The sequence below is a fragment of the Lagopus muta genome, chromosome 2, assembly GCF_023343835.1.
Source record: "Lagopus muta isolate bLagMut1 chromosome 2, bLagMut1 primary, whole genome shotgun sequence".
NCBI lineage: Eukaryota > Metazoa > Chordata > Aves > Galliformes > Phasianidae > Lagopus > Lagopus muta.
The window spans coordinates 18,483,415-18,627,593 of NC_064434.1; the positions used below are offsets into that span (position 1 = coordinate 18,483,415).

Below are 144,179 nucleotides of genomic sequence, written 5' to 3' on the forward strand. Positions count from 1 at the left end.
TTGAAAAGTCTCCAGGGATGGGGCATCAATCAAATCTCTGGCAATCTCTGTTCCAGTGCCTCACCACCCTCACTGTAAAAGACATCTCATAGTACTTCTACATACTAGATCTTTTAACGATCATGCAGAAGGAGTTCACCAAATAAATGAAAATAATTTCTCTCTAATTGTCAGTCATTATCAAATGGAGTATCTTTGATGTCTCTAAAAGGAAACAGATCAAATTCAAGGGAGAAATACTGGAGTTTAAGCACACGTGACAGGTTAAAATGATAGTATCACATCTTCTGTGCTTGGAGCACTTTTTGGAATAATAATTCGTGACAGAGTGCAGTAGTACGTAGTACAGCTGCTAGGTGGCTTTTGCATACTTGTTCTTCATAGTTATGTCCTTTCCAGCCATCACATTCTGACCAGGAAAAACTAATATTATTAACCAACTAAAAATTATTCAGTTCACTTAATATTTATATGAATCCTTCTTTGTTTTTGGCTCAAAGCTTGCTTCCTGAGGTATTTCTTGTGATAAGACTGACTCGTCTAGGAGATGAGTGATGGGTGTTGCGTGTGGCAATCAACATCACTGTGTGGACAATTTTACATTTGAAAGCACTTCTTTGGAGCTGTTTGCCTTCGGAATAGAGAGCTCAGGACTGTTTACTGGTGGAAGATCCAGCCTGTGACCAAATAACTCCAGCTTGCTATGGGAGATTAGGGGATGATATAATTATATCCTGTGAAGGCAAGATACAAGCGGGCACTTCCCTGCTCCCTCGTATCTGCTGGCAAAGCCCAGAAGATGGGAACAAAAGGAGTTCCTGCTGAGATCCAAAAGCAAGAATCTGTCACTCCAAGAAGAGCTGACTCAACCGCTTTGGACTTATAAATAAGTTTGTACCACCATTGGAAAGTAGTCACCATCATTCACTGCCATTGTCAACAGAACAACGCCTGATGACCCACCAGTAATGAAGACTGAGCTATGAACCACGCTGGATCCATGGTGGTGACTATCTCCCTCTTATAAAGACTCCTTGCCTCTTTCTTATCTTTTCTTTTGTCCTTCTTCTTCCCTTTCCCATCACCCTAATTTGCAATAGTGTTCGTCCTCCCCTTCCCCATCTCCCTGTTTAAGGTTTGTAATAAACTGGTCAGACCAACATTTGAACTGTTATTTCTTAATCTCATGCCAGGTACACAGATATCAAAGAACCTCCTCTCCTTATTATAAATTGGAGACCATCATATAAATTATGAGACCATCTGAACTGGAATCACAAAAAAAAAAAAAAAAAAAAAAAAAAAAAACCCACAAATTAAAAAGTAGGACTTTTTAGAAGCTAGACACTGTTTTGAAATACTAGTGTCCTTCTCCTGTTTATCATATGTATTCAGATAATGCCAGTATAGCAAATGAAAAAAGGATGATCCTTATTTAGGAAAGACAGTAAAGTGGTAATTACGTACCACCTGTGATTTTGATTTTTTTTTTTTCCGTTTTTCTTTCATTTTTTCCCTTTAAATTTAGATGCTTATATTGCATCTTCCAAAAAACTCAGACTTTATTATTCCCTGAAGAAAATGAGACTCTTAATAATGTTTCCCTAGCTAGTACTTTCTGCAAAATTGGGCCATTTACTCAAAAAGAAAAATCTGTCAATTTTCCCATTGAGAAAAGACAAAAGAGGTGTTTTGACAGGTTTTTGCTGTAATGTCTGACTAACTTGCATGGCAGATCGTAGCACTTAGTAGTGATTTTCAGCTGTGTTCTCAAGACCATCAAAGAAGTTTTTTGTTTTTACTGAAGGACTTTTTTTTCCCCTCCTTTAAATACTTGTACTTCAAATACCATTTCACAGACTCTTTATGGAGACTGACTTCTTGCTTCACTCCACTGCAGGAGATGAAGGCAGCACCTCAGTTGAGCAAAGGCCCTGTGACAGGGAGGTGGGTTCTATGCGGAATGGCTGAGGTAGTTGCGTTTCAGCAGCTCAATGGAACTTAACAGCAGCCCCTAGCACCTATAGGGAGACTGCCAAGCACACGAAGCCAGGCTATTCAACGCTGCATGGCACAAGGGCAAGAAGAAGAAATGGACACAAACCAAGATAAGACAGGACATAAAGCAACACTTTCCCTCAAAAGCAGTCCAGCCAAGGAGCAGGCTGGTCACAGACATTGCACAATCTCCGCCCTGGGAAATTTCTTCAACCTGACTGAAGAAAGCTCTCATCTCAGAGATGACCCAGGCAGAAGGTTGGAAGAGAACTTTAAGATCTCTTCAACTTGTATTATCTTTGCAACCTCTGAAAATGGAAAGCGATCTTAACACTTCCATAAAAATCTGCTAAAAAACAAAAAAACAGCACGAACCTGATGGATATTTAAGTGACCCACAAAATTGTTGACTATTCTGTACTCATGTTTTGAAGAGTTATTTTATCTATGCTTTCTGAAACTAGCTTATTAGAAATTTGGTAACTTTGCCATATGTAACTTCAGTATTTTTTCTTCAGAAATAAAATGGTGAAGTATAACCTCACTGCAGTGAGCTCCTCACAGCTTAGCACACACAGGAGCCTTTACAGTTATCTACAGTTTCTCTGCAGACAAGTACTAAAGATGAGAGCAGCTGTCCAGTTAACCATGTGATTTTTTTTTCTACCATGTTGGCCCAGGTAGTGTAACATCAATGCTTCATACAAGCCACATCCTGGTGGAAGGTGATCAACATGTAGAATCCCTGAAGCAGAAACCACTGCAAAAGTAGAGCACTGCTTTGCTATCCTCTATCACGTTACGTGTGGGCAGCTCTTAGAAACCACTGTAAGCACCACTGGTGAGCCTATTATGTCAGACCATCTTTCCGACTGCACCAAATAAATGAGATTCAAAGCATGTTTCACATTTACCTCAAACCTCAATGCCCTCACTGGATCTGTGACAAGCAAAGAAAATGCACAGCTGTTTAACAAGAGATGCTGCAAAAAACTGTCTGCCTACAGACTGCAGCACTTCACAGAAGCACAGTCAACTTACCAGAGGAAAAGGTGATCTAAGCCATTTTTCAGGGCCTTGACAAATCCTGAATCAGTACACAATTCCTTTGCAATTAGCTCCACACTTCTGAAAAAAAATTTTCACTAAGTTCACATTAATTCCTATAGGAAGTAAACACAAAGCACTATTCAGCCGCAAGTACCATCTGCAATTCAATCCGTCGAAATTCAGACTGCCCTGTTTCACCACAGGATATGCTCATTCTAACAGTGAATCAAACAGCTCTCCCCAGCCACTACAATCGCTTTGCATTGCTAAAAAGCCATTTTTTTAATCTGAGCCCAGCAGCTAACTATAGAGAACTACTACCTCCTGCATCAGAATTTCTTGTGCTGAACAAAAAAGCATCATGACACTCAGACATCTCTCATGAGATGGCTTTTCTTTATGTTAATAATTGCAGGTGCTCATCTTGTACCTCTTCTGTTTTGGAGCAGTTTTTTCACAACTTATGATTAAAACAGCACAGTATGTAATTTATATAATAGCATTTGTTCTTTCTCATTGCTACTGGACATAATTCATTTGATACAGTCAAGAATCATATTTGTCTTTTCCCTGACAGTGTCTCTCAACCATTTTGAGATTGCTAATATAAATTAGCTTTGTTCCACTTCTGCATTTGCAATTTCTGAATCTCACACTTGCTGTAAGATGCATATACTTTTTTCTTAAAATTAATGAATGACTTAACATTTTTTAACATTGAGCTTCATTCTATTTCATTTTCTTTCTCATTGTTATTGTTACCTTACTAGATGCAGATTTAACATCAATTTACTGTGTATCACCAGTAAGTTTGTTGATTTTACTGTCAGATTGCAAAACTCTCCTCCTTAGATTACTTATGAAAACAATATTGACATGAATGCAACTACTTTTAAATAGCACAGTACCCAGCACACCAGTAGTTTCTGTATAGCTCGTCTTAGCAGTTCAACAATCAAATTTTAAATTCAGTTACAAATTTTACTACCTTAATATTTCCATACAGCATATTATCAAAAGCATTCTTGTAGAGCTGATACAGAAATTCCATAATTTACCCCAGTAAGTGCTTTGCAGGAAGAAGGATAGCCTACATAAAACCAATTTTTTATAGTAGAAGTTTACATCTTTGGCAAGGCATCTGGCATTACATTATGCAATACAATATCCAACTAGAAAATAAATTACTTTCTACTCCTATTTTAAAACCTCCTCACTACTTCTTTTTGTGCAGTTCAGAAGAATAATATCAGAGCTAAAAAACACGGATTGGAAGTATGAGAACTAAGTTTACAGCAAGTCAAAAATGCTGTCTAGCAAGTGACATTAACTTATATTTTTCAGGTAATGATAGCATCAAAATGATATGTTAGTATAAATGCTCAAAATAAATGAAATGAAAACTTCTGTTTTAATTCAAATCTGCTCTCTATTTTTTCCACATCTTCAATCATCTTTGAAATACCTCAAATAAAATTTCCAAACAAACTGAAGTTACCCATTTACTTCTCAAAGAATTTTCCATTTTTGGAATCTTGGCCTTATAGTACATATTGCCAAGGAAACAGAAGCCAAGTAAGTTATTTGGAGAATCTCTAGAGCCCACCAGTTCAGAATCCATCAGAAATCAACCATCAATCAGATGGTATTCATGATCTTTGTTTAACAAATAATTTACCCAGCAAAGAATGATAGAAAAAAATCATACACTTAAACAGTGAAGAGGGAATTTAACAGTATTGCAGCATTGAAGTATAATTCACTCAGGCTACATAACATGGAATATAACTCCTTTAAATGTTCCTTATAAAAAGGGTAACAACAACACGAAGCTCTCTGAGTGAAATATGTAGGGTTAGATTTAGTTTTACACGTACATAAAAATTGTATTCATATGCATGTATTCATATAGAAAGTCCTCATACAGCATATTATCTCTGTATAAATGTAAAACTGAATTATGTCTATGTACCTATTTGAAACCACCAGCAATTCTTCTACAAAACTGAGCTAAAAGATCAAAAGTCTAAACTGAATGTGTATCTTTTAGCAATGGAATTTTAACTTGCTAGCCATAAATCAAAAGACAACCAGAATCATTAAAATGAATGCTAGAAGATATTTGAGTGAGGAAGAGATCTGACCAAAAAACATACAAACCAAAAATACTTAAGACAGAAAGGATTCAATACATGAAATACTGTTCAAATATTTGATGTTACGGCTATTGTGTTTTTCCCTACAACTCTAAGTAAAAATTGAACTTCTAATCTACCATTTAATGTAAGTAGCATCTAAAATTATTACCTGAAGAATGTAAGAAACAGAATGGTTTTATATCAAGCCCTATAATTTTATTATATTCTGATTGCTAGCCTCCACTCACTCCAATTAAACTTTAGTCAATTGTTTTCTTCACGCATGCATACATGAAATCAGTGATGCCAGGAACCATGCATATTTTCACACCACTGAAAAAGTCCATATAAAGGAAAATACACCTCCAGCAATACAGTTAGTAGAAACCTGTTTGGGATCAGTTAGAAATTTCACAGTATCAACTTAACCTGTCTTTATTTCATTTGTTTTTCCTCTTCATCCATTTTAAACAAGTATCGTTGACTTCCCATGGCAACCTTAGCTTTGGCAAGAAATTTATTTTCTCACTTTTTTTTGCAATGGGAGAACAACTGGGCTAAATCATCTGCATGTAAATTATTCACTCCAGCAACAGACAGTCAGCATAGTTCAGCTCTTCAGCTCTGCTCCAATGATTGAACTGGGGCTAGAAGAGACACAACCACTGCCCAGAGAATTGTCTGGCTCAAAGTACAGGGATAATGAAGGAAGTTTTTAAGTATGTGGCAATGCTGAGCATGCATAATGCATGTTTTCTGACTACAGTTTGCTGACAGGGCAGATTCTTGGGTCTGATGAGATGGTAGCACTCTCAGGCCAGGAGGAGAGATATGGATTAGCTTTTCCAGACTACCTTACCACTTTTCTGTTAGCCTCTAGTCTTCTTTCCTGGCAGGAATTATTTTGGCCTTAACAGACTACTCAGATCAACTTGAAAATTGTACTAATTAACAATAAGCATTGATGCAGAGAATAGGTCAGGACTTCATTTGAACCCCTTTTTTAAAGTTTTCTTTCTCTTGCTAGGATATTTTGTAATTTTAAAGTTGTGAGATTAGAAAACAGGTAGCATATAGAAGCAGACTGTAAAAGAACATAAAATTACTAGCTCGGTATTAAATACCTTCTACTTAATGAAATTAGCAAAACAGTCTTTTAGCTATGCAATATCATATTGATTAAAACATTATTCTAAGAATAGGAATTTGCTTTCATTATATGCCAAAATCAGCACATATTGAAATTCACTCAAATTCTGAGTGATTTCCACTGCCCCAGACCCACTCTTATTTCTCTAAAACCTAGTCTTTAAGACTTACGACTGTATGATTTTATTTATACACAAGCACTACCGAAGACAGTTACCAGTGCAACAATCAGTTCCAAATCTACATTTTCCCTGCAGCAGCTCTATACAGATACAAAAAATGCAAAATATGAACAAAATATTAACAACAAATTATGGACATCACAAGCCATCACCATAAACTACAAAAGATAGAGTTAACAGATAGGCAAATATATATAAACTACTTTTTAAAATATGTACTTCAGCCATCAATCAGTATGAAGTTTTCTCAAACAAGTTCAATCCTTTTATCTAAAGACTGTTGTTAGCAGTGTTGTACCAGATCCCTTTGTGGCTTTAGTTACTGCCCTTACAAAACTGAGACAGTAATTATATTTTAGTTAGCAAAGTAAGCTTAAAGCAGTCTCTTGTCAAGTGCATCCTTGAGGCAACAAGTCTAGTTGTCTTCAACTCCCAAGGAATAGGGGAGAGAAAAGAGACTGAAACATAATCCATTCCAGCTATGGGAACAACAGCATAAACAAGATGGGTCTAGGTACACTTCATACCCGTATGATATACTTTACCAGATGTTAAGAAAAGTTACTATACTCAATAAAAAAAGGTTATTCACATTTGCTACAACTATGTTCAGCATCCAGCCTCTAGTTTTATAGTAACACTGTTCTGTCGAGCATTTCCATGCCTGTCATAGTTCCCCCTCATGGGAACATGGGTTCCCTCCCTTCTGTTTTGTCCCACTTTTGTATCACCAACATCAAAGGTATTACTGTCCTCTTCAGTCATAGTACAAACCTAGAGAGAAAAGGCTTTGGCAGCCTTACTGGAGAAAGGCTAGTACTGTTCCCATATCAACTACTGCTCCACTGCTTTCTCAAGCCCTGTAGTGCTTTCTGGATTGTAGCAGTCATATTTAATCCTGTTTAAAACTGCTTTCAAAAGCAGTTTCAAACATACTGCCTCCAACATCTTGTTTCACTCCTCACAAAATAACTAGGCAGGCAAATATCAAGTATACAATTGTCAAAAATAATATGCTGCCCTTCATAACTTACTAGAGATGCAAAATAAAACCATTACAATCTAAGCAGCTTTTTCGAAGTAATACAGACCATTCAATTTCATTCTAAAATATATTCACGTGAATATACTCCTGTTTGAAAAGCAGACTTGTGTGAAAATCACTAACTTTTTCTGAACAAATTTTTGAAGCATGCTATATGAAGACAACTGAGTAAAATTTAAACAGAAATCAAAATTAATTACTCCTCATTAACTCCATTTGAATTCATTTAGCTTCAGCATCTAAGTCTTTTTGGTTAAAAAATCCAACATGCAAATTGGTAGCAATATATTCACATCAGAAAGAGAGCTGACTGAGTAAACTGTAGCCAATAATTTCTTCTTATTAGAGAACTGGTTTGGAACATTAGCACTATAGTTTCCTATTGACTGTAAAAAACTAAACATAAGCTATAGAAACTATGCTGAAGGATTCTACTCTTTGACCATGAACAGTATGCATCTATTGCCTTTACACAGAGCATACAGATCTACCTCATTTCCAGGGTCTAATACTTTCACCCTGAAATTGTTATTTTTCAGGTTGCACCAAACTTCTCATCCTCGCAGAAATAAAATGTGATTACTGTCTGCTCTCATTCACGTCCCTTTAGAAAGAAGAGTAGGCCCTACACGAATCTCAGAGTTGAAATATTATGTCGTTAGAGCATGTTATTGCTCATATTTAACAGAACTTCATTAGTTTTTCTAATTAATTCTTTCTTAATATGCAGTCATCATACAAAGTGTAATCAATTTGTTACTAGTTATTGTAAAGAAAGATTATGGGGATTAATGGTCTGCATTATAGCCCTGGCCTATGATTCCAATCTATTGAGAGGAGACCATGGAAAATACAGATAAATTCAAGCTGAGAGCTCTACAAATGTAACAGTAGCAGTATGCTGCAGAAGCCCAACACTGTCTAATGCCTGTTGATGAAGTTTATCTCTAAAGCAGATGGTACAAGGGAACCATGGCAACTGCTCAGGTATGGTAAAAGAGATAAGAGCATGAACTGTAAATAATCAAAATGCTTGCAGCTTACAGTTTTACTTTCAAATATGTAAAGAACAAAGAATTGTGTGGCTTCATACAATACATATCTTCCTGTAATTTCCGCTAGCATAAAAATTCCAAAGTTTACAAAAGTTCAGGCAAAAAAGAGCCAGAGCATCAATGAAAAAAGTGACAGTGAGTGTATGACAGCCTTGATTGTGAGACATACTAAACTAAGCATGTTTCATAAGTTAGGTTTATCCTACAAACACCACGCACATCACATCCAGACTGCGCTCAATCAACACCCAGTTAAGAAGAGAGCAGTGCAGACAGAAGATGCCCCTCTTTTCTTCTGCCCTTGCAACTTGCTGTAGAAGCTGAAATTTCCTGTGAATTTAGACTAGAGATATTTGATTGGCCACCTCCAGTTTCCCAGTGTTCTAGAAACAGATAACTTTTAAAATTAGACTTGATTTAATCATTTTACAATAACGTGTCAAAACACCTGACTAGCTTTACAGCATTTTAAATGCATCTAGAGCAGGAAATGTCATTACTTAATTTTTCTCAATTTTCCACCTTCTTTGTATTGATGCTACTGCTTCAGCATCAGAATGATGGAAGAACACGAATTCTTCTAGGACTAAACTACTATCACATGAATGCCCTGTACTGAATCAACAGAAAAGCTGTACAACTTGACTACAATAGCAATCTAAAAATGGGGATTAACCTCACTGAATGAGATGCAATCTTCTTAGTCTAGATTAGATTTTTCAAATGATGTCTTTTCCCCTTCTTTTATTCAACTTCAATTACTTAAAGAAATAAAAACTAAATAAAAATTATGTGACATTATGCAGTTCAGCAAAGCATCACATCTAGCAGTTTTAACTGCTAATAAAATTGAGACAAAAATGACTCATCTTCTTTTTGCAGGATGAAATCACAGATCACCTTCAATTTTATTTCATTTTATTTTTTGTAAACAGATACTCATTCATCTTCCAGAAAGATCCAGGATGACTATTTCAGCTTTAGACGAAGAACACTTAAAAGTCTAAATTAGGAATAAGAACACTGATTTACCTGGAGAGAATGAGGCACCGTTTTTCCCTGCTTGATCCCACACAGTTGTCCCAAAGGACTGTGAACAGAAAAACAGCACTTCTATTTAACGTTTGATGTGAAGAATTTTCAGTTCAAGAAGTACCATCATCTTCACATGAAACAACGAGAAAACTTCTCAACCCTGAGAACTATTTTTAATGAATTACTTTCTTGTAGTGTTAGTAACTGACTATTTAAGAAATTATATTTTGAAGTATTTACTCCTTAAATTTAAAACATAAAAACGATTATTTTTGTTTAGTTTAGAGGGAATACAGACAACATCTTACCGATCTTTTCCTAATTTTAAATAAAAATTACTCATTATCAGCAGTTTTTCTGATTTTAATTATTTATCTCCAAGTAAATTAATTGATTCAATTCCACAAAACACTTAGAAAACACAGAGGGTTTTTTTTTTGTTTGTTTTTTGTTTTTGTTTTTTTAACATAATGGATGTTTGCAAGCAATCCTAATTATTAATTTTTCATGTATGCAGTATTTGTTTACTAAATATATACTCTGAGCAGGAATGACTCACTGTAAATAAATAATCTATTTTAAAGTACATGCACTCTCCCCAGTAAGATTTTACCTAATAGAATCTGTGTAAATGTATCAAGGAAGAAAAGAAACATCAGAATATACACACTGACTTGCATCAACTCCTGTAATTAAAATTCAATTACAAACGACCAACAAAAATTATGTAAATGACAGTAATCAATTCTATAGTCTGATTACAATCCTTACTTTTTGATCTGTGGTACTGTTAATGCAAAATATCTTGAACCATGGCCCAAGTACTCATTCCTGTTTCCAGTTTCTCACATAACATTCACTTTCCATCTTAAAAATTCCCTTACGCAAGTCAAACAACTTTCACTCATATCATCATAAAAATCCACAGAATAACTTTTGAACATTGCTGTAAGGATATCCTCTTGCTATAACTGCAGCACTAACAACCATGTCATACATCAGCTACTATGTTTCTAGACAGAAGTTTCATGGTAAATCAATACCCTTGTAAATTACTTCCTCATCTGTAGGGAAGGAACTGTAATGGCTAGCAGTTCAACAAAGTATCAGATATCTTCTACTTGTGAACGCAAATCAAACTTTTGTTAAAGGAAGTTTGTATTTCAAGTTAAGGAGTTATTTCCCATGCTTCTGAATCAGCATCTACTCTATTATTACAGAAGTGATAAAAGAAGTCGCCTTTACTGCAAGAGCACAGTAATTATGATATGCTCTTTTTTCCCCCAGATCGAGTATTTTCTCTAATTAAGACAATTAGGACCTTTCCACAAGCACAAACAGGTTTTTATTATTATTATTTTATTTTCCCCTCTTATTTTCCAAGCAACTGGTCCTAGATGAAGCCATTTGGCTACTTCAGTAAAATGCTGTAACTCAAAACCTTTGGCAAACTGGAAACTGTGCTGATGAAATGATCCTTGTTCCACTCTGAAGATGGACAGTCTCCTGCTGGCACAGACTATAGATAATTGCAACCTACATTTATAGCCATCTGCTAAATGGGTAAAATAAAAAAAAAGAAAACCTGCCTTTGTTCAGAGAAAGTGGTTTGGAGAATTTGATTTTAACTCACGTCACCTTTCAATTTCATTCATTTTTGATAACCATACACTGTAATGAAGCCCAACGTGCACATTATCTTCTGGCTTTTTACCCTTAATAACAATGTTCTGAATGAAGAAGAACAATGAGATATTGGGCAAGTAAACAAAACTCATAGCTTAACTCTATAATGTAACCTGTTAAGGTGGCTACACAAAGGGTTAAATGAAAAAAAGCTTTAGGCAAAACAAACAAACAAAAAAAAAGATATTTCAATACAGAGCTTGCAAAATACATATTTATCAGTCAAGTTACTCAAAACTAGAGTGTGCAATGTGTAATTAGAAGTAAGCACTAAAATAAAAAGTTATGTTTCCTTCCCTACATTTGTGTAGGTAACAATTTATTTCCTATAAAATTTACTGGTCTCTCTGCATACTCTCTGTGCTTCTTCCTTCCTTTGTTATTTACTCCAATAGTAAATATTGGACTACGAGCCTTGAAGATGATAAACTAGGCAGGGGACACTGCAGAAGAATAATTCTGGACAACGATTTCTGTTCCTACTTAGCATAGCTGGTGTTCTTGAATCTTGAAATGAATGTTATGTACATCCCTTTAATTTTCTAAAGGCATTATTCATAAGTAAAAGTGGTGAGTTTTTTTTTTTTTTTCTGTTTATACTTGCACAGCAAGAATAATGCAATTTAAACTAAGTACTGTGCCAAGAAATTTGTGAAGAGTATCTGTCTGTTAACAGCCTCTACTCCCAAAGCTGGGTAACTGGTAATTAGCAGTATTTTAGATACGCAAGCTTGCATTAACAGGGAATGCTTCAATTTCCAAAACATTAACTATGACCAACACAAGCTATGTTATTCCATGAGTAATCTTTTCAAGTCGTCTTTGCTTGTCCAGACAGAGTTTATGTGTTAGAGATAATCAAGTAAAGGTATTTCATTTATAAAGATTTGGATATATGAAAAGTACCTATATTACACCTGGGAGGAATGATCTAAAACAAGGATGGCATCCTATCCTGACCTCTTCTATCATAAAAGAATTCAGTATGATTTTAAAGGCAATAAGTAACAAACAGGGTAAACAAAAAATATGATAAAAAGAAACAGCATTATAATGAAAGCTACATTGTGCAGGCTAACTTAATATCTACCTTGTCATTTTAGATAAGAAGTATTTGATAGATTCAATTTGCCTAGATGTAAGTAAAAGAAAATATAAAAAAAAAAAAAAAAAAAAAAAAAAAAAAAAGCAAAGCAAATAATGACAAATTTCAATGAAAGGGGAAAGTATCAAACCAGGGCGATATTCCTTGTTGCACTCCCAGAGAATACTTCATTCCACAACTTACCTAATAGTGTATTTATAATTTGTTTTAAAAGTCTGTTAAAATAAAAGTGGTGAAGACACAAGGGTAGGAGGTTCTGTCCATACAAGATGGGTTCAAATACAAAGAGCAAGGGCTGTACTTGCTCAAGAAATAGTTAAGATTTGGTACTATGTTTTAAGGCTATGAATGTCAAGACTAGAAACATTAAGATCTCAGTCACGGGAGAGAAGTGATTCTGCACAGAATAGCTCTGATGTATCAATGTAACACAACCACTGCTCAGGCAAATGTAACAAAACTTCATTTGAAGCACAAGAAAAACAGTGGACTGTGCATAACTGTAGTAACTAGTTCAAGAAGGACCAAAATAAATACAAGAAAATTAAAAAGAAATTATTTTGAATATCAAGAAAAGGGGAGAGGAAAGCGTGACTGAACACAAACACCTCAAGTGAAGAGAAAAATCCAGGAGGTAAAAGAGCTGCTCAAGTTGAAGGCATTTTCATCAGAATAAGCAATACAAGACACCATAATTTAAGAAGCAAAACCAGAACAAGTATTCATACTTCCATCACGTTCTCACGACCTAAATAAAAACATAATGTCAATGAAACAACATCTGTTTACACTCAGATGGTTTTTTTGTTTGTTTTTGATAAAATCATTTAGAGACATCTGAATGAACTATTACATATGTATATTGATAGGACATAACAATAAACAACACTATATAAATTTTTAGAAGAACATGCTATGTTGTGGAACAATTGGAAACCAGTTGCCAAAGATTCCCAAAATAAGTTTAATTTATTGTCTTTAATTTGAACTTAAAATACGTAGGAAATTTAAATATATATTTACAGAACTTGCAGTTGACAAAATAAACTTCAAGCTTCACTCCTGGATACTTAAACACTGATGATTATGAAATATTTTAAATTTAAGTAGTACTGAGTTGCTTTGAATATTGCTTCCTTTTTCTCCTTTCCACATTGTAAAGGATGTGATATCAAATACGTACTTTTCAAAGACTACTCACACAAACACTATGAACATGCAGAAGTAAAATGCTTCTCTTCCTTGCTCTTTTCTTGAGAAAAATAGATATATGATAAACAGCAGTGCTTCTTATGCAATTACACGAATTATATAAGAAGATATTTCACCCCCACTTCAAACTAAAAAAGTGACAAATTTACAATAAAGTCAAATGAATGAAACAAAACTCAGTTGACTACGGAATAGTCATCTTCTTCACCTCTGAAAACCTAGGAGTGTTTTCAGAACAATTGAACACCAAAAATTCCAAGCCAAATTCTTTCCTACAATTAAAAAGAATCTACTCTAATATACAAAAAGCACACAGTCCACCATTCAATTAAGCTTTGACAGATTAAATTAGATTTTACTCCTAATAACTTAGAAGAATAAAGCTTATTATTCTGTAAAAATAGCTTTACATTTCTCTTGTGCTAGGGGACATATGAAATAAAGAAAATAAAGCTCTTTAAAGATCTTATTATTTTCTTGCTGTGCTTTCCATAGTAGAAGTAGCAGGACTGAGTGCCCAAAGCCAGATTAGAATGCTAACAAAGAACGTAAGAGTAAACAATTGAGTAGCTGTTGAACTAATTGTTATTTAATGGGTCAACAATCTATTTTCATGCCTGCTAAACTTGAAAGGAAAACAGACAAATTTATAACATTTCTTCCTGCAATAAAATCTATACTTTTACTCTTTTGGGGAAAATAAATGAATTTTATTTGTGGAAGTTAATGTCAATCAGAATAATGCAGTACTCTAGTGACACTGAAGTCAACACCTGTAGGTAATTTTTGTAGGTTATTATTGAAAATGAAAGCTTAACTGACAAGAAAATGAAGTATACATAAGCTAAGTGGACTATGACATATTGAGATATTAACTATATCAAACTGTGTATTGCCATTTTTCATTTATGACAGAAGAAAATTAGTACTAACTGCTTCTCAAATACCAAAGAAAGAATGCATTGCTTCTAAAGTTCTGCTAAAATAGCTTCTGTTTTCTTCATACTTCAGCAGCATTTCTTAAATCTTAACAAGCATTTAGAGGACTGTGGGAGTTGGTGTCAGGTGGCTCACAGACAGTGATTTTTACCCACTTCTCCAAGAGGCAAAGTGCACAGATATACTGCGGACTCAGGGTAGTATAATTATAATTATACTATACTAAACTATAATTATAAGTATAATATTTTAAAGGGATGTGGAAAATTGCCAAGAAAGCAGGTAAAAGAACAAGGCATTGTAATATGGGATCAAAAGAAGCTGTGAAGCTTGTTAGGAAAAAATGAAAAACTGGTAAGAGCTCACAAAGCATTGTGGACACATAACGCATAGCCCTACTCCACTACATAACCACAGAAAAGTTGAGGTTGTAAGGAGCTCCACAGCTTATCTAGTCCAACCTCTGTTCACAACAGGGAAAACATAGCAATTTGGACAGGACTGTGTTCAATCAGGTTTTAATATTTCCAATAATGGAGATTTTACATCTGCCTGACCCATTCCTGTATTTGACCAACTTCAGAGTAGAAAGTTGCTTAAACCAGAATTTTCCACATAACAGTTTATGCCCATTGCCTGTCAGCAGAAACCTCCAAAGTCAGTCCGGTTCTGTCTGTTTTAGTCCCCCTGTCAGGCATGTATACGTATTGGTAAGAATATCCCCTTCTCCAAAGTCTTCTGCAGACAGTGCAGTTCCAGTGCTCAGTCCATCCTTGTGGAACATGAAAAATGTTCCATACCCTCCAGCATCTCCCTGGCCCTTCACTGAACTTGTTCAAATCAGCGTATCCATGTATCTCATACTCAGGAGCCAAAACCTGGACACAGCACTCTAAGCACTGCTTTACAAGTGCTGAATAGAGGGGAAGGATTGCCTCCCTCAACCTGCCAGTAACTTAACAATGCCATCAGCAGTGTACTCTGCTGCATATTCAATTCAGTATCCATGAGAACCTCCAGGTTCTTTTCTGTAAAGCTGCTTTTGAGCTGGATGTTCCTCAGCCTGTGGCTATTTCTCCCCTTAGGGAGCTTAGAATTACCCTTTCTCGAGTTTCATGAGGGTCTTCTTGTTCCCCCAGCTAGTAAATGCCTCTATGCAGCCTTCTGGCATATCAGCCACAACCTACCAAGTTGCCAATTGTGCACTCTGTCCTATTATCTGGATCGTTTATGAAAGTGTTAAACAGTAATGGGTCTAATGTCAAATAGAACACCAGTGATCAACATCCAGCTGGACTTCTTGCCACTCATCACAGTACTTTGACCCAGCAGTTACTTCAGTTTTCAGCATGCCTCTCTACTTATCTAATCTTCATTCATCAGTATGGGTATGACAATAAAAACAAGACAAACAACATCCACTCACTGAGACAACTGGGGAATGCCATGAGGTTCATCAGACCTAATTTTCCTTTTGTAAGACTTGAAAGGTGGGCCCAGGTGAATCTAATGAGCTTCAACACAGCAAAAACTGATGGTTCACCTAGTGTGGGGAACCTGCTTTGGCAGTGAGGTTGGACTCGATGATCTCTGAAGGTCCCTTCCAACCCCTACGATTCTGTGATTCTCTTTTGCACTTGGACTGGAGGAATCCCAGGCAAATAACAGACTGGAAGGAGCAGTCCTTGAGAGCAGCCCTGCAAAGAAGGACCTGGGGGTCCTGGTGAATGAAAAAACTTAACATGAGCCAGCAGTGTGCTCTTGCAGCTCAGAAAGCAAGTGGTACCTTGGGCTCCACCAGAAGAGGAGTGACCAGCAGGGACAAGGAGGTGATTGATTATTGTTTTAGTCCCTGTGCTGCTATAACAGGATGATGGTAAATACCATGATAATAGCAGGGTGGCAAAATCTTTGACTGCAACAAATGAGAATGTGCCCAAAATGCAGCAACCATGGTTGCAGAAATGAAAGAAAAAAGCTGCTTATCCTTGTAAGGCCTCAGGTAGGCAGTGATCTCCAGCAGGACACCCTTGCCTCCACTGCAAACCCTTAAGTGTGGTCTGGGAAGGGTTGGATACTGGCTCCATTCCTTCTGGTCACTCAAGTGCATTGCATGCCACTGAGCTGTCCCATGTTGGCCCTGACTTCCCACCAGGTGCTCCATCAATGGTTCAGGTTGTGACTTACCAGTTCCACAGTAAGTACCATTGTTTGACAAAGGCAATGAATAAGAACTTGCAACCTATCAATGGCCAACCACTCCCAATAAATTTTTTTTGTTTGTGTTTCAGAAATAGATTACAATGCTAAATTCAAGCTTTTTTCTCTTTTTTTCTTTTTTTTTTTTTTTCAGCTATAGGTAATATGATTACTCAGATTTTTGTTACTATTTGTAGTTCAGTTCACAATTTTTCCCCAGTAGCTTCAGGTTGTAGCAATTATGTTATTAGGAAGATTGATTATTACATTACTCTAAAATCAAAGAGAAACTTTTGAACGTGTTAAGGGTATAGATTACTTTTCTTCCTCAGCAAATATTCTTGCCCTTCAGGATACTGTTCATATCCCTTCCTTTTCCATTCAAAAGTTAAATGTTTCACAGTCATTATATTCTCCCCGAAGTTTGCACTGACAAGTTGCATACTACATATTCTGCATACTTATTATGTTAACATCCTAGAAGAATATTTATGGTGTTGTTAACTCAGAATAACACACCAAAACCCGATTACTGTAAAGCACGCTATGTGCAACGTGTATAATAAATATAGCTATAAAATACTTACAGAACAAGGAGTGTTACCTGCACTAGATTTAATCTTTACCAGCAAGAAGTGATATTGTATTCCCCCACTGAGCTAACAGCTATTATAAAGGCCAGCAAGAATGAAGCAAATATTAAACCTGACGATAAAGCTAAAAGGGAACACAAAAATGATTGCCGTGCCTGACTCAAATACTAATGCAAGACATTAAGGTGTAATACTGTACTTCATAATGAAGACACAGAAGACCATGCTAGGGTGCCCATAAGGAAGACCCTCACATCTCACAACTACTAATTTACTGTAAGTAAACAGTATTAATAATTAATAAAACAGTGTCAAGATATTTTCTAATATTTCAGAATTTAATTTTTGGGATACAACATCATCCAACTTGAAACTTGTTTTGCCCTTATAACTGTGCTTCAACACTTTTTAGTCAGTTACTATATGGCAGAAAACACATGATGAAAATTAAAAAATGATTGGTCACATAGCTAGAAATAGATAACTACAAAATTAATAATTTATGATTGCCATACATTTGACTTTCACAGGTGCTCAACCCTGTGAGTCCTGTAAGTCCCTATGTCATTTCTTTTATAAAAAGCTGAAACATTTTTCTTTTCAAGTTTCTTCCTTCATAAATACCTTTTCATTTGTTAAGAATATTTTGTTTCTTGTTCTTTGACAGAAGTGTTTAAAGCAATCTGGTAAAAAGAAAAAAAAAAAAAAAAAGGAAAGTTTGAAGCAAGAGCTACATTAACAAATCTTGCAGTAAGCTTTAAATAGATAGGTACTAGTTATGTTTTATTATTTACTGAAATTACACTATTTACTGATTACACTATTCAAAAAATTATGTATATTCAGTGTTTCCACACAATGCAGACAAAGGCAAAACAGGTAGATTATAAGCAAAGAAGGCACTTGAAAAAAAATGTTTGCACCCTATACAAATGATGGTTAAAAATACATACTGAATACGTATTGATTTTAAAAGTACAGTACAGTGGAACATTTTTAGGTAAGTAGCACTACCAGATTTCATAGTAATTCATTTGATTGCAAGAGAAATCATAGAATCACCAAGGTTGAAAAAGACCTCCAAGACCATCCAAGTTCAACAGACCACATATCTCCAATATTTCCTCGCTAAAAAAATGCCCCTTAGTAGAACATCTGAATGTTTCTTTAACACCTCCTAGGATGGTGAGACTCCAGTACCTCCCTGGATAGCCTGTTCCAGAGTCTGACCACTCCTTCAAAGATTGAGTTGTTCCTAAACTCCAACCTGAATCTCCCCTTGAAATGCCATTCCCTCTAGTCCTATCACTAGTTACACAGGAGAAGAGTCCAACGCCCACCTCACCACAACCTTCCTGCAGGTGAGGTTGTAGAGAGCAATCAAGTCTCTCCTGAGCCACCTCTTCTTCAGAGTAAACAATCTCAGTTCCCTAGTAAGACTTGCACTCCACATCCCCCACCAGCTTCATTGCCCTTCTCTGCACATGTTCCAGGGCCTTGATGCCTTTCTTGTAGTGAGGACTCCAAAACTGAACACAGTACTCAAGGTGCGGTCTCACAAGTGCCAAGTACAGAGGGACGATCACTTCCTTGCTACTGCTGGCAAGAATCCAAGTCAACTCTCCTATCCCTCAATTTGCAGTTTCCTCAGTTATTTCAATATGATTAGATTCATGTGGATAACTCGTCAGCAAACACCCAACTTCATCACGTTGACAAAATAGAGTGAAAAAACAATACTCCTGCTCAGATTATCCATTTTTTTTAATGTTTGGGAACATACTTATGCAGAACCGCAAGACCAAGTTGCTGTCTTGGAACTCTGCTGAAGTATCTCATCACACAACTACATTTCTTACTCATCCCTTTCGTAATAAATACATTATATGTGCTATTTCATGTAAGTTCTCATTAGCAACAACCAAAATAACTGAAAGAGAGGAAAATACAGAACATAACTACTGTAGGCAAGAAAATAGAATTTGTTCTTCTTTGATCTTCTTTGATACACATTCAACCTGATCTGAATGTGTATGTTTGGTGGCCCTGCTAGGCAGGGGGGTTGGAACTACATGATCCTTGGGGTCCCTTCCAACCCGGGTGATTCTGTGATTCTGTGATCTGCAATTCCACATTCTATTTAACTTGAATATGCTTATTATCCTATCCTATGTTTTCTATGTTGGATGATTTTTTTTTTTCTAATTCATAAAACCAATTTTACTTTATTCCAAAGAGTTCATTTGCTCTGTGATCAGTAACTGAATATTGGTGAATTCTTTGTAGTCCAAGGCTCTGCATATCATTCTCTATGCTTGCAATTTTTATTCCTTTCAGTCATTGCATCCTTCTATTCCTCTAAGCAGTATCCCAGAGATAGTTCATTCTATGCTGAGGTAACACTTCAATCCTACTGCATTATTAGTAATAAAAATGTATGAAATTCTAAGAAAAATGTCTCTTCACTACATAATCCTACAAAAATCAGCTAGAACTAAAATGGATAAGGAAACAATTACATGGTTTTTCCATAATTGCTATTGTAGTTGAACAAGTGATAGCTGAGCTCTGGGCAAGCTTAAGGTCAGATACAATAAGCTTGATAAGCCCTTGTCAGGAACCGGAGTGAGGCAAGATAACCCACGGTCTGTCGTGGACAATGAGAACATTTCTTGCGATATAGGCTTCTGGTCTGGTACAAAGATCCATGGTATTGAGAATGGCCAACGTGCAGACAGTGCAAAGGTATGCTATAACATAGCATTTCTAACAATAGTGCTTGGCCAAAAACAATCCTATAAACTTTTAATAAGAAGTACAGTTATACATCCGTATCTATACTTAACTGAATGTGTACCAGTCCAAAGCCACTGAGTGCACACACATTTTTCCTCCTTTTTTGAGCTAAAACAGACAAAGGAAGACAGCTATTTAGCCTGCAAAACAAAGCCCAAGGTACTCCCCAACTACTGCACTTTTTCATTTTATGCTTACCAAAGGAGTACTTCCAAAATTAAAGGTCCCTTCCCGTGCTGCTTGTGCCATCTCTGTCTTCTAGATTCATTAAAATTTCAGCCAGGTATCTGCTTGGCTGTGAGCAGAGCACGTCCCATTTCCTTACTACCAGTACTAACTAATTCCCCATACTGTTCTTACAGCTTTCCAATATAACTCTGGGAGGAAAAAAAAAACCAAAAAAACAACTGTTTGGAGAACTGAACATCTCTAGTTCTCAAAAAGAAACATATAAAGCAATACAAGAACAAAGCTCCTTTCCTTTCCCCTCCCCCTTTTTTTTTTCTTCCCTTGACCAACTTACAGGAAAAGTTAGTTACCTATTTCTCAGCTGACAGTAGATAAGGAAAACTGCAATTTTTAAGTGAAGAGAGACACCTACACATTCTTCTAAATCCAGAACTGAATTTCCCCCCATAATATCTTTACTGAATATCAAGTGTTTGCTGTACAATTAGGTTAAGCTTTAAAAAAAAAAAAAAAAATTCCTTCTTAAGAGCACTCATTTAAGCTAGGACCAAGACTTTAAACAGACTCCTGGTTCTCCACATAAATCTGCCATTAGTTCACTGTCAGGGCGTTCTGCAAGGAATGGAATGAAATAATACTTATTTCTAAGGAGATTGTTATTCTGAATCACTTAAAAATCTCCACTCCATTTTTAAAATAGCTCTGTTTTGACTTCAAAGAAAAGCACACTTACTGACAATAGCTGATTACATATACTTCAGTGCTTTTAAAAAGCTATTAAAAAACAGCTAATACATTTACGTAAATAAAACATATTTATAAGTTTACAGTTTAAACAATCATTTAGTAGGTCAGTAATCAGACAGGATCATTTGCTAAAGGGATCACATTCCCATGTGAAAATACCATTCCAAGAAAATTATTTTCAAAGGCTGCTCTCAATAAAGTAGGTTTCCACAAGAAAAGTGATATTTAAGTAACTTAATTTTATCTGTTACAACCATGCAACTTGCTAAGGATTAAGTTCTTTCCTTCAGCGTAAGATGAAATACATTCCACTGAATGCCTGAAGTCTTTCTATATTTATCTGTTACTCAGAAGAGCCACTGTTTAGTAGTCAATGGTCTGCTCCATCACACGTGAGACAAAAGTGGGCTCTTAGAAGGTACATGAAATAGGATGAGTAAAGGCATGAAGTCTGAAAAATACTACCTTATTTAGAGAAATAAATGTTTTCAGAATTAAAAACCTATTTCTTCAAAGAAATAATCAAGTGAATGTATAGCTTTCTCTTATAGCACAGAAGACAGCCTTTCTGCCTTCAGCTCCCATGCCCAATATTACTGATCACCATCAGGAGATACGCTTTCAGAGTTTTAAAGCTTGGTCAAAGTTGCATGATACTCCACAGGAGAACAAAAAACACTTTTCTCTCCAGCTATCATCCTTCCCAGACTTCAAGTAATCTACAAAAAAAAAACAAAAAAACAAAAAAAAACCAAAAACCAAAAAACAAAACATCACCTCAAAACTAGAATCCTTCCGGTAGTTTTTAAATAGCAACTGACAATGTATGGCAGACAATCTCTGTTTTGTCTATATACAGGTACTGCATGCCAGTAGATTTAGATTCCACAAAACTAGATACAGATAGTACCTCAGATTTAAAGATTAATTGAAACTTGCTTTTCCCCCTAAACAATTTCCTATTAGAAAAGGATGCTGTTTATCCATCCAATTAGATTTATTTTTCATTAGATTTATTTAATTCTAGAATATTGTTAATATAAGCTGGAGCTATAATTTGACTTCATTGCCCATGCGCCATCCAACCATAAAATAAATGCGAGTCCTTCCTGGATACCCTCTGCCTAGCCTGTGTTCCATCTATGCTTACGTGCCCCCAATTAAGTAAATGGATTTTTCCACACTTACAGTTTCCTAAGGAAGAGAAGGATATTTTGCTCAGAATCTGAACTGCCATTGGCAATGCCTCCATTACATTGGCAGTGCCCAGACGACTGCAGCTCCTTAGTAACTGCACCTCAAGCAGCTGTATACAGCTACCACATCACTCTTTTGCTTTATTTTCACATCCACATACAAGTGCAGAAGTAACACACTACAGACATTTTTCCAGAAAATTGCGTTTGGACCTCTTAGAGCCTTAAATACATATCAGCCTGCTACAGACACACAGGACAGAAGTGCTCTAAAAAGGTAACACACAGAGATTACGTAGTCTCGTAATCAGAGTCACGAGAAAATAGAATGTATGCATCTCTGTGGGTGAGGGTGCTATCTTGAAAGATATCTGTGCCAAGGTCTTTCAGAAACACGAGGAAAACCAGCAGAGTATCTGGAGGCTAAGTGAACCATGAGAGCAGATAGTTACACGTACCAGGTAGCTTAACTGATTAAACACTGAATACATAACAAGAACAACATTCTGGAGGCACAGAGTTGCCAGCTCCATCAGTGAACTCTCACACCCTGGAGAAGCTTTGCTGAACTTTACTGCATTGTAAAGATTCTCTCCTGAGACCATGCAAAGATGCAGCTTTTTGCTGAGGGGTATCAAAAAAGCACTATGAAGCCTTCAGGAAGTCTCACTTTCAAAGGGGCCACCTGAAGCTTCCCTAAAATAAAGAGGAATGGGGAAAAAAAAGTTTTGATATAAACAGACTTATAAATAAATAAATACTAAAAAAATCATAGACAAGCTGACTTAAGAGCATAAAAGCACACCACATAGGCAGTTGTTGTAGAAGTTTCTAAAGCAGAACTGACTTCTGCCAAAGCATAAAAAAAAGAACTCAAGTACATGTGTTGTTATGCTGGCACATACTTCAGGGCCTGTGTCTCTAAGTGACGCAGAATTAATTACTGTAATATAATTAACATTCTATAAACTTAGTGCCAAATTATAACTTCTGTGGAAAATACTTTATCAATTGAAACTCCAAATCTGAGCCTGAATAAATACATCAAATTAATATAGGCATTAACTGCAGGGGCTGTTCCAAAAATAATGCCTTCCATTGTATTATGTTAGCCCATAATGTTGGAGGTAGATGGTGATGATATGGCAGTAGAGATTGAACCTTCCCTGACAACATTCCATCACATTTTGTTGCTGTGTGACAGATGGCAGCAGAAGGACAGACTGACACAATGGTGTCTGGTGTGGAAGTGAGTACAAAGCAAAGATACGTCACTGAATTCCTCCACGAGGAAAAAAATGCACCCATTGAGATTCTTTGACACAGGTTTTTGTTCATGGCTGCTAAATATGCACAACTAATGATGGTGACTATGCTCAAAAATAGTGTTCTATAGACAAGAATTTTCTCTATCAAATAGTGTTACTGCGTTCTGCATCTGTTGCAGTTTCTATAGAAATAAACAGGAGGTATTGCTTTTGGAGTGACTTATGTACCATGTATAATGTAAGAAATTTATCATTTTTGCAATATTATCAACTTGTAAACTACTCTGAATTTCAAACTGTGGTAGGAGTGCTTTGGGTAGTGTAACTGAATCTTAGTTCTCCTTATGAATTTCAGCTCTGTATTTTAGAATCTTTCATTTCCATTTCTGTATTTTGATAAGTTTTGGTCAGCAAAAAGAAACATTAATAAATATTAATATTATTTAAAAAGTGTAATTGCCAGCTAATCTTTATTTTCCAATTCTTTTAGATAGCTTGTTAGTAGAAAGGAAGTGGTTCTAGGGACTGCACAAGAAAGGCAAAAAAAGTTGTCCTGAGTTTATAATGGGAATACAAGAATTTCCTGTTCATAGTCCAGTTTTGTCTGGTATTTCTAGACTAGTCACAAGCTGTTCTTTAACATGTGATTAACTTTTTCATGAAGAGAACCACCACTAAATAAAGGAAAAGGAATAATCATTTTTCCAAACATGTTTGGTGCATGGTACTTCCTTAGGTTCCTCTGAAAGGAATACCTCATATTTATTTAAATGGAAATTAAAACAGATATAAATAGCACAATAAAACTGTTTGATAGAGCAACTTCTCAGCTACAAAATACTATTTTTCAACATAGTCACCACCATTAGCTGTGCATTTTTGCCAGATATGAACAAGAGCTTGCATGTCCCATTCATGGCTGTCCAGAACGTGGCTTATTTTCATGTTACTGTCACCACTGCTGAAATGCACCGCCCACAGCCTCACTGTCCTCATATCCACCATTTAGCCTCCATAAATGTTTAGCAAGCACCAGTGAATGTCAACAGATACAATTTTTTCCTCGTGGAGGAGTTCAGTGACACATCTTTGCTTCATACTCAATTCTATGTCAGACACCACTGTGTCAGTCTGTTCCTTCTGCTGCCATTTGTCACACAGGCAACAAGATGTGATGGAATATTGTCAGGAAAGATTCCACCTCTACTGCCACACCACCAAAATCTGCCTCTGATGTTGTGGGATAACATAATAAAATAGGAAGTATTACTTTTGAAGCAGCTGTCATATATAATCAGTATAGTAAAGATCATTTTTTCCTCTTTCATATCAATGTAGTTTTTCCAGCACCAATGAAATTTGCAGTCAGAATGCTTGGGTCACTGACATTACCAGGTATCTTTGAAAAAGATGAAAGACATTTTTCTATAAATAATTTCATAAGTCAATTGGATAAATTAACAATACCATAATTGACACTTGCCTCCTGTTTATAGTTGAAACAAAGTTAAATGCTGAAGGCAAAACAATTGTATTTTAAAGAACATGTGCTACACACTCCTTCTGGAAGAACTATTTCAAGATTTTGTTTTGCATTTTCTTGTTTAATACAAAGGTTTACATAAATACTTTATAAAAACCACCAAGTACAGCATTAATGAAGGTGATTAGCATTGAGTTACTCAGACAAATCTTCTCAAATCAAATATCACTTTTCTCTAAGAGTACAGAAACAGAACCATCATTTTCTGGGTATTTAAATTTAAATATTTCACATTCTTAAATGCATTCAGTCAAAATGTAGGATTTGTTTATATTACAATGTGTCAGTTAAATATAAAATACTCCAATACTACTATTTCCTAAAAGGCATAAATATTTTATGACTTCCATCACACTGCCTGCTTTGTAGAAGTAGAGAATTAACTCAGGTCTGAGTGACCTTCTTGCTTCTTCACAAATGCAGGTGAATCCAAGGTTAAGACACTCTAGAACAAAACTGCCCAGAAGCTGCAGGTAAGTGCTTCTAGAGGTTCAAAATAAGAGAAGGGCTGACATTTCTCCCCTCTGCTGCTGTGCTGTAGGATGCCACAGGATTTAATGTTTCAGATGAACACCTAGACTGGAGTAAAATAAAGCATACATGTCATTTCTGTTTGAACCCTCTAACCCCGTACAAATTAATGTAATCCTTTAAACTCTTGAGAGAATGGCTGGTGTCAGATAGTCAACAGCATTCTCACTGTAGGCCACAACTTTTTTTTATATATAATTATTTTCTTCCAAAAGCAAATGCATCACAGTGTCTAATTTGGTTTTCTAGCTATTAATTTTTGGGAATCTTAATGTGATCAGAAACCCCTCATATGTTTTATCTCATCAGAAATCTGATCAGGCCAAAGTTTGGCCTTCAACAGTTTGCAGGCATTTTCAATAGCCAATATGACTAAAGATCAATGCAGAATCTACTGGGAAGATAAATATTATTTCAAAGTAATGAAATTATTCAGTTAGATATGAGTTGCTAAACACATACGGGATACCATACAAACCATAGAACAGGTTAATAAATACTACAGCCCTGCCATCAACCTCAGCAGAAAAAGTAAAAGCTATTGTGAAATCTCCTCACTATTCCCATTGAGGCTAATATGTATGCAGTATGATAAAAACCCAATAAATTCAAAAGAGCCAGGATTGTCCACTGTCACCAAGGCCAAATGGCACACCACAGCTCAGGTACAGAATGCTTGATCTCATTTGCCCTTGAAAAAAGGAAAATGATAGCCAGCTGGTTATGGGGAATGGTTTATGTTCCAGCTAATTCCCACACCATGCCCTGAATGACCAATAAGGCAATGTCCTGTAGTCTACATCAAAGCAATGCCCAAGAAGTACAATGAAGATGGTCAGAAAGCTGGAGCACCGCTCCTATGAAGAAAGGTTGAGAGAACTGGGCTTGTTCAGCTTGGAGAAGCGAAAGCCTCAAGAAGACATCACTGCAACCTTTCAGTACTTAAAGGGAGCTTATAAACAAGAGGGGGACTGAGTTTTATATGGCCTGATAGTGATACGGAGAAGGGTTTAAAAGTAAATGAAGGGAGAGTTAGATTAGAAGCCAGGAGGATTTTTTTTTTTTAACTCATAAGTTGGAGAGATACTGGAATGGATTGTTCAGAGAAGCTGCGGATGCACCATCCCTGCAGGCTATTCAAGACTAGGTCGGATGAGGCCATGGCAGCCTGATCTAGTGGCTGGCAACCCTGCCCATGGCATGGTGATAGGAACTGGAGGATATTTAGGTTCCCTTCCAATCCAAGCCATTCTATAATTCTATGATTATTCTAGCAACTAGTAAGATCAGGCAGCTAAACTGATGAACTGATGGAAACACCGCTGGGGCTGGCTCAGCTTTCTGCAGCAGATGTCATCAGTGAAGCAGAAAGGTGAAAACCGTCAGCACCTGCACAGCATTCCAGTAGTGTGGTTGCTAGTTATTTGTAAGTGAAATACGTGGCCTTTTCCCAGCATAGCATTTCTGATTTTCCCACTTGTATTCTGCTTATAAAAACCTTCATGAGCTATAACATTATTAGTTAAATAATTATTAGTTTCAGCTACTATTTCCCTTCACTAGGTGCAAAGCTGAAATTGTAAGCTGTAAGAATTTCAGTATTTACTTATGTTTACAAAATAAGAAACATTTGATGTCAATTATACAGAAATTCAATGCCCTTCAATCTACTAAAACCAAATAGAAAAGGGTGGAGGAATAAATTTTTCTAATGCATATGCATGTATGCTGCCTCAAGTTCATCAAGTGAGTTTACAAAGATATGTAAGTAATTAAAAAGAGGAGCATGATGAAATATCAATAATCATGTACTATGTTATGACACCACAGGACACAGAAAATAGCAACAGAGATTTAGAAACACCTATCAAACCTGTGAAAACAAGTCAACCATTTCTAACACAGCTCTTTCTTCCATTTTTTTTTTCTCCTGTTCCTTCCTCCCTCATTCAACTGGAAGCAAAAAAAAGTCACTATTGAGGTCAGTCTGCCTTCTCTTAGTGCAAGATCTTCACACTTGCTTACCCAACAGTCACTACCAAAACACGTTCACCCTCAAAAAATTAGCTTAATCACAATTAAATCATATGGCTTTTTTTGTCACATTTGCTTCTTTATCTTTTCCACTAGGAAATATCAAAAGGCATTCTGCTTCTACAGCTCATCTAACTGAATCAGACTTTGGCATAAGCTTTAGCAGACTTTGCCACTGTAAGGGCAGAGCAGGTCTGAGATCGCCTATGATGAGATGGAATGTGTACCTGCCTATGGGGCTTCAGTAAGAGCAGAATCAAAAATTGCAACTTGACAGCTTCTGAGTTTGGTGAAAAAAGTTCCATCTAATAAAAACAAACCTGCACACTACTTATTATATTTAAGTGGCCACTGCACTAACTGGCTGTTAATAAGCAAATACATAAAATGAAGGAAATATTATTCTCTTCTCTACAGGGCATGCTTGCTGTTCTCAACGTCAAAGCAATTTGTATCAGGACAATTACCTGCAAATTGCATTTATCCTACCAAAATGAAAGAGCAGACAAATATATTAAGATATCTAACAATTGAAGTAACTGACAAAATATGTTATTTTAATAGTGTCTAGCAGAAGAGATACAATCAAAAATATCTAAAATGAATGAAATCTCTACCTAAACTTAATAAAATCTCTGAAGAGATCAAAATTTGTTATTAGATCAGAATATGCCATACATAAACTTAAGTTAACAAAAAAAAAGGGAGGAAAATAAGTGTAAACTTCAGCTCAAACAGACTTGATGCATAGCTCTACTCACAGAGTTCACATAAAAGTCATGCTCTCCTTGGCCACAACCAGAATTAGCTGCAGTGATCATGAGATGCTGAAGTTACAGATCTTGAAAGAAAGGAAAAAGGCAAAAAGTAAGAGGCTACACTTGGACGTAAGGAGAGCAGACTCTGGCCTGCTCAGTGACCATCTTAAAAGAATCCCATGGGATAGTGTCCTGGAGAAAGGAGTCCAGGATAGATGGCTGATTTTCAAGGATCACCTCTTTCAAGCTCAAGAATGGTCCATCCTGACAAGCAAGAGTTTCATAACTGTCAGATTCCTAACAGTAAACAGTATTAGAAACATAATTTGAGTTTCAAACAATAAACCCCAGAAAACTCCTCCCCCAAATAATTCTTATAAATTTGGCTAGAAATGTATTTTAGTATACAGTGTTGTATGGAAACTGCTGAATCACAGCCTGAACCTCTGATCACCTGAGGCAAGCAATGAGTCAGCTATGGGGGCTGCCAGAACAGGTGGAGTCTGGCTCCACCTCTCCTAGACCCATTTACTAGCTGATTACCAGTGGGGAAGGACCTCTTCTGGAGATCCCCTTCTCATAGCAAGCCCAGGATACAGGTAAGCATTCTATCTATTCTGTTTTGGTATAGCAACTGTGCAGCTGAACTCTGGTATACTTCATAACATCTGTACATTCATTGATTGTAATAGCAACAACCATGTTTTAAGTGACAAAAAGGTAAGGATGTTATAGGAGGGTGCTTCTCTTTAAATGGAAAAAGGTTTACTAACAACCAGTGATTATATGGTGAAGTACCTTGGGCCTAATGTCTGCTAAAAGTATTAATAAATAGTACAGAAAAAGTGCAACGTCTCCCAAAGCACGTCCATTCTAACAAACTCACAAGGACCAGGACATGGACACAAGTGACCCCTACTAATTGTTAGCTTACTCCTTGTACAGTTCAGCTTGAGCTAATGAATGTTTCCACAGCAAATGCCCCAGCAGAGACCAGGAGACTAACTACAGACAGCACTTCATGGGCAGTACGTGTGGGGCCATCCACTTCTAAGCAGAAAAGAGACCAGGAACTTCTGAGTGAGCTTGTCCTCAAGTAGCATCCTCCCCATGTTCTTTTTTTTTTTTTGGTCAGCACTGACTCTTACCCAAACACTGTAATCCTGGAAAGTTTAGCAATGGAACTATCTCAATCTTAATTACAACAAAGACAATATTAAAGAAACCATTTTTCATTTTTTAACAGAATCCTTAGCTAAAAGGGTGCATTAACCATTTACTGAATCACATAATACGTATACTTCTAAAAAATATGAATTACTGTTAAAAAAGGTGCTACAAAACATCAAGAACACTGTCCTTAGAGGCAGTAATTAAAACAAATGAAACTATAATCTCTACTATGGGGTAAAACTCGCTAAATATTTATATTTTGGCATTCGCATTAGAAGTTTGAGATTATTCTTATAGAAATGCCTTTTTAGACAACAATCATGACAGAACATAAAATCCAACATATTAGGAAAGCATAACATATTTTGACCTTATAAAAACAAAAATCATACTTTTCCAAGCAATTTTGAAGTATCAAGATGAACACTTTTTCCTGAAGAGATAGAGAAGGTCTCATAGGAAAAAAAAAAAAAAAAAAAACCAAAAACAAGCAAACAAAACAAGCACAGAATGCTAGTCAAAACAGAGCCCACTTGTGTTTTTCATGTCTCCAAAAGTTTTCTTTACAAAAACACCTATTAATTAACCACAGAATTATAGAATGGTTTGGGCTGGAAATGACTTTTAAGATCATCTAGTTCCAAGCCCCTGCTATAGGCAGGATCACCTTCCTCTAGACCAGGTTGCTCACAACACCATCCAGCCTGGCCTTGAATGCCTCCAGGAAGGGGGCATTCACAACCTTACTGGGCAACCTGTTCCAGCATCTCACCACCTTCACAGTAAAGAATTTCCTCCTAATATCTAAATATCTAACATCCAAATCTACCCTCTTTCAGTTTAAAGTTATTTCCCCTCATTCTGTTGCAACATGCCCTCATAAAAAAAAAAAAATAAAAAAAAAAAATCCTTCCCCAGCTTTTTTGTAAGCCCCATCAGGCACTGAAAGACCACAATAATGTCTCCTCAGAGCCTTCTCTTCTCCAGGCTGAAGGGCCCCAGCTCTCTCAGCTTGTCCTTGTAAGGGAGGTGCTCTGGCCTTTTAATCATCTTTGTGACTCTCCTCTGTATTTGCTCCAACTCCATGTCCTTCTTGTTTTGGGGGCTCCATAACTGACATAGTAGTCCAGGTGGGGTTTCATGAGAGCAGAGTAGAGGAGCACAATTAATTCCCTCAATCTTCTGGTCACTCTTCTCTTGATGCAACCCAGGATATGGTTGGCCTTCTAGGCTGCAAGCACATGCTGCCAGCTCACGATGAACCTTTCAATAGGCAACCACAAATCCTTCTCCTCAGGGCTACTTTCAAGCTGTTCTCTACCCAACCTGCATCTGTGCTTGGGATTGCCTCAACCCAGACGCAGGACCTTGCACTTAGCCTTACTGAACTTCTTGAGGTTGGCACGGACCCACCTTTCAAGCTTACCCAGGTTCCTCTGGATGGCATCCTTTCCCTTTAATGTGTCAGCTGCAGCACTCAGCTTGGTGATGTCTCCAAACTTGCTGGGAGTGCACTCGATCTCACTGTCCATGTCACCTACAAAGATGTTAAACACATATGGTTCCAATCCCTGAGAAATGCCACTCATCACTGGTCTTCTCTTGGACGTTGAGCCATTGACCAGAGCTCTGAGTGCAACCATCCAGCCAATTTCTTATCCAGCAAGTGGTCCATCCATCAGATTTTTTTTTTCCTCCAATTTGTCAATCACGATGTCATGTGGGACAGTGTCAAATGCTTTGCACAAGTCCAGGTAGATGATGTCAGTTGCTCTTCCTTTACCTACTCATGCTGCAACTCCAATACACATGAAATCTTCCAGTGTCAATATAGATCTGGACTTCTAAACATTTTACAGACTCGGCAAATACATTGCTCAAAACTGCATCTAAGAATGCATTAGTATACATTGGTCTCATATGCAATTTATGTCATACTAGGGACAACTCTGAACTCATTTTAAGAAACAGCTTGTAAGCATAGGTTACTTTCTTTGAGAACTAAAAAGTAAGACAAGCATATTTTGACAAGAGTGACACAAAACTTGCCAAATAGCTGTGCAAAGTTTGACTGCTTTGCACTACTTAGTGCCCCTTGCAAATCAGGACCAAGATTCTATCATCCTTTACCTTTGACTCTCTGGACATTTCAGGCAGTCCTTACAAAATATTTCTTAACATCTCTTTAGTACCATCTTACACAATTCTATTAGAAATGTTTAGTTCAAAGGAACTATTGACTCTACTCATGTATCTCAAACCACACAGAACACATTACAAATTCCCCTATCATTCTTAGGTTTTCCAAGGAGTCCTTTCAAACTAATTTCTGTTATTTTTTGGGGAGGGGGAGGAGGAGGAAAAAAGATTGGAATTCTCTGTTTAAAGCAAAGTATAAAAGTTTTCCTTGTCTATTTACTATCCAGGCAACACAACATATGGCACAGGCATTATGATTTCAAGATTAAAGAATAAAACAGATGATGCCTGCTGAAAGACAATGAATATAATGAAGCATCCGTTAAAGTGAGATAAGCAAACTTTTAGATTTATTGTAATTCTACTCCTGTGTGTAATTAGTACCACAAGTTGTTGGTTTCCTCTTTTTAATGTAGTATTTTACATTTATGGAAAGACTTGCCATTCTAACAAGTCATTTTCCCAACACTATTTTATGCAACTTAAATATATGCTGTTATCTAATTCTATGGAACTCCGTTATCACCTAATACAACATAATTTTCAGTTCTTTGAATATAATGGCACTTTAAGGACCTAATATCTTAAACCTACAGTATCAGTACAGAAGATAAAATAACCTTATCTACTACTGCAAGGCTACAAAGCTTAGGAAGTTGTTACTCCCATTTCTAGTGCAAAGGCTCAAAAAAAAAAAAAAAAAGTTCAAGCATATTCATGTGGATTCCTAAGAATATCCTAGAAATATCTGCAGTTTACATGAGCTTAAAAAGAGGGTTACCTCACAAAGTAACTAGTCAAGAAATAAGCTACTCTCAGTATTTTTCATTGATATGACTGACTAAAGCTCAAGAGAAAGATGCACACTTCGACACAAAACTGCACCTGTCTTGGGTCCTTTGCCAGGTTGGGCCAGAAGACCCATTTATGTCATAGCTTAACATCTTGGAGCAATGCATTCCTTTCCAGTCTTTGCTTCCAGTACATGCTGGTACCACCTTCACATTTCACCATCATCTATTCCCACCTCTCTGCACTACCAGCAGCTCCACATCTCCTCACAAGAAGGCCTGAGTCCCCAGCCTAGAAGAATACCAGAAGTGAGACATTTTAACCAAGGATAAGCACAGCCCCTGCACGCAGTGCAGAGAAACCAACTGTGCCAAGAACAGAGCATGGCTTTCCAGCTTGCTGCCTGCTGCACACCACTGTCCAGCACAGGTGTTCTGTCAGCCCAGCAAGCAGGAGCTTCCTTGCTTCACTTTCACAGCATAGTGCAGTTAGCACTTTTCAAGCCCTTCCAAATAGGGCTGTGGGAGAAAAGATCCACATCCAGGTACAACACCAGCTAAACAAGGCTGTTCTCTCACTATGACTTGACGCAGTGAGAGCCCATAGCTGTGGAAGAAAGAAATGAGACCCTCACTATGCCAATGATTTGGCATTAGAGCTCACTTGTGCAAGAGTCATTAAACAGCCTTCAGCAGGAAGTAGGGAAATAAAACTATATTTCGGACTAAGTTTTCAGTCCATCACAAATCGAGTACAGGAGACAAAAACAGTTTAAACTTATCCCAAGAGAAGGCATAATTTCACATTACAGCCACACAGCTGAGTCTCTGTATAATCAATGGATATTAAAATGTTACAATCACAAAATAAACAAGAGAGTTAGGTGAAGTAGATTATGATAACAAAAGAGAATAAATGGAAGGCTTACCTTTATGCTGGGCTCACCACAAAACACCAGAAGGAGGGATCTCCAGACGAGATCCTTCCCCACTGGTAGCCAGCTCTTAAATAGGTCTAGGAGTACAGGTGAATTGCCTTCACCTGTGCTCCTCTGGCTGACTCATGGCTCGCCTCAGGTGATCAATCAGAGGTTCAGGCCGTGACTCAATAGTTCCCATACAGTCTCACAGCAGCAAACAACCTGGTGCATTCCATCAGCATAACCTTTCTCCAAAAGCAATCTGTTGAAGTATTGGAAAGTTTTAATTTGGAAATACAGTTCTTACACAAAGTTACTACTAAACAGAGTTGTAGAATTGAATAGACAGGGGCAGCAGTAGACCAAACAGACTTTGCAATGAGATAAAAAGAAAAAACACATCAAATCTCTAGGCTAAATATATTTGGTGAACAGGCAACAGAATTCAGAACACAGAAACTAAGTCGCGATGCACTATCAAATCTGGTTTTCAGTATTGCAACTGAACAAATTTCCAAATTAAAATCTAATGCATCTGAAATGATTTTAAAAACACTTATTTTTATATTTTAATGAAATTTTAAGCCACATTATTAGATAACTGAAATATCTATATCTAGTTTCCTAGAATAAGTTATAAGGAACAATAGCAACAAGTTGTTGTATTTAAGAATAGTTGACTATTGAGACATCAGATTTTTTTTTTTTACTGAAGCTACATGATTTAAGAGAGGCTAAACATAATTTTGGCTGCAATGAGAGGAGGCAAGTGAATTTTTAGCACAGTCAGGCTATAATTAACAACAGCTTTTTCTGTATCGTATTCTGTTAAAATTCTCTCTTTTTTAAAAAAACTTGTTTCACTGCAAGTAGGAATGTTTCCAGTGACAGCATCTTCCATGTGTATTTGTGCAAACACCAGATCTAAGCTCAGGTTCTTAAATGCTGTTGTAAAATAAGCAAAAACATCTTTCGAGCTAAAACTTATTTTGGCACTCCAGAAAAGGATATAGTTGCACAGCACAGACACAGAAATACTATGATGATTTTGAATGATTTACATTACTTGTTGAAGGATGTTAACTCATCTTTATTACTTTGGCACTGATAATACCTAATTCAGATATCTCTTCAGCAAATTATGTCCCCTTACACCAAAAGTTCTTCAGCAGCACAGTCTGGAACAGCTGTGACAGCTACACAGAAATGCTAGAAAACATTAACGTTTAACATAAATATGAAAGACTACTTCCATATGTAAGGCCTGATAATTTTAAATCAGGATTACTGCTTTTTGTACCTTCAATTACACTGAGTCCTTTGATCCCAAAAGCTCTCAGAATGTAACATACTGCATATACAGTTCTGCACTGATGAAAGAAACTGAACCTTAAATACATGGACATGCTCATACAAACTCACGCTATGAATTACTTAGATAAAATATTTCTCCTTTGAGCAATGGCCACAAAAATAATTTTTGTACTCAAAAGATATCTTTATATCTCTCCAGTCACCTCCTATCTTTCCCTATCATTTTTCTCTCTCCACGTTTACCTACGCTCATTATTATATCTTTATCACACATCCAGCTGAAAATTCAAATAACTTTCTTCTGAATCAGTGATTTTTATCCACTATGTTATTGACTTTTCTCTTACAGAAAAGATCTTCCTCTATCCTTCTGTGTGTAGAGTAACTGTTTATAATCAAACGTGCAATGTAGTTTTTATCATTTCTATGAAGACATCAATTCAAGAGAGCAAGAAATCCTTTCACTGACTACAGCTGAATCAGATCAGGCATACCCAGATATAGTACAACCACTTTACTAGCAATAATCTATCATAAGAGTATTCCAGGTAAAGATAAACATTTTACTGATCAAGAAACATTTGGGTATTGTACTAAAGGAAACAGGTTAGTGGGGAGATATTGGTGGTAGGCGAATAGTTGACTAAATGACCTGAAAGGTTTTTTCCAGCCTTAGTGATTCTACTCTATGAAGTGCTAAACTAGTAACAGATGAACATTAAGCATGCTCTTCTTTGAGCAAGTTTGGCTGTTTTTACAACAGAAATGCAAGTGAAAACAAAGTTTCAATTTTTGTTAGCATTTTCTATAGACACAATATTATTATGTTATATGGACAGATTTTTTTTATTAGTATTCTTCAAAGGCTAAAAAAAGAAAATTAAATACATTAGGGTAAAAGGCTAACCTTTACAGCTCCCTGTGGTCATCCATTTTATGGCTGCAGGGTAAAGCACACACAACTTGCTCTTAGAAAGACTGTATACAAGGTAGAAGTCACGAATTTTGGGATGTACCACAATTTTCACTCAGGGTACAAGTAATGTAAGAAATTGTTTGCTGTTTTCTCATTATTTTAGATATCTAAATAATATATCTAATAATATCTAAAACTGTCAATCAAAAACATTAATTGCTTTGGACAATTTCATTCAACAACTGACTTTGAAAATATCAAAATTTCTATCTCCTCATTCTTTCAAAGTCAAGCTGTAATTACATTTAACATACACACAGATGATCCTCAGAGATTCAGATTCAAATCCCAAGAACAGATCAAGAGTGTACTTCATTTGCAGTCATATTCAGTTCTATGCTCCTTTCTCACATACTTTAATACTACGTATGTTCACAGTTGTTCCATATGATGCTGATAGCTAAAAGGAAGCAGGTTTGCTCATCTACATTGCAATATCTTCAATGCAAAGATTTCTCCACACTGAAAAACAAACAAAACTTAAATACAATAAAAAAAAAAAAACAAAAATAACAATAACTCTATACACAAAACTCCAAAGATATGCAGAATATTTGCCTGTATGACAACTTCTCTGTTCAAGCAGGAGGCTTATAAGTAGGCACATAACAGGTATGTTCTTTCTAATACCACTCACCATTATGATTAAATGTTCCTTAAAAATAATGGAGCTTTGAAAATGGTTATTTTTTAGAGGTTACCTTCCAAAATAAAAGTTATGGGGAAAAATTAAATTCAAAAGAACCACTATCCTGTCAAACACATTCCATTATGCTTCCTTTCGCAGAAAAAGTAAGTTTTCAGAGGAGATCTGAGAGATATGAACAACACTCGGAAAATACACAGAAGTGATATGTAAGTCTATTCCTCTTCCATCTGAACCACAATTATTACTGCAATTCTTTGTCTTTTGAGGTTCTCAGCACCCAAATTCCTTACCTCAAGCATGTTAAAAAGCTCTCTGTTTAAATGTTCTTACTTTCCCTTCTTCCTTCCAAACAACATTAAAGCTTTCTAAACTCCCTTTTCATGAGAAAAATACAAACATTTTGTCCTTACTCTTTACAGACTTATTTTTTCCCTCTACAAACTGACTCACTCAGGTCTGTGCACAGCCTTCCTCTCCACTTTTTTCTGCCAGTGCACCAGCAGCAAGATACTGTTTGTGTCCAACAGTGTAAAGAACTCTTTATGCTTTCCTGTACTATGCATGACATACAAAAAGTTATTTCTGAGCAATGCTGCTCTCCTCTCTATCAGTGACCAAGAATATTTGACTAGTTTTAGTTTTACTGTCTGTAGGATAATGAGAAACTATATGCATAAATTGCTCTAGACATACTTTTGGTCTTATTGAGATGCACTATCAAAAGGTTTGATGTGAGGGTGGCCAAATACTGGCACAGTTTAACCAGAGAAGCTGTGAAGTGTCCAGCCTTGGGGTTATTCAGGATATTCCAAATAGACACAGTCCTGAGCAATCTGCTTCAGATCTAAGCAAGAAGTGGGACCACAAGATCTCAAGAGTACTTCCCACTTGAGAGGCTCCATGACTCCAAGGGCAGACACAATCTCAACTGAAGCTTGACTAAAAGACCTCACTGCAATGTGGCTCCACTGGGCTTCATTTCAAATGTCTGCGATAAGCTCCCAAGACACCTCTTTTGGATGTCTGCAACATTTCTAATTCCTTACATATTATACCAACCTCTTCTGTCTTCTGTCTGTCTTAGACTATTTAGTCCTAAATCCTAAAACTAAAGCTTTTTAAATGATTAGAAAATAACTCTTCCATAATTTCAGTATTTTTTCTTTCCGTACTGAAATTGAAATTCTACCATGAGTATATAACTTGATAACAAAGACCAGATGTTTATGTTTTGCCGAAAAAGAAACTACACATAAAAAAAGACCTCTTTTTAAAAAATAAAGAGCTGAGCAAGAAAAATGAATGTATAAAAGAAGTTACACAAGCAAATGAATAGCAAGGAATAAGCATTCCTTATATACTTGGACGCAAAAAAAAAGTCAAGGGATTCTAAGGACTACTTAAGGATATCATATTAATCAACTTCAAAAACTTCAGGCAGAGATATGAAGAATCTTTCGCACCTCATGTCATATAAGTGTTACTGTTTCAGTCCATGACTCTGAGAAAAGTTGAAATCCAAACTGCTCATCAATTTCAGTGGCACCTTTATTTCCCAAAGATTACCTAATCTCCTATCATAATATCTTTTTCATGACTGTAAGTGTAGCAGTGTTGTCACAAAGCTCCGTCGAAACTGTCTTATGAATAAATGAAGTTTTCAGTCTTCACCAGTACATCAAAATTTTTAATATTTGTGCTTCTCTTTGCATTAGATATAACTGTTAATTATGAAATCCCACTTTCACATTTGGTGCTGCAATTCAGTTCTCAAACCAACCTCTAATCAACAGGGTTTGCTGGGACAATCCACACTGAAACACAACCACTAAAACAAAAAGCTGGAGTAAAAAAAAAAAGTGCTTATTAACATTACACAAACAATTATTGCAGGTTTGTTTTTTTTTCCCCCAAAGCAAATACTACAAAGACATTGTGGATTAAACAGGGAAGTACAGATGTTAAATAAGGCACTTTAAGCAGAAGGAGAATCCAGTTTGAGAACAGATTCTTGATGTATTGAGTGACAAAGATCCCATTATAACAGATGAGACTTTTTCAATAATGTAACTGAATCAAAGGGTTTGATTCGGGTGCACACATGTATGTATCCAACATCACTCAAGAGCCTCTGGGATAAGACTGATGGTACCTGGAGAAAAAGCAAGACATGAGATTTGCAGCATGGGAGCAAAGGCATATCTTATTATAAGTGTCTTCTAACACTAGATGCTTGTGTAGTACAGAAGGCAAAAGTGCAGAGTAATTTGAGTGAATAATGTTCTTGACGAGAAAATATACGTTGTCACTTAACACCAGAAGCAAACACTACTTCAAGAGATATCCCATACCTGCTGCACCTTTAGTGCAACACACCCATGCAATACCTAATACTAAGCTACCACATGACAATCAAAGCTCAATTCATGTATGCTGGCAGGCTTGCCACAAAAAAAGTTCTGTCCCCATCACCTACTGCACTTACTGTTTGCTCTTCTACTTGAGAGTCTGCACCACTTTCCTGCTGGCTACCACCTCATTCTGAACACAGTCAGGTAAGATAACATTATGTGAAAGCTTCTGAACACAGCAGAACATGTCTATCATTGCACGGGGGACAAGCCCCATAGCCAATCATTTCAGAGACCCAGGGTATGAGTGATAGCCTGTGGGACAAAAATCATCCTATACATCTGGGTAAACTAGAAGCAGTTACAGGACTTTCATAAGAGTGGTTGGCAAGTATCAGCATATCACCTGTGTGAGCCACCACATTTTGAAGCCATTATGTTCCAGCAGTCATTTTTGTTATGGCCAAAACCACAATCTATGAAGTTATCATTCTGGTCACAAAACTACAGGCATTACAGTCTGAATGCCTCCTGAATACTTCCATAGTTTAAAGTAGTTCTCTATTACACCATCATCCTCATTTATACTCCAGGATTGAAACATTGTTGATAATGTCAAGAAAGCACTTCCGTTCACTGCAGAGATGCAGGCAAGGCACTTATCCAGTTCCCACCACTCTGCCCTGAAGAGATATGGGAAAGGAAGAGACAAGGAAGAAACACAGAAAATTCAGAAAACAAGTTTCAACAATAGGAGAGTAATTGCAGCCAGTCCATGAAGTTGTCTGACTCACTGGGCTCAGAGTTATCGGCCTTCAGAGCTGCCAGCATTGATCTGGGCCATAATGATACCCAGATCCACCAACGCAGCCTCAACATCAATCTGATTCCACAACGAGCAGCCAAAATTAAAGACCTCCCATCTGACTCCAAGTTAAATTGTGAGGTAGAACTTGGCAAGCTTTGTCTTAAAGGGATGCAATGCATTAAGCTCATCATGTTGCCTAATAACCCAGAAGCCTTTTAATACCCTCAAATAGCTACTTCACAGGATGATAAATTTGTTCAGTGTAATTAAGTTAACCACTTGAATGGCTGGAAACCATCTCAAACTCAAACAAGAACTGTACTTACAGGAATGTTTTTTTCCCCCCTGAATTGAAGAAAAAGCACTACTTAGAACAATATTTCAGAACATTCTGTTCTGATTCTGTTTTTTTTTTTTTTTTTTTTTTTTTTTTTTTTTTTAAGGAAATACTTTTTAAGCACAAGACACTCAAGTTTAAGTGTGCAGTTGTAAGAAATTTGGCTTACTTTCACTTTTAAAGCAATTAATGTGTGTAACATGCAAACACTTTAATAAGTCATGGAAATTTCCCAATACAAACTGAAATACCTACAGATTGAACCAAAAACTCTGAAAATAGTATGGTAGTTTGGGAGAATGTACTTCTGGGTTATTTACTTCTTAATCATTATATTCTGCAGTCACACATACACGACAATCGAGCTTACAGAATATTGAAGACAGCCATCGAAGACCTAGAAGTAGAGAACGGTTGTGAATTCTTAGGAAAAAAAATGAAGATGCTGAATGTTGGGGCTGAATTAGAGTGGGCATATGACAGAAGCATAAATTAGCAAGTTTCTGCCACATGCGTAAGTTTTCATTATTTAACAAATTAAACAAAGACTACATGCTCTCTCCCCAGCACTGAAGAGAGACTTTACTTGATTGCATTTTACTTCTTGCATAATTTTAAATACGCTAAATTGCCATTGTACAGTGTAAAACTTTAAATAAAATTTGAGAAAATCTGTGGCTTGACTGCACATTGAACATATTAGCTCAGTAAAATATAAGAAAAAACAGTGAGGCTAACCCAAATTGGAAGGGACTCACAAAAATTATCAAGTTTTGGCTGCATAGTTTCATATTAACTATCCCAAGAACTGCATACACACATCAAAAAATATTTCTCGACTGTCAGAGGATTTATGTCCTGATTGCAAGCGTTCTAGATATCAAGTAGCCCAGCACTTGTGTTCAAATTTGTCTGCTAGCATCTACTGAACCAAAAAAAGGTAGATACTATATTATCAAGTATAGTAAATCTATTTAAAAGCATATTATATTTAGAGATCTTGATGAAGTCAAAGATTTTAACAAGGAATGTGTAATGATGAACTGTTGGTTTTATGGAGGCCTCTTCAGTTAGAGAAACCATTTTCAAATTCACACATGTCATGTAGAACAAACAAAAAAGCCTCCACACCTTTACTTCCAGATTAAGTTTTAGTATTTTCATGAAGTTTGATGTGACTTAACACAAGAGCTGCCCTTGCTGGTAAAGAAAGAAAAATTGAAAAAAGTCATTCCAAAGCTAACAATTGAACTCCTTTCCAGAAAGGAACAGGAGCAGAACTGATAAGAAGCAACAGAACAGACCTGTATGTCATGCCATTCTCCTAATACATACGGATCTTATAAAAAATTTCTTTGGAGAAAACTTTAGTTTATGAAATCTTGCATAAAAGCTTTCCAGAATTTATTCCTTGGATCTAACAAAAACACATTTGATATAGAAAGCCTGCTAAAGAAACATAAAAGCACAGGTTTCTACCTCAAAAATATGAGAAGCTATTCTTGTGACATTTAGAACATGTTGTAAGGCAGGTAAGGAAATTCTCTGGAAAATGGTCACCAGAGAATAAAACAAGACTTTTGGACTTGTGTTGAATACTTCTGTATGGAAGCCTGAAATACAACAAACCAAACTCTTTAAAGTGATTATGGGGAAGTGAGAATACTAATTTTGCAGCACTGTGCCACTGCTGTGCTAATATAATAGGGATGAACAGAACATATTATCACATTACTACTGAGTGAAAATAAGACCTCTCCCAGGCAGCAACTCACAGATGCATCAGCCTTTCTTTGTAACACATTAATTCTCAGTACGGTTTGGTATTTTGGTGTTTGTTTTCCTTTTTTGCTCTTGAGTAGTGATCCAGTATATATTGCCAATTAGGAACTGAGAATGATCTCATGCACTCCGCCTTCCTTCCACCTCTGCAAAAACTGTGGTGATAGAATAGTAATAAATTAGGCAATAGCTTTTTAACAGCCTATTTAGTCAAAAGTAAATTATGCCAAAATACTTCTTTATGAAAAACAGTAATAGCATGAATATACAGATCCTATACAATGTCTATTTTACTATTTTTCCACTGTTAAACAAAACTAAAATGCTGTTTATTAGAAGCTAGAAGCACCTAGAGAATAACCGATAAGTCTTTCAGATGCATATTAAACTAAGCATCGAGTTTCACTATGATGATATTGTTCTGTTCTACAAAAAAAGCATTCTGATGTTCATTTTCAAAAAGTAATTTAAATATAAAAGAAAGTCCCTTTAAAGCATTCTTTACTACAGAGATTTGGGTATTTGTTTCTAAATAAAACAGAATGGTTTATGTATTAAAATAAAACAGAATATTTTCATACCTAATTTACTTGTAGTCATAATACGGCCTTAAAGGATTGCCAGAAGTATTGTACTTAATCACAACACATTAGTCTTTCATTGGATTAGCAAGAAAAGCCTGAGCGACAGCCACAATACTAAAGCATTACAGAAATGGAAGCATTCATGTTTCATCTTCTTGGAAAAGTCATACTGACCCATCAAAAATTAATTTAAATTTTTCTATATTAAGCCGATTAAGACTTTCATACCTGGAACACTCAGTTATTTCAGTGTCTATGCAACATCAGAAAGACAGTTCACTAATAAAAAAAGTCAGATTAAAAGGACTAAAGAGAAAGAAAAGTGTAAGAAAGATACTGTCTTTCTAAATATGTAAAGAAAGCAGAAACATACGTCAGCAACAACTCGTGAAAGGTACTTCACAAACCCCATCACAAAGTCTGATTATTTTACACTCCTGAAAGCATTACAGACAATAGGTTTGTGAAACAAAGTACTAATTGCTTGCTGTGTAGATATATGAAGGGGGAAAAAAAAAAAAAAAACCCAACAATAACAAGCACTATATCTGCTGAAAAGTCAGACATAAGGATTTCCTGCTTTGCTCCAAAATGACCTACCACAAGCAAATTCCAAGCAAGCATTGGCACAGACATAGATAACTCAGAGCTATTCGCAAATTTCAAAAGTAGAAAAAAAAAAACACAAGTGGTTCAGCTCAAGTCCCCATGTTCAAATTTACCTCTGATGAGAGGAAAAAAATAGGCTCAATGAAGTAACTTTCAAGGGAAGTTCAGGTTGGGTATTAGGAGAAATTTCTTCTAAGAAAGAGTGGTGAGATATTGGAATAGGCTGCCCAGGGAGGTGGTACAGTCACTGCCCCTGAAGGTATTCAAAAAATGTGCAGAAATGGCACCTAAGGACATGGGTTAGTGGGCATAGTTATGATGTGTTGATGGTTGAACTAGATGATCCTTGGGGTCTTATCCCAATCTTAATGATTCTAAGATTGTAACTGAGATAGAAAAAAAAAAGTGAGAATTCAGGAGTGTAACTAATTGATTTAGCAACATGGTTACATGAAAAAATGATGTATGAGTTTCTCTTCAGAAGGCATTGATGCGACTGTGCACACTCCTTCCTGTTTGAAGTTTTGTTTCAAGCTGGCTGCACTGTATTTTACATATAAAAGCTTTAGCTATCAGAACTGTGTCATTGACCGCACCTTAACCTGTAATCTACATACAGTAGAAATCCTGTTTCTAAATACACACAGTGGCTTGAAGAAATACAAATAAAAGAAAAAACATCAACAATTGTTTTTCACAAGTAGGTGCTTCAGTGCTTATTAGCTGGGTATTCATATTATTTGCACTTATTGTGAGGAACACACTTCTACAGTGTTGATCTTTACGGTTTAAAGAAAATATTCTCTCCAGATCTGTGACAACTTCCCTTGTGCTGTCTCACAGAGCACAACGGACATTGAGCTTTCTCACATAAAATAGGCATCAAACTTTCCTACCAATCTGTTTTATACTTCTTGAACTTGAAGCAATTATGTCTGCCCCTGAGAAATCAAATGAAGTACTGCCTGAACTCATGAGCTAACACCACATTATGAATTCAACAGTGCATATACCTATATAGCCTACACCTATTATTCCCATTTTATTCCCCATTATGGAAAGCGTCCGTTTTCCTAGCTCATGGCTGGAAACATGGACCAGGCTGTTTCCAGGGCTCTAGCTCCTTGTGCAGCCTACCATTCTTGCTTGCTGCTTCTCCCTGATGTATAGTGAAGCTCAGCAAGTCTGGCACTCCACTGTGCTAGCTCTGTGCCAACAAGGCAGTAAGTGTTTCTGCCTAAACACACTGAAGTCAAGTTATTGGCAGGCCTTCTCACAGCACATAATTTGCAGTAAAACCAAACACTTTCTGGGATCCATCCTGTCCATTTTTGAATAGCGATAATTTCATGACACGACAGCATCACAAAAAAATTGTTTCTTGGAGCAGCAATATGAACTACCTGTATACATATATTCACAGTGTTTTCTCAAAGTAACATGAAATCACACTTATTTCAGGATTTCAGACAGACACAGAATCACAGAGAAAAACAGAATCACAGAATTGTAGGGGTTGGAAGGGACCTCCAGAGATCATCGAGTCCAACCCCCCTGCCAAAGCAGGTTCCCTACAGCAGGTCGCACAGGTAGGCATCCAGGCAGGTCTTGAACATCTCCAGAGAAGGAGACTCCACCACCTCCCTGGGCAGCCTGTTCCAGTGCTCCGTCACCTCACTGTAAAGAAGTTCTTGCGCACATTTGTGCAGAACTTCCTATGCTGACATTACATTTCTATGCTAACATTACATGATGTACCTTTACCACAGAATCCCAAGGATATGAGAAATGCAACACATTCGGTACCTCCTTTCTTAACACCCAGAACAATTTAAGAGCCACAGGGCCTAGACAAATAACACAGAAATGCCACTCTGCTGCCGTGTTGATTGGTAGTCGTTGGCATCATTTTTAAGGATTCAGGAGAGAGACTATGAGAGTTGTGCATTTAACTGTCAAGTTCTCCATATCTTGATTGACAGTATGGAAAGGGCCACAAAAACTTGGTTTCTAGCATTTGTAGAATGCTGCATAGGCTAATATTTTCCCTCTGTTTAAAAATCATTACTAAGTATTTTTGCAGAACACAAACAAAAGCCTCATAGGTTACAGGCAGCTATAATATTTTGGGAACCTTAACCCTCTTGAATCAAATCTTCAATTATTTCCATTTTTCCAGACAGTAGATATTTGCTGTTGGAATAAAGTTGATTTAAACTGTACATTATTATCTACAATAAACAGATAATGCATCATTCTAGTCACTGCCACAACATTAATCTAAGTCTGCCGACATCATTATACGCTTCCATGAGATTCACAGGAAGTGCAAAAAACTCAGTTTAGAAGGGATCTCAGTAAAAGGGATCTCACCCAAACTCCTAGACCAAGCAACGTTAGTTATGAGATCAGATCAGTTTTGTCAGGGCTTCATCGGTAACACAAGTAACAGGAATATCTGGCAGCAAAACAGAAGCATTAAGGCCATATTGGATAAGGCCCTGGGCAGCCTGATCTCGTGGGTGGTGACCAGTTATTTTGTCTCAATCCACCCATCAAACATTGTGTGTCAGACCATCCCTATTCCATGACATGAATAACTATGTTCACCTACAGATATACATTTAAACTATTTAATCAAATCAAATCCAACTATGCGTGTTATGAAATGAAAAGAGTTCTAGGAAAACAGTTTTTTTTGTTTGTTTGTTTGTTTTTAAATGAAAAGCCCTGCTTCTTTCAGATAGTCCACAGAATATGCAATCGCCTAGCGACTCATTAGGAAAATAAACAGGAAAAAGTTATATCTTGGTTCAGTTTCTTGGCTGCATTCCTAAGAAAATATTTTGACAAATTAACCTTTATCTCTTCCAGTAGTTTTTACCTAATTGTGTTAGTAAGACTTACAACTATGCTCCAAATAATTATACAATGCAAGACTGCAATCATCCCTTACGATATCTCTAATTGTACAAATGCTAACTACTATGTTGTACATATATTAAGAAGTCTTGCTCCTGAGAGTCAGCTCTAATTGTTTACGTAGGGTTTCAGCAAAACACTTTGAAGCTAGACAGCAACTCTTTGATCTCTAAAACCTTAAATGAGAGACTCAAACATATATCCTCAAACCTGCAAGTAATCTGAATTAAAACTCAAAATGAGAGACTTACATTTCAAATGAATCAGGCATTTTAAGATGACACCGGCTAACTGATTATTCCCGAGAATATGCCATTTTTGTAGAGACATAAATCCTATGAAACATTTATCCTGAAAAATGTTGTAGGTTTGATTTTTTTTTTGAGGTGTTTTTTTTTTGTAAAATTCTGAAAGACCTCATTTGGTAACATACTCAAAGAGAAGCAATTTCAATTCTTACTGAAGTCAACAAAATGCAGTATACAGTAGAGACAGTATGCAACTACTCACATAAGAGCTTGATTTCAGAACTTTCATCACAGCTAAAAGAACAGCAGCATTCCTAGCTGCACTATATTCCAACTTAAATGACAAGTAAAATATAAGCCTTAGATTATTTACTATGCATCACAGTAATTTCTCTATGTTATTTTTAATAGAAAGCAGATTGCTTCACCTCTCTCCACTTTCATTTCCATAATTATCCCAGCACCCCCAGAACCCCAACACAACATAAACATATATATAGACATACCTTTTTAAATGATTAAAACAGATAAAACTGGTATTAAAAAAGATGAGAAGTACACAAGTACAAGATTTCTATAACATCACTTAATACTCTTGGTTCAAAATGACACCATTAGTTGTAACAGATGCACTCCTCTATTTAAATACACAGTGCACACTCAAAAAAAGCACACAGACTCCTGAATTTGCAAAGATGCTATGATTAAGTCTGCAAATAATCTTAATAAAAGGTGAGGCTAACTCAGTGTATTGACATGACTCAACTTTCACACTGAGGGGACCACAAAGATCACTCTTTATCAAAAGAAAAAAGGAAGTAAATTAGACTTCGTCAGACACTGGCAAACTGAACATCAGATACACCTAAAAGCTCAAACAGAAAAGCTGAGGAAGGTCATTTCAAGAGGACAGGTAGATAGACACACATTCACTGAGCTGACAGTGCAGAGTTACAGAATAACCCAAGTCAGAAGGGACCAACCAGGATCATCAAGTCCAACCCCTGACTCCACAGTGTACCACCCAAACTGAAACCCTATGTCTGAAAGCGGTGCCCCAACACTCCCTGAGCTGCAGCATGTCAGGGCCGTGCTCACTGCCCTGGGCAGTCTGCTCCATGCCCACCACCCTCTGGTGCAGCCCCTTTCTGGCTGTCACACCCATATGAGGTAAGGGTACCTTCAGAGGTCAGAAAGCTTCAGCACTTCAGTCCTGATATTAAAAAAAAAAAAAAAAAAAAAAAAAAAAGTTAAAACTATGGCTCGATGGAGGATTTTTCCAAGGAAAGGGGCTGAACTTTTGTTAATGGAGGTGAAGCCTGAGCCAGCGGTTTTCCTTACTGTCTGGAAGCACATATCTTCCTGAAAAATAGATAACCTCATTGCACCTACTGCAAAAAGGCATTTAGATGCAAACATACACTTTGACTATGTTTGCAAGGAAAAATTGGTTTCTACAGTTAGCCAAAAAATAAGGGCTTCTGTGAATGGGAAACAATATACAGACACTTTGTCAGAAAGTCGCTTGGCATCCTGCTGTGCTTATATAGCACCTGGAGCAAGCAGGCACCAACTATAGAGCTTGAGAGGGCTAACAATGCTCAGATATCAACCGAGGGAGTGAGAAAACGTGCCAGTAGGTGCAATACATTCATAGTGCAGCAACAAAGACCAGAGCACTGCTAAGACAGGTAGCAGAGTGTTTTCATTAGTGGTAAGAATGCTAGCCTCATCCAATCAAGGCTGAACAAAATGGGGACAACAGGATACACCCCACAAAAGATAATATTTTCTTCTGGCTTGGCTATATTTATTTCTTCATGTATTTTTCTGTTTGGTTGGTTTTGGTGAGATGCTAATAATTTATGCAACTCCCACCTCACTACCAATCTCTATCAGATGATAAGATAAAGGCTGAGATGAGCCCTTCTTCTAGCTATACAGTTTAAAGAAAAGAAATTAGATGTTAGAGATTTTGTGACAGAGATGGATATGAACAATAAAAGCAAAGGTAAAGAGCTAGCTTGTACAGCAGCAGGCAAACGATGGACTAAGGAAAAACACTTATCTGTAATATTAACACCCATATCTCATCTCACATAAGACCCAGACCACCACAATTTTCAAGTAAAAGTCTAGCTGACCTGTACTGTACTGAGCCTCTAAGCTGTAAGCTGTCTTTGCTTCTGTAGTTTAAGTTTCTAATTCAACTTAACAGGCAAGCCTCACCATAAGGCAATGACAATATGCAAAGTATAGGTGGAGTACATACATAGCCAAACTGGTACAAATTCCTTCAATATGATACAGTGTACAATCAATAAGTGCACAGAGGTATAAAATGAATTAGCACACAGAGATTAGTCTAAGCAGGATTATCGTGATGGAAAGATAACACAGGCTCACAATAAAGTCCACAAGAAGCGATCTCCAGGAAGAGATCCTTCCTCAGTGGCAGTCAGCACTTAAATGGGATGTAAGAGAGGCAGAGCCAGACTTCAGCCCTTCTGAAAGCACAGGTGAATTACCTTCACCTGTGTTCCCATGGCTGACTCATTGCTTGCCTCAGGTGGTCAATCAGAGGTTCAGGCCATGATTCAGCAGTTCCCATACAGACAAAAAACATATGAGACCATACTGTCTGAACTGGAAGCACCCTGACTTTAACATATTTGACAAAATGCTAGAAATCTAATTGTTGTCATATTTGAGAACTTTGTTACATAACCAGAAACTTCAACCTGCAGGAACCTCCAACCCTATCCCTTGGCATTGCACAAAATAAAAGAGAAGAAAAATATCATGATATGATAGATTATCCCTTATTTCAGAGTTGCTAACCCTCTTGTAGCATCAAAAACTGAATAAAAGGTCAGCCAAGTTAGCAAGCAAAGAAACAGATTCTACTGCCTGGTATGGCTGAATAGGATCCTATGATGCTGCAAGTTACAAGTTTGGAAGAGAGGAGGGTAGGGTCTACACAAACACCCAGCTAAGAATGCTCCACTAGTATTTAATCTCCTTCACTGGATGTGTACCACAGGATCTCTCTCATGTATTTTATTGCATTTTACCTGCACCTCCTTAACCATATTCCTTGCTGTTTAATCCCTTTTACGTACAACATGTAGGACAGTAATCCTGAAATCCTCAATTTAGTGTCAGCACACAGCCACCAGTTGACACTCATTTATGCTATGGGAGCCTTACATACTCAGCACTGGCTGCAGTCTTCAGCTTTTAATCACACCATGACTGCAAAGGCATGTTTCCAAAGAGTTTGCCTTACAAAAAAAAAAAAAAAAAAAAAAGAGACAATCACTTTCTTATCTGTCACTTAGTGCAAAAGTGCTGATGAGTAGCTTCAAGTTTTCCTCATCTTTATCTAGTTTCCTAAATTCTTCTCTTTATTTTAGTGTTAAAGTCTTATGAGTCTGTCAAGAAGAAGACAAAAATATTTCAGTTGAGTTTTCAGCTGTCGTTGATCAGAAGAGGTTATGAGAAGTTTGCATACTCAGCATAAAATAAAGCTGGATTATCAGTTACAGGAAATATTATTCATATCTACACAACTGATTTCAAAATATAATTAACTTTAAAATGAGGAACTGCACTGTTTCTTCATACTGAGTAAAATAATTATTTTACTGTCTTGTGAATAGGGACACATAACTTCCTGAATTCACCAGTACAGCTTCTTCCTGCACTGCTTGTTGATAGTCAGACCAGGCAGCTGTAACTCAAGAGTTAATAATTCTGTAGCACACCTTGTGTGGTGCAAGAGAACCCCTGCCTGCACAGCTCAAATGTGAATGCTCTCTGAATCAGAAGGCAGTCTTTAAAAAAAAAGAGTCTGAAAAGAGCATCCAGGGATGAGATGTAGACTCTGATCGTCTCAGTGTGATGGCAGTTAGTAATCTGACATTGTCACTGGCATTACTAGGTTTCAGAATGAATTCCCTGATAAAAACAGTAAGATTACATGTTATAGCAATGATGTCAGTTTTGACGCTGCCTTTGGGCTCCCACAGAAGACGAACACGAGCTCCACTCTTCCCATACACATTTGCCATCTTCCAACCTGTTTTGTGACTAAATTGTGAATTTTCAATTTAAAGTGTTACTGCCTATAGAAACATCTTGAAAATCTTAAAATATACTGTATTATCTTCAAATTTCAATAAGTAGACATTATTTGAATGAAATAAAACTACAGACTGCTTTCTTCTGGGTTTTGGTCAAGCTTCTTCCAAAATTCAGATGATTTGCTATATAGAAACTGTATAGAAACACAGAGACAAAATACTCCTCATTTGACTCCTTATCTCCAACCATTGCCATTTTGACAGATCATTTACTGGACAGCACAGGCACACTGAAAATTATGATGGCAGAGTCGACAACTATTTTACAATGTCCCGTTAAACTTTCAGAAGAGAATCAGAAACAATTAACTTCCTTGTCCTTAATGACAGAACAATACAATCATAGATTGACCAGGGTTGGAAGGGACCTCAAGGATCATGAATCTCCAACCCCCCTGCCATATGCAGCGCCACCAACCTCCACATTTCATACTAGACCAGGCTGCCCAGGGCCCCATCCAGTCTGGCCTTGAACACCTCCAGGGATGGGGCATCCACAACCTCTCTGGGCAGCCTGTTCCAGCACCTCACCACTCTCTCTGTAAAGAACTTCCTCTTGACATCCAATCTAAATCTTGCCTCCCTCAACACCATTTCCCCTTGTCCTGCAGTTATTTACCCTTTCTAAGAACTGATTGGTGATTCTATGATTCTATTTAGTGGGAGCTATTGGGAATAGGTGAATGGTTGGACTGGATGATCTTTTAGGTCTTTTCCAACCTTGGTGATTCTATGATTCTATGATTCCCCTCCTGTTTGTAGGCTCCCTTTAGGTACTGGAAGGGGAAACACTACAATCTGCAGTACTAAAACATTAACATTCCTACCAGAGAAAAAGATTATAGTAACCACATCATTAAACAATCTGCCAAATGAAGTTACAGTCATTACTGCTTAAAACACAATACCCATCAGAGAAGCCAGAAGTAGTAAATCTGTCTTGCCAAACTAGTAACGAGTTGTCCATAAATTTCAGGAGAAACACATTCCAGAACTCAAATGGTTTAATTAGATTACCAAAATTGCTTATTATGACAATCTGAATTATTTTCTTTAATCAGCAATAATGAACAAGATAAATGCTGTTCTAAACAGCTTCCTCAAAGACTAGATGGGCAGCGTATTTAATATAGCTTTTCATTATAACCCTTGTATTATTTCCTACTGTTTTAAAATTGATAACTTCAGAGAATATAATGTCATTCAGAGCAAAAATAACGTCACTTCAGTTGTACTTCTTGTATATATTTTCTATACAAACAAACAAAATCAATGCTGCTTACTTGCCCTTTATCCCACTCTATACTTTATCTGAGGAAAAAACACCAGCTGGCACAGGAATGAACGCAGCCTTAGGCACGTACTAAAGCAGCAGCTGGCCAGCTGGCACATTTACGTCCTATGCAGCAGGATCTTGATGCTGGGCAGCAGCAGCATTGGGGTCAGAGTGCTCGCCAAGTGCAGGTGAGCTGGCAACTTGGTGATGGGCCACCAAACACCGAGCATGGATTCTAGCCAACAAATTAAAACCCAAAGGGCACCTCTTCAGGAAAGCTGGCACCAACTGGAAACAAAATGGCTCTGGAAGGGTTTGGGCCTGGACTGAAATGAGGCTCCTGGGCACAGGCCCCAGGAAGGCTAGGCAGGGAAGCCGTGGCTCAGCTCCTGCCACCAAAATGCACCACTTCTGGTTCTGAAGACAGGAGAACTTTAAAGCAAGTTCCGTTTATGACTTACAAGTTGTGAAAACTAAACTACTTCAACATAATTAGGCAAACCTCTACGAGCAAAATGCATCCAGTAGAGCCACATCATGCTTAAAATTGGCTCCTCGGCAGACTTAGGCCAGGCTAGGAAGAGACTCCCTACATGCTTCAGCAGCTTAAATAGGCAATACAAAAAAATCTATAATTACTCAAAGCTAGAACTTTAAATAAATGAATATTATTTATAATAAATTAATATTATTTAAATAAATAAAACTATGAAAACATTGATATTAGTAGCATGCATGTGTTAATTTAGAAGGAAATAAATTAGCGAGTGGTCTAACTGTGGACAAGACTATGAAAGCAGTGAGAAGCACTGCACTGGGTACTTTGAAAGCACTGCCTTTGAGCAAGTTTCCATTGTTTAGGAGGGCCTGGTGTTTAACCCTAAAACTCATCAATGTTATTTCAGAGATCTCAAGCCTCACATTAAATGGTTTTCAGAAACAAAATATGAAGATACCTGCATTGAAGCTTCAGTAACCGTCCTCCCGCAAATGCAAAAGCAACTGGCAGGTTAGCAAACAAGCAAACTCAGTCCAGCATATCACCCACTGCAGTGTCAAGGACAGCTCAGTTTGATGTAGTGGCATTTTGAAGAAATTTTGAAAAGAAAATATGTAAAAAAAAATTTAAAAGATAGTATCTTTCCAATAGAAAACTGCTAGCAGTGAAATAGCAACTAAAGTTGCAAAGATTGACAACTTAGCAAGGTTTTTTTCTTCTTCTTAGATATAAAGTTAATTAAAATTGGTGAAGTCATAAGAGTTATTTTTGACCTATTCTAAATGTAATATAATCTCATCTGAAAAGCATGAAATTACTCTGTCTATATGTATTACTTCAATTCTTGATAACTATTATAGTAATTCAATAATCCAGTTGCTATAAATTACTTTGCAGAAGAAAGAAGTAAAAAAAGATTTGTGGCATTGTCTGCAGAACATTAATGAACCAAAAGAAACTTATTTGATAAACTAAAATATATATATATATATATATATATGTATATATATGTATATATATATGTATATATATAAACAGAAACAACTTGCTTTGACGTCCTACCTGAAAGTGTTTGCATTATTGCAAAATAAGACACTCCTGGAACTCTTAACATTTTGAAATGCTAGAGTTGATATAAATACAGAATCTAGAAAGTGACTCTAAAATTGGCTTTTAATATAGTTCAGAAAGTGCTAGCAGTAAACAAGCCTCCACCACTCTGGGAAAGGAGTTGATCCAACTTCCTAGGATGCAGAAACAACATATGTGTCTGTGTTGGACACCAGAAAGTACAAACATAACACACAAACACAATCTTAAAACAAGAGCACAAAATGCTTGACTGAGTGGGGATAAAGTAGGGAGTGTAAATACAGATTTCCACAATTTTCCAAATGCTTTCAATCAAATCTCAAAATACAAATAGTAATAATAATAATAAGCAGCTAATGAATCTCTTAACTTGCATTATAAGCCTGGATAAATATGACTTTAGAAAAATCAGTAGCAGTAACCCTCACCAAAATTAAAGCATCCAACAAATAACAGACATCCAATGTTGCTGCTACAGAAGTCCAACAATCCACATGGGATGGTGATTTTTGTAAGGATGAAAATAAGACAAGAAATAAGCTTTAGTTGTTAATGTGAAGTAACTGCAGATGTTATTTACGCAGATATCTACTCATCATTTCACACAGAAGAGATCTGCTTAGTTTTTTACTGCTTGAGGTAAATAATACAGTTGTATCTTGATAACAAAGACAATCACAGCTACAAAAGAAAGAAATAGCTGAAAATAATCTCACACTACTTGTTTTCATTTCTATTATTTCTATGTGTTTTGCTCCACCTTTTTGATTATACATATTTTTTCTCAAAGAATCAAGTTTACTTTTTTTAAAAAAAAACAAGACATAAAAACAAGTTGAGTTTCTAAGTTTATTGTTTGAGTATTTTTGTTAAAGTGAAAATCTTCAACAGCATGACATTTAAATTATCTACCTAGCTACTATTTTAAATTATCTCATATTAAGTGATTAAAAACTGTAATAGTAAAACCATAAAATTGTGTTTCCATTTGAAATGTAGTTCTGCCTATTCCCAATGGTACATCTTCAATAAATTTTTTCAATTTCTAATATAAAAATATTTATTCATTACTGAATCCTGGCAATTTTAAGGTTTTAATAAATTAATTGCTGCAAAACAGCATCATATATTTCACATTAAAAAATATATATACTCAAAAGCATAAAATTTGCTTTCAAAAGTCTCCTAGAAAATACTTTCTTCTATACCACTGAAACATACAAATAAAGTTAAGTCCCTGTATTAGAAAATAAAACGTTCTTAGTTATTTCTTAATATAAGAATTATATTACATCCCCTGCGATAGAATTATATCCCCTGCTGGAGGGGAGCTCTGTGGAGAGGGACCTGGGTGTCCAGGTGGACGACAGCTTGGCCATGAGCCAGCAGTGTGCCCTTGTGGCCAAAAAGGCCAATGGCATCCTGGGGTGCATTAAAAAGAGCGTGGCCAGCAGGTCGAGGGAGGTGATCCTCCCCCTCTACTCTGCCCTGGTAAGACCTCATCTGGAGTACTGCGTCCAGTTCTGTGCTCCCCAGTACAAAAAAGACAGGGATCTCTTGGAAAGAGTCCAGTGGAGGGCCACAAAGATGGTGAAGGGCCTGGAGCATCTCTCCTATGAAGAAAGGCTGAGTGAACTGGGTCTGTTCAGCCTTGAGAAAAGGAGACTGAGAGGGGACCTGATCCAGGTCTGTAAGTATCTAAGGTGTGGGGGGCAGAATGGCGAGGCCGGACTCTTTTCAATGGTGAAGGGTGACAGGACAAGGGGAAACGGCCGGAAACTGCAGCATAGGAAGTTCCACACAAATGTGCGCAAGAACTTCTTTACAGTGAGGTGACGGAGCACTGGAACAGGCTGCCCAGGGAGGTGGTGGAGTCTCCTTCTCTGGAGATGTTCAAGACCTGCCTGGATGCCTATCTGTGCGACCTGCTGTAGGGAACCTGCTTTGGCAGGGGGGTTGGACACGATGATCTCTGGGGGTCCCTTCCAACCCCTACAATTCTGTGATAAGCAAGTATACATCTATCCGATGCAGTATCTCTGAAGTAACAGTCACATCTGTGATCTTTCAAAGATCTATTCAGTTAATTCCAAATTCTTCCTTTGTAGCCCATCTTTGCTAAGTTTTTGCACTGAAGCTTAGTCATGATTTCTCCATTCGACTACGCTCTTATCCAGAGAAGTCTACTTATTGTGGAAGTGTGATGGACATTATTGCTTACAAATCTGCTAGCTCTCCTAAACATATTTACCTTTCAGTCGAATCTACCTGTGTAGAAGAAGAAGAGGAATCTTTGGCAGCAGGCTGGCTATCCTGATGAGGTAGGCTTTAAACTGAAGGACTCGGGGCTTGGAGTCCAAATTGGCAATACTCACATTATTGCAACTGACCAGGAAATAAGCCAGGCCAACCAGAACAATGACAATTATTCCTTAGCTGCTTCTTATTACATGATTCAACATTACAAAAGTAATCTCATGTAGCAAAGAAAAAAAAAAAAAAAAAAACAAAACTAAGCAAACAGAATATAATTCTCTTTGTTTACTAGCATGAAAATAAGATCTTTCATCACTTAGATGCAGAATTCTCCTTCATCAAGAAGATAGATGTCATATCCAAATCTTTATTTAATTAACTTTGAAAATTGAGGCTTACTTCATCCCCCTACATAAAGTAAATCCAGTAAACAAAAAACTTTGGAGAAGAAAAGAGATAGTAAAGAATATTTCATAATCCCCAGAACTGCGCTCTTCTAAAAATATTCTCCTCTAGAGGAAAAAATATTGGGTAATAAAACAATGCAACTTTTGAAAGGTGGTCTTAGTCTCCCTGTGTTTACTACTGGAACAAATGAAAAATATCTTCACCTGCTCAGGAACATGCTGTTCAGAGGAGTTTGTGCATTTCTAAGGAATGAGATTTCACAGTTTAACTGGAGAAAGACCTGGCCAGCAGAATGATTCTCCCTCACAATTCACAAAGTAAAAAACAATTAATCCTGTTCCTCCCATATAAACTGAACAAAAATACCGTGCATCTGTGAACGTGTTAGTAATACCTTGGATGAGGGGATCATACACAGAAGAGCATTCTGTGTGCAACCATACATAGGGATTTTTCCTCAAAAGATTTGGAAATACAGATGCTGAAGAACAACCTAACAGTGTCAAGAAGACAAAGCCACTTTCTAACACAAAGAAACATCTAAAAAAACATTAGAATTCTTTTACAAGAAACTGGAAGATTAGAGAAAAAAAAATCAAAAGCTGAACATAAGTCAATGATGTATTTCATGCTCCAGGAATTATAATTAGGGGTACCACACGAGATAGGCTTAAACAGATCCTGCTCAAATTAGCATATTGACCAGGCCACAGTCAGAGTCCTGTAAACAACCATAGATGTATAGAGGCATGATTGAAACAGTCAGGAAACAGATGCTGCTTATGCTGTGGAAGACACATTAACAATCTTCACATACAGAGAAAACTGCTGCAAAGAGCAAGAGTTGCACGAGAAAAAGAAAAAAAGAAAAATAACAGCAGACCTTAAAAGCAGAAGAAAAAAAAAAAAAAAAAAAAAAAGAAATAAAGAAATGCAGGTTAGTAATCTTGCTTTGATACTGATAAATATTGGGCTCCAGATGTCAGGGAACCGATAGAGTGGGCTACTCCAGCAGGAAAAGGGAGCAGGGGCAGCAACCTTACCCACCAGAAGCATGTTCCAGAATACACAAGCAAGGAAAGCTGTGTAAAGTATAAGACAAAGTATAATATCAAAGCAGAGGAACTAGTGAGAAATGTTTATAAACAGGCATAGGAGATGCACAAACAAGAAACATTCCTACTCTGTAAAGAAAAAAACAAAACATTGTGCCATATTCTTAGATCACTATTACTACAATTAGAGTAGTGACTGGCAGCCAAGACATTAGCTAGACCTAGTCGCATGAAACAAGAATTGAGAATAATTGTGAATTCTGTAATCAGAACAATGCAGTCACATTTATACCCTGCTTTTTTCAGGGAGAAAAGGTACTACCTTAACACTACTGTAATGCAATAGAAAGCACAGCAATGATAGCAGGGTAGCAAAGTCCTAGGCTGCAGCAAGTAAGGATATACCTAAATACAGCAACCACCAAAACAAAGGAAAAAAAATCCATTTACCCTTGGAAGATCTCAGGTAGGCAGGGATCTCCAGCAAGATACCCTTGCCTCCACTGCCAACCCTTAAATGAGGTCTGGGAAGGGTTGGATCCTGGATCCCCATCCCTTCCGATCATTCAGCTGCATTGCATTTGCACCTGAGCTCCCCTGGGTTAGCCCTGCCTTCCCACCAGGTGCTCCATCATTGGTTCAAGCCGTGACTTGAACCAGCTTGAACTCAACCTGGTCACTGGGGTAAAAAGGAACAAGAAACTCTTTTACAAATCCATCAACAGTAAGAAGAGGACTAAGGAGAATCTCCATCCTTTACTGGATGAGGCTGGGAATGTGACCACTGAGGATAAGGAAAAGGCAGAGGTTCTGAATGCCTTCTTTACGTCTGTCCTTAAAGGTCAGACCAGTTATCCTCAGGATACTCCACTCTCTGACCTGATAATCTCAGCTGGGGAGCAGACTAAACTTCCATTTCAGGAGGACACAGTCAGAGACCTGCTACTCCAGCTGGACTGTCCTAAGTCCATGGGGACAGATGAGATCCACCCGAGAGTGCTGAGGGAACTGGCGGAGGTGATAGCCAAGTCACTTTCCATTATCTATCAGCGCTCCTTGTTGACTGGTGAGGTCCCAGAAGACTGGAGACTTGCCAATGTGACTCCCATCTACAAGAAGGGTTGTAAGGAGGATCTGGGGAACTACAGGCCTGTTAGCCTGACCTCAGTGCCACGGAAGGTTATGGAGCAGATGTCTTGAGGACATGTTTGGGACAGCCGGGGGAATCAGGCCTAGCCAGCATAGGTTCACTAAGGGCAGGTCCTGCTTGACTGATCTCGAGGCCACATCTCGAGTACTGTGTCCAGTTTCGAGCTCCTCACTGCAAGAAAGACATTGAGGCCCTGGAGAGGGTTCAAAGAAGGGCAACAAAGCTGATGCAGGGTCTGGAGCACAGGCCTGATGAGGAGTGGCTGAAGAAGCTGGGATTCTTCAGTCTGGAGAAGAAGAGGCTCAAAGGAGACCTCATTGCTCTCTATAACTACCTGAAGGGAGGTTGTAGTGAGCTGGGCGTCAGCTGCTTCTCCTGTGTAACTGGTGATAGGACTAGAGGGAATGGCTTCAAGCTGCACCAGGGGAGATTTAGGCTGGACATTAGGAAATACTACTTTTCTGAAAGAGTGGTCAGGCACTGGAATGGGCTGCCCAGGGAGGTGGTGGAGTCACCAACCCTGGAGGTATTCAAGGAACGTTTGGATGTTGTGTTGAGGGATATGGTTTAGTGAGAACGACTAGTGATGGTTGGATGGTTGGACTGGATGATCTTGAAGGTCTTTTCCAACTAGGTATTCTGTGATTCTGTGGTTCTGTGACTTAGCACGATGATTTCTGCCAGAGCTACATTGTAGGTGCTATCTCCTATTCAGAGATGCTCTAAACCAGATTTGAAGAGCCTGCACATTCTTTTCAAAGGAGTAAGTCTAATTTCACTTCAGTCTTTAACTTATTTCATAACTTCTGATTATTAAGAGAAATCATTTTCCCTAGCAAATAGTCAAATGTTTTCCATGCCTTGAAGATTACCCATGTCTACTTACTGGAACATTCTTCAGCAGTCTGTTTTGCCTTACTCAAGAAGCAGGAGCTCTGTCCTTGAGAGAATTTGCAAATTGAGGAAATATATTCTGTCATACATCTCATATGAGCACATTTGAGAATAATACTCAAAATCAGACCTTCTCAAAGATAATAAAATTGGAAAGGATTAGGAATAAAATGTTAAGAGACAGAGCTGTCAGCATTTATTCATTCAGCCTAATCTACAATACTATGCATGATATTAAAGCTTGGAGATTCTAAGGAAAGTTTAGCAGGCAAAGTCAAGAAAGAGACAAATACCGTTCTCATTTATATACTACTGGGTAAAAAGAGACACAAAAAGCAGTTAATAAAAGGCTGCCTCTTTTAATCAGTTCAAGTATGAAAATATACAATGAGATTTACTGAGACTATTTCCAGATAGTCTAGTAATGTATTACAAGAGAAGTAGATCTTCCAGGCAAAACTGCTTTTTCGTCAAGGACCCAACACTTCTATCATTAGCACTTTGGGAAGTTTCTATTTTAGAATTACTATTACACATTACCTTGGATTGAAAGCTTATTAATTAATAGCTGCAATTAATCAGGTGCCTTATTTTCAGAACAAAAGAAATTCAGCTACGTATTACATTTTACTTCAAAACTGAAGTATGCATTTTGAAGCAAGTCTTTTCCAGATGCCCCCCCTTATTTATCATACTGCTCTTTACATTGTGGCATGGCTTCAGGGCACATGTGCTAGACAGAATTAACCTTAATGGAGGCATGCTCCAGGACACACCTAGGGGGTTCAGCCACAAACAGGTGTGCAGTTCACAGGATCAGGCTTTAGTTAATCTGTAATAAAACACCAGAGATTCACACAGTGTGAATATTCAGTGCCTCTGTCTTACTCTGTCTACTCCTATTTTGATGTTCTAGTTACCAACACTGGATGTATCTTTGGTGCATTCCAAACCACTTTACAACGCAAACTGCAGAGCAGCAAATACGGATGATAATGAAAGTCACCTGAAAAGCACATTCTTAATCCAAAGTAAAATACTGATGTACGTGTTTTAGGATGAAATAAAGCCTCTTTGGAATGGAATATTTTCCACTGCAGTTCTGTGCTTTGTTCTGCAAAGTACATAAATACCTTTTTGTTTTGAAAACAGTTTTCAACCACCAGTGATCTGAGTACAGATTAACTCCCCTGGATAAAAAATGTCAGCAAATCTCAGACATTTCTGAGCACATAAGGTTAATATCATTGCCAAAAAGGAGTGCCACAATCTAAGAGGTAACATCTATACTGGTAAATAAAGCACCTGGGGGTCTTTAGGTCAGCTGGCAGCGCAAAGCTCAAATCTGTGAATCTAAACTCTATGCCTTTCTAAAAGATATGAATACCACAATTGTGCTGCCTGCACAAATGGTCCCACACTAGAGTCTGGATACTGTCTGAAAGACTGCTAAGTAGCCCAGGACAAAATTATGCCAAGGAAAATGCTGACAGTTAACAGCATGATCAAATGCATTTGAATGCTTGAAGCCATGCCTTGCCTCTTTTAGTGTTCTCAGTAGCCAGCAACACCCATCTACAGAATATAGAGGATATCAAATCTATCTTCATCTTATTATTCTGCCTATATAGGAATTGTTTGACCAAATAGAAACTTCCCAAACTTTGAGGTATGACTGTATGTCCAGATACCACCAATGGAGACATTAGAAGACTGATTAGTTTTGAAAAACTAAGACAAGTTGTTCTGTTCTAGTTCACGGAAACATTCATAAAAATTATCCATAGCTCTCAGTACTGAAAGTACCTTAGTCTCACGTACGAACATGAAATTAGTTCCATAAGAAACTTGATATGAAAATACCAAGCAAGCTGATGACTAGCTATTTAGACTGCAATTTACAATTAGCGTAACTAATTTTTTATTCTGTGAAATAATATTCAAGGCAGCTATTTTTCATGATATTTGAGAAAAGACTTTCTTGCGACTTATATAGAGAGCACACAAGCTTCTGTTAATAGTCTTCTTTGAAGCCATATTCAGCTAAACATGATATAGAGAATTAGCTCTCAGAGCAGATGTATTCCTAATGAAACTTCAACACCACAAATAAAAGCAAGGATTATAGTCAGAGAAGTCAGTTAGAAGGACATGCTGTCCTTATCCTTAAATAACTTTCCCTCATCTCCCTTTTTAGAGACTGTTTTGATTACTTAATTTAAGGCAAAAAGATTCCTTCTCCTCAAGACAAGGACAAATATTTTGATAATACTCTCTTGACAGGAGTCTGTTTGCCAAAGTTTCACAGAAGTTCTTGAAAAATAATGCTCTGCAGAGCAGTCTAACTTTTTACTACTTCTAAATTGCATCCAAAAGGAACTTGCAGAACTACATCATGTTCATGTCACACCTCAGTGCCTTAAGCCATGGCAGTAGGCTGGTGGGTTTGTGTTGTTTATTTTTCTTCTGCTAGATGTACTGGGCTAAGTCATAAGTTTTGTAGGGCTGCATAGTCTGCAGCTAATTTTCAAAGAAAAAATATCTCCCGGAGGAGACAGCACTAGCACTAATTGCTTAAAAAATACACATGAAGCACTCTGCACTTTTTGGCGGCATTCAGCAGTGAATCACACATTAGACTAATAGAATGGAAATGATATAAAATTTAAAAATGAAGCCTTCATTTTATGCTATAAATTGATGAAGCAAGATGCTTTTGTGGAAGAGAATTAGATTGACCCCAGTTGGATTAAAATGACACTAGAATTATGAGAATTACAGAATCAACTCAAGCAGGTTTACTCCATTTAATTGTATTTAGCTACAAAACCTACATCCAGTAGACATTAAGTTAACCTTACTGACATTTCTCAAAATCTGTCAAACAACTGAAAGCAGAAGAGAAGAAACAGAGCCATCAGAGTATAAAGTATGGACTCTCCGTACTACACACAGATAGAAATCACCCAGAAAAAAACAACACAGTACTCTTGAGGTCTAAATAACTCCTCGCTGCCTGCTCACTCCTTCATTCATATACATTTCCCTTTAATAACCACTCTGAAGTCTACCCTTCAGTAATGTTTCTGTTCTCTAAAAATCATAGAATTGTAGAATGGCCTGAGTTGAAAAGGACCACAATGATCATCTAGTTTCAACCCCCCTGCTATGTGCAGGGTTGCCAACCAGCAGACCAGACTGCCCAGAGCCACATCCAGCCTGGCCTTGAATGTCTTCAGGGATAGGGCATCCATAACCACCCTGGGCAACCTGTTCCAGTGTGTCACCACCCTCTGTGTGAAAAACTTCCTCCTAATTTCTGACCTAAACCTCCCCTGTCTCGGTTTAAAACCATTCCCCCTTGTCCTATCACTATCTTATATATATATTGTATATATATATATATATATATATGTTTCTCTTCAATTTTTTTTTTCTTGTCAGCCAGTGAAATGGACTGTCTCCAAATATCAGATGTGTTAATGAGAAAGCCAGAAACTCTTCTTTTGAAGAGTAAAGCAAAGCTTATAAAGAGGAAAGGAGCAGAAAAAAAACTGTAGAATAGAATTAGAGAGGAACATAAACCATTTGTTTGCCCTAATCCCCTCCATTCTTTCTGAATTAGTCATGGAGTAAACTAAAAAACAAAGAGGTGATAAAAACAAAATCAAGTCTTAATTATTAATGATCACTACTTCTACTTGGAATCAGTATGTGATTATCCATTTTCTTATCCTTCGTGACATCTGAAAGAAATGTTCTTGAGAGCATTAGCCACAGATTATTCCATTTGCTGCAACTGTGCTCTTTGTAACAAGTCTGATTTTTGTTTTCTTTCTCTAAGGGCTCAATTACAGGTAGTAAAAGACAGAAGGAAGCATTCTTCCAAGCTACAATTTAAACTGTCAAAATGAAGAGAAAGCTCTTCTGGGTTGCTTATGTAAATCAGAACCAAACAATTCCAGTTCACTAATTTTCATCAGTAAACTGTTTTGATATCATTCTGACAATTCAAATTTCAGATTTGCTTCCTGGAATACCTCTCTTTTAAAGTCACAGAACATAGAATAACAGAATGGCTTGGGTTGAAAAAAAAAAAAAATCATAAGGACTATCTAGTTCCAGCTCCCTTCTGTGGACTGGGTGGCCATAAGCCCCACCCAACCTTGCCTTGAACATTTTCAGGGATGGAACCTCCACATCTTCTCTGGGCAATCTGTTCATCCAGTGCCTCACCATTCTCGCAGTGAGGAATTTAAAGCTACTGTCTTTTAGTTTATAACCATTACACCTCATCTTTTCACTACACTCCCCAGTAAAGAGTCTTTCCCTATCTTTTTTCTATGTCCCCTTTAAATACTGCAAGGCTGCTTGCAATTCCTGGAGCCTTGTCTTTTTTGGCCAAATAACTGCAATTTTCCTAGCTTTTCTTCACAGCAGACATGCCCTCTGATCATCGTGGCTCTCACCTGGGCCATTAGCTCCACATCCTTCTTGTGCTGGGGGCCTCAGATCTGGACGCAGTACTTCAGATGAGGCGTCACAAGGGCTGAGCAGATGGGGACAATCACCTCCCTCTCTCTCCTGGCCACCTCTTGTGATGCAGCCCAGGATACATTTGGCTTTCTGGGATGCAAGCACACACTATCAACTCATGTCCAATTTTTTATCTGTCAGAACCCCCAAGTTCTCCTCAGGGCTGCTCTCAATTCTTTTATTCTCCAGCTTGTACTCGTACTTGGAATTGCCCTGACCCAGATGTAGCAGACTGCATTCGGATATGTTGAACCTTATTCAGTTCACATTCTCAATCTTGTCCAGGTCCTCTTTGATGGCATTCCTTCTTTTTGTCATATCTACTGCACCACTCAGCTTTGGGTTATATGCAAACTTGCTGAGGGTGCACTCAATCCCATTCTCTATGTAATTAATGAAGCTATTAAACAGGTCCCTCAGACTTAAGCAAAACATGCTTAAGACAGATTTCTAAGGTATATGGTTTAGTGAGAAATATTGGTATTAGGTGCACAGTTGGACTGGATGATCTTAAAGGTCTTTTCCAACCTTGGTGATTTTACGTTTCTTTCTTGTTGGAATCAGTACCTTTTCTGAAAAGATCTTTGAAACCAATGCATCCCACTACATCTCCAACCTTGATGGCTCCAACTGAGTTGTAATGGTGCTATGTTTTCGTTCACGCAAAACATTGAACAAAGAAAATAGCACAACTATTACATTTCTGGAAGGGTAACTTCAATGAAAAAATTAATTTTTGAAAAGAAAAAGTACAATGGATATATTTAAGTTTCATCTTCCAAAAGTTCTTAGGTAAAAAGGGTGATATGTATCTAACCTGTTATCTATAAACTATATGAAGGCTAAGAAGGGCACATTATGTCCATGGATGTAATTTCTCTAGACAGGAAGAATAAAAAATTAGTGCCTTACAAATCGTAAATTGAATTACTTATAGCAGTAGTTTCATTATAATATTGGGAAAAAGTATAATATTACTACTCCATAATACAGTCCTTGTTAGAAAATAGTATTTTATATTTTCCTATTTTTAAAATATTACCTATTTCTAGAAAAGAAATAAGAAATAAAAGAAAATATACAGCAGGAATGCACATCTGTTTCAGTAGAATCAAAGACTCCTTTAATGATCACAAAATCCTGAATAACAGACCTAGAGAATTTAGTACTGTAAAGTTACTCTTCAAAGCACACTTAAAAGTGTAATCCTTTTACATAATGTCCTTTTTCTCTTATTTTTTTTTAAAGATTATTCTGTTCAGCACATCCAGCACATACACCATATGATGCACCAGATGCCTTAGTAATTAATCTATCTTTCAAATGAAAATACAATGAATAGTATAAAATAGTGTGTTGATGCAGGAGATAAATAGGCTGATGATTTATGAGTAGAAAAAAACTTTATAAAAAGCTATTGCTACATCACAAAACAAGATTGTTAAGACTGAACTGGAAACATTTCATAGAAATATAAAATATCCTGAGTTGGAAGGAAACAAGAAGAATCACCAAAGTCCAACTCCTGGCTTCACTCAGGACCACCCAAAACTCAAACCCTATGCATGAGAGCACTGTCCAAACTTTCCTTGTACTCTGTCAGATTTGATGCAGTGACCACTGCCCTGAGGAGCCTGTTCCATCCCCACCGCCCTCTGGTAAAGAACCTGTTCCTAACACCCAGCCTGACTTTACACTGACACACTGTATGCTGTTCCCTCGGGTCCTATCACTGCCACAAGAAAGATAAGGTCCTGCCCCTCCTCTTACCTCATGCCGCTACATGAGACCTGATGTGGTCTACATGTAACCACATATTCAGCCTCAGCTGAATCTTCCAGTGGTGTTCCTGACTAAAGGGTGCAAGCGTTGGGGTTCAGGTTCAGTGGTCTCAGCAATGTTCCCTTGGGTACTGTCACTGTCACCACAGAGAACACAGGTCAGCACCTGCACTTCCACTGCTCTCACAAGGAAGCTGTAGGGTTCCATGAGGAATCCTCAGCCTTTTCTCCTCCAGGCTGAACAAACCAAGGGATTTTGGCCACTCCTCATACTTGCAACTCTGGACCCTTTTCCATCTTCACAGCCCTCCTTTGGATATTTGAACTCTATTCTTAAAATCAATCGATATCATGGATTACTGCACATCCTTATGTTACCATTTACTCAGGGCTCGTGAAGGGTAGCAGAACAACAACTAAATTTTACATTTACTAAAACATTGCATAAAACAGAAGGATATCGTAAAAAAAAAAAAAAAAAGAGGTAAAGAAATAGCACAAAATTAGATTATAATTCCTGCTTGAAGAAAATATTTTATTAGTATGGAAGAAACTCACATTTTATTAACACAACCACACTGATAAGTAATTCCTTAAGCCTTTCTAAAAACATCACTTAAAACTGTTAAATGGGATTTGTATGGAAAGATATGTGCCCATGAATTTCCTTGCAGTATCTGGGTCTTAGCTGCAGGCAGTGAAACAAATGAAAAAAAATAATCTTTGCCTGTTGATGGAACAGCCTTTGCTGAAGAAGACTGCAACATATGCTTGTAATAAAAAGTTTTCGAATATGAATACATCCTCATGATATCTATTGTGAGATCAGTTTTGGTGTTTTCTGCCAATCAACTTAATAGTCTTATGTATGCTTACAGAAGAGCTTTTGTAGAGGAAACAAAATAAAAACTCATCACTATCTCACATGTTACTTAAGACAGTTTTTAATGTGCATGCTTGTTCTTCAGTTTAATATATTCATGTAATATACCAGCTATTATATTTTGTAACATAAATCCATTCTCAATGATGTTAAAGTACTACTCCTGATGTACACAAGCAGCAGAAGCAAGTATGCTTTTACTCTTCAGTTAAATGAATGCATATTTTTCAAATAAGTCTATATCCATTATTGGATGGGATAGGATAATGCAAAAGTTATTAAAGCAAAAATAAATAAATAAATAAATAAAAATGGAGATATGGAAGAAAATTTTAAAACTGAAAATCATTTTCCATGTAGTCTTCAGTAAAGTTTCATCACATGTTCATGAAATATAAACTACTGAAAGACAATATTCTCAACTCACATTTAAAATACAAACAAAACAACAACAACAAAAAAATCCAAAGCCTTAATTAATACTTTTTTTATTTAGCTTCCCCACTGGTAAAGCAGAAATAATAATGCTCACTAACTTGGCATTGTATTCTGAAACTCTGTATGCCACTATTTTTAATTGATGTCTTTATAGGTAGATGATAATAGCCATTAACAGTACAAATCACAATAATAGTAACAAGGAAGCCCTGTTCACCAGCACACATAGCATAGCAAACACACATTTTTTTCTGCTAGCTTCTGAGGAGTATTTCATCACCAAACACAGACTGAGCTTCTCTGAGCCTAACATGAACTCTTTCCACCTTACTCCTTTAGTCCTCCTGCAAAACTGGGCATAAAAAGGGATTCCACATCAAGAGTCACAATGACTAAAATTCCATTGTTTTTACAAGGAAGAATAATCAAGAGTTCACAAAGATTTGACACCCACAGGCTTTGGTTTCATCCTTGTTTAGTTAAGTCTGCTGCTGTCGTCCTCACCAAATCAATTAGCCCCTCTGCTATACATCTCTAGCACTAAAACAAGGAACTCAGTAGTACTTCAAATCAAGGAAGTACTATGAAACTTGGCTGCTCAGACTCTGGGAAGTGCTTCTGAAGCCTATGAAGAAAGCTCTCTATCTGTGTTTTTCCCAGCAGACAGCATTATACAGAATATGCCTGGTCACAGGACAAGTTTCTCCTCATTCTTTATTTATACCATGACTTAGAAAACCTATACAAATTGTGCGGAGGCAAAAATCCCAAAGTAACAGGCAAACAGTTGTGCAATTTTGGCATGACAGAGGGAAGCACTGTAAGACTAAAGACTTTATGGTGTTGTACATGGTGTAAACATGCACCATGCCTCTCTAAATACATTGCAAAACCTCAATTGTTTTTCACTGATTTTCCTGCCCAGAACTTCTCTAAACACTACAAACACATTTCGTCCTTACTACAGTCTGGACTTCACAAGATGATAAACGTAATATTGATTAGATTGTGCTGAAGTGTTACAGCTTTTCAAGGTTATATTCTTTAGAGAGTTTTTAAATCTCATTACAAAAATCTGCCTGCTAATATACATAAATAAAGAGCAGCAGAAGGATTCCAGCACGACAGCTCTCACTGGAGTCACAGTGCTTTTTCAGACAGAAAGTTCAGACAACCAGGTACAGAGGAGCTCAGAATATCAGCCTGCCTTCTTTTCAAGAAAACAGACAAAAAGAAATTCATATCATCTCTGGATTACATGAGTGAAACTAAGACATGGTGTCTGGAACGAAGCACAGTCTTCAGCCTCTGCTGGCTCTATCAGCTTTATCGGTAAAATAAAGGATGAGCAAATCCTTCCAAGTATTTTATTTCAACTTGCATTGTAAATGAATCTTAGCTTCAGATGAAAGTCAGCATCAGCCTTTCTTTCCTTTTGGCAAATGAACTCAAAGAAATAAAACAGCACGCAGAAAGGTAGCACTATAATTTGCTAAATTCCAAATTTCTCTCGAGGTACACATCCATTCTTAACCAATGGAGGGAAAAAAAAAAAAAAAGAAAAAAAAAAAAGGCACTTTTAAGAGCTATCTGCTTTTTAAAAGTGTTCACTGCTTCCAGTTTCTCTCTGAGACATTATGGAGAAGAAATGTCCAGGTGGCTCTGGCAGACAGAAGGCCAGGCAGGAGCCAGCACTGCATGCTGGCAGCACAGAGGCAAGCAGCATCAATGCAGATGTGATCAACTTGACTAGTTCTCTTTGCTTAACACTTCCTTGATCACACCCAAACATCACATCAAGTTTTGGGTCCCTTGGTACAAACTGGACCAAGCACAATGGATGGCCACAAAGATGGCTGGAGCACTTCCCATGAGAGGCTCAGGAAGTTTGTTAAACTTGGAAAAAAGATAGCTTTGGGGGACAAGCAGCATCCTCCAGCTTACCATGGGAATGGTCCAGCAGTGCACAAGAATGCCCAAGTAGGTTATGCACTCTCCATCCCTGGCAGTTTCCCAGATGTAATGAGAAAAAACCTTGAATGGCCAAGTCTAAATTCAGGGCAGATGCTGTTTTCTGCAGGTTAGACTCACTGACCTCCCAAGGTCCCTTCCACCCTAAGTGAATCGTACTTTTGTATGTTGTTACTGTTGCCATGATGCCACTGATATGCAGTATCAGCTGCCACTTTGCAGGTATGTGTTATGCTCCTTCTGCTGAGCTCTGCTACCACTTCTACTCTCAGCAGTCTCTGCACTCACAAATGAAAGTAATTCTATTTATATTCATCTCATAAAATGTTTAAAACATCAGAAAAAAAAAATGCTTACAATTTGAAACACAGATCTGAGGTGTAAAGAGAATACCAACATTGTTGTTTTTTTTCCTGAGATAAGACATTGTTTTTCAGAGCAGCAGGTGGGAACAAGACTTATTTCCATTAAGATGTTAAAGCCATAATCTTGAATATGATTTTTATCAGTTTGGTAGCTATTTTTATGGAGTTATGTACAGACAGAAGCAGGACTCAGATTTTGTTTTTGAGGGAAGAGATAAAAAAATGAAGAAAAATTGTGGAAGAAAAAAAAAATAGAGGAAAAAAAGAACTTGTATAGTCTAGTTTTAAATAATGTGTTTGGTAAATTTCTTTAATAGAGTCTTCAAACTATTTTATTCCAGATTTTGAGTGGAAGGCTGGAGAAGGGAGCAAAAAACCACACTTCCCCATCAGTGAGAAATCAACAAAATTTGCAATGGAAAGTAACTATGAGGCTTCATACAATGGTATACACAGATACCCCTTCTCTATCATGAAGCTTCACCATCTATTCTCATCCCCACATCAGGATGCAAATTCTGTTCAATTCTTGACAAAAATTTCAGAAATCAGCTTTTGCCCAGCAAGCAACTGCAACAGAAAATGACTGTGTGGGTGGAAAAGCTTCAATTAATAAGTATATCCTATGGATTTCTATAGTGATGTAGACAGGCACTTTGGAAATAATTTTAAAACCTAAAGCAATCTAAGTGCAGATATAACTTGAAATTAAAAATAAAAAAATAAAAAAGAAGAAAACAGAAAAGCTGAAGCAAGCACTGCTTCTTATGGTCATGGCATACAAAAACACTGGCGTGAAACATTAATGGTAGCCATCTATTTCAGAAAAATGGCACGATTGAATGTTGACCCTAAAAAGATGAGTAGGGAAAAGGCAAGAGGTCGATGTTTGTGGTAACACGACACCTAGCGATCACATTGAGGATGTTTCTGTATTGGCGGGTGCAAAATCAAATAAAAAAATAAATTCGCCAGGCCTTGCTTTAAAATAAAAATAAAAAATAAAGAGTAAATATTATCATCTCTATCCAAGCACCTAAATTACATAGACATAATGTGGGGAAAAAAAAAAAAAAGAGGAAAAAAAAAGGAAGAAAGGAACAGAAGATCCACATATGCATTTTGTCCCTTACAGAGATCAGAGTTGGAATAACTCCAGAGCAGAACAACATCCAGTGTTGTACAGTTTCCCAATACTTCTTTCATTTGGGTCTTTGCTGAATAAAGAAATCTATTGATAACTTCCATACAGAGTAAGAAAAAAGCTTTAAAAAACTTGGTGTGTTAGTTGATGGCATGCAGTATAAATAATGACATTTTAGCAGAATAGTCTCTGTTCTGAGAAACCACTGACAGGATACTCATACATAACAATGAGATATATGCCTTTATTTCTTCATTTTAGAAGCTTGTAAGGCTATCACTGCCTTTCACACTTCCAGCAAGACAAAGAAAACCACAGAATCCAACTCATATTGCATCGATGTAAGATTCAGGGAAAACTGTGGCACAGGCACACTGACACAGTGGGTAACTATCCCTAAGGGGTTGGACCTCTTCAGAATTTCTGAGGGGCAAAAAGGGGAAGAGCTATACAAGAAAACTAAGAAGCTCACTACAGATAAAGGAAACACACCCCTTTCTGAAATCAGCTCAATATGAACATGTCTGATCCAGAGGGAGGCAAGTAGCACAAATTACACTGATTGGCAAAAAATTAGAGACAATGTCTGACTGAAGCTTCACTTGTATAGAACAGAATACAAACACATAAACTTTAAGGAGCTTATGCAAGAAACAGACTTAAAAGAGCTTGTTAGTGTTAAAAATATAAGTATACAAAATATTATAGTACTGTGTTTCAAATCTAGCATGCTATCTTGTATTTAAAAGTGAGCTGAGCTACTTTCCAAGGACTAGTACTTCTCTGCCTTCCTTCTGAAAAGTAAAAAATAATTAGAATACAGGTACCTTTAAGAACTATGTCTGCCTAATTACCATAACCCCAGACAACAAAATGGGCTCAGCATGCAGTAGTTACATCATAACTAGCATAGTTCTATCTTATTTCTGAGAAAAATTCGCAAGACACAGGCAATACACAGATATAAAAATAGTAAGGGAAAATAATTTGGATACCAGTAGTGTTAAAATAATGAAACAAATACTCATCACACCGTTAATCATAAAAGGTCTTGTTTTTAAGATGCTGAGAACGGCTCATGCTATTCCCTGCACAAGTACGTGGCATCTCTGGGAAGCTATGCAGTTACAAACTCAGTGTATAAATACCTGTCATAAAATGCCACTGTGGAATCTGAAGTCTACATGATCGCATTTAAAATACTCTGGAAAGTGAGGTTAAGCTGTTCTGTGTTCATTGGAAAGAAGCAGCTTGCAGAGCTTTTGATTTACGTTCCTGCTTCTGATGTAGGGTTCAGGTAAGCTGTACGGCCACGAATCTCTGGTTCCCACCACACCTGTCCTTTCCTTCAAAGCCCAATGCTGCTTCAGGCAATACTGCAGGTGGAAGTCCCACGAATATCAGCAGGAACAGCATGTCCCAGTGGCCTTAAACATATACATTTAACAGAACTACAAGAACACCAGTCATAAATTTCACCCAATGATAGTGATTATGCCTCACTTTTAGTGCTGAAACATTCTGAACTCCCATACAACCCTTCCAGCTGTTAACATTTTAAGTAATTGCTGCACAGATTATTTTTACAGCTCAGGAGCAGGTCTTACAAATTAAGAGCTGTGAAGCAGCTTTAAAACACAGACAATCGTACAGCAGGTTTAATTCAATTCTTTTCTTTTTAATTACAGAAATTCCAAAAGCCAAGAGGTGAATGAATTTGTTGCAAGAGAGACAAACAAGTCAGATGAGTGACACAGATACACAGCCCAAAGTAGCTTGGACAGGACAACAGTTAGTTGCCACAGATTTGTGGCAGCTGTTGCACGTGCTTGTGGTTCCAGGTGTCATTTAATTTCCTTTCCTTCCACACTTGTTCTTCCAAACATCTACTCTCTGATTATGGAGGCTTAAAGAGGTAATGAAATTGCTGTGAAAAGGAAAGCATCTTTAAGCCATACTGCATGGAGCAACAAGCAGGTGGCTTCTGAATGATGCTCAGGGTAAAATATGACGAAGGTGACACAGTTCTTTAAAACCACACAGTTGTAATCACTGAGACAGCTTGAAGGACAGGACAAAGAGTGAATGGGCTGTTTATTTCAGCACCAGTAAACTATTTTATAATAAATGAAACTTTCCAGACAGTGGCTGAAAAATGCTGCAGTTACACTTCCACAGAATAACCGCATGCCAAGAGGAGCGTTACACTAAATCATTAAGTCCATCATTACTTTAAAAGGTACAGAGGACGTACCAGATGACGCTAATTTAATAAATCAAGGACGCTTGAGAACCACCATGAGAGGGCATCATTTATAAATGATGTGCCAAATGCGCTGCCACGAAGTAGCGAGTCTCTCCCAACTCCCCGCTTCCCTCGCCAGCGCGATACCGCACAAGTCGAGACGCAACGAGCCCCCTCCCCGCTTCCTCCCCCGGACCCCGAAACTTTCCCGGGGCTCAGAGAGATAGCAGCCCCGCGTTGAGAGGGGACGCCGGCCGGGCCAGGGCCCGGGGCTGCCTTTCGTCGGCCGGCAGCGTTCCTCCTGCTGAGGGAGGCTGAGGCGGTGCCCCGCTGCTCGCTCCCCTCCCGCAGGCGCCTCCCTTCCTCCCTCTGCGCCGGTGGGAGCTGCCCGACCCGAGCGGCTGCGAGAGTCGGTGCCGGGACGGGCGTGGGAATCGCGAATACTTGCCCAGGTGGGAACGAGGAGGCTGCCGGGGCGCTCAAGCGGTGCGGGAGGCGGCTGCTTCCCCGCCACGCTCATCTCCTCCCATGCAGCTGGCTGGGTCCTTCTGTCAGACGGACGGCTCGGCGGGACGCGGCGCCTCAGGCATGGAATCCCGGGAGCGAGCGGCGTCGCGGCTCCGCGGGGCGTGCGGTGCCGGGGGGTCGCACCGTACTGCGCTGCGCTCTGCCCCGCCGCCCGGGAGGGGCGGCAGCACGGGCACGGCGGGCGGGAAGGAGGGGTCTCGCCGGAGGCTGGGAGCCAAGAGGGGAGAGGACCGCGACGGAGGCGCGCTGCCTATTTAACTTCGCTCTTCTCCGGGGGGAAGGCGCCGCCGCTCTCGCTCCCCTCCCCTCTGCGGCCACATCTCCACTGCCGGGCTCTGGGTGCAGCCACTAGCGCTGCTGCGCTCCTCCCCGGCACCGCACCGCGCAGCCCCCCCCGCGAGCCTCGTCCCGAGCGCGGCGGCGGCGGCGATTTTGGGTTGCTCCCGTCCCGCCCCCCGCCGAGCAGCCCAGGACGGGAACGGGGGCGGCGGAACGGCAGAGGGGAGTGTGCTGCGGGCCCACGCGATGTTCCCCTCGGTGTCGAGGTCACTCAGTGATATGTAGGTCTCCCGCAGGTATGTGCCCCTCTGTCATAATCTCCAGACCAACATTACCAGGTTTTGTTCTTTCGTTGGTCTTTGGCCTTCATCCCAGTGTTTGAGTTCATCACCTGGATAGCCTGGGAAATCAGCTTTGGGGAGCTTCATGTGGATCTGTGGTGCAACACCTCACGAGGCTGATGGGAGGGAGATGAGGCAGCGCACAGGACCATGTGAATTGAAAGGGACCCTTAGAGGCCATCCAGTCCAACCCCCTGCAATGGACAAGGACACCTACATCTAGAGCAAGTTGCTCACAGCCCTGTCCAGCCTGACCTTGGGTGTCTGCAGGGATGGGGCGTCCAACACCTCTCTGGGCAACCTGTATCAGTGCCCACCACTCTTATCATAAAAACCTCTTTTCTCGTATCCATTCTCAATCTTTTAGTTTGAAACCATTTCCCTTTTCCTATCACAGCAGACCCAGCTAAAGAGTCTGTCCCTAAAGGCATTGCTCTAAAGGGCTCACTTGCCCCGATTAGCCCATCCTGAGGATAAAAAAAAACAAAAACAAAAACAAAAAAACAAACAAAAAAAAAACCACCATTTATAGTGCTACATGTCTGAAAAAGAAAAAGGTGTTGTTGGCAGTGTGAAATGCTTGAGAACATGGGCCCCAACCTCATGCAACCACATAAACCCACGTACATGCACAGCGTGCTGACACTGTGAGAGATGGAAGGAAAAAGAACAACCACACAAATGAGCTGCAGCCTGTCAGAGATGGATTGCCCCAGGCTGCCGGGGCTGGGAGTGAGAGGAAGCAGCAAATAACATTGGATGTTCTATAGCTCTGGAAACATCACACCTTCGAGCTTGTATTTTGTAGAAGTTGCAGGCAATGCCCATGCACCAAACATGTTTTGTTGGAATGTACAAACTTCAGCTGGAAAAATAATGTATGAGTAGGGTACTGTTTATTAATGTAAATGTGCTGAGACAATTTTGGAAGGTTGGAAATGTGAGACAGATATTTGCTAGTATGGATAACAGTTTTGCTACAGTTACCAACTTGTTATCACATACAGCTTTTCTTTTCATGTTTCTTCTTCATTCTCTTCTTCCATAAATACAGGATATAAGCAAGGATTAGAAAACAGAGGTGCAAGTCAGTGTAAATAAAAACCATGTGGCATAGTACTATTATGATGTGCAGGGAATATATATGGGAAATGACTTACAGAGATAAGTCCCTACTTTTCAAAATATTTCTATTTATCTATAAGCTGTACTTTTCTAAAATTTAAAATTCTTTTCCAATTGGGTACCATCAGTCTTGCACACAATGTATAACTTCTTGAGAAGCTTATCTGAAAACTGACAATTGCATAAATGATTTATGTAATGCACTGAAAATTGGGTAACGTCAGACAGCTGAGGAACTGTTAATATTTTGTACTTTGGGGATTTAATGAACACATTTCACAAAATTATACTCTCCTATAGTACTGCTGTACTGAAAGCAAGTGGGTATATGTGATTTGGGAGAAGATTAATAAAAGATAAAGTTATTTAGTATGTTATTTGAGCTAAGCCAATTTGTGATAGCCTGCAAAATTAATTAATTTCAACTAATAAATTTCTTTATTTTTAAGAGACAGTATGATTTCATAGCTTAAGAAACATATGAAATTTTTAGGAGTTGTTAACGTGCTCAGTTTGTTACTAATGCAAAGCTTATATATGGTTTTCCCTTTCCTCTGTCAGTAATTTTTCACTGCATCCCTGATTGTGCAAAGCCTTTGCCTTTGCCATTCCTGAAATACAGTTAATGAATGCTAGCTGTCAAGCAGCTTTTTAATGATGAAAGACTTGTGTTTTTTTTCCAGATTATACTATATCCCATAATTTGGAATAGGGCAATTATTTATAAATTTCTAGCCCTTGAGATTTCATTAAAATACTAGAAAATAACCATAAAGTGATCATACAAAAAGAGAGTAAATTCAGAGGATGCAAAACATGTTTTTTGATTAAAAAAAAAAAACATGATTTTCAGTTAAATTCATGATATGAAGTAGTACCCAAAAAGTTTTATTAAAATTAGACTTAGTAGACAGCAAAAAAACTTCAAATCATGTGTAAAGCTTGAATGGAAAGAGCGTTCATGAAAACAGATGCAAACTGCTGAATTCAGAAGCTGTCACATAACAGATCTGTCTGTTTCCTTCTGTTTTCATACATGTTCTTGCATTCTTACATACAAATACACACACAGATGGTTGAAAGTGTGTATTTCTATTTTCCAGGAAATGTTACTCTGTCTTGAAAGTATAATTATAGTTATTTATGTGTTTACATACAAACAATCACACGGCTACTCAAATCAGGTTGCTATCTTACTACAAAACTCAACATTTGCAGATATTCCACTTCTCATTTTTAGACATTATATTCAGAAAAATACAAGAATCATAACATCATTGGTTCTATCTTAGGTCTTTCCGTAAAGCTTAGCTGCTTTATGAACTTTATTATACTGAATATTTTACTAGCAAAATAAATGCTTCTTCATTTCATTTTGTGGAAAGGCATCTAAGATAAGAGAAAGTAGAATCACAGAATTATAGAGGTTGGAAGAGACAGAATCACAGAATGGCCCAGGTTGGAAGGGACTTCAACGATCATGAATCTCCAATCCTCCCACCACATCCAACCCATCTGCTGAAGCAGGTTTCCTACAACAGTTTGCACAGGAAAGTGTCTAGGTGGGTTTTGAATCTCTCCAGAGGAGGAGACTCTGTAGATCATACTTTTCTAAGGATGTCAGTTTGAAATTTTTAATGTAAAAACTGCATGTAAGGCAAGATAGAAACACTACATGTCCCAGGGAAACTGCAGCCTGTATTGATGAGGAAGCTGCCATTCAACCACCGGTATCCCTCATTTTATTCAGGTGCTCCACCATGGCACCCTGCTGCCAAAGTCAAAGGTTGACTAGGGCAAACTGGTATGATATTGTCTGTCACTGCTGAAGGAATGAATATTCCTTCAGCATCAGTCAGGAGCTCAGTATCAGGCTGTTTAGGAGAGTAATTCATCAGCGTACTATGAAAGACAATTAAAAATGGGTGTCTGAGCAACTGGATATCTGAATGAGGTATTCCCAACATGTATTTATAGAGGGATACTAGAGTGATCAATATATATTCTTACCTCAGAATCAGATGATTTTGGTAACACTGTCAGCATCTATGTGTACGCTTCATCACCAGCTGCAGTGAAGCAGCAAAGAGTAAGTAGCAGGCAGGTGGCTAAATGGCAAGTGTTTTGAGTACTACAGAACCAAGTGGGATTTTGATACTCTTTCCTGAAGTTGTTCTTAAGTGCTTGCCTGTCCTTGAAATCTACCAAATGGAGGAGCTGATGTTCTGCAAACTGGTATTTTATGTATACTCATTCTCTGCAGATAGCAGCATGTCAAGATGTTAAAGCTGTGACAGTGTGCAAAAAGGACTATGGTATTACTATGTGGCCAAAGAAAGCACAAGGTTGTGAGAGGGAGAAGAACAGAGTTCTGGAAACCTGTTGTAATTACTCACTTTTACCCAGTTTTTTATCCAGTGATTACTTGGCTCCAAAATAATTGCCAGTTCAGAGAAAAGGCACAAGGATATAGAAATCTCTGCTTTTTGGAAACTGCCTGCATCCCTGGAGTAGTATGTGACTCTCCTTCCATCTTTTGCTTTTGCTCTGATTTCTGCTTGTAACATTTGGAGCCAGTGTATAACCATAATTGTGAGCTACTTCTCATATGACAAATATATTCATTATTTATATTTCATCAGTATTTGACCAGTGACTCATAAGAACGTAAGCATTAAATTTAGAAAGAAGATGTGATTCACAAAGGCAATCCGGTTGTACACAGAAGCACAGGTAAGTTATAACCGATGAGCAGAGGCAGCATTTTGTGGTTTGAGTAACCAATAAATAAATCTGATAGAAACTTCTCAGTATGTAATTCATGGCCCACTTCTGCCAAAAAAACCCTTTGCCTTGTACTCTGAATAATTTTGGGTCTGGTAGACATGATTTTTATAGATTTGTTGACTCATTTGTGGACAACAGAATTAAGAATGCAGTACATTTCTTGAATTGTTCATGTAGCTGCATTACTATACTATATCATTGTGAATCAATTGGCAGCTTATTTTCAGAAAGATGTAGTGCAGCTTTATTTGAGACAGACATGCTTTGTTTCAAAAAAAAAAAAAAAAAGTGTAAGTGGACAATTAGAAAGAATTTTACTGCTGTTTTTATTGCCTGAAAAATGCCATGAGAGTCTACATTTAATAGTTCCCATGCAGAATAGAAAAGGAAATAAAATGTTCATTACACTGATAATATCACAGAATCGTAGAGTGGCCTGGGTTGAAAAGAACGACAGTGATCATCTAGTTTCAACCGCCTGCTATATGCAGGGTTGCCAACCACCAGACCAGGCTGTCCAGAGCCACATCCAGCCTGGCCTTGAATGCCTCCAGGGATGGGGCATCCACAGCCTCCTGTGCAACCTGTTCCAGTGTGTCACCACCCTCTGGGTGAAAAACTTCCTCCTAATTTCTAACCTAAACCTCCCTGTCTCAGTTTGAAACCATCCCCCCTTGTCCTATCACTACCCACCCTCGTAAACAGCCATTCCCCCTCCTGTATATATGCTCCCTTCAAGTTCTGGAAGGCCACAATGAGGTCTCACTGGAGCCTTCTCTTCTCCAAGCTAAACAAGCCTAATTCCCTCAACCTTTCCTCATAGGAGAGGTGCTCCAGCCCTCTGATCATCTTAGTGGCTCTCCTCTGGACCAGTTCCAAGAGCTCCACATCCTTCCTGTACTGGGGACCCCAGGCCTGGATGCAGTGCTGCAGATGGGGCCTCACAAGAGTCGAGTAGAGGGGGACAATCACCTCCCTTTCCCTGCTGGCCACCCCTTTGTCTGCAGCCCAGAACACAGTTGGCCTTCTGCGCTGTGAGCACACACTCCTGGCTCATATCTAGCTTCTTGTCCACCAGGACCCACAAGTCCTTCTTTGCAGGGCTGCTCCCAAGGAGCTCTTCCCCTAGTTTGTATGAATACCTGGGATTGCCCTGACACAAGTGCAGCACCCTGAACTTGGTTTTATTGAACCTCATTAGGTTTTCATGGGCCCATTTCTCCAGCCTGTTCAGGTCCCTCTGAATGGCTTCCCTTCCATCCAATGTATCGACTGCACCACTCAACTTGGTGTCACCTGCAAACTTGCTGAGGGTGCACATGATGCCATCGTCTGTGTCATTGATGAAGATGTTGAAGAGCACTGGTCCCAAGACCGACCCCTGAGGGACACCGCTTGTGACCAGCCTCCACTCTGACACAGAACCATTGATCACAACCCTTTGGCTGCGTCCATCAAACAGTCCATCCTTCAAATCTACACCTCTCCAATTTAGAGAGAAGGATGTGGTGATGGACCATGTCAAAGGCCTTGCAGAAGTCCAGGTAGATAATATCCACTGCTCTTCCTCCATCCCCCGAAGCCATCACTCCATCACAGAAGGCCACCAGATTGGTCATGCATGATCTGCCCTTGGTGAAGCCATGCTGGCTATCTCGAATCACCTCTTTATCTCGTATGTTCCTTAACATAGCTTCTAGGAGGATCTGCTCCATAGTCTTCCAAAGAACAGAGATGAGGCTCACTGGCTTGCAGTTCCCCAGATACCCTTTTTCTACTCTTTATTCTACAGCAGTGCAAAAATTGGCTATGTGCTCTGGCACCACAAAATATTCTTTCTCTCTCTTTTTTTAATCTACTATTTCTCTAGCTTTTCAGCTGTAAAGTTTATAGTAGTATGTTTAAGGTATTGAGGAAAAGTGCCAAATATTCATGTGAAATGACTGTTTCCAAAGACATTTAACTATCTTTACCAAATTCTTTGTAACTCCATTATTATTATTATTATTATTATTATTATTATTATTATTATTATTATTATTATTATTATTATTACACTGTTGTCCAACTACACAGTTAAACAAATAAATTATTTGGTAATTTTTTTTTTCCTGTGTTCACACATAAATTAAACACAGAGATCAAAATAAAGGCAAGCTGGAATTTTTTATACATTCCTGTACTTCAAGCAGCTAATCAAAGGCTTTTTAGTACACTTAACAACAAAATAGAATTTTTCAGGAACTGCTGTGGCAGATCATGGGTTTGTTTAACTGTTTAACTATAACAGAAAAATTGCCAAAGAGTTAGGGAGCTATCACCCAACTTGGTTTTGCTTTAGCTTAACACTGACTCTGCAGATGTATGGGCTGAGTGGTGGTCTGGAAAAACAAACAACAAGTGATCACTGTGCAACTACACTGAGGCAGGGTGTTCAGGAATTATCTATAAAAACACAACCTGTAGCAGACACAAGAGCAGAGAGAAAAGCAAGATCTAAGTCCTCCCAGCAGAGAGCTCAGGACACTGGTCACTCAGTGCAAACATTTCTTCTTCAAATGAGGCTGGCAGGATCAATTTTAGGATCCAGAAGGTCTTGAAAGGTTAAACATAACAGTGAAGTAGGGTTAGATTGCAGAAAGTCACTATGTAACAGCTGGAAGTATAAGATTAATGGGGATTAGCAATAATTGGATAATTTGGAATACATTTGTTAGTAACATTGTAACTGGGTTAATAATATGTCTTTGTTGTACTAGACTGCCAAGACACTAATTACACTAGTGATACATTCATGGCTCTGCATATGACAAGTGTTCTGTAAGCCACAATAAATTGCATGTGGCTTAATGCAGCAAAGTGGAGGACTACGTAACCAACAAAAGCAAATCCTTATGGACTTGCTGAAAATCTGAGACAGAGATTGCAGAACAAGAGCTTCGTGAAGTCTCTGTTTCATTGATTAGGAGAAATAAATGGAAGAACCTGTTTTATGTGTCCTTTAGCCAAGGAGCAGAGTCCTATGCTTCCTCAGTGGAGTGAGAAGCTTAGAATTTACAGAGGAGCCAATAAAGCTCAAAGAACTAAACAAAGCCCTATAACTGTAGATGGGATCAAATGTACAAAAGGAATAATAAAGGTCAAGGGTGTAACCAACCTTACTGCTGTACATAGAAGGAAATAAAAACCTGTGAGTTTTTCTTTGGTTTGGTTTTGTTGCTTTTTGTTTGTAGGGTTTTTTTTTTGTTTTGTTCTGTTTTCCAGAGTTTATCATTTATTATAAGAAAATCTGAAGAAATTAATGAGAGACAGTTACTCACTTTCTCTCATGTACACTCAAATGCACACACAGGTGACCTGATTCTGTCCTGATGTCAGAAGAACTGTTTTTCCTGAAGTAAAGACCTAAAAGTGTCGCATACTATGACTGGAGTTAAGAGAAAGTAAGCAAACAAATCCCCATTAATGCTCTACTGAAATTACTCAGGAGTAGAAATAGAAGCTCACCAGTTTGTTCTCATAGTGCTTACTTGTCTTTCCCCAGAGAGACTGTTGAGTTGATTGTACAATGAGGACCAAACCCATTGGACAAGGATTCGTCGTAAAACTTCCTCAGAAGCTGGCGGAGAGTTTATGAGGTTGCCTTCCTCTGCGGCAAGGTGGTGATGGCTCGTGTCTGGCCATTTCACTGGGTGCTACCTCTGGCAATAATAACTTGTGAGGATCTGTATCATATAACTCTAGTCCATGAGCTTCCCCATGTGGCACTTTGCAGTCTGTGAACAGTCTCACCAAAATAAGCTACTGTAAAGGGAACCTATTTCACTTCCCATATAACCGAAGAACTGTGTTAAACCACCTGATGTTAAAGCATTCAAAGACATTTTATGGAGAAAATCAGAAACTCAGGAGAGTGTGTGCTGTACTACATATAGCACATAGCATTGCTTCCAAAGCATGCATGTTTTTATGTTTTTTCCCCAGTTCCTAGTAACAGAGGCTGTTCTGATGATACAAGAAGTTGAGCACCAGACTAGCACCAAATGTGAGTCTTCTCATAGTTTCACAGATTTCATTCTCATATGGCAACAACCAGAATGGAGTCTTTGAGGTCTAATGAGCTGAGATGACAACTACATTCTTTACTGAGCTGTATCCATACATCTCCCAAATGACAGACAGCTGAGAACATTGTGGATTTGCAGTATTGATAAGGGAGTGAAAGACCCCCAGCATGTGTTTCTCCAACAAGTCAATCCAAAAATTACTTACCTGTCAGCAAGTCATTCTTGCACTGTTACTCAGGAAATTGCATACTTCAAGCAATGATAATCCAAATGTGTTATCTTTGTTTTGTACAAGTATATTTTCTCTGAGGTTGTCAGTTTTCCTCAGTTCCATCTAATGAAACGCTACCCCACTTGTCTCCAGTTGAAGACATTACAATGTCTTGCATTAATAGTAATTGGAGAAACCAAAAATAATTATACACGATAATCTTAGTGCCCTAGTGAAAGCAGTAACTCAATCAAATATATATTAAGTAGAAATAACTTTTAAAAAATATCTGGGGAAGAAAAAGTCATCAAATTCATTGTTTTGTCTGAGATGTTCTCAGACTTTCACCATTTTAAGTATAAGACCTGTATTCATTATCCTGCAACTACATGGATATACTGTACAAGGAATGTAAAACCATGTGGGTTTTCTAGATCCCCGGGTGGGATCTGGATGGTAGAAGTAAGGCTTAGATACAATTTTGAGTATTTGATATCACAGCAGAGGTTTAAATTCAATCAATATATAAAAGAATGTCTATAATCCTATTACTTGCTTTATTTCTTCCCATCTTTCCATGGTTTCCTTAACAAAATTGGCATGCTCAATGAAAGATTTGTTGCGTTCACTTCCATTGCTTTTCATAGCATTTTTTTTTTAAATGTTCTGAAAGACAACAGATAAAATTAGCCACTAGTCAATTGATTCTCTTATTGTCAGAGGTGAACTGTTTACTCTGAATTCCTATTAACTTTCATGTCCAAGATAGTTTACAATGAGCTTCAGTGAGATGAAGATCCAGCTGTAAATGTAATATTTTGTGTAAACGTGCTGTTATTATTCTGTTCAAATCAGTAGTCTCATTCCCATAGACTTAATTTTAATTAAGCAAAAAACAAGTATTTGGTTAAAATAACTTGCATGTAATTATAATCTTATGTTTTATATATATATATATTAGTTGATCACTCAGAATACTGAACTCTTCTAATTCTGTTTTCAGCTGTTTGTGATCTCTTACCAATTATTGGCTCACTTTTATTTTTAACACCAATTGGAATATATGGATTTAGGGCAGGTCTGAAATTCAATCCAATTTAGCATGTATGAATGTACAATATACTGGAAACCAGAAAAGTGAAGAATTATCCACCCATTAAGGATATAATACGAAAGCCTCTGTGAATGTTTTATGCAAGGGAATCATTTGGGCAAGAGGTAATTTTTACATGAGCTTCTCTTTCACTTAGAATTTATCTACTGAAGAGTGAAAGGGGATCATATGGGCTGCTGTTTGTATTGTAAACCACAAATACTGTTGCAGAACAGTTGACAGCACTTTTATTTTTCTTGTGTTTCCTTGTTTCTATCATTACTCATTCTTTATTTTTTTCCTACTTCTCCTTTCAAAGCCAAATATTCTATCTTTGGTGTTGTAAATTAAGGAGCTATTCTAATCTTCTATTGCAAAATTTTAAAATGAATGAATACAGTGATATGTCTACTTGCATTAACATTGTGGTAGAAATAGAAGGGAAATTGTTTTTCAAAAGCTTGGGTGTGTTCTTGGCTCCACTTATATTTTTTGTGCCCAGAGTAAAGCAGTGTCATGAAAGATGAATCTGCATTGATAATGAAGTGTCATAATAGTATTTTTAAGGAACTGTAGATCTGTGAAATCATTCTGAGATACTTAATAGTTCAAGATCTACCTGAAGACTCACATTTTATATAGTTAGGACTAACTCAAAGTGCCAAAGTGAAGTTTGGCTCTATGCCCCTACAAAGGAGAATAACCAAAGAGACTCCAGTTCAGATGGTAAAATACAGTATTAAAAGAGTAATCAAATGTCATTTGGAATTGAAATTTTCTGTCTGTGAATTGTAAGACTTCAGTGTCTGTCATTTGTGACATATAGGCAGCAGTCATTTGCAGCAGAAATTGATTGTAGAAAAAAAATAAAACTCAATATGTGGCAGAGAAGAATAAAACCATTCTTTTTCTCCTGATGAAATCTGTGATACCATATTTAAATGTAATTCCAAAATTCCAAGGCAGTTTTGAGAAAGTAACATTCAGTACATGGAGAGCTGAAAGAATAATCTTCTCGCTTAAGAAACTGTTATGGACTTCTTGGGTACTGGTAGCCAAACATTTATTTTTCTCAATTTCCCTATTTTTCCTCCGTACAATTAAGGTAATTAAATATGTCATTTTTATTTGTTTTTTAATTGGAGGAGTCTTAGTGAGAGAAATAAACTAAGAATTTTGAGGAACAAAACTAATTTCGGGGAATAGTTAACAGAATTAGGTCAAGACATTCTTTTAACTAGTACAGAAATCTCTGAGGCATCTAGTACTTATCGTTTTACATTTATGGAAGAAAATGAACAAAAATCAATAATGGATTATGTAAAGAGAGAAGACATTAACTTAGTCTGTATAAAATTGCGGAGAAACAAAACAATGTTAAATATGATGAATTACTAAGTAAAGTCATATGAATCACCCAGCAAAGGATCCATCTATTTACTTTCAGCATGTATCGTGCATATGTATCTAACCTGGAAGGAAAGGTTTTGCAAGGTGAGAAAGCCTTTTCAGTTTTAATAATTATATATGGGTCCAAAGCTCTACAATGAAAGTAATTTGGTGATAGCACTTGATTGAGAAACTTTTTGCATCTATCTTGTGTTTTCAACAATTTGGCTTGTGCCAAAGCAATTTTGTTTGTATTGCTGAAGTCTGTGTCTCTGGACAACAAATTACTTGTTAAAGGGGAATGAGATGCTAGAGGGATGGATAGAACAGAGACTCTCCAAAGTCAGGATTGCTAATAAATCCCTCATAAAGTTGTCACTTGAGACAAGCTATTTGAGTATGTCTCAGGAAACAGAAGATTTGAAGGGCTGCAAGTAAAACAAGCAAACAAACCAAACCAAACCAAACTAAACAATGACAACAACAAACAGCGAATTAATATCCCCTAATATTCCATCACCCATTGAATTTTCCTGTTATGAATACACAAACAGTAATGTATTGAATATGGTATAAAGAGAGATTAGCTATAAGGAACTTATGCCTGCACAATACATGTTTCAAGGAGCCTAATTCTTGTTCCATCCAAAACATCATCATCTTGAATGAATATCTAATTGCAGATCAAGCACTCCAAAAAGAAGACCCACAGATGGTAATTAAAAAGATTTACTTTAAAAGTGAATACAAATTTATATGTATATGCATATATATATATTACTCTTCCAATTCTTTCCTGAGAAAGTATCAATCTCTTGCACTTTGCTTAGAGCTTTCTTGTAAGGTAGAGGAGTAGTAAACTAAAAGAGAAGTAAACAGCACACCAGTGGCAACATTTCATGCTCAATATAACCTCAGAGAAAAGTACAGAATATATTAGTAAAACTCTAAGCTTGTCTGAAATTGCATGATGACCTGAAAACCTGGTTTCTGCTCTGTTCTTGACTAGGAAGAGAATTCAAGGGTCAAGGGGGCTGCCTTTTGTTCACTCAGCATTATGGTATCTGAGGGGCTCTGACTTTGAACTGCCTAAAAGAAAAATATCTGGAACAATCTTGTTACTCTGTTCTTCAGCCTCTATGTGCAACCTGTATTTTGTTATATCAAGGCTTAAAAATGTGATATCACCCTGAATAAAACAGACATGATCACTTAGGTAAGTCATCTCAATAAGAATATATAACTACTTCTTCATACATCTCTGCAGTTGGTGTGGGGCAAAGATGAGGCAACGTATCTTTCCAGGTTGATTTAGCAGGAATTTATGTGAACCTCACATTTATTTGTAGTGAGTCAGTCATCTGTGCTTTTAAGAATTTATTCATGCAGTACAGTAATTCATCAACACTTTTTCCTGTCACTGGGATTTTCCTAAAATATTTGTGTAGCTGCCAACATCAAAGATTACTCCTGAAATAAAAGATCATCCCATTTCATAGCAGAAAGAATTAAAACATCAAAGTTTGCTAGTGGTTCAGTATATTCCTATGTTAATTTTTCACGCCTGACAGAAATGCCTTCATAGGTCAGAATTTTGAAGCTTTTCCAGAAGGAGCAGTTTGCCTTACAGAAATGCAGAATAATTAGCGCTTTCATAATTAATCTATTAGGTAAATATCCTAAAGAGTTGATGACACATGTGCCAAATAATTTGATGTGATGAAGAAACATTTGTTTAGTTTTAAACTAAAGAGAACTACAAAATCTTGAGTACATCTTTGCTCTGGAAAGTTTGTTCTTTATAGCATAACAATGGGACTTGATGTATCCCAAAAAGGAAGTCAACAAATAACATCAGGCCATTCTCCTACACAAAGGTCAGATGACATCGTGGGGAAAAAAAAAAAAAAAAGATACAAACTTTTGTTTGTAAGCAAAACAAGCAAAAAAAAAAAAATCCTTTACAATAAAGAAACCTAGTATTATTAACTTAAATTCTCCATTGTACCAAATAGGTCAGCACTAGTCCTAACACGTATAGTTTGGTAAACTTTTTAATGCAGTTGTCCCGCTTATGTTTCAGAGCTTCAAAATAAAATACAACTAAAATTTTTGTGTATCTGTTTGTATTTGAAGCTTTTCAAATGACTCACCTTTTGCCTCATTGCGATCAGTAAGAAGTGACAAATAAAATTCAAGGCCAATAGTCAGATGCAAATCAATTTACTATAAAAATTTCACTGGAATCTGATATTTCCATTAAATATTAGAATTACCAAGTAAATTCATCAACACCATCCTTTACAGTGAGGTTTAAAAAAGGCCAAATTTTCAAAAGTTTTCTCTAATTTGCCAGCTCAGTTTTAGTGTATTTTACACAACTTCTCTGTTTGAATCTACAAATTAGTTTTAAACTGTGACACGAACTTATGTCTAGTTTGTGCTATTAGTACTTTGAATGAGTACTTCATCATAAAAAAAAAAACATTTTAGAAGGTGTGTTTGGAAAGCCAGTATAGCTACAATGTTATAGACAATACATTGTACATTAACATTGTTTGTGATTGCTCTGCAATTTATCTTGAATTGCCTTGTGATAAATCTTCAATTTATCTTGAACTGCCATGATAAAAAAAAAGTTCCTCCCTTGAAATTTCAGTGTTATTATTGAAAAATTACTTCATCTCATTTGCTGACGTTATTGCAAATCTTTATGCTATAGTAGTAATAACTGAGATCTAAAATGTAATGACTGTTTGTTATTCTGTTCTCTACATTCTGCCTCAGGTGAAATAGCATATCAACTTGTATAAACTGAAAAACCAGGAGTGCCATACAGAAGTTTAAAAACTGGCCACTGAATTATCTAAGATTAAATCAATTTGGAAAAAAAAAATAGAAAATGTGACATAATTTATTACTCTATTAGGTAGCATTTTCAAATAATCACCCTAGACATAATTCCTTTTTTATTTAGTCGGTTACTTTTGCTTGGAGGTACTATTGCAACTAGATCCCATTGCCAGGTCAGACTTGATAACACTCAGAATGGCAATCCATCCAAGAACTTTGTCATCTCCATCTTTGGAGCATGCATAACACCTTGACATAAGCAGGCAGAATTCTAGTTATGTGTTAAACCAGCAGTGAAAAAGAGAGAATGTATGTACAATATCTGTGCCTTGCAATCTTTCCTCTGCTTCTGCTGCTGCTGCTGGTAGTGCTTATTTTCTGGCAGCATAATAACATTTTTCTCAGCATTACAACAAGCAGCAATGCTTAATGATGAACAGGGTATCAAATGGTAAAAACAAGGATTTTAGGCCTCTATACCTGCAAACTTGCAGTCATTTTAAATCTATCTCATTTGATGGATTTAGAATTACTTAAAAACTTGTGAAAGTAGTCAACCAAACTAAAGAACATTTGTTTTTCTCTACCTTCAACCTACTTTCCAGTGTAGCAAAAAATACATATTTGTGTGTGAGAGAAGATTTGCAGGGACTTTATTTTTCCCCTTTGGTACACAGAGGCTCAGGTAAACAGCATCTGTAATATCTGACCTGAGCACTGATTCCTCAGCCCTGAAGAAACTGAAAAACAACCATTTTGTATTTAGATCCCTGTAAGTACAGGAATATATTGAAAGGTAATTGAGATCGAAATATTTAAATCAATTCTGTTGATTTGAAAAGTAAATAAAAGAAGTATGATCCATGGATTTTTTTTACACTTTCAGAATTTGTCATATATTTCAGAAAAGATCTGCAGAAAATCAATTTTTCATTGCAGAAAGCAGTAGCTGCAATATAGTCTCAAAGCACATATTTCACTTGCCCATCACTTCCTTTAGCTTCAAAGTTTAAGAAACAGGTTTCTAGATATAATCTCTTCCTACAGGTTTGTTCTTTCATTTTAAACATAAATCCACCATTTTTTTTTTTTTTTTCACTGTGAAAAAGAAGAGTGAAATACACTTCTCTCACAGTTAAAAAAAAAGTTCTCTTTCTTTTTTTGAACATCAGCACTCTCATGGCTGCTGTTATCAAATGCTGAAACTTGGCATGGAAAGACCTCTTCCTCTTGAGAAGGGACCCTGAATATTCTAGGAATCAACGGTTCAAAGTTCAAATTGTGAGAATTCACATATTATATACTGGGTATATACAAAAGGTATGTAAGATTGTCATACATCTAGGTAACTTGTAGTGCAGAACGAAGTGTATTCTGCAGGTACACAGATCTGGAAAAAGCTTCAACAGAAAGCTGCTGCCAGACAAAATCCAGCTTCAGAAATGCAGACTGTCTGCAGCAACTGGATCGAAAGCTCTTGTATTCTTTCTGGAAAACACCAGAACTTGCGGAGCTCTCACTGTGTTCCCTTCTCTCTCGTGCAGTTTGGGGGTTCTGTGGAAGAGAACCGTTCTTGTGGTCCTTTGCTCAGTGGAAGTGGTTTCTCTTTTACGGCAAAGGGGCTTGGAGCCTTTCAGAAGATGCTTCTCAGCTTGACAGTTGACTTCCAAGAGGAAAACAAGTGTTCTTCCTCGCTGTATTAAGAAGTTCACTTGAAGTATCTGTCTAAACAAAGGCTTCCTTAAAAACTACATGTATTTTGTGATGCTAAGTGTGAAGCTAAGACAATATTCAAAATATATTTCAGTGATATCTGATTCAAAGGTGCCAGAATAACTTATTCAGAAACCACAGCACTAATGAGAGTTTTTCAGTAATAAGGATTTCATCTCAATAGTTTATTCAGCAAGATTTCTATTTCAAAACTTATCATTCTTTGACACATCCTGACTGGAATTAATTTTCGTGTTTTACCAGTGCTGTAAGACAGCTGAAATTTTTCAGCAAAAGCACATACAAAAATTTAAAGCTGACCTTTGAATTATGTGCCTTGCTAAAGCAGTTGAGGATGTGGTCTTACTATTCTTTCAAGTGCTTAATGAATGAGATTTAGAAAGAATGAGAACATACATGAATATTAAACATAACACAAGATTTTAAAAGTGGAATCCATTGACAACTTCTCAGTGTCAGTGGTAAACAGTGTGTCGATATTTAATAGATTGTAAAATGGTGCTTGATCATTTTAATTTTGAATGTTGCATTAAATGCAATGTATTTGCAATAAAGGAATGAATAAATTTGTAATTAAAAATGTAGGATATGAATTTTATCTTTTGTAATTGGAGTTCTAAGCTTTTGTCCAGCTCTAAGAACAGTCTTTCCTCAGTGTAGCTTAGACCAATCTGGAAATTTTGATGTTGCTTTTTGTTATTTGCTGTACAGTAGTTTTTTGAACATTCTGACTCTCTACACGAATAGGTTTTAGTACACATGATATAAAAAAAATGCTGCTCTAAAAATGGGAGGATAGACTTGGGGGGAAAAGTCTTGGCAGACAGAACTCTCAATAGGCTCTTAATTGACTTAGGATAAAAAGCCCATTAATAATGAAAGGCTTATGCATTTCTGGAAATTACACACATGGCAATTTCCCTATGGTTAGACATAGTGATAAAAGAGATGTGAAGACTATCCCATCCTTCTAGCTGACATTACAACAATGATTTGACAAGGAAACTGTTTAAATAGTTCATGTAATGCATTACAGGTATGACATTATCTAAAGTTAGAGGGTTGCTATCTTTATCTCCTTTTTTTCTTGTACACATGACCTGTAAAAGTCAAAAAGGTCTTCTAATAGAAGTTCCTACACGACTGTATTTCCAGATAATCCTTCAACAAAAACTCAGCTAGCTTTGTGGCAACTTTGTACACCTAGAGTGGGAAAGTATAAAGTGGCCTTCGTATATGTGACCCATGATCTGACTGTAGCAATGAGGCCTGCCTGCCTTTTAGTGAAGTGCTTGGAGCTCTCTGCAGTACTTTTTGCCTGCTGGAGAATAACAGTCCAAAGTTTTTGCAGTTTCTCAGTATTGCTTCTTTTACCTTTAAACACACAAAATACACATTTATACAGATTAGCTAGCTATTAACCTGAGGTGATTGCAAGCACCAGCCCTTTTCTGGCATCTGTGCCAATATACCAAGGGCTGTTTCTCATTTGGTAGCTTATATCTACCAAATAAGCTGTAGGGAGATTAAGGCAAAAACAAAGCTGCTTTAATCTTGGAGGCTTCAACTCCTTTCTATGTAAAACACATCAGAAAGCTAAAAAAAGTCATTCTGAAAGTGCCAAGTAGTGCCTGCAAATTGTAAAACAATTGTTTAGAAGGCTTTACTCCTGGTAAAGCCTACTGTAACAGAATATTTCTATAGATAGTGCGAGTACTGTGATCTAATAGAAAATAATAGAAAATTTTATGTAAAGAAATGATTTAAATACAGCATCAATTTTAGTACAAGATAACAAGGTCAAACATTTCAAAGAATTTCATGAAAAGAAAATGTTTGTATATAGAGATAATACTCAGAAATAGAAGAAACAGAGAAGCTAAAACAATAACCGAAGGTTAAAATAATCTGTAAGAGTTCACAAAGAACTATAAATGTGAAGTTGTTTTAACCTCAACATCTCAGCAAAGGGATGCCTTTACTCACATTGGGATAGGTGCCATGCAAGAGATTGCTGCTCTTTGTCACACCAACTCTCAGTCATAATGTTCAGAATATTACAAAGTTTGAGATAAGAAAAGGAAAATGAGGAAAGTGAGATTACTACTATAAATAATAATAATAATAATAATAAATAACCCTGCATATTTTAGTTTTATAATGGTGATGCAGCAAGAGCAAGCATGAAATCCCCAGAGAATATGCCAAGAAGAAGAAAATAGAATGAATTCAGAAAGATGAAATGTAGTTATTGATGCTCTGTGACCAGACTGTATTTGTAATCCTACGAAAGTAAACAGGCTTGTAGGTGACATTTTGGGAAAACAGCTAATAGTACACAAACAGCAGACAGAGAAGTTCAAGAACATTGAGATTCTAAATTAAATCCTTTGCTATTACTTTGGACTTAACCAAGAAATGAAAAATATATTTGCAATAATCTGTTTAAATGTTTGGTATTCAAGGACTCTTAAACATATCAACAAAGAGTAAATGCACCCACCAGAGGCTATAAGAGCCTTTATTTTTGGCTGTTTATTTTTAAGTTGACTGCTGTTCATGAGTGTTCCTAAGACTGCAACAGACCCATCAGTCACCAAATTTAGTTCCCTTCTGCCATGGTTGATGTAGTAAATAAAACCACATAGACTTCTTTATTTTTAAAAAACTGTAATTCTGAAGATTACAGCAATCTTGATAAGCTTGAAAGAAATACACAGGCACTGTCTCTCAGGTCATTCCAAAGTGTTTGACTGTTCTTTGCCTTCTCTTTTCCTCAAATTGCTCTAATCTCTTCTTGGTCCTTATGCTGAAAAAGAATCACGAAGTCAGTGCAAAGTATCTGATTAGAACCACTGGGTAATAAAATAAAAGTGCTCCTTAGTTAAAATATGCACATCTAGACCTTAAACAGAAGAAAAAGAGGGAAGATTAATAGTCTATGATATATATATATAGGCTGTCAAGCCCATCAATTTCACAGCACATTTTAATTTTATGTTCCACTAAAACTACTAAGAGATGCAGATTTCAGTATCAGTGTAGAATATTTGAAGGTTCAAAACATGTCCAGTTTTCAAAGCTGAGTATAACTTATGTGAGTAATTCACTTGATATTTTTGACTGTGCTCATAGTAGTTTTGTATCTTTTACTAGTCAAAATAATTTAAGATCCAGCGATACAATCATTTTTAAAAATATAGCTGAAGTGTTATTTTCTAAATGGTCAGTTCATTGGGGGTTAGATACAACTAAGCAATCTGGAGTGCTCACAATTTCTAATTTTAGAGCATTAGCTGACGACGAGAGAACTAGCCTTTAACAAAGCTTTTCCTGTATTCATTATCAGCATGCACCTTTCAGTCATTAAGCTGTTATTATTAAAAAAAAAGGAGCTGTTCTTATTAGTAGGAGGCAGCCTTTCAGCCAACACTTGTGCTTCTCCTGTGGGCAGGCCACTGGTACGGCTAGGATGCAGCCCCAGCTGTCTGCTCTGAGGCACAGAGTTAAGTTATGCTGCAGCAGACACTGGAAAATAGCCTCAGTGATGCAAAATCACCTCTCCATCATAAAGTTATCTCTTGTGAAAGAAAGATGGAAGCCTATGCTTTCCTATTCATATATGCAGTGTATATGTGTACTACTCTCTATTTATTATCAAGACAAATGTCTGATCACAGCTAGATGTATGAAGGTATCTTTCACAGTCAATATTAGGTAATGCAAGATTAGTGATCCAGCAACCATACTCTATTTCAGCTGGCCCAAACTCATTTTTCCTCCAAAATCTATGCAGCTGTTGTGTTTTTAGCCTTGGAAGGGTTATAACACAACTGTGGGATCCTGAGCACCAAATTTTCCCTATGGATCTGCTTCCTTCTTTTTACCTGCACACAGTAAAATCCCAGAATCACAGAATGGTCAGGGTTGGAAGGGACCTCAAGGATCATGAATCTCTAACCCCCCTGCCACATGCAGGGCCACCAACCTCCCCATTTAATACTAGACCAGGCCCCCATTTAATACTAGACCACAATAATTGCACTGTATTTAAAAATATGCAAAATATTTAAATTTCTTAAAAATCTGTTTTGTTTTCTGTTTTTATCAAAGTTGGAATGTCTAAAAGACATGAACATTATATGGTGTATTTGTCGAACAGCTGCTTTTTCAGGTTCCCTAAAGCAAACTAATGTGAGATTACAAGAATAACAAGCAAGAATAAGAACGTAATTATTTCTTCATCATAAATTTGTGCAAATCTTGCAGCATAGATTTGATGTTTCCTGAATACGTTCTCACAAAAATTTTAAAATGCTGTTATTTCTTCTTTGTTGTGTGCTTTAGGCTGTCTTTGGTTCATAAACTTTTTGACAGTATCACAGTTTGCAAGTCTATTTTCTCGATCTCACTTATTTGATTGTCTTCTGTCCTACAGGTTTGAAGCTTTAAATTCGTTTGATTTAATTTACTTTCATTTGATTTATTCTCTTTAACTGCATTTTTTCTATCCTTGCACTTTCTCAGAGGATGTCCTTCACTTTCTGCTTCCATGAGCTCTTGTGACACATATGTTAAAATTCATCAGATTAATGTTATACAGCACATTTAATTACATCAGAGGGATTTATATGGACTTCTTTTGCAGTTGGAGGAAGAAAATAGTCTTTTCTAATATAAAGTTCATCTCTCCTTAGAACAGGTATTTAAGAGGAGTCAAATAAACACTAAGATTAGCTATTTCTCCAACACGGCCTGCATGAGCAATTTGGGGGGTGGCAGGGGTGGCTTTCAGATGTCTAGCAAGTATACCCCTAAAATTAAACTAGGTATATTCAACACTGAGAGTTTCTTCAACAAATTCTGTGAAGATGTGCTACTGATGCTGATGCATCTGAAGTCGTTCCCAGCTATCAGAAGCTCCCATGCTTGCAGCTGCTGACATCTTTGCACAGCTTGCTGTTGTTCTGGGCAGCATTACTTCCTCTGTGCAGAAAACTTATGTTTTGCTTCTTTGTATGCTGTTTCGATCTGAACAGACGTAGTTGCAGCAGTTCTATTTAAAAGTAGGATGCTGAAGCAGTGTTTTATTCCACATGGTGTGTGGAATTAATTGTCTCTTGTTGAAGAGGCTAAGCTCGTATTTTGCATTTACTGGAATAAATGTCTGTGTGGGCGCCTGATTTTCTGTTCTGCAGAATGCTCCTTCCTTTTGCCTTTCCAGAATGTGCAAGCTGATACAAGTGGCTGCTCTGACTTATAATTCACTATGCTATAGTGAACTCCTAATGTCATTCTCTTAGTCGTAGGCTAGTGAGGCCCATTAATGTCGGATCCCAACTGGGGGTCCGTAAATTCAACAAAATAAAATGCTAAGCTTAAAGACAACAAAGTCTTTATTAAATATTTCAAATGCTTCTTACCTTTTCCAGCTTTATGAAATGAAAATAAGATCTTCCAAAAGTTTTATTCTTGTTGAGAACGCAATGATTTAAGTTTCTGAGGCACAGTCTGATAACTTGTTCTTCCCTCCTGCTTTAATTGAAGGTAGTTAAATAACTCAGAGCCAGCAATTTATATTTTTATTTTTAATAAATATATTTTTTTTATTTGTGATTTTTGTGATCTTCACTTTCATGAAGAGATCAACATTTATTTCATACCTTTATTTCAGCTGCATTCCCAGTAATGTATTTGAATTCTATGTTGCTTCCATATGGTAGTTGCTTATCCCTCTGTGCCACCATTTCAAGGTGCTTTATCCTGTTTCTGACCTCATTTCAAGATGCTTCATTCTGTCCTTTCTGCTTTTACTCTAACATCAGAATTACTGAGTTTTTGGTAGAATTTGAGAGGACTATAATGTGCAAACAGTTAAGCTATCAACATGGATAGAACCATTTTAAAATAGAGGGGAAACCTGTAGACCCTATCTTCCTATCTTCACATATTACATCCTATGCAAGCCAGGAAACTCATGTTACCAGGCCCTCCTAATGCCTTGGCTGTAGATTGCCTCTGCAGATCCCTGAGGCTGTAGAAGCTTACTTTTCTAAGATCCATTATCCTTATTTTCTATGCACCATTAAACAAAAATACCAATTGTTATGTTTCTATACATTATAAATACTTGAAGGATTATTTCTTCACCACAATGAAATGAAAATAGTGTAATTTGGGAAAATACAGTACTTCTACGCTTTAAGTAGCTTGAAAAATATTAAGCCATTTTATTTTACCCCAGAGGGACAATGTTCTGAGCTCACTAATGGTCTTATATTCCTTTGCCAGAAAATTAAGGTTCTAACTATTGGAAAGCCTATTGAAGTTTTTGTTATTGCTTTATTTTCCTGTTGGAAATAATTCATTGGCTAAAGTACAATTAAAATCTTATCTTTAAGAATCTCAGGATACATGCATATAATGCTATAAAATATCTCTCTGCAGAATTACTCTGCTTTGTTTCATTTCACTCTAGGGTTATGTTTGACACATTCCTCTGGTTTCTAATCAACATGTATAGATTTTTAAATAAATCAGTAGTATGCTTTCAAGCCATATTTCAAGCTTTCTTACATTTAATTACTGACTGTGTTTATTACAAACCCTATAAGCTTAAAGAATCTTGGTAGTTCAGATGATGTCTGAAATCTGCTATACTTCTGACAGGATTCTTTATAGACCCTCTGGCTATATCTATACAAGCAAATTAAAAGTGCCAAGAATCATTCTCTGGTACAGAGACTGTTAGCAAGCAGCAATTAAAATTTTAAGTCTCCAAATGGGGAGGGAAAATAAGGGAGGCACACTACATTAAAATTGCCCATTAATTCTATGTGAGAGCATGGGCTTGACCCAGATCAAAACTGTGCTGAAGTTTGGTACCTGTTGTCTACTGATTCTGAATGGAGATCCAGTGACCTGAAATATTCACTGATGCAAGTGCAGATGTGAATTCTGAATCCCGAATCAGAAATTAATTCTACTTTAAATATATCGATTACTTTCCTGGATTGGAATTACTATGTACATCCTTTTCTTCCTTCCTCTGTAACCTATAATTTGCTACATCACTGTGCAACACACAAATGATTTTCCCGTGGTTTAAACTGTGCTTTTTTTCCCAGAGATTCTACATGACTTTTCCAGAATTCTTCTGATCCTCTCTGATAAGAGGACACTTTGACAGTTACATGCTTTCTGAAGAAGCTATAGATGGCAGGAGTGCATCTAGTTTCAGAAATCCGATATATGCAGCAATTGTACATACATGCGACACTGCTAAGCAGCTAGAGAAAGCATGAGCTCAAATGTTACAATACCTCATAAGCTGTCAAGAACTATCAGAAGCAAGTATTAAAAACTCTGATAATAGAGATTAAAATTGAATTAGTTGAACAATGAGGTAAACAATACTGAAACTGGGGCTGCAGTTCTTGATATAGATTCTCTCTGTGCAGTGCAATCTAGTTCTGGCAGCATGCTCTTGTCCTTGTATGCTGTGGTGCTGGGCGCTGTGATGGGATGTGTGTGCTATCCATACTTGGCAAGAGGGGGAAATAAAGTCAGTAAGATTTTATTGAATGTTATGAAGTTCTCGCTGCTGTTCAGACAAGATCTTCCCCTGCACTTGAGTGAATTTCTGAGGTGGACATTCAGGCAAAATGCAACATTTTCTAGTTATGTATACAGCTAGCTTACTCTTTATGAAACAAAATAAACAGTGCTCTTAGGCTGTTTCTTCTTGATGTCACCTCACTATAATTACTGATAATGAGTTCTAGTAGCAAGGGAAAGTTCTGAGGAAAACCGAAAACCTTTTGGAATTGTTCACATAACTTACAATACAACTTATCTTACCCCTTTGAGCATACTGTCATTGGATGTGTGTGCCTAACAGCTGAGGTCAGTCTGCTTTCTAAAATGTCAGTGTTTTACCTGCAGCACAAGTGTTTGTTTTAGTATTTTTACATTCATCCATTGTAAGTAATGTCAAGTAGCACTTTCTCCAAAATGATCAGCTGTAGAATAAACATTTTGTCTGAAATGACCCTAACTCCAAGGAGTCCTAGAAAAATGATTCTGAGTGCTCTCTTTGGAGACTTGACTTTACTGTGACATGTACGTGTCCTTCTAAAGTTTAGTCTTTAGAAGACTAAACCTTCTTCTATGGCAATGTCTGCTCAATGTTTCAAACACTAGATTTGAAATACACATGTGTACATGCATATGATCCAAGTGTGTCTGTATTTCAGTACATACATTTCAAATATATTCTATGTGTGTCTTACAAAATCTCAATATATATTTGTATTTTTTGCTTTTTTTCAAAATACTGAATGCATTCCAAATATGAAGCTCCTGTTGGGGTGTGTATATACGGACTCCATCCCCACAGAAGCTGCTTATACACGTACACATGCACATGCTGCTTCAAAAGTATTGCCTGTCATTTTATTATATTGCTCCATGACATCAGGGGTGGATAGCGGTTGTACAGCAGTAGAGGTTAAACGTTCCCACCAATATCCCATTACATTTTGTTGCCACGCATCAGATGGTAGCTGAGGGGCAGTCTGACGCAATGATGTCTGACATGGAAGTGCAGATGAAGAGAAGGCAAGCAATTGAATTGACATCATTGGCACCCATTGACATTCGTCAACGCTTACTGAACATTTACAAAGTGGATGTGATCACAGTGAGGAGGTGGTGTGACAGCATGCTCCCCCTGATCCTCCCCGCTTCTTTCTTCCCCACCCTCGCCCCCCCTTTTTTCAACATCCTTCTTTGACCTGTTCTTGCATGTAAGGCCTTGCACCCGTGGACAATGAACAACAGAACTTATAACACCCTTGCTGAGGCAGATTAATGACCACAAATCTGTCTCAAACTTGGGGACCAAAAGAACAGATAACAGATCCCTTGTTTAATAGCTGATGACCAATTGAGCATGATCCAAAAAATAAAAAGCAATTTATGACCACGAGTCAAGCATCTTACCCCACATATGACTGAGTGAGCAGCCTAGGAGCCCCTTCTGAGTGGTCCTGCACAGCAGCTGACTGCACAACAGGATCTCCCCTTGAGTAGGTGACACTGCTTGAAGTTATATCTTGCAGAGATCCCTTATACATTGACGTTAAGATGCTTTGCCTACACAGATCCTCAGGAAGTGAGTTGCATGCTCAGGAATTAGTTAATTCAACAAGCAAATCTGAGCTTGGAGCCATTTTTCAACTTTGAACTTCAGATTTGAAGAAAGAAATGGCTTTTAAACCTCATTTTTTCCCACCTATAATATCTGATCTAATAATGACATTTATCTTCTGTGGTGAATTGTGACCACCATCACCATACCCCCCCACTGCCACCCCCTCCCCCACAAAAAAATTAATTTGTTTAAAATTGAAAAATTATAATGAAAACAAATGCAAAATATGTATTACAGTGTTCTTTATGTTTTTTGTTTGTTTGTTTGTTTGTTTGTTTGTTTGTTTCTACGAAGCATTTTCCTCTTTGTTTCCACCATCTTTTGTGAAGTTAGCTATGGAAGTAGTTATGCATCACTGAAAAACATAGACAAGTGGAAAAAATAACAAAAATTGCAATATGTCTATAGTGAATTTCTTTAATGTAAACTGTATCCCCATAAGGCACATACTGGTACCATTTTCCAGAAATCATTCAGCATAATATGATTAACTGTTTTTTTGAGATTTATTTTGAACTTGATGTACCTCATGGAACATCATGATGGCAGAGGATTACAGAGGTTCAGTAGCAGAAGAGGAACAAGAGGGCTGGGGAAATTAAGGCCTGAAGCTTTCTTCTCCTTTCAGCTTCTTCTGGGTGCTGAGGTGCTTTGACCCACTTAGCTGCTATCAGGATGGCAGCAGTGATGTGATACTGGAAAGAGCTGGGGTGGGAGATTGCTTCAAATTTTCCTTTCTGGAGCCTGAAATGGCTTTCTACATCAGAAAGTGTTCACACCAAGGGAGTGAGTCATACTGGGCAAGGATGGCTGCAGGCTACCAAGGTACCTCATAGCTAAACAAAAAAAAAAAAAAAAAAAAGAAAAAGAAAAAACAAACAAGCAGCCCCAGTGCTGCGTTTTAGACCTGGCTGTGTTGCCTGGATCCCACAGGCAGGGTTGTGTTTTGCAGCTCTGAGCAGGTGGGAAGAAAGTTGTCCCTCTGCTTTCTTCTCCACTGAGCAAAGAGCAGCCAAGAGGAGAACAGTCATCAATGCCAGCTGAGCCTCACTGAATTAATTTGTAGTAAAGCTACATTTACTGGGATATGTGGGTTTACACATGAGTCTTGAATGATTAATACCATAACAACTGCACAGAAGACACTCAGAGGGTATTAAAATCATATAGATTTAAAAATCCTTCTGATTTTAATCAGAAAAAAATTATTCTTACCCTAGCACCTAAGTAAGAAGCTTCACTTTTTCCTCATGTATCTAGGTGGACCCCAGTTAAAAGAAGTCAATTTTCTGGTATTCTTTTCCTGAATCTACTTAATCACACCGTGCTAAGTACTTCAAATGCTTCACTATTACAACTTAAAAAGCTGGGAAGCTCTTCTTCAGACCAGCAGGAGAACATGAGAAGTTAAATAGACTAAGCAAAAACATAATGCATATGGCAAATAAAAGAGACTATTAAAGACTATGCATTTAACACTGAAAGAGAACAGATTCAAAAGATGATTTTGTTCAGAATTTTTTCTTGTCTTTTATACATTTGCTTCTTTACATTTGCAGGTACTTGTGGAACTGTATAAAACCATGTCAAAAATGTACAATCTGATGGAATATTTATTCACAAGTAGAGCTATTTGCAAGATCATTTTCTACCAAAACCAGTAATTTCAGTATGACAGTTGGCTGTTTTTCAATCCTGTCTATTTTGGTTTCAATATGATAGTAAAGTAAGTTGCATTTGAATAACTTTCTAAGATGCTGATATCAACATAGTACAGGCAGAAAATAAGACTCCTCTCTTTCCTTCCTTTTTTCTTCCTTTCTTTCTTTAAATGGCTGTCATTTAATATTTAATTGCTTTATCTTAAGTTTTATCTGAGTGGAATAGTCTCAATATTTGATATTTCTTAGATCACCAAGGCTAGAATAGGTAGTGGTTTAATAATCAAAGAAAGAGGAAACTACTCAAAAAGTGTCACTGAGACGAGTGATTAAAGGGACTGCCACAGCCTTGTTTTCTGAAAAATGAAGCTTTACATACTGTAGTGTGCATACATAATTATTTCTTCTCATATTATATTTTAATATGGCTATACCACAGTTCAAAACAAGAGATTAATGGATTTGGCATGAAACTGAATAAGAAAGCATACTACTGACCTACCTGAAGGAGTCCCCTTCAATTGATTAGATATCAATGATATGATACTTCATAATGCTATGGCAAGTATTTTACTTAAGTTTCACTTTAACTGGTGAATGGATCTAAAGGAAATCACTGACTCCTGTACTGATGTCTATTTTAAAAGTTACATTAAAAAGTAAATGTTTTTGTTAGATCTTGGGACTAGCAGTTTAAAGAACAGATCTGAGGCAGTGAAGTAAAATGTAACTGGGCAAGGTAATATTATCACTATTGAGCTACCAGGTATTTTGCATGCAGTCCAAAGTGGAGATCCCAGAGGAGATCTTCGTACGCTTATCAGCTGTTCCAGGATTCCTAATTCTGGTGAACATGAGAAATGCAAAACAAATCATACAAAAAGCTACACTAAATAATTAATTAAAACAAGGAAAAAAAATGAAATATTTGCAGCACTGAACAGATCTGCACAAGAGCTTTGAACAAAGCTTCAGTGACTTTAATTTGCATAGCAATTGGCAACCTCCAATGTTAAGTAAAATATTATTCACCCTGAAGTTTCATTCTTGTTTATCCTAAAAATATGTATAGATTTGGTTACTTATGTTCTGTTGATAAATTCTTACTATCTACCGATGATAATTGCAAGACAGTAAAAGAATGAGCTTGAATGTTATTGCAGAAGGTGGGAATACAAGATCTGGCTACAATCCATTTTCTTGTAGCTAAATTAAATTTCTGGACAGTTCAATTACAACTTGCTTAAGCATGGTATTAAATCTTCTGCATTCTGCAACACACTGCCTAAATGAGTGACATCTCCAGATCATTACATTTCATTTAAAGTAGAATTTCAGTTGTGTGAAAGCTGTACTGTGCTCTGATCTATACAAATATTATTCATTATGAACTATGGGGGTACTTATAGGGAGGTCTTTAGGAAATGTTGATTAAAATAATACAAATAACTTTTACTGTACTTTTTAACCACTGACAGCTTTACCACAGTGAAAGGGTCAGAGTGATGCCATTAAAGCTGTAAAACATTTTAAAATGTTGCAGAACTTTCTCATATTTTACAGAATAATCATTTCCATTAAAATTTGTCAGAGCGTGTAGCTTTCAAGAAATCTAAAGAAATCAAGAAACTAAATCATAGACCAAATTTATTCATGGTGAAGGAAAATGACAGGGAGCATTTCACAGAATTGTGAAAGAATTCAGTTTGCAAGAGCCCTTTAGGAATCATCTTCTGCTTGACACAGGGTCAACTAGAGTAGCTTGGTACCTTGTCATGTTGAGCTTTGGTTTCCCCTACAGCTGGAGATCCCACAACACTGCTGCGCAACACGTGAGAGCATTTGACCGCTCTGGTGGGGGAGAAAGAATCTAGTCAAAATTTCCTTTGTAGCAAGTTGTATCCATTGCCCTTTGTCATATTGCTGCAAGCTTCCAAGAGGCACCTGGCTCTTGGATCTGTACCTTCTCATTAGGTAGAGGGAGACCACTGAAGAAACTCCTGACTGCACAGGATTCACTGTTGCTCTGCATCTTCCTTAGATTTCAACTTCTTATTTGTAAGATAGTTCTTCAGCCTTTGTAGGAATGCTTGTGTCTAAATCCCAATAATTATGTAGATGGTTGTTTATCACCCTGTCTGTAAATTATGAAGGGAAAATAATACTTAAAATTCCTCCTCAGCAATCAGTGATTTTTAAATGATGTCAGAACAGTATGTAATAACTTCAGTCCGCATGCGTTGAGTAAGCTGAAAAATAACAAGTAGTCTTCTCTGGAGGGCTACATCTAGAAAATATTAGACTAGAGGATAAGGAAGAAATATGGGAGACCTAGATACTACTTAAAAATGAAAGAGAGAAGTGTCACCTCACCAAGCGTAACTATTATTCAGTCAGCTACAAGCAAACATTTCTCCTATCCCACCCATAATGTAGAAAGTTCTAACAATGTATTTTGAAGAAGCTAAGGACTTTATTTAGGTGTGATAGCCTTCTATATATAATACAGTTATTTGGCAATGATAGATTACTAATAATAATTGTTTGTGAAATATATACTCCCCACAAAAAAGTAATTATAGCATGATTAGACAAGCAGTATATACATTTTAGGTTTTATATATCCATTAACCATGGATTAAAGGAATTCTTATTAAAAGTAAGAAACCAACCAAACATACAAACATATGTACATTACACTGTGAGATTACGATGATATTTGATAACTGTGGTAGAGGGGCTGGGCTGCATGCTGTATTTCTTGTCCTTTACCACGTATACTCAGAAGGAATTTTATACACCAGACATCTTTTCCCCAGCAGAGACATTGTTACATCTTTCCAGCTTGCACATCGCTGTCAACTTGAGCCTGTTGCCAGTGTCTGAATGTTCAGTGTTTTAGCAGGAACCATCATAGCCCAGGAAATCAAGGCTGTCATGGTGTCTAACTGAAATCACCCAGGTATTATGCCCATCAAAGACAGACAAAAATCTAAAACCCACTAAAAATAATAATAATAAAAAAAATACAATTGAATTTCCTTTACATCCATCTTACTGGTAACAGGTATACTTTAGATAAATGTATGATTCATGAAATGAGTAATTAATTATAAAGGACTGTCTCAGAATGCACTTAGTAGATGTCATCACAATTATTTAAGTGCCACTTCAAAGAGAGTAACATCAGCAGACCAATTATCCCACAGAAAAAATATTTCTATGTTAATCTACAAAGTCCCTTGTAGTGTGCTTTGTAGAGCCCGACTGCTGGGTGGTAAGAATATTATTCCATTAACCTTTAGAGAGATCCTCATGTCACACTCACAGATGCTGCATATAACACTAAGAAACCTGCGTCTTGAAAGTATTTCCCAGGAGCAGAAAGAAGATGGAAAATTACTTGAAGCTCACTCATTCTGACTATTTGAAAAATATTGTGGTATTGTAATATTTTATCAAACAGAAAATTATGCCTACTGATGTTAGTGCCTGTATGATTTGTACTGATTAGACATCATATCACTGTTTTTTTCTGGGGTGGGACATAGGAGAGAGATGGTGCAGAGTTCTTCCTGGGTCACAGTAAGAAATGCACAACAAATAGCTTAATAAACTAGTAAGTAAATAAGACTGAAAAAAAAAAAAAAAAAAAAAAAGAATATAGTTAATGAGCAAATCTCAACTGGTACCCTGCATTTTCAGTATGTGCAAAAACAAAGTTAGGTATCTTAGCCTCATACTCTGTCAGTCAGAGAGCTGTTACGATACACAACATCCTCCACTTATTTTCTGCAGTCTTCAAACGTATCATCCTTCAGGATCCATGATCTGAGGTGGTGAATTGAAATTGAACTAGAAACATAGGGCTGATGCATTTTTCCCCATGGAAATGATCTGTCATTAAATAATAAACCTATTCCCTTTCTTGATTTTTTCATCTGGTTATGTGGTATAAAGTTTTTTAAAGAAGTAACATAAACATAACATAGGCCATCAGGCTCACAGACTAACGTCCTGTATAGCCAACTAGTTATTTTTTGTAGCTTCAAGAATTTTATGAGCTCAGTTTGTATACATGGTGAAAGTTAATTTTTCATAGACATGAAACCTAAAAAAAAATTGGTCCAAATATTTAGAGCATATTTAGTGTATTCACAAAGAATAACTTCAGCAGAAATACTGAATAACTCAATTATGCTGATTTTGAGACAAATAAAGATATCGACTGATGGGATATTGATTCTTAGTACAGCCAGAGAACCTACAACATGTGGAAATATTCAGAGAATTATTTCTTTCCCCAGATTGCTGAAGAATAAAATTGTAGGCTAGGGTGAGGTTGTTTTGATAGTAGTTCTGTACTAGATTTGATATTTTCCAAGCCAGGAGGCAATATTGAACTAACGAGCACGGAGACTAATAACATATTTCTCCGGGTCAGTTTGCTATCTTATGCTCAGCTTCTCATTTCGAGCTGAATCTTGACTTCAAATCATGGCAACATGTCTGCACTGGGAAACAATTTTAGTACTGTGCTCATCATTTTACTGTAAGTCACAGTGGTTAACAACCAGTGCTTACTAAAATCTTATTACATATATCTACCCTCTAATCACAGATTGGTCTTCTGTGAGGTGAACTATTCCTCACCTTTGAGCAAGGATGCCTGTTTGATTAGAGTAGGCTAATCAAATATTAGTTTTGCCATAAGCAAGTCACTTCTTCCAGTCTGTAAGGACAAATAAAAGCTACAAAAAGGAAAACAACTAATTGCACAACTGCAGAGGCATCTTAAGTCAGAACAGAGTATATGAAACTGGTGACTAAAATGTCTAGTATGGCTTTAATGCAATGGAAAGCATAGCAATGATAGCAGTCACAGCAAGTGAGGATATGCCCAAGTGCAGCAACACAGAAACAAAGGAAAAAATCTGCTTATCCATGGAAGGCCTCAAATAGGAAAAAAAACAAAAACAAAAACAAAACTAGAGAGTATTCATTACAGAGAAAAGGAAAAAAAAATTTATATATATATATTAATAGTGAAAATTGTCCAGCTGAAGAAAGAGAAAATAAGAAAAAACTGACACCTAGTATAGAAAGTTTTGCTCAGTTTTGCCACAAAATCTCCTAATGAAAATGAGCTTTCTCTAGTGCATCTAACAGTCCCTAATCTAATGACAAACCATTAGGACAGGGCTGACCACTACATGCTAATTTTTATTTTATTCAGCCAATTTATAAGATTAGTCCATATCTTGGATTAGATCATTTGGTGTTACAGATGTTTCTGACTTCCTTTAAGTATTTGTTTCTTCAAGAATTGAAGCATATAGTTTTTAACTTTTTAAGAATGTCAGTTTAATTTAAAGCCACAATATTAAAATATACTGCCAGAACTTAAGAATTATTGAAAGTATAATGACAAAGATTAATGTCTTTATAAATAAAGATCTATTTTACAGTCTGGGATAAAAATAATAGAATAAAAAAATACCTACACAAGTTCTTGTGTCCTGGGTCCCGGTGGGCAGGAGGTTGAACATGAGCCAGCAATGTGCCCTTGAAGCAACAGCTAAGTGACATTCTGTATCCTTAGTATCACAAAGAGTTATTACACAGTAAACTCCTGCAATATTTGCAAGTCTTCATTCCATAGATGCATGAATAATCAAGCTGAGTGCATTATTTAGTGTAAAATTCAAGAAAAAAACAATAAAAAAAAATCAGTTGTATCTCAAAGTAAAAAGTAAGCAATCCTCACCTGTCTGTCAGGAACAGATTGTTTATAAATGCAGTTGCAAACTGTAATCTTCCATAAAGATTCACACAGCAAATATGCAAAGTATGTACCTTTGCTGTGAAAACTTTCTAGCAGGAAAGAAAAACAGTCTTCCCTGAAAATGTGTTCTATGTAAAGCAAAGTAAAGGAGAATCATGTTGAAATGTCCATGTTCTTTGGAAATGTAGCAGTACTTCTAGAATGTTTCAAACAGACTTAAATTCGCACTGGGATTTGTATAGGTTTCTAATTTTAGATGTGTAATTAGTCTCAGTCAGTCAGTGTGTCTGTGTTTATACAGGAATTTACTAACTAGATTTAAGTATTTTACTGAATTGGGGTCACACAACAGCAAAACAATAGGAGCCCAGTCTTTGGCAGATCTTAACAAGGAACTCTCTGGGAGCTGATATTGCTGCTGAAACTGACAGAGACAACTGAGATACTGAAAAAATCATTAATGAAAGCTTAACATTTTTCTAAATAAAAAATCCCTAAGGCAGAACTGTGGAAACTTTCATGAAACAAGTGGAGTTGCAGACATGATTCTGTTTCATCAGTAAAGGCAGTAGTAAAACTATAAGACTTGTGCTGGTATGGCAAAGCATAATATATTAAAAAGAATTCTAATGTCTTTTTCTCTTTCATCTTTTTTTCATGCTTTCAAAGATAAGCACTATAAGAGATTAATATTCGAATGACAGGGACTCCAAACAGGAAATTCATTGGGAGTTTAAAACACTGCGTTTCAGGATTTACTGAATCAATGGGGAAAAGCAAACAGGAAGTGGCATATTCACATGGCATGCACGTGGCATGCAACACAGCTGCAGCAGTGCCAGCAAGAGGAGCAGCTCTTCATTTTCAGCTCCTTCCAGCCTGCTGTGGCTTGCAGAACACAGCCATGGAGGTGGTGTGGTCATGTTCCGTCTGCCACTACATGAGAGCTGATGTGGTCTATGTGCTTCTCTGTAAATACACATTCTGCCTCAGCTGCATCTTCCAGTAGACTAGCTGGAAATTCAGCTGCCTGCTCTGTCTGAGCTCCATACAGTTTTCAGCATGGACAGATAACTCTCTTGTCACGCTTCCATCAGACTGCAGGGCCCTGCAGGGCACTGTCATCGCAAGCCCTGTGCCAGTGGGCAGCCCTACAGGTCCCAAAGAGGAGTAGATCCCTGGCTCTTCCAGCACTGTTCTTCCTGGGGATCTCAGGAACCATTTTGCCACATTCCTCCCCAGGGAAGTGGAGTGGCCGATGGGGAGCTGGAGCAGGAAGCAATAGTAGGTGTCTGCCCAGGGCTGCACCTGTAGTCCCTCCATTCCTGTTTGGGTCAGGGATTGTTCCTCTAGGGGTATCTACATGTCCCAAGACAAAAAGAACCACAGCAGCACTGGCAATGCTTCCCAACTCTGCTAGCAGGGCTGACGATTTAACAATAATAAAAACAAAACAAAACAAAAAACATCACCGTGACTATTCCATAGACTATGTCAGCCATGTCTCAGTAATACTCAGAGCTCGAAGCAAAGCCTGTGGGTACTGCTAGCAATGAGCTATGGTGCTCCTGGTTACAGGGCACAAGAATTAGGGTTCAGCACCCCCCAGCAAGGTTCCCTCAGGCCCTGTTCAGAGATCAGAGCTCAACGCTGTTCCTCCTCTCCCTGTGAGGAGCTGTGGCTGCCATGAAGCCTCCCTTCAGCTCCTCTGCTCTGGGCTGAACAAACCAAGGGATCTCAGCTGCTCTTCATACGCCTTGTCCTCCAGACCCTTCATTATCTTCTTAGCCCTCCTTTGGATGCACTGTAATAGTTTTATGTCCTTCTTACTTTGTGGTGTCCCAAATTGTACTCAGTCCTGTCATTTAGGTTGAAATGTCAGCACTGTCATTTGGGTTGCCATTTAGGTTGCAATATTGCCTTTTATTTTATTTTATTATTTTTTTTTAATAACAAGCAATGTTAAATAGAAATTAAAAGTAGGAAAAAAATGCCAATCTTTATGTAGTTATAAGAATTAGAATGATTTACTCAAAGAGTAAAGGAATATTTCAAAGAAATACAAAATTTATGTTGTCTTTCAATATATAAGCTAGGCATTTTCCATAGGATGAACCAGTGTGGTTTTGTGCTGAGATTCCTAAACAGTTGTCATGGACTGAGGCTGTTTTCAAAATAGCCATAGCAAAAAATAAGATAATTAAAGATGGAATAAAAAGGCATGGTGGAGGTGGGTAGAGGAACCTTAGTATGTAACAGCTCTTGAAATTAGGTGTAAGGATGAGGTAGCCCAAGAAATGCTCTTTGTGCAGATAGTTATTATTTCTCATTGTAATGCCCAGAAAATAAACAGAAACTGAAGGTAACTCATATTACCTCCTGCTTGACACTTTACATTGTGCTCCTCCTCATCAATTATTTTTGACATTCAGTCTAACCTTGCTGCTGACTTACACTTCTCTCTGTATTTGTGTGTAAAAATATATCCACAAGAATTTTGTTACTGAGGTACTTAAAAGGTTTGTAGGCTGAGGCAAGTAAAAAGAAGACAAATGAAGATATGAAATGAAAATAACTAATAAAATCCAAACATACATATGTCATGAACTTATTCTGAATGTATATAGACAAACAAATATATGCATATATACATATGAATAAATGTCTCCAAAAGTAATGCCTCCTACTTTACATGGAAATGAAAACAAAGAGCACTACAATACAATTTGATAGAACAAATTTTCAGCTACAAAACAGTGTTTTTAAACATAGTCACCATCAGTAGCTATACACTTTTGCCACCCAAGAGCCTGCACTTTACTGAATTACCATATGTTACCCACGCATCATTAGTGCTGCTGGTCAAATTATTTTCTAAAAACAAATTCTTGTCTGAACTTATTTTTTTGTTTCTGTTTGTGTACTTTATGCAGAACTACCTTTTCTTTGTGTCTGATGCATTCATTATTCACACAAGATGAATGATTTCTCATAAATTTTCAGCTATGTGTTCTTTGCAAACAATTTATTCTGAGTACTCAGTGTGTAATATATCTCATAAATCAAGTTTTATTTTTATTCTCTTTAATTGGATGATTGAAACTTTTTAAAATTAGAGAATAAATGGAAGTAGTGAATGAAAAGACAGAACAAATTTTTGATACTCTTTTATTTATACTTAATTCTGTAGTGCTTTTAAAGAATTTCATCACAAGCATCTAGTCATAAATGACAAGTAATATGACCTAGCATATAGCAATAATTTTTTTTTTTCAGAATAACATTAGTGAATTAAATCTGTGTACATTTGACCAACCTGATCTACATACAGAGAGAGTGACATTTAGAATCCAAAACCCTTAGGTGAAAACTGTTAAAATTATTGCAGCTGTGCCACATGAGGAAAGTTCAACATGTTAAAAAAGTGAATTGCTTTACTGCAGATATTTATACTACAATTTTTAACTTTTCAAAACTTCATATTCAAAATTTATAACACAAAATCAATTTTGCAAGATACTGTTAGTTGATACATCTGATCATCCTAAATTATCCATTATAAAGATGGCACAAGTTATCTTTGGCATGTTGGCTGCTTCTTGGGATTTCTTTTATTCATTGGTTGTTTATTTTGTTGATTGGGTGTTTATTTTGTTTTTGTTTGTTTGCTTGTTCTTTTGTTTTCTTTTTAAATGTGAATTTCTGGACTTTGTAATTGAATTGCTGGATCTAAAAACAACACTGCTTCCAAAGATGGAACAGAATTAACAAAGAAGGAAAAGTATGTATTTATACAATTCAGTTCAAAGACTGAGTTCTCAGTGGACTGATACCTCACAACTTTATAGATCACTTATTTTTCCATTCAACTCTAGTTGCTGGCACAGGTTGAGAGGTCAGCCAGTCTTAAGAGGTTCATGAGCTTCTGAAGACACAGCTTTACTGAGCCAGTGCCTACTGATATAGCAGATAGGAATCCCTCAGATTTTAACTTCTCCTACAACAAAAAAAAGAAAAAGAAAGAGAAAGAAAAAGAGAAAGAAAAAGAAAAAGAAAAAGAAAAAGAAAAAGAAAAAGAAAAAGAAAAAGAAAAAGAAAAAGAAAAAGAAAAAGAAAAAGAAAAAGAAAAAGAAAAAGAAAAAGAAAAAGAAAAAAAGAAAAAGAAAAGAAATATTTTTCTTTCTTTTACTTATTTTCCCTATGTAACTTTCTGTCACAGCAATCCAGCTGTGTCTTCTTCAGGAGAGGGACAAGAAGAGAAATGCAATTGCATATCTCACTCCATTTAAATAGTTGAAAAGCAGCTACTGAGATGATAACAGCTATACAAATACTTGCACAGATAAATAAATGAAACTTGCGCATGATGAAATGATTTTTTCAGTATGTGTGATTTTTTTAAAATTTTCTGAGTGTTGTAGATGAAAAAGGTGGTCATCAAATCTTGAATCCAGGTTAGCAGAGCTTTTGACCTCAGGAAAAAATATGAATGTATGATTGTCACACTACAACTACCTGCTAGGTAGACATATAAATGATCTTTACCAAAAGAAGAATCAGGAACAAAAATATACTTACTCATTGAATTACAGTGTCCTTTTCAGATAATAGTAAACTGTTCTTCAAAAATGTTTACGGAAGACTGAAAATGAGGAATAAAATTGCACTGCTGAAATTATAACTGAATAGGGATAGAAAGGATAAAAAAATAGCTTTGCTGAACTTGTGCTTTACTTATGTCTTTTCAGAGGAAAATTAGGATAAACAAATATATAAATCATATTTCTTGATATAGGCAAGAACAGAGGTGTTAGATCCATTCTGGATAGTAATAGAAATAGTGTCAGATCTAGGATAGATGATTCAGCAATTGGTAGTTTATTGATTTCCCTTTTGTATACTCTTTCTATTTGTATATATATTTTGTGTTTTCCTTGTCACTGTCCTTGGAAGACTTCACTGTTTTAAACTTAGTGAGTATATTCAGGTGAAAGAAGAGAACAGTTAAGTGAAAAATGTTATAAGCAAACTACAAGGATTATACACATAATATATTCTAACAAAATTTTGCAAAAAAACAAAAATAGTATTAGCAAAATGCAATTTTTAAAAATTTAATAAAGTCAACATATAAAATGTATTGGCCTAGAAAAAATGCAAACACATCGAGATTGTTTAGTGCTACATATTATAATATTGATTCCTTTGAATTAAAAATGTGCTGAATAGAAATTGCACATCATTTTGTGTGCAATGCTAGTGAACTTATATTCTTCTGATAGATATAAACAAAACATGGTTTTGGTATCAACTTATAGAAAAACATGTAAAATTCAGTGGGTACTAACATCTTGCAAATAAGATAAATTAGGAAAATGAAGATTAGCTCTATTAAAGGAGTACTTCAGTTCAGATACAGAACTAATTACTCTAAAATTATCTTAATAACTTCTTTCACTGTCTTTTTTGTTTTGAGTATGTGTGGTTTTTTCCTTCTTGCACAAATGAATCATGAATCATACTCTTGGTTGGGGAATTCTAAAATTCAGTCAAGGTTGTTGAAGAAACTTCACTACAATTACACAAGTGAAAGAATGTTTCAAGTCCCTCTTATCTAAGAGATAAGTTTTGAAGTAAAATCGTAGAATCATAGAATTATAGAATTATCAAGGTTGGAAACGACCTCTAAGATCAAGTCCAGCTATCAGCCCATCGCTATCATACCATACTCACTAAACCACATCACTCAGTGCCACATATACATGACTCTTGAACATCTCAGGGATGGGTGACACCACCGCATCCCTGGGCAGCCTGTTCCAAAGCTTGAATATAAGCTGTAAGCCAAATTTTACAAGGTGGAGAGAAAAAGTGCTTTCAGGAGTATTTCTGATGTTGAGGGACATGGTTTTTCAGTATTTCATTAGTGATAGGACCAGGGGGAATGGTTTCAAGCTACTGCAGGGGAGATTCAGGCTGGACATGAGGAAGTATTACTTTTCAGAAAGGGTGGTCAGGCACTGGAATGGACTGCCCAGGGAGGTGGTGGAATCACCGACCCTGGGGGCGTTCAAGGAAAGACTGGATGTTGCGTTGAGGGACATGGTTTAGTAGGAGCTATTGGGAATAGGTGAACGGTTGGACTGGGTGATCTTTTAGGTCTTTTCCAACCTTAGTGATTCTATAATTCTATGATTCTATGATTTCAAAGCACCTCTATGTTAATAATGTAAAAGCACCTAGATTTCTCTTCTGCTTCAAGATTTTTTGGCTTCCTAGAGTGCATCACTTACTGCCTAACTAGTAAAAGTAAAAACTGTGTCAGTGGCAGCATTTAATTCTACAATACAAAGGGAAATTCTATTTTACCGGGAAAGAAATATTCTCTACAGAGAAAGGCCCAGTGCTGTTTTCATCCTTCTATAACTTCAGCTACAAACACACGGAGTTAATGCATTGTGAGCCTAATTATGTTAAACTTCGGTAAATCCATATTAAAAACAGTAAATTTTTTAAGTGAATTTAGCTATGTTCCCAAAAGGCTTTACACCAGTAAAATCAGAGTGGCTTCATGAAGTCATTCCAAATGTATCTGTAATTGAGATCAGACAAAAGGCTTGAAGTTTTCTAACGCACTTCACTTGCGTACCACAAACCACACCAATCTTACTGTAGAATAGCTGAAAGAAATGTTACACAGTTTTGTGAGAAGTAATAATTTGTTTCATATTCAAAGTTTTATCAAGACTTTATAAAAAGACAATACGCAATGATATGTAATCATGCAAGTTTCAAAAAGAAAAAAAGACAGACATTCTTTGAATAATAATCAAGGCCCCTGAATATCAGGTATAATGAGCACTTAAAATTCTGGATACTTGTCCAGGTTATCTAAATTCTGAAGGTCTAAGTTCATGCTGAGCTGAAACTTCAGCTGAAACTTGAGCTGAAACTGCTTCCATGACTTCTCATTTTGTGTTTGCAGCACAGTCATAACAAACTCAAAAGAATGTATTCTTTTTGTCTTGGGAACCCAGGCTTACAGGATGGAAAAGATGGATCATGGTTTAATATATTGTTTACATTTACATTCAAATACTGGCTTATATATTAGCATATAAAGAGTGTTAGAAAGAACATAGAGCACTAAAGCTTACAAATAGTTCTCAGCTTATAATATTGGAACAGACCTGCAGATGGATAAGGTAGAAAGCTATTTGAATCTTATGAAGATGTGTTTTATTGTTGGTAGGACATTAAAGTTAAAGAGCTTTGTTATTTCAGATATGACTGCATGGTGAAAATTTCTGGTAAATACTGACTTTCTGAATTACATGTTTTATTTATCTGGAAAAAAAAGAGATCTTCAATAAATGAAACCTGAATTTAATTTTCTAGTCTTTTATTCAGGGGTGTTTCAGTAAAAGAACGTGCAAGCATATCTTTAAAAGAGTTGGTAAAACTTTGTTATAGATTAAACCCTGCACCGCTGCATCAGCAATTGCCTCTTAATGGCCAATATTTATGTCATCCTCCACCATGGCAAGCCTCTGTCCCATAGCAACATTTCTGTAAAGACCAAAGATTATAGTCCTTTACAGACATTCAGCTACATCTAATCTGTATAAATATTAAAGATGGAGCCAATTGAATGCATCCAGTTTGTTGGGGAGGGGGTGGGAGAGTGGAGGGGGGAGGGAGGGAAAGAAGGGGAAGAGACTTGTTATTTATATAAAGCAAAATGGTAATCACAGAATCACAGAATCACAGAATCACAGAATTGTAGGGGTTGGAAGGGACCTCCAGAGATCATCGAGTCCAACCCCCCTGTCAAAGCAGGTTCCCTACACCAGGTTGCACAGGTAGGCATCCAGGCAGGTCTTGAACATCTCCAGAGAAGGAGACTCCACCACCTCCCTGGGCAGCCTGTTCCAGTGCTCCGTCACCTCACTGTAAAGAAGTTCTTGTGCACGTTTGTGAGGAACTTCCTATGCTGCAGTTTCCAGCCGTTTCCCCTTGTCCTGTCTCCACTCACCACTGAAAACAGGCTGGCCTCGCCATTCTGCCCCCCACACCTTAGATATTTATAGACCTGGATCAGGTCCCCTCTCAGCCTTCTTTTCTCAAGGCTGAACAGACCCAGTTCACTCAGCCTTTCTTCATAGGAGAGATGCTCCAGGCCCTTCACCATCTTTGTGGCCCTCCGCTGGACTCTTTCCAAGAGATCCCTGTCTTTTTTGTACTGGGGAGCCCAGAAATGGACAAAGTACTCCAGATGAGGTCTTACCAGGGCAGAGTAGAGGGGGAGGATCACCTCCTTTGTAATCTTATTATGCATATTCTACATTCGTGGAGATACCACAAACCCAAAATAAGAAAGCTGTTAGCAACCAGCACTAGCTGACCCTGCTTATGAGGATCCTGCTTCTTTTCATATGAGAGATCTGTTCCAACCTCAATCATTCTGTCATCCTATGTAAGATACATAAGTTTGTAAATTTCGTATGTATTATAGATGTACTGGGAAACCTGGTATTATGAGCATTTTATTGCACCAATAATGGAAAGAAAAAAAAAGTAGTCTTTACAGGAAATAATACAAGAAACTTTTTACTTATGAAATTAATAGCAAAGAGTCTCAAATGTTGCAACACAGTAATTTATTCCATAATCCTTTGTTCAACTATGTAAGTTTGAGGTATAGTCTCCTTTGGCTCTTCTCCTTTCTAGGAACTTTACTATACACAAATAAACTCAAAGTTCTCTTTCTCTTTTTTATTTTTATTTATTTGTTAATTTGTTTATTTATTAGTTGCCTTAACTGATTAAAGATTAAAGAATACATTTATTCTGTTACTTGATGAAAGCTTCATCCTTTTGAATGCTTTTAGATCTTTGATCTACTTTGAATGACATCAGGTCTATTTACTGATATTTTCTCAGGGAGAAAAAACAAAGGATTCATTTTTCAGTCTCTGATGGATACTTAAGGTTCCCAGTTCCAGTGTTCCGTGGTACTCTGATCTTTTATCTCCTTTTCTCTTGAATAGTTTGTGACAGAAGAGAGTGTTAGACTCAATTGTAGTAATTGCTCCACAGTGCTCTTTTATTAGAGAGAACGTTCTTCTCAATTTTAAAGGTATTCTCTGAAAGCTTGGAGAAATTAGAGGTACTAGGAGATATGTGGATATGACTTTCAGCAAAGAAATGTAAGGTTTAGCATCTGCCTTATCTACTCTCCAACATATATAAAAATTATTTCCTTAGGCAAACTTGTCAATCTGGGAAATTACTACCATTTGTGACTGCTTCATGGGACCATCATAAATTAAATGGAAAATTAAGTAACGGTTCTGTATAGTGATATGTTCTACTCTGTTGCCTTAGAAGCAATTTTGAAGACTTATTAAAACGAATTGTTTTAAGGCTATCACCTTAGCAGTTCAAATTAGTCTATAAAATAAAGTTTTTATCTAGTAATGAAATAACTGATAGTTCAGTCGTTACAAGGAATGTTTCATTTTGCAGTTCAAATGAAATACACACAAGAAATTTGACAGACATCTCGTATGAAACTAATTCTTATTGTTCCCAGCTTTTCAATTGGTTTAGAAGAACTTTGCTGATGTCTTTCTCCAATTAGAACACTACCAGGAGTGGAAATTTGGGAAATTGCATTGAAATTATTTCTCGAGAATTGCATCTCAAGCATTTTCCCACAGCTTTGAAGTGGAGAATCCTGCCTGAATAAGTAGTCTAGACTGTTTGCAAAAGTATTAAGTATGCTATGTAGTCTTTGGAAATTATTTTTAATTGTAAGAATTACAATTATTTGTTAATAATATTTTCTACAGCTGTAATCTCACATGATTGATACATTACTGAATGATTCCTTTTTTTGTCAACTTTTTTTTTTTCAAAAGAAACTTCAAACAAAACTAACAGCAACAGAAGATTATTCTTTTTTATTAACTTCTGAAGTCATTTAGATTCAGGAAATTATTTCAGAACATACAGTGAATACACTGAGATTATTTAATTCTGAGCTTCATTGACAAGTGAAGGTACTAATTTCTTTTAAAATATCATTATTTGTTGATGAACTAAAATAATATTAATGACATACCTTTTCAGATATGATATAATATATAAACTGGAGTATATTTTTGTCTGTAATGTTTGAAATATTTTTAAAAATGTTTTTATCACATTGCTTGATTAAATAATTAGTAGTCTTTTATTTATAATAATTTTTATTCAGTATGAGCAATGTCAAAGATGGTTTGATTTTGTTTCTATTTATAGAAAAAAAACTTAAAGAAATAAGCTTAAAGAAGAAAGACAAATGACAAAACGTGTTTAAAGCAAAGCTAATGCTCCTTCTCCAAAAGCTGTGTCTTTATTTAATGACCAAATATAATGGTACATCTGCATAAAATAAATCACACGGTAGCTCACTTCTGGACAGTAATCTTTCCTGACAATACAGCATTAATACTTTCAGATAAATAATGGAAGACTTTTATTTTTAAATTTCAAAAAGAAATAGTGGTTACCCTTTCAAAAGTACATTTTCCTCATGCAGAAAAAGGAAAAAGACAAATTACACTTCTTCAACATAAGTATTAAACACCATACCCACACTACATTTTTCCATATTTTGTTTTAAGAAAATGACATTTCCATATACCTTCAATCTGGTTGCCATCTTACTCACTGTTTTTCTTCCTACCCCTCTTCAGTGAGTACCAAAGCCTTATTGATTAAATAATAACTTTTGCAACTATTTAGAAGGTAACATAACAGTATGGTCTAAATCTTAATTACAGTTCCCAGAAAAAAAAAAAAAAAAAAAAAAAAAAAAAAGATGTATGTATAAAGCAAGGAGCAGTTTCTAAGTAAGTAAGTGTTCAATGTAGCATAACTATCTTTTTAATATCCCAGTGGTGTCAAGCTCTCTTTCCATTGTGCTACAATTTTTAGTACAGTTGTTTGCAATTTTCAGAGAAGAGGGAAAACTCAAAAATTCACTGGTTTTAAGAATCTTAATGTTTTATTTCAAATGATTGCTCTGGTCTTTAAAATGAATTTCTTTCTTTTCAAACAGTTGCATTTAAAGTAACTGTGAATGTAAATCACAGTATTGGAATAATATGTGAATTAATTGAGACTATAGAAGCTCAGAATTTTGTTTTCTCATGAATGGTTAATGAATTATTCCTACTTTCATGATCATGATTGTGTTCAATGTGTATTTACTGGAGCAAAGCACAGGCTCTAGATAATTTGAAGTTATTTTTGTTTTCTTTTGATCATTTTCTATGTATTCTTAGCAATACCTCAAACAATATGAGCAAGGTATATTCTGCCTCTTTGTTAATGAATATGTATTTTTTTAAATGAGACAAAAAAGTAAAAAGCTGCGTGATGAATCACTGATTAATGGCTTTCTCTAAGCTTAACAAGAACAATCTCTTAAAAATACATTTATTATTAAGAGTCTGCCTGTGTTCTGATCACCTGCTTACATACGATTTTGGAAATAAATCAGTGTGTTTATTTATATACATTCTTATGTGATAATTGATTACTGGATTTTTCTTTGATTGATCTGCGGAAAATTTTGGAACCTTGGCTAATAGTGAGCAAATGCTTGCAGGTAATTAGATGAAACTGTCATTTATGAGACATTCATTCTTACTGAAGTATTATTTAACTTCATTAATTGCAGATGATAGAGACACTCACAGTTTTGTCACGTTATCAGTTCTTTATAGGATATCCACAGTCAATTAAATGAGAAGATAATGCAACGTTAAATCTTACATGAGCCACCACTTTGAAAAACAGCAGAAGTAACTGACAATTTGTGACTGAGATAATCTGTAAATGCTGTCCAACAGACAGAGGTAATGAGAAGTAGTTCTCAGTTTGGTGGTGACAATGGCCTTTCAGACTTGCTCTACTCTCAGACGTGCAAGAAGGACTACTGAAAAATGTTTTCAGCCATACAAATGCACTTGTTATTCATATAAACTCTCTCAGAGGTTTAGGGGCCAGTTCAGCCTCGTTCTGTGATTAATGGGGCAGGGGGACTCATCAATGGACACCCCAGTAAATGGGAAGGGGGAAAAGGGGGAAGAGCAGGGAGATGGGAGATGGGCCTGAAAACAAAACAGAGACAACCTTCTGAGGAGGAAAGTTAATTTACTAAATATAATAGTGTAATGCAAGATAACACAATAAAATTTAATTGGAATTGAAGCTAATCAATCAAATAAAATGAAAGAGAGAGTGTCTAAAAACTGAAGACCTTACTCTAATGCTGAAGGTGAGACAGCTAGGGAGGACACTTGCTGCAGAAATGTGCAGGAAGGGAATAAAGGGCATCTCATGATCTGCGAACATTTTTGTCTTTCCCTCTGAATAGAAAACGGAAACAGAACAGTGCGAAGTCCTCTGGGATACGTAGTTCTTCTCTTCAGAGACAGATATACCTGGAACTATCAATGATCCACAGAATCCCAGTGGTCTGCATGATGTTATGATGTAGAATACTGATAACAAAAATCACAAAACCATGACAAACTCAATTCACAGTTCCAAATGAATTAATGCTTGTGCTGTTGGTACACATTGCTACGTTTGTCAGAACTTATATTTGTAAGTCAAAGAGATGAGAACGTTAGCACCAAATTCAATTCAAACTTAACAGATAGTTTTAGAATATTCGTGGGACCATACTTTATTTATTTCATACCTCCCAGCCCATGTGAAAAGCTATCATAGGAAGATTTTAAAAGTTTATATAGCACTAGAGAATACTAGGATAGTATAATAGTATTCAAAGTTGGTCGTTTATTTTTTTGTGAGTGTGTTTATGTGTTTTCAAGATATATATACTTTGGTAATTATAGACAGGAATAACTATTCCAACTATGGATTAATCAGTAGTTATGTTAGTGAAAAAACAGGCTCTTAGAAGCTCTTTTCTGTGGTACCCTCTGCCAGGACAAGAGGCAATGGGCATAAATACAAGAAGTGCACTTCGAACATCAGGGAACACTTCACAACAGTGAGAAGGAAAGAGCTCTGGCACAGACTGCCCAGAGGCTGTGGGATCTGCTCTGGAAGTCACTGCTTGGGCAGGGATAGGACCAAATAGACCTAGAGGTTCCTGCCAGTCTCAGTCAGTCTGTGATTCTGTAAGTAAGCATAAGCATGCTCTCTCTATATATGCATATATATATACACTTCACATAGCAAATCCAATTTATTCTGCATTTTATTGAATAGCAGACCATAGACTAATGTTTCAGAAGCAGAATAGACATGGACACCAGTGAATGAAGTCCAGCCTGCCGCTGCATTGGAAAGGGCTAGCTGAATAAAGAATCAATTGAACACAAAGTCCTTGTGTAATTCTAGAGTAGAAATTATTAATAAAGGCCTTAGATCAGTAAACAAGAGAACACAAGGAAAAAATATCTAGCTTTACCTTTTTCATTTATATCAGTAATATTGTCATTCCATCTATGTCTGGGATCTAAATCTGAAATCTAAAATTGGAGAGATTTTGGAAAGATTAAAAATTGTTCAAAACAGACAGAAAATGAAAAAAGATAGGATGTGGAAGGAAACATTCTTATGATGTTCAGTTCAAAAATTAATATATGCTTGGTTTTGGTTGGAACAAAACTATTTCCATACAAAAAGACCCTTTGGGTAATAAAATAACAGGTCAAAGCTAGAATGGACCAGAAGTGTTAGGACAGGAATCTCAAAGTAAATATTAGGTCAGTAAGTCAAGAATAAACCACAGATAATGTCAAAATTCTCCCTAAATAATATCTCCTATTGCTCAGCCAGGGATAGACCACAATGCTGGAAAGACAGCCCACGGCAGTAGGACATTTTTTGTGTTAATTCACTTGTTAATCTGAAAAAAAATGTTCCTCCACAATGGGTAGTAGTAAAGTGAGAAAAATAATGCTGAATTTCCAATATTAATGCTAATAAAAACATCCTGACCTGATTTCACAGATTCTACAGGGATAACAATTCAGGAATGAATCTATGAAACTGTAACTCAGAAATTAGGTTCCACTGGTTACAAAGATTAATCTTCAAGAACACTATGGTAAAATTTCTTGTATATTCTTTTAGACAGTGGCAAACGAAGTTTCCATTTCCTATTTTTGTTTAGCAGTATTATGCAGTATAACCGTAGTTATTTGTTTGTTTGTTTGTTTGTTTGTTTTATGAGATGCCGTCTGAGAATGGTAAGAAGTGTCTTAAATCAACATGAGACTATCAACATCACTTTGTGGATGATTTTACATTTGGAAGCACTTCTTTGGAGCTGTTTGCCTTTGAAAGGGAGTGCACAGGATTGTTGATTGGCTGAAGACATGGCCTATAAACCAATAAGTCCAGCTTGATAGGGGAGAGTGGGAGATGACACCATTGTATCCTGTCTTCACAGGATACAACCTAGGGTCTCCTTGGTTCCTCTTATCTGCTGGCTTAAATTTGTAAGGCCTGGAAGATGAGAACAAAGGAGTTCCTGCTGAGACCCCAAAGCCAGAAGCTCACTCCAAAAAGAGCTGACTCAGCCACTTTGGACTATAAGTAACAGTTCATACTGTCATTGTGAGTTGTCATCAACTGAACGACACAACCTCTGATGCCCCATTACTACTAAGATCAGCATCTGATACCAAGAGATCGCTGGATCTGCAAGTGGTGAACTGCTTTGGTTTGCTTTGCTTTTCTATCCGTCTCCCCGTTTTCTATCTTTTCTCTTCTTTTATTCCTTTACTCTTTGTAGTAGCTGTTGCCTAAGATTGTTTTAACTGTAACACTTATTATTCGTAATTAGCTACTTAGCCAATTTTACCTCCAAGTAGTCGTTGTCATTTGTTAAGAAAGCCCTCTATAAACTAGTGTATTATTCCTCTCAGTCTTGGATGACTCCATCATGGTAGTGAACCCTTGCTTACTAGGGGAGATGCGACTCAGGAGATAGAAAAATATTCAGCTCTCTTGAAACCCACTGAGTGGGATAAGACAGATATGGATAATTTTGATGAATCATATAAGGAAATAATACTAGATTGAAAAATGTGCTTTCTCTCACTTTGTTTAATCTTTAGTATTGAAGAAATTTTGTTTTATTTTATTTTATTTTTAAGTAACATAGAATCATAGAATGGCTTGAGTTGGAAGGAGCCACAACTATTGTCAAGCTCCAACCCCCCTGCCACAGGCCACCAACCTCCAGATTCATTCAGCTTTGTAGTAGTCTGTGTCATAATGTCATATATCTTTAGCAGTGAATGTCCTTAGTGATAGATGCTCTAGCTGTTAAGTGTTACAGTAAATTTGGGAAACTACTGCTTTGCATTTTGTTTTGTTGTGATAGTGCATTTCAACTTTGTAATGTGTTTTCAAAACATTGTATGTTCAGTGCATATCCACCAATTACATCATTGAGCTAGATCATATAAACCCCTGACAAATACCCTCCCCTTCTCTGACTCCAGGTGTTTTCAACGATAATGCTGTGAGTTATGTGGAGCAGTTATCTTCAATTAGTTACAGCCCAAGGGAAATAAAGTTCAATGTGAAGGAACTTCAAAGATCTACAGCTGTAAGAGTGAGATCCATTAATCTAAAAAATGTCTAAATACCATGCAAGCAAGGATTATGTAAAACAATGTTGTTGAAATAAATGTTTAATATTAGCAGTGCACTGCCAGAATGCCATTGCCATTTGATTAGTGTTTGTAATAAGTAAAGAGAATTTTTCATGCGAAGTACATAAACTGGGCAATAATGTCAAGGAGCAGTGCATTACAGGTTGAACAAATTACTGAGCTATTGAATAGATAGTCTATTAAGACACTAAATGAATTTATAGCATTCTGCTAAGGTCAATGAAAAGAATCAATATATATAGAAACAAACAAATTAGTTTGAAGTAATTAGAAACAAAACTGATGTAGGTGTCAATGAAATCAGTGAGTATGTAATATGTTATAGCTGCAAAGCACTACTGTATTATTTTAAGAGAGCTCAATGTGTATGATCTGTACTATAGTGCATTACCATTATTAATGCATTGATAAAAATAACAACATAAAAGAGTGTGTTTTGTTCTGAAAAGTAATCTAAATCCTTATTACACAAATTGATGTACATGCACCATGGACAAAACTGTTGTACCATTATGGTGGTAATCCAGTTCCTGATGAGTTGTTAAAAACCTGAAATGGTAAATGCACAGAAAGACACTGCTTTCCCCTTCACATCTAGCATGTTTTGTCTAGTTCTATCCAGCTCTAGTACAATACATGGGTATATTGAACCACCACAGAACCACAGAAATGATAAAGGGCTGGAATATCTTTCATGTGAGGAGATGCTGAGAGAGCTGGAACTGTTCAACATGGAGAAAAGAGGAGTCTATGCAGATAAATACAAGACGGGAGAGAATGAAAGACAAAACAGACTCTTCTCAGTGTTGACTGCTGGTAGGACAAGAAGAAATGGGGGAAGATAACATTAACCTTACATTCAATCACCAAAAAACACTTTTTTTTTTTTTTTTTTTTTTTACTAGTTGGACTTAGAGGCTCCTGCTAACCTTTGATCCTGTGAAGAGTTATTCACCAATACCTGTTATTATGAGCTTCCTATAATCCTGATTGTTTTCTCTTTTAAAAATCTTTATTATGAACCAATCAACACTGAAAAAGAAGTTGACAACTCTAAGTACAACCAAATGTAAACACATTTATAAATTTATGATCCTTTCACAACAATCACATTTACTAATCTGTTCTTGATGGTTTTTGAGGATGAGAAAGACAGGATGTTTAATATTAATACCATGTATTACTCCCCAGACTTGGATAGAATTACTTGGGTGACAGTTTTCTAGGGTTTAGTGATTCACAGCCTTTTTTGAAGTTAGTAAATAAGAAAAACTAATACTGAAATGAGAACTTAGAATTTAGTTTGGAATAATGAAAAAAATGAGATGTTAAGAAGAAGTAAGTAGAAGTTTTTACATTGAGGTTCTACAGTTGTGAATCTTTATTATAATATGTGATTTTGAATGCTCTGTGGATATGTCTGCTTTTTCTTCAGAAATTATTTACATCATCTTCTTCTGCTTGTTCCCTTATAGGATACACTTCAAAATCCAGTACATAGCAAGTTCTGCTCTAATGTCAAAGGCAATTTGCTGCTCTAACAGCATGGACCTTTCACCATCAGTTGAATGTGTGGATGATCCTCATATAATTCAATAAGCCTTGCAAGCACTAAGTCCCATGGAGTTTTCTTCAGCCAATTGTTGATTAAAGCTATTCTGCTTGAATAAGAAAAAATAATATTAAAAAAATAATAATATAATAATTTTGGCTTTTAGATTTTACAAAAGCTGTATGGAATACTTTCAGAATTGTCAATGATCCTTAATAGAACAGATGGAATTCTCTAGTCCAAACAGAAGCTGAAAAGAAGTTGCTAAGGTGTGTAATGTGTCATTCTGTTCACATGCAGCACAGTAAACTAGAATAAACTGAAAAGGAAGCATACCGAGGGGTCTCTGATTGTGTTGATGAGGTATTTCCTAAATAAAATATGTTATGCTGATAATTTGATGACTTGGAAACATGAGCAAAGAATTGAATTGGGAATTTTAAATTTTAAGCATTAAAATATTAAAGAGGTGGCATGCTGAGACAAAAAAAATTAAAAAACAAACAAACAAAAAACCTAGAAAATCTCCATCTAAATTACAATCTAAGACACTCCAAGGACTAATACCCGCAATCATTCCAAAGACTAGCTACCTGATTACAGTTGCTGGTACAGACTTTAGTAAATGGCTGAAATCGCCTTAATATTAAAGTGATAATGTAATAAAATAAATCATGTCAAACTCAGAAACTTCTGAAAATTCTGACCTCTAAATTTTCATAGGTTATTATCCATCAATGAATATAGACCCAAATTATTGAGGACATATTTATTTGGCTTGTTAGATATCTATGAGGGCTGCTCTGAAAGTAATGACCTCTATTTTATTATATTGGCCCATGAAATCAGCTGTGGATGTTGATGGCATGACAGTAAATGTTGAACCTTCCCACCAATATTTCATTACATTTTGTTGTTGTGTGACAGATGGTGATCTGACAAAATGACATTTGACATGGAAGTGTGTGTGAAACAAAAGTGTGGAACTGAATTCCCCTTTGCAGAAAAAGTTTCACCCACAGACATTCATCAGTGCTTGCTGAATATCTGTGGAGATCAAACAGTGGATGTGAGCATAGTGAGGTAGTAGGTGATGAGTTTCAGAAGAGATGACAGCAACACAAAAGACAAACTATGTTCTGGAAAGCCGTGCAGATTTTTAGAAGTGTAGCTTGCTAGCTTTTGTTCATTTTTGGTGAAAATGCTTCTAATGGTGGTGACTATACTGAAAAAGTGCTTTGTAGCTGCAAATTTTCTTCAACAGTGTTATTGTGTTGTTTATACTACTGTAGTCCCCTTGCCTTGCCTTGCCTTGCCTTGCCTTGCCTTGCCTTGCCTTGCCTTGCCTTGCCTTGCCTTGCCTTGCCTTGCCTTGCCTTGCCTTGCCTTCCCTTCCCTTCCCTTCCCTTCCCTTCCCTTCCCCTCCCTTTCCTTCCCCTCCCTTTCCTTTCCCTTTCCTTTCCCTTTCCTTTCCCTTTCCTTTCCCTTTTCTCTCTTTCCTTTGTCTTTTCTTACTTTCTTTCCCTGCAAAATTAGTAATTGTTTTGATATTTTTCAGTATAGCTCCTCTGTGGTTCAGAGCATGGCAAATAATAGGTCTTCTACCATTAACAGTTAAGAATCACTAAATAGAAAGAAGAGTTATTGACAATCAGCTCAGATCCAAAACCCCTGCTGTAAAGACATGGAAAATACTCTTCGTGGTGAGAAAGGCAAGTAGAAGTTTTCACCTCAGTGCTGCAATTACCTTTCTCCAAGGAGAAAGATACAGTGTCTACGCATCATTGAACATAGATTCAATGTATTTCTATTACAAGGAACAAGAACTTCATTACTTCTACTGTTATAAATTGATGAGACAAAAAAAGCTGATGTTTTGAAATGATGCTTTCAAGAATGAATCCTTAGGTCATTACGAAATAAGAATCTATGTCACTATATCTGCCAATCAGTGTCAGTGGACCGTTAAATATAATTGCCTTGTTATTTTTTGTGTTGACATTTATTATCTCTCTCTTGATAAAATAGGCTCCTTTCCTCTAGACTAGAGGCTAACTGTCCTCCTAGAGTTTACATCAATGTAACATTAGGGCAGATGATAAATATTTCCAATTTTCTTTACGAGAAATATGCTACATTTTTTTTTAGCATAACTAGATTACCTCCTTGAATAAATTCCTTCACACAAACACCTTGGAACTATGTATGTATGAAATATTTTTCCCTTGGAAACTATATCAAATCAGCATCTTTAAACAGGATACCGTTGTGGGTTTTTTTTTTTTTTTTTTTTTTTTTTTTTTATATATATATATATTGGCAGTGAATCGGTCTGGTTTTATAATACAGTTGTTCAAAAATGTCTGTATAACACTCATTGAAAGTCATTGATATGATACATCTTCATAGCAAGATGCTATATAAAATTGTAAAGATGCTTTTGTTTTCTGCAGCCTTTTTTCCTGTCCTCTAAACTGGTAACATGAACATACATTACATGGAGGGGAAAAAATACAGTTGTTGCTTTCCTTTTTTTTTAGTATCTTTAAAGTATAAAAGTAAATAATACTGGTTTCAGGAAAAAAAACAAAAAAACAACCATGAACTGAATATTTTAAGATATGAGACTTCCGTGAGGATCTTCATATTTTAATATACAGTTCATGGTCACTGCCTCTTATTTAACCTCTGTTAAAGGCCTAAAGAGAATGAAATTTCAACCTTTTTTTTTTTGTTTTGTTTTGTTTTTGTTTTTGTTTTTGTTCCTGGAACAATTAGAAAATAAGTTACAATTATTTAAATTGCATGCTTCATCTGATCTCTGATTTCAGATATCTGGGGCTATAAGTATTGTTCACATTACAAATTATTTGTGCAAGCTGGCAATAATGCAAGAAATGTAATTTGTCTGGATCGGGGAATGACTATTTTCTCTGTTTAACATCTTTAAGAAACTCCAACTCTGTAACAAAAGACTGACAGTACAAAATGTTGAGATCACTTTCTCAGGCAGAAAATGAGACCCAAGCTTATATATAACAGCTACCTGTTGCAAGTGACTCAGGAAGGTACTTCCATTCCGCTGTCTGTCGTTTCCAGGACAGCTGTTTGCAGTGTCTGAATGTGTTGGCAGCAAACATCTGCACATTTTCATCTGTAGCTTTCCCTTCAAATTTCTTACCCCTTGCAAGTCACTCCAGCAAACTCCATTACTCCAGAAAGCTTATTGGTTGTACTAGGAGTGAACTTAACTCTGGAAGGGTTCATATGAACTTTTTCTGTTTCTTTTCTATTGGTGTGCATCATCAAACAGCACTGATAAACCTGGTGAAAGACACTGAGCAAGGGGTGAATCTGTGACAATTGATGATACCAGGTGCACACAACTGAGGAAGGAAGGAGAGGAACATGCTTCTGGGAAGAGTGCAGAAGCAGAGCCTTTGGGCTTTTAGAAAAAAGAAGGATCTTTGTAAAGTGCCTGGGATCCTCTTCCCATGCTACCTGCAGTGTCGGGCCACTCTACTGTTATGCATAAATCTTGGTCTCAATTTCATACAATGGAAACCTCATGGCAGGTGTCTGGATTAAATTTTTATCATGTTATCGTAGCTTTACTGATGCCAGTAGAATGGTGGCAATTTCTGGAAGCTGTACCCTATCTTTTCTTTGAACATCTGAGTGTCTTTTCTATGACACTGGTGGCTCAGAATTTCAAACTCTTCTATCTTCTCTATGTTATTGCTCCACCTCTGTCATGTCGTATAAAAGAATCCAAGGAGAGGGGCAAGAAAATCACAGTATCTACTAATTCTTTTCCCCATCAGCTCTTGTAGAATTTCATCTCATCACCTCCAAAAATGAAGAGTATTAAAACATTGTAAAGACATTCATTCTTACAGCAATGTAAAATAAAAAAATTCTGAAGTTTTGCACTATGTAAACTATATATTCTATAATCTGCACTGTGATAAAATTCCAGAGTGACAAAATAAAAATTTTCTTTTTTTCCCCCAAATGTAGTGAAATCACCTGCAATCTAGTCAGAAAAGAATTCTCAAGCTGATAATAGATTTTGCTGTTTCAGATGATGAGAGGAAGTACTGAAATAATTTGGATATCACATGAGACATTATCAAATGTTTTGCACAAGTCAACGTAGATGAGCAAGTCATCTAGGACCAGTTCAATAATTTTAAGCAGAGACTTTCTCATTCTGTCTTTCTCTTAGTTTTGGAAACGTTAGTTTGTGTAAACATAACATTTTAGTGGCTAACAGAAGTTCAGTCTTCCTCTGCTGAAAGCAAATGTGCCTAAGAAAACACTTCTGCCTGTGTTCAGTTTTTAAAAGAGAACAAAGAAACTGCTGTGTTCGAGAATGTTGACAACACTTGAATATTATGGTGATGAGTGCATCCCACCATGCTGCTAGAGAGGTGGTAAAGGATTTGATCTGGGGTTTCCCACAACCCACAGGAGAAACAAAACTGCTACTACTGTTAAGTGATTTAGTTCAGTATATCCTGAGATGAGCAAAATCCCCAGATATATGATATATTAGATATCACAAGGCCCATAAAAGTGAAATTCAACAAAGTTACACTTGATAGACTTCCTAAGCCAAACTGGACTATTTTATTTGCCACAGAAACAGACATGGTATAACAGGAACAATAAACTTAAATTCTGGTGCTGAATGAAAACAGAAACATAGGCACAACAAGGAATTCAACTCCTAGGTCCCTCAAAGGGAAAGATTGCTTGCAGCAGTCATTTGTATGTTGTTTATGAACCTTAAAATGTTTACTATTTCACATTTTGTGTTGACAAACTAGTCTGTCAGGCATGATCAGTGAGGTGACAAAAACTAATCTTCTTTTATTCCATTGGATACTCTCCCTCAAGCCAGAGTAGCTGAGACAAAAGTTTTCTAATGAGAACTGGGTAGTGTTTTCCATCTTGACAGTCATTTTACTCCTTTCTTCCGCAAAGCTGCTTATGATCCCTTCCACCCCCAATTTTCCATTTTTATTCATACTTCCAGCAGCTGAGTTGTTCTTTGAACTGAATTAATTAGCATATAAAGGATAACTTTTTCATTCAAGGGAATTTTTAAAATTAGTGATGCTGGGCTCCCTGGAAACAAGCCTGCTTTTACAGCTTCTTTGCCTCAGAGCTCTTGCAGAATGCATATTGTTCTGCTGACGCTTCTGTATCAAGGTGAGCCGTTTGTTCTGCACCTTCTCGGACAAGCGTAATACCTCAAGTGCAAAGGATACTTCTTTTGTCCTATTAATTTTAATGAGCAGTTCATTAAAAACAAGAAATCAATCGTCTCTGTTAGGGCCACCTAATGTTTTATTGTAGTAGTATGTGATTTTCTTCTGCTGTCTGAAACAGTAGGCAACTGAGAAGCTGGAAATTAATTAAACCCAGTTTTTAGCTTTTTTCCCTACTTATTCTGGTTCCTGCTTTGGTTTTCCAAGTTTCATAATGTCTCAATTGGAAACATGGTAAATTATAGCTGTATTGACTGTATATATATCAGTATATCAATATATTGACTGTATATATATATCAGTATATACTGATTAAAAAATGTAGTCTACTTTAAAGTTTATTACTACCATTTCTTATTAATTATAATTATTAATTCTGGTATTAATATTACTAATAATTTGAAGCACAAAAAATAAATACAGTTCAAGTTTCATTTGAAATGTAACTAATTTTCAAACAGATTTAAACGTGTTTGACAAGTCCAGGTTTCTTTTTCATGTGAAGAGAGCAAATTTAATAAAGTGAACTACTAAGACAGAGGCAAAGGATGCATTACATGTCTTTGCCTTGTCTATATCTCTGTAAGGATACCACACTTGTCAAGTCACAGACTAATGTTGTCACTTGTCCAGTTTTTGTTGTATTTTAACAAAACCTTTTTTATTGTTCCCCACAGAACTGACCGCTTACTGGCACAAATTTTCTTCATGCAAAGGCGAGTATCATTATCACAGTTCACTCATATTGCCCAACCTTGCTTTCAGTGCTCGTACACTTTCTTTTTCCACCTAAACTCTAGAAGATTTCTGTTCTGCCTTGGACTGCCCTGCCTGCTGATCTTAATTAAATCATATCATTAAATTGAAATTTATGAAGTAGAAAATAACAATTTTTAAATTAAAATCACAATTTAAAACAACAGGTGTAATAAGTTTCTAATTTGTGCATAAATTGGGCTTACTCTAGTGATGTACATACTAAAATTCATATTGATTATTACTAAATTCTTATTTTTTACCTCAAATTCTGTTAATCCTTACTAGCATAAAAAACACTGCCCTGGCTTTAAGTTCAAAAGTCTTGATTTAGCTTTACATTTATACATTTTCTTTCATTTCTTATCCAAAATATGCCCCAATTTATCAGTCTTAGGTCTACAGAATGTGGTATTTCTTCATACTACTAAAATTAAATCTAAGCCTCAAGTAGTTCATGCCTTGCCTACTCTTGCTCTCCACTCTCAAACTGTTCTTGTGTGCATGTTACTTCCAGTATCATTATTGTTTTTCATATTTTGGTTAATCATAATGTCTCTACATTGTTTAACTGTCCTCCCTACCACCTTAAACTTCCATTTCTTGTTCTTACTACATATTTTAGCTGTGAGTAGTAATAATGGTAGTAGTCTGTCTATAATCCTTTGCTAAGTAAATGGGCTATTTTGAATAAAAACTTTCTAAGCATTGTTGTATAAGATTTTTGAGAATACTTGTTTGTATGCCTTATGTGGCAATAGCATACTTGAAATATCATATATAATATCTTTGCACAGATTCCTCCCATCTTATCTGTAAGATATATGTGATCTTTAAAATAAAATATTGGAACAGCTCAATCTTCTTTAAAATAGTTCCTTTAAGGGATTGATTTGTAAGCAATCTTGTCTGGCCAGTTTACTTCTTATACTGTAGAATTATTCCACTCTGTTCAAACACTAAAGAGAGACTTTTTTTTCCTGATGTATTATGGAGTATATAATTCTATTTTAGATCGTGTAAATAGTAAAAGCGAGGTTACTGAACTTTATTGATTCTGTATATATTACATCTTTTGCAGGGGTAGATTCATTGCACTTATTGCAACGTTGTGAAAAAGCTATTGTAAACTGCAGTTTTTTCTATGTCATGGTTCTATGTTTTTTTGTTTTTGTTTTTTTGTTTTTGGGTTTCAGTATTCCACATCAAAACATCATGTAGTGTATGGGGCATTAAAGTGTCACTGCCCCAATTCCAAGTTCCTATCCCTGTACATTACAGAAGTCACGGGATCTGGCCCTTCCAGGTGCCTTGCAGTGGGTGCTGGAGGGTGCTTTCCTAGCTGTTCCAAGCTTTTCAGGTTTGAATCGGTCCCGGGAACTCTCTCTCTCTCATCTTGTCTGATTTATTAATCTCAATTTCAATCAAATTGTATATATTGTGTTATCTTGTATTCCAACATTATAGTAAAATGAGTTTTCCTCCATAGATTGTTGCTGCTGCTCTTTTCCTCCCTTCCTTCCTTCCCATTTTTGTGGGACTGGGGTGGGGGGGGGAGGGCAGAGGCCTGTCGCTCCTGTCATGGACATAGATTGATATAGTCAACTCCATGACATTCTAGTTGACTGTTATGATTGTCTGTATCTGATAAGCTCCACACAATTATTTAAATAATAAATTCACTAATGTATTTCTACATTTCTGATAGACGTGGACAAAAAAGTTCTGGGCAGATCAACCTGATGATAAGGAACTTGTTAATGTGCAGTTCACAGTCAACTTCCTGTTTTGTGCTAAGAGCCCATGGAAATTATCAGTTGTGCTGATAATAAATTCTGTGTAAACTGAGGGCCTCTGCAAGGTCCCATGTACAAAATAATTTGTTTCCTGCTTTCTAGAATATTATTTTTATAATAGTCTCACCTGCAGCTATATTTTTCTTGATTATGGATCTTTAAGATCATTTTGAAGGTCTTTTCATTCTATCTACACTGCAAGTATTGTAAGAGCTGAAGGAATTATTGCCTTTATTTTATCAAAAGTATCAGATATATTAAAACACTCCGATTAAAAAAAGAATTTTCAGCTTATAGTTTGAATTCTTCAATATGTTGAAGTGACAGAATTAGCATTCACACTGCTTTGTGAAGAATGTCATCCTTTTTGTTTTCATTTTTGAAACATGAAACCATCAAATAAAGTAGTTTTATTGAAAGTAAGCATATATCAGTGATGGTTTAAAGATACCATCTCGATTTTCTGAAAGTTTTGTTATTCTTTTATAAGCCCAGAGTGGCTCACCAAAAATGGATATCCTCATTTTGTGGAAAGAATAGAACTAAGTCCAAAAGAAACCAGTTATTTGGACAAGGACTTCACAGGGTTTGCATAAGAAGACATCACCACTGAAGTCTTCACTTCTTTCCTGCAAGTGAACCAAGGGGCTTACCAGAACAGGCACCAAAACAAGCATTTTTTCCCATCCCCCAACTCCTCCCTGTGTTTGATTCTATTTTATTCCTGCTCTTCTGCCCAGAGATTTCTCTTGCTCTCCTCTCTACTCGCTCATCATGGCACTCCAGGGTAACAGTACACTCTAACCATATGCCCATAGACAGGTGCTTTGTGCATTCCAGGGATGCTAAACTTATTAATATTAAGGACAGTGGTGCTATGCATCTTTTTGTTGTTGTAAGTTTGGGCTTTTTTTTCTGGAGAGATGTCAGATCTGTCTCAGTGATATAACTTTAAGTAGAGCAGCAAGTATAAAACTGTTATTCTGGGTGAAAATATGAAACATGCAGCATTGCCTGAGACAGCTATTAATGTTCTGTTTACTGGCTCCTGGGAGAAGCAGCATCTCCATTCTTTCTTAAGACAGCTGAATAGTGAACATCTGAAAAATTAACGAGGAAAGAACAGGAAAAACCTGCAGATGAACATAGAGTAAGAAATATAATACAGTGTTCAAAAATTAAATCAACTGGGAGAGAACAAACATAAAAGGAAAAATAAAGGGAACAAAGGAAGACACAATAAACATCAAGAAGTCAGATGTGTTATTACTCATAGATGTATGATATCTAGCTGAATAAGAGTAATACAGTATGGAATTACATCCATGCTTTCCATTCAAAGATGTTCTCTGAATAATATGTACTTTCGACTGTACACTATGATTAAAACATTCAATGCTTTGTATCTTTTCTTAGCTTCGGCAGCTTCTTTTCCTATTTTTAGTATCTTGAGGGTAATACCTATTGCTTCCCTTAGCTTCTCTTTTGCTGAGATACTTCACTGTGGGATAGACTTTCCATCAGAAAGAGTTACTAAGCTGCTGTTTTCAGTAGGAGGGACAACAGAACCACAGAACTGTACCTCTGGAGATCACCCAGCCCAACTCCCCTGCAAAAGAACAGGTTCCCTACAGTAGGATGCACTGGAATGTGTCCAGGCAGGTCTTGCATATCTCCAGAGAAGGAAAATCTACAACCCCCCCAGGAGGGGAGCTTTGTCCTACAAATCCCAAATGTCAGAAGATTACAAGTCTTTGTTTCAATACATTCCAGCTGTTGTATGTGACATATGTCATTTCAGTGATAACAGCATCAGGTTCCTTTGGTGTTGCTTGTTACTTTCTGACGTTTTAATTTGATTTTGTCGTCTTTCATCATCATGAGCTGATGATCTCATGTGTTAAAACTGTGGGTTTGAAAGAGCAATAATTTGTTTCAACAACTTGTGAAAAATTAGTATTTTGTATCTGTGGTTTTTGTTCACAGGGCAGCTAGTGAAGTAAACATCTACTCCATTCCACCAGAGAATAATGTGGAGGAACATTTTTCCTGGAACATTGTCAGGATCATTCTGATAAATTGCCATAATCAATAATGTGTTAATTAATACATAGCGACTACACTGAGATTCTTTGGTTTATATCTCCACAGACAAGAATATCTTACTCAGCTTCTATCTGTATATGCAATATCACTTTGTATATCCACACCTGCACCACACAAATATACATAGGTAGTTCCAAAAGTTATGCTTCCTATTTCCAGGGAAACTACAACAGATATAAGAAGGACAACAACGCTGTTTGGTAGAGTAAATTCTTAGCTACAAAACACTGTTTTGCAGCATGGTCATCACCTTTAAATCTGAATTTTTGCCAGCAGTGAACAAGAACTTACACGCTGTGCTCATAAAAATCTGCACTAGCAGAGGTGACCCGCTGTTTTACAGCTGCTGTGCCAGCATCATTGCTAGGAAAATGTTGCCCATGCAGTCCATCTTACATCAGCCTAAACAAATGGAAGGTCAGAACATATGTAATCTGGACAATGCTGGGGGAACAGCAGGACAGGACAGTCCAGAAATGCTCTCCGTTCTCGAACCATTACAGCGCCTTGTGTTTATCGTGCTGCAAGAGGAAGGTTGTACTGTCCATTCATATGTGAGTATTTGTGGGACTCACGTGGCACAAACTTTGTGACATCCCAGTGTTGCTGCTATCGTTTCCAGTGCATCGATGTTAATATTCAGCTGTGTACACAGTTCCATGGTCACAGTCTGTGGATTAGTGCAGATGTGCTGATCAGGACACTCTTCATTTCATGGTGTGGCAGCTGTGAATGCCTGTCTGGAACATGGCTGGTCTTTCATGTTGCTGTCATCACTGCTGAAACACTTTCATCACCTGTGTTCACATCCACTGTCTGAGTTCCATAAATGTCCAACAAGCATTAATGAATGCCACTGGGTGTAATTTTTTCTGCATGGAGGAATTCACACACTCTTCCATGTCAGATATCATTGTGCCAGACTGCCCCTCTGCTGCTACCTGTCACGAAGCAACAAAATGTAATGAAATATTGGTGGGAAGGGTCAGACATACCACCAACATCCATCTCTGTGGTTGTGGGCTAACATCATGAAATAGAAAGTATTACTTTTGGAGCAGCCTTTGTATGTGGTTATTGTGTGTAACACATGACACATATATTCAGCACAATGTGTATTCCAGAGTCTGTACATCTCTGTTTCTTTACACTTATGCTCACTCCAACAACAACTGAAATAAGCTATTTCTTTTTCTATGGCTAAAAGTTCAGCTGAAGCAGAAAATATCCAGAAAATCTAAATAAAATTTGGGTGCACTAATTTGGTAGTAGAATGTAACTAGGTAGACAGAAATTAAATAGTTTTAATTATAACCATGCATTTTTGTACTGAGTTGTCCTGAAAATGGTTAATGTAACAATACATGCTAATTTTCAATGTAACATAGGAAATAAATATTAGAATAAATATGTGTATTAATAGATCTGTTCATTAAAATATATTATTTATTCATTTGGACTCACTGATACATAGCAATTATTTTGCAGTAGCTACATGCATTCAGAAGATAGCAGTAAAACATAATTAAATATTCATATTAATACAGTAATTAATCTATTAAGCATTTACATTTAAATTTATCTAGCCTGTCATCAAAATAATAACAACAAAAAACTCAAAAACTGAACAGAGCAGTAAGAAGCAAAAATAAAAGCAGATTAAAGACCAACTACATCAATAAAAAAGTGAGATAAAAATAATCTTGATTACAATGAATAGTGGAGCTGATTAATTGTTTAGACTATTTAAGGTACTTGGACTATGACAGTGATTAGTCAGGGAATTAGCTATATCTACTTATTCCTTTGAGTTTATTTTACGACATTAATCAGGAGAAATACTTTCTGTATTTAAACAAAAGAGGTCTGTCAGCACTAGTTTTGGGTGACAATTGACCAAGTTAAGAATCCTTTGACTCATGACTCATCTGCCAGCATGCTTTGATTTTTAAAAGAGCTGAGTCTTCAGCAAGACCTTTGAAGTATACAGCAGAAGCTATGAGAAAGCCCATTGGAAATTTGTCTTTGGATACTCAGAAGCGAAGCTAAAGCAGCTTTGTGAAAAAGTTTGTGCTCAAACTTAACACTTATTTCCTCTTTTCTTTCTTTTTTCAAATGATATACAAAAACAATCACATTCTGCAGGAAAATAAAGGGTTATGAAATCATTAATTTTTATCATTCTAACAGATCATTGCCACCACAGTTGCTTTTCCAACAGAGAGGATTCTGTGGGTCTCACAGTGCATACTGACTTTCCGTGAGAGCACAGCATTTCAGCAGCAGCAAAATCATCATCACTGCCTGCTTTTCTGTCATTGCGTTATTAGACTGAGGAATTACATGCTGCATTTTCGTTTGTGTAGGCAGTGTATTCTATAAGCAGGCTTTGAAATAGCAGTTTCATTTTCAGCAGAGAAAGCAGTGACAAGTGATCTTTCTGTCATACATACTTCATAGCTGAAAATGAAAAGGAGGCTTTTAAAGAAATGTTAATCTAAGCAACAGAGAGTGGTGCCTAAAACTAAGATGCAATCAACATATGTGAAGGTAAACTAAAGCTCATGCTAACCTTATGCTTTGCCTGGGTTTCCTCTAGCTGACCAATTACACAGCAGTACTCTAGCTGGGGTATTTGAGCAGAAGCAGACTCTGAAGAACTTTAAAAACATTTGTTGCAAATTGATACACTGAGAGATCTCAAGAATCTCTGAGATTAGGATATGCTAAAAGAAAGTCTTGAAGATCCATTTTTGAATTTGACCTGTTAGCTACATAAGCACCTAACTGCTGTTTGGTTCCCTACTGCAAATATACTTTCAAGAACAGTTCAGTGTAAATTCCCTATATAATTTTTATTGCAGTATTTTATGTAGCCATAAAACTTAAGACACTGAATAGTATTTATTCACATGATAAGGATTATTTCAATTCTTTCCCCCCAACCTATAAAAGTCTAATTCAGCATTATCTGATAAATTTTCATGACGCACAAAGCCTATTGCAGAAAGGTTCAGTAAACATGATATTTTATTTCATGACACTGGTATCCAACAATCCGAGTGAGGAATTAAAAGCCAAAGTCTTTTAAAATGTCAATCTGATAAAAATGTCATACTAAATATAAACAAAAGACTTTTAATCAGAATACTTTGTATTCAAATATTTTAAATTCTTGTGTACCAGGATTCTGTTCCTAAGACACAGTAATGAGGTCTGACATAAGTAGACAGCTACACTGTAATGAGGAATAATTGGATGTAATACGCACTCATTGCGAACTGCATTTGCACAGAAGGAGATGTGTTTTGCATTCAACAGAGTACTAGGCAGCGAAAAGTTTGTAATCTGTGAAATGACATGCAGAGCCTGAAGATACCATAAACAACATCAAAAAACTTTGAAACACTCATTAGAAAGAAAGAACTTAAGTTGACAAGAATAAAAATAGTTACTATATTAAACCAGTATATAATACAACTTCTATATGATTTATGACTTCAGCTCTTTTGACAATATGATCAAAGAAATAAAGGTGGATTATACTCTGCAATAAATTTCATATATATTTTTTAATCTGACAGAAAAAGTTTAAAATTTAGTCAATACTGCAAATATGTGAACGTCATTTTTTTTTATACTGGAATAAAATAACAAGGGATCTCAAGGTCATTTACGGTTTACAGCTCTTTTACTGCCAGTTCTATGCTGTGTTCAGAGAAAGCTTTTCTGGCTCAAACCCTATTCAGTCATGTCACTGAGGGTGAGATTCATCTGGCCACATCAAGACACCTCTTTGTATAGGTGACTAGTGATTTAAAACTTTATAATCAAAAGGGAGAGTGATGTGGCTAGGGTGCAATTCATCTCATTCTGGACTAGATGGTTAAAGTAGGTCATATGAGTCATGTCCTGCAGTATCTACGACTTTCTGCTAATTGTAAAATGATCATAGATACAGAAGGCCACAGGTACGTATCCCTGCAGTAGATTGCTAAATATAGATTAAGTGAAAGGCACCCAAATGTCCACCTATATGAAAAAGTGACTAAAGTAGATTGCTATTTATTGCTATTTGCAGTGTGAGCATATTTTCAGTGAAGTTTGTCCAGTCTTGACAAACAGCCACTACAAGCCTTTTGCTATAAGAAAAACTCATTAGAGGCACGTGATAGTGCTATAAACATATGTAATTTGTTGACTAAATTACTGTAGGAACAAATAAAGTGACACTACACCTTTGAGTACAAATAACTAATAACTATAGCCTTGGCGCTGACTCATCAAAACAGGATGAGCCTTGCTGAGCAGGGCCTATGGCTCTGGATAGCTGGGGACTAAACCTACTGTGGCCTATCAGGAACTGATGGCTGTGGTGCTGAACTGGGGGCCTGGACCATGGGGAATGACCCAAAGGGTGCTGGGCAGGGACAGTCAGGGCTGGGGGTTCTGTGAGGGCCACCATATCACAATGATAATTCACATTCACTGTATTAATTTACTGCACTAACCTTTCATCTAAACACAATTTTATACTTCTTGTGACTGATGAATCAGTTTTACAGCATGCTAAAAGTTTTTGCCTATACTTATCCCAAACGAAGTTTAATTGACTTTAATAACCTTAATGGAAATAATTAATCTTCTTTCATACTTGTCCTGGTTTCACCTGGGACAGAGATGATTTTTTCTTTATAGTGTCTGGTATGATGCTCTGTTTTGGTTTTAGGGGAAAAACGATTGGTATTTTTTCTGTTGCTGAACAACACTGCACAGAGTCAAGAATGCTTCAGTTTTTCAGTTTCTTGTACTGTGCTGTCAATGAAGGCGACTGAGGAGACAGAAAGTCTTGGGAAGAGACAGAACCATAACAACTGACCTAACCTGGCCAAAGGGATATTCCATACCATATAACATCATGCAAAAATAAATATTGAAAATGGCAGGGAATTGCCTAGAGGAACAGCTGCTGCTCAGGAACATGCTTGGCTTCAGTTGTTGGCTGGCATGCAATTGCTTGTTCATCATTTGTTTTATAAATACACATATGCATGCATGTAAGTGTATCATAACTTCATAACTGTTATTCTTCTTTCCTCTTCCTTTTTCTGTCTTAGTTAACAGTTTTCATCTCAATCCATGAGTTCTATTTCTCCCTCCTCCCCCCATTTCTTTCCCCCATCCCACTGGGAAGGAAAGGAGTGAGCAAATGATTGTGTGGTGTTCAGCAACCTGTTGGGTTAAACCATAACACCTGTCCATTTCTACTCTCTGGTGGCATTTGCATACGCATTCACGAGGGTAGATAAACCAAACTGATAAAATGTTCATTGTTACTCGAACATCCATAAATATCCATGTGGCCTTGCTATCTCTCTTCTTCCTCTCTAGCAGCTTCCATGTACATGAAGCAGTCTCTTGTACTGTTAACATAATTCAATAAATTCACATCAAAGCACTGAATCTGAATTAGAAATGATGCAACAGAGGTATAGCAGTTCAGTTGCTAGTTGTCAACTATATTTAAAACATTAATAAAGTATATTTACATTATTAGTATGTTTGTCTGTATTTCACAGATGAATACATTCCAAAGGAGAGTCTGCTGTTAGAAAAACAGAAAAGTTGTAAGATTAAAAAGGTGTTCATGAGGCTAAGGACAAAAATAGGATCAGAACATGGGAAACGTAGTCTACTGCTAACTGATCTAAAATTTCTGATGAGAATATACAAGTATTTTTCAGTCCTCTTAAAGAAAACGTGGCAGCAGTGAATAATGTATTAGCAATCTATTACAGGGCTCAAATATTGAAGAAAATCAGAGTAGAGCTGATGATACATTTACACTAATGACATTTAGTGAGTTTTGTGTATATTGATTCAAGTGTCTCTTTTCGTGATTTAGAAGATATAGGTAAAAAACTTACAAAATTATCTAATGTATTTCCTATCAAAACCTAATGTGGCTCATTACTGTCAAATATCTTAAAAGCTTCTTCGATTATCTGCTTTCAGATTTTTGGGGAAAATACGCAAGGGTTTTCTGCATTGCTTCTTTCTCATTATTACCTATCAGATCTGTTACTTAAACTTCCTAAGAGCTTTCTTTGCCCTCCAGAAAATTCCAGGAGAAACTAATTATTTTTTCATATATTCTCTGTTTCAATTAAATAAACAGTAAGAACATTCACTGTAAAGTAAGAATACAACAATCAGGAGGTGTAGTGGAGAGACAGGAATGAAAAGTAAAAGTGACCACTAGAAAAACAGCTGGATAACAAGTATAATTAAATCAACCTCATTGACACTGCTAATTATTTTTATGCAATCTTTCCCATTGTTAAGAGGTCTTTTTTAGTATGAAAGTCAATTCTATTATAAACTAATCTGGAGGGAGAACATCTGATTCTTGGGGATTATCTTTCAGCACAGTGTGTTAGAATTTGATACACAGTCCTTTGTGAGAATGGCAGAAGCTGCTTGTCTAAATTCCCTTTTGCCATCCATTGTAGTAATCAATATCAATCACACAATGTATGTCTACTGCATAGGTATTTAGCTTGGAAACTACGTGTATTTAAGGATTTTACTTGTAAACATGTATTTAAACACACATATCCCATTTTAAGCAGAATTCTCACAAAAAGACCATAAGAATTATTTTCAAAGGAATCAAACATTTTTTAAACTCTTGGCACAGGTCAGCCTTGTCTTGATAATTTAAGGCGAAAAAAGAGCTGAGCTTATTTCATCGGGAAAGTGGAAGTTCACTAAACATGCTGCTATTCACTAAACTAAGCAGCTATGCCAGCAGAAAGACTCACTTTGGCTAGAAGACAAGTGTAGCATTCCTAATTTAGTCTAGTCTAATCCTCTGTGAGTGTCAAGATAGTTACGATACTGCCTCCACCCCATGCTTTTCTCAGGTTTATCAGAAAACAGCAGCTTTCAGTTTTGAATTCTTATGTATTGTACTCTTGTAAAGTCCAGTACTCTTCAGAACTAACCATTTTACTTTTGAGTTTCTGTTCAAAATCATTTTGGTGGCATTTCCTGAGCTACTGTATGAACAACAAAGATCTAGTGTGATAGAGTTATCTCATAGTCTGGATTCTATAAATTACTTTTGAGACACATCTATGTTATCTATCTGTTTCCAAAAAAGATATAGAACATAATGCTCCAAAGACAGATTTTAATAATCAGTGAAGTATCTTTCTAACCTAGTCATACTGAATCATACTTCCTAGGCTCACTTTAGAGATACTTTGCTTCAGTGCAAAGTGCAGAAGGTAAGAAAAAATTGAAACCTTCTTGAAAAGTCTTAGTGGAAATTCTCAGACTCATATCCTCAGCAGTTTGGAAAAAAATTTAATTCATCTTAAACAGAAACAAAAGGAAACAAAAATGTAAGGATTTGGGGGGAAAAAAATGTGGTTATTGACAAAATATCTCACTAGCAAATCAATTAACTATATGAGTGTTTAGGAATATTTCTATAATCACTTACTGCCTCCTGCCTAAACAATTAAAGAGAGTCATTTTCAAGAATATGGCAGTTTTAGTGTCCTCACTTCAATTGCGTCAGTAGTTAAAAAAAGAATACAGTCTTTGCCCCATGTCCCTAAGATGCTTTGATTCTCTAGAATCTTGTCATTTTAAATAGGCTAGCACATTCTTCTTGGTACTCATGGAATTAATAAATGAGCTGGTAAATATTCACAATATGTACCACTGTCAAGAGTGATTCTTTTGAAATTTCAGAATCTTTTGTACTTGAGAAAACAAGTAGTGCTTTCACCTGAATATTCTTCTAACAACAATAAATAAAACTTCTTTTACTTCATAGATTAAATCTGACCAAACCATTTATTTTCTTTTCAGTTGCATGTTTTAACTCTTGCTACTATTTTGTATTATCTCCCTACTGTGCTCTCTCTCTTAGATATTTGAAGGAGAGAAGGAGTGTAACATTCTGATGAGGAATTTGCTGACAGCCACATCACAACCTAGCTGTGCTAGGACAGACTTCAGGCAGCGCTATATGAATTAGCATCAATAGGTTTATTTATTCATTCAGCTTTCTCCAAACCTGTAAGTAGCCTTTCTTCTTCTTTATCCCACTCACACATACTTTCCACATACTTCTATCCCACTTTTTTCCCCACTTTTTTCTATTTTTTCAGTTTTTTTCAAATGTAAAACCTACATTCTTCAAGAAATGTTGTGACTCGAGTCTGCTTTGGCTTTTTGTACATTATAAAGAACTAGGAAAGACCTATTAACATGGCTAAAAATCTGTGGGGGGAAGGACAAAATGAGGTTGCTGACTCTGGAATTTTTTCAGCTGAATACTGTGCAGTAGTGGTCTGAATGATTAAGATGAACGCAGGGGAGCTGTACTGGGTGTCTCTTGCTTTGACAAGATCTGTGCTCTCTGGCAAGGCAAAGGGGAAGCTGCAAGATCTTCCCAAATCCAGTGTGACAGGATAGCTCCAGGAACATCTGTATGTAGCCACACACAGGAGGAGGATACATCTCTGGGATTCAGTTTCAGGCAGAAGACCTCTTAAGCTATCTCTAGAGAATAGGTGAAGGCTCAAGGGAGACCTTATCATTCTCTACAACTATCTGAAAGGAGTTTGTCTCAAGGTTTTCAAAAAAGGTTAGATGTTACACTGAGTGCCACGTTCTAGAGTGATCACAGGCATGGGCTGACAGTTGGACTAGATGATCTTGGTGATCTTTCCAGCCTTAATTATTCTATGATTCTGGACAGCCTTCTTGAGGAGCTCACTGCTCTCTAGCCACCATGGAAGGAGATTGGCTTTGACACAAAGGTTAGATTGCAAAAGACAAACAGTATAAACATTCTTTAAGATATAAACAGCAATCTACATGTTCTCCATGTGTTCTGTGCTACAGACAGTTAGTTATGGGTCTTATTAGTACCTACAGGTTCTATTAGGAACCTACAGCTGTGCTGGGAAGGAAAGAAAATATGAACACATTTTCATCGAATATATTTTCTTACTTTCAAACTCTTGAAGTTACCTATGTGGCCTTGTTTAGGACAGTCAGATATGACAAGCTATATAAAGATTTCAAAAGCCAACTAGGATTGCTAAAACATTCAATTTTCATTAAAATTAACAGCAGTTTTGTCTCTACTACAATCATTTCTAAAAATCACAACATGTCCCTTTAATGTCCATTGCCCAGAACTGATTTTAAGTTGAAGTCTGAGTAAGTATTTTTTCTCTTTCTGTCCTCAGTTACTACCATAAATATTATTTGTATACCAATCAGTAAAACAATCCATTGGTTCTCAGCTTTACAAACTGCTTTTACTTATCTTGAGACATCTTTCTTATTCATAATTTTTTCAGAAATATCAAGCATGTTTTTCTATTCACCAGAAGATCAGAGCATGCTAAAGAACTTATATAGTCTCTTACATACCAACTGATCTCTTTTCATTTTACCTTAGCTAATAATAATAAAATAAATATAAAATTTAATTACCTTTGTTTTATTTTCTATAATTTCACTTTCTCATTTGCTTATGTCTTTTATTTTTTTTGATGGTGGGCTATGGGGTGTTTGTCTTCCTCCACACTTTTTCCCTTTTTCATATCAATGTAGTGGTTGATTTACATTTTAAAAGCAAATTTTCTTTTGAAACTCTCCATGGAAACAGAAGAAATGTTTTTGTTTTTGTTTTTGTTTTTTTTAGTTGCATTTGCTTTGCAGGCAGACAAGTGTCAAATATGGAGAAGCTGGAAAAAAAAGAAAAAGCAATGACTTTGATTTGTTTTGCAGCTTCTTCATTCCCAAAAAGGGTTTTGATCTTTCTATTCCAATAAAAGGGTTCAGTGCTTTTCAGTAAACACGTTGGTACCTTATGGGAAGGCATAACACAGCAAAACATTCAGACTAGTTCTTTTCTGAGTGTTCCAGAGTGCTTCACGAAAATGCTGTAAGATTATCAACTACTACTATTTTTACTGTATTTACTCATGTTTACTTATGTTTTCTATCATTTGTTGCACAGGGACAAAACTTCGGAAGAGTATGCTAGCAAATATCAAACAATTAATGATTAAGCATGCTAGGTACAATGTATTACAATCAGCATTATCCTTTCATACTCCTCCCCTCATTCCTCTTCCATCCATGTTCTTACATTGTCTCAAATTGTAAGCTCTTTGGAACAAAGACAGCCTTGTAAGTACGGTGGGGTCACGGTTTTTTGTTCTTGCTATCTCAGGCTTTAAAAATATTAAAGGCATTCCTGATGAAACTACAGGTCTTTAGATATTTTGCTATTATCAGAGATAAAGCTGGCCATGTATTTTACTAGAGCTTTGGATGCATATCCTTCTTTACCTTTCCTGTCTAGTATTCTGGTTTAAGTTATTAGAAGCCGTTCACTAACATTTTTTAAAATGTGCCTAATGCAGATATATGTATATGAAGAAACTATAACATACTGAAATGCATATACACAAACTTTTTTCCTCAATGTTACAATGGCTTGCTGAGATCTTGCAAACAGATCTAGATGCCATTATAATTATTTTTTCTATTTCTACATTTAAGTGATTGCAGTGTATTTTTATTTAGATGGAAAACTCACACTATTTATAAACAATTTGAATTTTAGATAGTTTAATAACATGAGCTGTCTTATGTCATCTCCTATGCCTCTCTTCAGAAGGGTAAAAATATTGGCATTCAATGTGTCCATGAAAATGAAATACTTCAGTTAACATCAACCATGAATATCAAAGGGTCCAATTAACACCAGTGACCTTTGAATCTGACTTGAAAATCTGCATGAATGGTCAAAGGCTTTCCTCACTGCAGTGTATTGGCCTGTAAAACTGGTGTACCTCTGGGTCCTGGATGAACTTCACACTCATTGTCAGATCCCTGTTTGTGAAGGGCCTCTGAGATGACAAGGATCAAAGAAAACAGCAGTTTTTTTATTTATTTAGAGTAAATACTGCAAACCCTGAAGCTCTGAACCACTGTATTTCTTTCATATTTTCTTCTCACATTCTGAAAACACTCTTCTGGTCTCCACAGTAATGAAATCTGAAGTATTTGCGTCTTTGAAGCTGTTTTGTTTTCATTATCTAATTCCACCTCTTGGCAAGCAAGATGTGGAAGGCATGATAAAAGGGGTCATAAGTACTGTATCTCTACTAAGCATTACTGAGAAGTAATCAATTGTGAAGTAGATAGAGCTATAGAAACAAAGCATTTTCAAAGAACCATACAGTAATTCAGGATGGCCTGAGAAGGTTTCCAGCCCAACCTCCTGCTCAAAGCAAGGTTAGCTATGAGATCAGATTGGGCTGCTCAGTGTATTTCCTTGTTTGGCCTTGAAAACCTGTAAGATGCACACTACTTCTTTGAGAAAACTGCCCCACTTCTTGACAGTCCTCACAAGGAGTAAGTTTCACCTTACATTCGGTCTTAACCACTTTTTTTCAACTTTTCCCCATGTCACTCATCCTTCCATAGCACACAATAGCTTCTGAGAAGAGTCTGGTTTTGTCTTTCTGAAGATCTACCTGGGTACTGTGAGGGTGCTACAAAGACCCTCTAAAGCCTTCTTTCCTCCAGACTAGGTTGTTTAAAGAATACTTC

General features: G+C 36.8%; 1 long non-coding RNA gene across 5 annotated transcripts; it reads right to left on the bottom strand.

Moving 5' to 3' along the window:
- Nucleotides 1-22,565: 22,565 nt before the first annotated feature.
- Nucleotides 22,566-57,320, bottom strand: LOC125689484 (uncharacterized). 5 transcript variants are annotated; one of them, XR_007375298.1, is made up of 4 exons: nucleotides 48,518-48,537; nucleotides 47,292-47,324; nucleotides 28,452-28,531; nucleotides 22,566-25,704 (listed from the first exon to the last, which is right to left on the bottom strand). It is a non-coding gene; the product is annotated as an uncharacterized LOC125689484 (long non-coding RNA). The 5 variants fall into 5 exon arrangements; XR_007375299.1 differs by lacking the exon at nucleotides 48,518-48,537 and adding an exon at nucleotides 48,256-48,374; XR_007375300.1 differs by lacking the exons at nucleotides 47,292-47,324; nucleotides 48,518-48,537 and adding an exon at nucleotides 57,293-57,320.
- Between the last annotated feature and the right edge of the window lie 86,859 nt (nucleotides 57,321-144,179).